Source organism: Cygnus atratus, chromosome 4 (assembly GCF_013377495.2).
Source record: "Cygnus atratus isolate AKBS03 ecotype Queensland, Australia chromosome 4, CAtr_DNAZoo_HiC_assembly, whole genome shotgun sequence".
In the NCBI taxonomy this organism is placed as follows: Eukaryota; Metazoa; Chordata; class Aves; order Anseriformes; family Anatidae; genus Cygnus; species Cygnus atratus.
This window is the reverse complement of record NC_066365.1, coordinates 27,927,543-28,049,438: the sequence shown is the minus strand read 5'-3', so window position 1 is coordinate 28,049,438 and position 121,896 is coordinate 27,927,543. Positions and strand designations below refer to the sequence as shown.

Here is a 121,896-nt window from a genome sequence, read left to right as displayed (position 1 = left end):
CTCCAGGACCTCCGCAACCCCCCCTGAGCCTTAACTGCCCCAAGACATGCCCCATGGTGCAGAAATGCAGCCCCTCTCCGCCCCCGAGCAGCCCGATCAGCAGCAGGTGCCGGCGGGGCTGGGCGGCCCGCCCCCTCCTGCGGCTGCTGCGGCTCCTCCCGCCGCCCCTCCCTCCGTCTGTCCGTCCGTCCGTCCGTCCTTCCCTCCCTGCCGGGCCGGCGGGAGCCTGTGTGTGTGCGTGTGTGTGCGGGGATGGCGGCTCGGGTGCTGCTGGCTCTGTGCGGGCTGCTCGTTGCCTGCCGGGCGGCCGAGCCGGCGGGGGCGGGCGGCGCCAGCCGGCGGCGGCGGCTGAGCTCCGAGGAGGGCATCTCCTTCGAGTACCACCGCTACGCCGAGCTGCGGGAGGCGCTGGTGGCCGTGTGGCTGCAGTGCCCGGCCGTCAGCAGGATCTACACGGTGGGGCGCAGCGCCGAGGGCCGGGAGCTGCTGGTCATCGAGCTGTCCGACCGGCCCGGCGAGCATGAGCCCGGTGAGGCGGCGGCGCGGGGACGGGCAGGGGGACGGGGACATTTTGTGTGAGGGGGGGCGCGGACCTCGGGTGCTGCCACCCCCGGAGGGAAGAGCCGGGATCCTGAGCGGGGCACCTGCGGTTGTCCCCTCACCCTTCTGTGGGTTTCGGAGCAGGCCCCGAGTGCCGGGTTTATAGCTGGAGATGGGCTCTCCCCGGAGCGGGTCCCTGCAGCCCTCTGAGCTGGACCCAACTTTCTGCATCCTTAGGGGGTTACGTTTTTAGTGACCGCTTAGGGCTGCAGGGGGGGAGTTTAGAGGTCGTTTATTGGAAGATAGAAGAGGGAGGCAGGGTAACAAAGCATCATCTTGCAATAAAAACGCGTAGGAATTGCACTGAAAGCCACACAATTTATCTGTGGTACGTTGCCATCTCAATGCAAAGGGTGATCCCGAAGCTAAGGCTTAACCTGTCACAGCTACGTAATTTGCACGCTAAAACGATGCACGGCTCCTGTTGTAACTGAGTTACTGGCAGGGGACAGTCCGCTGCAGCTCTTTTATCTGCTGCTTCTGTCAAGCCAGCTGAAATGGGGTGAAAAGGAGCTCTGTGTGCAGTCAGAGATGGAGGCTCCTTCTCCTCCTCCTGCTGCTGCTGTTGGGGATGTGGGGAAGGGCTCGTCGCTGGGCCCAGGGAGAAGAGAATCCGGCTTTATGTCACTGAGCGATATCAAACTGCAGAAACGAACGTTTCCTTTGGACTGCATCCACACATAAGCTGCGGGGAGCACGAAGGGTGTTCCATGCTTCCTACAGTGTGCTGGGTCCTTCACAAAAGGAGGCCCGTAGATGAAAAAGCCACATGTTTTAATGCCCAAATCACATGTCGGGGAGTGTGATGAGCACTGGCGATCTGTAGTGGTAGATGCTGAAGATACTGTGTTTGTGTGGTTTTCTTTTTTTTTCCCCCAGAGGATTAACCAGGATTTGAACCAGAGCATGCTCGTTGTTTTATTTAAACCTTCTGTATCCTTCTGCGAGGTATGGGGCATTGCTCAGAAAAGCGGAGAGCTGCTGCAGCCTCTGTTATCTGCAGTAGCACATGAGAGACTTGGGATCCCTTCACGAAGGACAGACTCATGCCTAGCTAGGGCTGTGCTCCTTTGAAATAATCATAAAGGCACTGACAGCGTCTGTGCTGCTCTGTTCCAGAGCCCAAACACCTCGCCATGATGCTCATGGTTGTATTAGAGGGGTTTTCTACTTAATAATGTGCCCTTTCTTCTGCTGTGCAGTAAAAGGTAGCACTGTTTGTTTTCCTGTGTGAGCTTTTTTTAAGCTGTGCATTAAAAGAAGTGGAGCCTTGTACCAGCCTTGGCAGGAGCTGTGAGGCTGCTTTTGCAGCTCTTACCTGAGCAGGGGGATCCTTGCTCACTGTGAGGAGCCATGCTGGATTCCCAGGGCAGAATAGGAATATTTTGTGTGATTAAAGCTTCCAGGATCAGGACCCATCTGATTTATCATCATCTGTTATTAAAAAATGATCAGAAGATTCATAGACACAGGCATGCATATAGATTTTTTTTTTCTTTTTTCATGACAGGTTAAGGAGTTGTTATTCCTGAGCATAACCTGTTCCTACAAGATAGGATATATGTCACAAGGTTTATTTTTAAATAAATATCTGTGTAAATGAGATACAACTTACTGGTTTATGATCAGTAGAGACCTTGTGCATCTGTAAGCCAGGTGAGTATGCAGGGATGATACCAGAACTATCGAGTGAGCTGCCATGAAAAAACACAAAAAAAATGTTTCTGCTCACTTAGTGAGCAAGTTCATGACAAAATAAATCCGTGAAGTGTCAGCAGAGCATCAATAAAGATGCTTTATACTGAGTAAAGAGGCTTTGCACTGAGTAAATCAAATCCAGCGCATGCATGCATTACATAAGCACACGTATGTTATGCCCATGCAGTGTTGTGTGAGTTCATTCGGTCACACATGGACATAAGAATCAACTTCTGTTTTAGAATATCAGCTATTTTTCAAAATAAATTAGTAATACATATGCAATATTGAAAACAAATTCAGGAGAGAAATAGAAAAACAAATAGAAACATACAGAGCAACTGGAAGAAATCTTTAATAAGCAACCAGAGTGAATCATTAAGGCCTCATCTTTTGCTGGAATAAATATACACTGGGAGGATTTTTTATTTTTATTTTTTTTTCTGAAGACCTGATACTACATTAGAAACCGGAGCAACTCCATATGAGCAAGTCTGATTTCTTCCATAAGCATTTACAAGTATCTTGGCAAATCTTTGAAATACAGATCAGTTACTTGGAGGGTCAGAGTTGCTGAACTTTTCCCAGAGACATGCTAAATGTCAAAAGTGGGAGAGTGCTGAAAGTTTCTGATCCTATGTTAAATGCTAGGAGAATGTGTCGCCTTCTCTGCAGATGTGAGTATTCATTACCCATGTTTCCGTTTTGGTTCATGCCACAGAGAGTTTGTTCTAGTATTTTGTGATTTTTTTTGTGGCGATAGTTTCTTTAGGCTGATGGAAAAGAAAGTATTGAATAAGGAGAAGTAAAACCTGGAAATGAAGATGTCTGAACTTTACCAAACAGTTCTACGCTGAGGAAGCTGTGCCTTGCAGAAAGTTAAGGCAAAGCAAGATGTGAATGAGCCTATGTCAGTGGTTAGGTGTAAAAGGTGTTATATGACCTGAGACTCAAAGCGATCAAAACATTTTGGAGTGGTTTTGATTAAGGGAGAAAATACAATTTGGTCCCCATGCTTGCTAAAAATTGGCAAAGTTGACAGAAGACAGCAGAGGGCAAGGCGAGATAAAGCGAGGAGAAAGAGATGATGGGAAACTGATGATGAACCAAAGGAAAACCGAGAACAGTTGACAGTAAAGCACAGGTTATTTCTGGGACAAAGTAAATAATGTTTTGCCTTAATTGCTGTGCAGGTACGACTACCTGCAAGTATAGCAAATAGACACTTGCTTTGGATGTCTGATGTTCTGTTGAAAAGACACTAAGTAGATGCTGATCTCTCAAGGCTTTTTTATGACTATAAATAAGCTCATTTTGGGCATAAGTTTGTATTCTTTAATAGCAGTGAAATATATTTAGAATCGATTAATGCTGAAAGCAGTTCCTCCACCATTAATGTTCAGCCACTTGTTTAGGCGTGCTGCCACTTCTGACCCATTTGTATCATTGATTTTGGTGGCACAGGATCAGTCCTCTCCATTACCGCTTCCCTTCTACCTGCTGAAAATGAGACATCTGAGATTCTTAATTTTTTGTTCTTTACCTGAAAAAGTTGCAACTAAAAATTTATCTCAATTTCTAATTTTTTTAAAAAGCAAGCAAAGATTTTTATATATATTTTTTCAGTGTTGTAGTTTTGTTATGAAATTCTGCGAGTAAAGATTATTAATTGGCTGGTTATGTGTGGTATAGATTACATGCCCTAAACATTTCTTTTGCATCAAATGGAGAGAAGAGAGGATGGATGAAAATACAGGCTTTGTGACAACAAAATGATCGGCAAATTTGTGGCATCTTCATCAAATTATTCGCGCTGGAGAAAAGCACACAGGAAATCCTGAGAATGTTGGCACTTCAAACACAATGTTTCGTAGTTTGTCAAGCCAGACTGTAGTTCAGAGGAGTTTTTCAATTTTAATGATATTGCTGTTCATCCTTCACCTCACAAGCGTCTGTGAAAGTGGGATGAGGTGCGAGCACGCCGTGTGTGAGGTGGGTGAAGGACGCCTTTGCCCGGCTGCGGGACCCTGTGGGTGTGATGGAGGCGGGCTGTGGGCAGCCTCGCTGGGCCTAGTCCGGCCACGTCGACCTCTGGCACCACCGCTCTGTACAAGACCCTGCTTAGCACAACAGGGAGGTGGGCTGGGTTGGTCACTGGTGGCACAGAGCCAAAATAAGCTGCTTGGCTTTCGAAATCCTGTGGTGTCCCCCTGCTCCTGTGCTGGCCCCACAGAGGAGCCCAGTGTTGGGCTCTTACGTGCCTCTGCCCCAGCCTTGCCCCGCAAGGTCAGCAAGCACTGGAGCCAGTTCCTCCTGCAAAAGTGTAATTAAAGTCTGCCTGAAAGAGAAGTGAAAACCATGTGTCTGCTGTGTATAAATGAGTGGGGAAATCCAAGATCTGTCTGATAATACAAAAATTGTACCTAGGTCTTATTTCTGTCATTGAAGCACTCCTGCACTCAGCTGTGGTATCAGCCATCTGGGGTAACACTTGCTGGGACAAGAAGTTGTGGTAAGTAAACCTGACAAATACATGGTGGGGAGAGTGTTGTTCACAATGTTTGTATTTCAGTGTTGAACAGAAGCCCGTATAATATTTAATTTTTTTTTTAAATGATTTTGGCAGTTTAAGATTGCTACGAGCAAAGTGTTGCCTTTTTTTTTGGAAAAAAATACAAAACCAGCAGCAGCAAGGAGGCACAGCCGCACAGGAGGGTGCCGTGGTTTCGGCATAGCGTGGGCAGGATCCTGCTGTGCTCCTGGAGCACTGTGGGGACACCACTCAGTGTCACCTTGGGACCTGACGGGCTGCTCCTCTTCAGCTGGGTGCATGCTGCGCTGGGGCGGGCAGCGAGACGTGGTAGCGGTGGTGATGTTAGGAAGCACGCTGTTTGTCTCTGGGTTACGGTGATGTCGTCAGGTGATGCTGCTCTAATTTTGTCACTTACAGTTAATTGCACTTGACTTTGTAAAGCTTCTTTTCCTTACTCTTGGAATTTACACATAAAAATCTTGTGAGCTATTTGATAGCTCGCATTAATGGGGTTGTGTCCAACACAAAGTCTACCTATTGCGTAGGTAGCCTTCTGCATTTGGATTTTATTTCTTTTTTGCATCAGGAAACAGTTTCTTTCCATCACAGGGATAAGCTACTCACCTGGGAGTGGTTGAGGGCAAAGTGGAGGCTGGCTGCACCTCACTCAGGCTGCAGGAGGCTGAGAGGCTGGAATTAACTTTCCCATGAATTTCAAATTTACTTGTCAGCACACAATTTTTCAAAAATAAAAAGATTTTCTTCCTTAAATAATGTGTTCTTGTTATTTCTGGATTCATTGTGTCTTCCTATCTCAATTTTAATGCTCATTTAAATATAGAGAGGTACAGAATGCCCAGAGAAAAATATTGTTGCTCACAAAACGGGTGCAAATAAAGGAGACGTAGGCACATTTATAGATCACATTTGCAGCTAATTGGTAATGCCATTCATGTTGCCATTGAAGTGGATGGAAATTCACAGTAAGCGTGGTTAGGCAGCTGTGCTAGACAGTCTCTGCAGTGTTTCCTAGAGATTTAATACCCTTTCTCCAAATTGCTTCACTGGCTGAGGTATTTCCATTTTTGTCAGATTGTTTAAAAAGGGTGAAGAGAGGCTATGTGTTACCTGCAGAAGCACTATAGATCCCAGCTACTGCATCTAAAAAGTTTCTCTTTTATTTTCTGGATTAACAAAAATGTCAAATGATCTGTAGTGAAAAAGGCTATAATCACAAGGAGCATAGCATGACTCCACAGAAGGCAGCTATTTTATTTTTCAGGTTTAAAATTAGTCTGGGAGTGTAAAGCATTCTGAGTTGGTTGGTCTGACTCAGACTGGTTTTGACAATCCTACTCCTTTTGAAAGTGCTGATTACTTTGACTCAATTTCTTTTAAAGATAACTTATTCTTCCCTCCCACACCTAAAGAATGCCATAGGAGTTCCAAATGAAGATAGGAGGTGAGCCTGTTCTGTTGTTGCTTGAGGTAAATGGATGTTTTGTTCTGGTGAAATGAATGTGAACTCCAGAGAACTAGTGAGGAGTATATGCAGCACAGTGATTTCCAAAGATTTTGTGAGATGTTTTGTTAAATATGTAAATTGTAATCATGGGATGTTTCAAAAAGGGACTTTGCTATTATATTGATTCTTAATTTACTCTATTCAGGGTAAACTATTTATTTTTCTGTAATTTAGAGATCAATATCTCAAACCTTTAAGTTACACTGAGGGCAAAAGGTGCAAAACAGGTCTTCCTATTTCATGAAAGCACATTTTTTGGCTGTAACAGTGGAGCTGCCATTAGGTTCATGCAACAGGTTAGTATTAAATCTAATTTAGAATTAGTTCTGTGTTCATTCTACCTAAGTTTTGTCTTTCAAAGGGGGTACAAGCCTACATGCTGTACATTCATATTCATACAATAATCTTTCTTTGCTGGTTAGTAGGTAGACCTGTTAGTTGGGCTGCAGTGCCCAAACATGCCCTGAACATCTCTCTTCTCTAGTGACTGTGAGAGCTGCTGACATTGGGCAGGCTTCTCACTCAGAAATGTGTGCAAGAGCTTGTTGGAAAGACCTGATGAATACCAGCCTCCATGTTTCATCATCTAAAAATTCTTGTTTTGCTGTATATGCTTGCTTTGAAAAAAAAATAGCTGTTTATTTACCCTACGTGATCTTTTCTCAGCAGATTAATTCATATTGTTAAGTCCCCATAGCTATTTTATTCATATTTGTCCATGTCATATGTCACATTTATATTTTCTTTTTAAACAAAAGTCTCATATGTGTATTACCACAGACTTTTGCTTATTTTTTCATTCAGTTCGGAGGTAAATTGGAAGGGTTTGTAGCTGAGTCCTCTTAAAATTTAGTGGAATTAGGGAAAAGTGAAAATTGGAGTGTGTACTTCAAGACTCCTGGGTAGGTAATTAAAATGATGGGTAGAGGTTTGAGCAGTGGAGTTGCATTTGTTTGGAGGTAAGTTGCAAATCAAAAGCCGGGGTTCACTGAAGTCAGTGGGATCAGGATGGCTGGCAGCTTGCTTTCTGGTATGCTGAGGCTAAATGAAGACACCAAAAGCCTTTGCAGTTAAAAGGCTGAAAACAAAATCTTACCAGGATAATGGTAGCAGGGATAGCTGTTCCTTACGTGGAGCCGTTTCGTACTGTGAACGTGAGCTGCCCGATATACAACCAAAGAAAGATGCTGCCCTGGCTGCAGCCTGCCTGCAGCGAGAATAGCCATCGTGTGCCATTTTAAATGCTTACACTTCCACGTGGATCTGCCTCAAAGCCAAGGGCGTTGTTTGGTTAGACGGGACGTGTGGCTGTGTGGCCAGGATTTAACAAACTGTTTTCTTGGCAAAGTCATCCTCGCCGACATGCCAATTTAATGATCCAGGAGATTTTTATGGTATCTGGAAAGTGTGACCCTGACCTTTGCCATATTGGCTTTCCAAACAAAAGAGAAATCGTGCAGTGCTTTGCTATGAGAAAATCTGCTTAGAAACAGAGAAAGCAAAAAAGGTAGTGAAGTATTTTAAAGATAAAACTTTTTGCATAGTTGTCGTCACTCTACTAGATAAATGAATAACAAATATGTTTTGTTATTGCATATTTTCCCCCTGAGATTTCTAGCTGCAAGACATATCATTTGAATGTCCTCCCACTTCTGCGTCCCAAAAGGGAGCTGTGTCATTGCCTTTCATTAGCACGTTGCTGTCCTTCAGCATTATGAGCTGTATATTCCTTGCACATCTATCATTCAAAATTAACTTCTTTACTTATCGTAAATTGAAGGTTTTGGGATTTTGGCTAGTTCTGCATTTTGCACAAAGGAATAGGTTTTGCTTAAATTTTTGCAAAAATTGGGATGGGATGAGTCTAAGACCTAAATATATACTTCTTACCCATGTAAAAATATGTTACTTAAAAGGGAGCTTTTTGGTAAGCTTACTCTGTGTCAGATCTTCCTCTGATACAAGCTGGATGGTGCTTTAATTTCTCCTACCACCCAGCTGATGAGCATCCATAAGTGAAACTGAAGTCGGTGGGAGTTGTACCTCTGAATCTTCATTATAAGCAGGAGGCTTGTAAATCCTAAAGCTCAAGCCTGCTTGCGTGTGTACCCTTAAAAAAGAAGGCTAAATGCAGCTTCCATTCTGAAATAGCCTGCAGTTAAGCAATGAGCGATCCAAATTTATGCTTTTCAGAATAAAAATTCTTCTTTCTTTTTTTGTGACATCAGTACACAGCAGGGTGGAGAGAAAAGGGAAGCTGTGGAGTCGGGAGCTGGGCTACTCTGTGTATAATCTTTTCAAACCGACATTGTAGGAAGTTGCTTTGCAGAGAAGTGGACTTGTGATAAAGGGTGCCTGACTTCTTTTCTGGCTTTACCACATTTCTCTTGTGTTTTTGGATAAGAACATCCTCTCCTTGTGCCTCAGCTTCTCACCTACGTGACGGGGAACATCATACTCCCTTGCTTTAGGTTAGCGTGTGCCGATGCCATGTGCCCAGTACATGTACCTGATAGATGGTGTGTGGCTCAGCATTTGATCTGCCTCCAAGACGCAGTTCCTACCTGCTTCCTCTCCGTTTTTCCAGTAGCAAGCAGCCCCAGTATTAGTGCTGGCTCAGCTATGCTAACAGGCATGTGGTGAGGAGGAGTCAAGAGCTTCTCCCCATTTACCTGCTGTGGATGTACATTTTTTTTGTTGTTTAGTGACCTACCTTGATAGGGTGGTACCAATTCTCCCTTTTCTTTCAGGGCTGGCAGGGAGAGTCGCAATAGAGACACCTATATTTGCTGCAGATATGTGTTACAGTTAGGGGGGCAAACCTGCAGTGGAAATAGTACAAATCTTTAGTGTATATCAAATAGTACAAATTTCTAGTGGAGAAACCTATAAATAAACAGAAATAGGATACTGCTAACAGCAGTCAATGCAAAAAGAAAAGTCTCTGATAATGTAACGCCTGAACAGAGAAGTTTAAGAGCCAACAAGCTCATCTGACTTGAAAATTGAAGAATTGTCTGAAATAGATGTAGCCATGGTGACAGAGAGGATTAGCAGCCTGAGACTGATTTCATTGGTCTGCTGCTAGCACAAGTCGCTTGTTTGAGCAGCATTAATATGTTGTCTCATGCTGCTTTATATGCTGGGACCATCTGGCATTAGTGGTATTTAAAGGTGCAGTCGTGTTATGGAAAGAGTTGGCCAACAAGGTTTGATTTATGCTTGTAAGACAAGTTACAAGAGTTAAGAGGTCTTTCAAAAACAGCCCCATGCCCTAAAAATATTCTAGAAAGTCACAGCGCACAGAGGAATGAAGTGAGGCTTTGGGAAGCCACGCAGGGAATTCCTGAAGTTTGTTTTATCTTCAGTCAACACAAATTTAAAGTATGCCCTGCACAAACATGCACTTTTGCATGTTTCTTCAGGTGTGTATGTGTGGGCAGCCACCATACACTTTGCAAAACGAAGCCTATACAGCTTGGAGCTGCTTGGGAGCCACAGCTCCAATACCTTGAACAAGCATGAGATCGTATAGGTCATCAGGTTGTGTATTAAGGAGGAAAAGTATCTCTGAGAGTTAAAGGAACAAAACAAAGCTGACCAAACAGATCCCCTCTAAGATACTTTGGAGTCTGCGCTTTCAAGAAACGGTCTATTTCAGTTTTTCAGTTTTGCTATATACTATTAAAAATACATTTCTTATCAAAGTATTTGATACTTATCAAAGTATTTGATAAGAAAAAGAGTTTTGTAGAGACTAAGATAAGATAACCTTATCTTTGATCTATTTATAGCTGTGAGTCTTCATCTCCTTTCCTTAATGCGACTGTAGAGTGGGTGTTATCTTCCAAAGGAGCTTATGCCACAGTGCTGACGTTGCACAGATGCTTGTGAATTTCACTTCTTTCCTTCTTTCCTTCTTTTTCTTTTTCTTCTCTTTTTTCTTTTTCTTTTTTTTTTTCTTTTTTTTTTTCTACTTGTTATCATGTTGCTTATTCTCAAGATTTTTCCCCAGACAGAGATGGATTGTTAAAGAGTGACCGGACAGAAAGTGTTCCCATCAGAGCTTCCGAGTTCCAGCGTGGAGGTCCATGTCTGTGCTAAGCATCATAACAATGCTTAAATGCATAAAAATGGAGGGAAAATTAGCCAGAGACCTTGTTCTCCTGTACAGACTTTTAACTTTGATTTCAACTTAGTTTTATCTTGTTAATAAATGCTCAGAAAGCATACGACTGGAAGCATTTTTACATTCTCAAATACTGACATTTTGTAGTTACAGATGAAAATGGTGCTAACAGCTACGTAACACCTGTCAGCAGATATTGATGTGATATCCGTTGGATCGTGGTGGTAGGTGCACTGTGTAACACAACAATAAAATAAAAACAAAGGACTTGGGATCTATTTCAAAAACCCTTAGGTTTTAAGGCTTTATTCTGGAGCTCTAATGCCAACATAAATTCTTATGATTTCACTTCAAATGCAAGACCCAAGAAACACACATCTGTGGGTGTTCAAGCTCCTTTAAATAGCTTTACAATTATTATATTTCATGCCTAATGTTTTTACAGCTTAGTCCTGTTTTCACTCTGTCAGAAAGAGTATAGGGCACATGACAAATGCTAAGTAACTTATCTCCCAAGCCCCAGTTCCTTGCTTGTAAGTCAGTTCAATCCCTGTTTTTTCATTTCTAAGTCAGTCGTTGAGTTGTGTCCGAGCCAAAGCTTGGGTGCAGTTTTGGGGAGCAGCTCACCCCAAGACCCACCTCGCTGTGACATGGTCAGGACAGCTGCAGGACTGCGTGTTGCTTTGATTCCTGCACAGGCTTCCAGTGCCACCTCGTCGTGGCTGACAACTTCACGTGCCATCTGTGTACATCCGCAGCACAACCAAGGTATGCCACGCATTTTTGCAGTGTTGTGACATTAAAATGAGCCTGAGAGGCTGTGACACAGCCCTCACGTGATTTCAGGCACTTCAAACTAAACAAACTTGCAAATAATTGCTTCATAAAGACACCTGGCGGGGCCATCTGGCTTTGTCCAACCATGGAGGTGATTGAAAGGCCCCTGTTCAGTGAGAGCATAAGGCACCCACACCACTGGGTGTAAGGGCTCGGCTGGGTGCCATTAGCAATATAAGCATGGCCATCATTACTCATTTCCAATTTTAAAATCAGAAGTTACAGTTTCTTGAAAATCATTTGTACTTAAAAGCGTAATTTCTGAGGCTATCTGTTTTGGCCAGGTGCTACATCATTCCTTCTCAGTATTTGGTTTGTTTCAGTTCTCCAGATACTGAAGTTTAACATATTAATATTTGTAATCTGGGAATGAACTCTTTTTTTTTTCTTTTTTCCCCCCATTCCATTCATTTCAAAGAATGGAATGCCATTTCCATGCCTGCTACATTGCCAAAGCACTTAAGGTAGCCTACTGCAGTTGATTAAACCACTCACAGATTATTTCAGTGCAAGGAAAGATGATAGAATTGAGAAACAATAAGATCTAAAATAGTGGTAGTGTCACTAACAGTAAGTATATTGAGTTGCAAAGTGCAATGACTTGGGCTGTCTGAAATTGAAATAGTTGCAAGTAGGCTGTCAGTCTCTGTAGTGTCCAACACAATTCTTTAGATTTACTGTTAATGTGAGGTGGGATCAACATACATGAATTTCTCATATATTTTATGATCTATTTTATTGGTAGCCCTGAAAACTAATGTTTTTTTGAAATAACCAGCCAGAAATGGCTAATGACAAGTTCTTACCACAATACCTTTGCAGTAGATCTATAGATCCATTTTAACAAGGTATTTTCTGTATTCAGTGGATTACTTATTAATTAATATCTTTCCATACTATGGGGGCAATATCAGAAACCTGTATTTAGAAACTGCTGAATTATCAAAAGGTGAAATGTCTCCTGTACAAAGAATCGATCAAAGCCTCCAGCAATATTCTTTTAAAATGTAAACAGAGCTGCTATTAGGTTTGTGCTTCCTATGCGTTGTCCTAGGGAAATTGCACCTTTGGAGAGTATTCCGGTGCTATTCCAGTAAGTCCAGTGAAATCAGTATATAAGGTTACTCTGGAGTGCTTAGGTGTTAGTCTAAGACTTGACAAAGGTTTAGTGCCCATCTACACCCCTGACAACCTCTGTGACTTTGAGAAAGGTATTTGGTCTGCCTGGACAATAGTTCGCCCTCTGGGACGCAGGAGCGGTGTTTGATGTCTGTGAGTTGCCCAAATACCACAGAAACTGGAGGTACTGATGGTCCAGTCTGTTATTCATTTTCTGCTTACCAGGAATTGAAAGGATTAAGATAATCTAAGCCAAAAAAAAAAACAACACAAGAATTTGACAAACCAGAGGAGGTAGAGAGTCCTGTTGCAGGTCCTGCTCGTGTTCTCTAGTGTCCTCTCTAATGACCGGAGTTACAAACACAGCTGTATTTTGCAAAAGGACATGTGAGCATCCTGACATGAACAGCTTACTACTTGCTTATTGCTGGTGCCTGTCACCTGGGAGCACTTCCCAGACTATTTCTATTAAAATTAATTGCATGGACAGTGAGTTATATAGACCTTACCTTATTGTTGGTTTAAAAAAATGTAGGCTGAAGCCTTTGTTAGCTCCTAGTTCTAACTGAGACTCATTGCATCCTGGAAACCTGTGAATGGCATACATTTTTTTGATACAAGGATTCATTTAAAACATTTTTCTCTATTGTTTCTTCCTCTTCATTTCTTTTCATCCTCTTCTCAATTTCTTTTCTTTCTTTTTTTCCCCATTTTTATTTTTAATTTAATTTTTATTTTTAAATCAATGCAGTTGTCCTTCAAAAGCAACCTCTCAAAATTCAGCAGGGGTGAAACAGAGCAGAGGAAACAGAAGAGACTAAAGAAAATGTGCTTTTGCTGCAGATTCTTTAGACTTCTGGTTTTCACCAGCCTTGCGGCTGCATTATAGGGTATGTTGAGATTGTGCTGTGTAGAAGGAAGCTGTAGTTTACAACAACAAAATGGCACGTTAGTAAGCAATCTGTTTTTAACATTGTGGTTTAGAGGAGAACTCGCCCTTTCTGCGGGAGGATCTCCAGCAGAATCTGAGGAAAATGAAAACAGCTGCAGCTGGAAATGTACATTAAAAATGCCAGGGAGCAGCCACAGGCAAGGATCCTTCTACATCCATTGTAGCTGTCATTAAATGTCCCTTTGAAACCTTTCAACAGAGGTAGAAATCCCATTTACATTTACATGCATAAAAGGGGTAGACAAGTAATGACATCAGTGTTTCAGCTGATGATCAGGAGATTGCTGCAGCCTGTAATCATCTGGGATCTGTCATTTCCAGATAGGAGCCTCTCAGCATAAGGGGCAGTAAGTGCACGGGGTTTCACCTCATTTGTACAAGTGGAAGCAAACCAAATGTTGTGCTAATTACACAATTAATATTTTTACGGAAAAATGCTGACTGGATTATTGAGATTTTCATGGGCAGTCTCAACATGAATATGGATCAAACTGCTCCCATTGCTTGTGTTTGAGGAGGGGTAGGATGATTTTACTGCAGTCATCCTTCTCTTACATTACCTTTGGTTGCCATTGTGTTAGTCTCTGTTATCAAAAACAAAACAAAACAACCCAGCAGCATTAGAGTTAATGCAGCATTAAATTCTCTTTGTGTTTACTTGACAAACCAGGTAGTGCATATTTAATTTTTGAAACAGTTTTTCAGAAGTGCAATAAGTGCATTTCAAGAAATACATATCAAGAGTTATTTCTTCCAGCTTTCCCATCAACTGTTTTACAATGATGAATGTATCTTCCAGCAAAGCAGTCAAAATTAAACAGCATGAAAATCTATGGGGATTTCAGTTCTGCACACAGTGAAGTCCATTGAAGCTTTGGCAGTGACGTCAAGGGATCCAGAGATTAACATGCTATCTATGCTGATAAGTACTGGGGGAGTGAGGCAAAAGGGCTAGCTGTATGGGTCTTCATCAGATATTATGAACAGATATCAATAACGTGAAGTAACAGGTTAAAAACAAACATTATTGCTGTTCATGTTCAGATGTACCTGTACATTTAATATCAAAAATCTTCCAAAAAGTCCTTGTAGAAAAGAAAAATTAAATCTCTAAGCCGTTGACTCTATAGAAAATCTGTTTCTTGGGAGCTGTAGCAGAAGCTTACCAATGTGATGAGTGCTGTAGCCGGTGAGCTGATCTTTAAAGCTCCTTGAATACTCAAAAGAGGGAAGTAAAATAAAATAAAGTAATTAAAAAAAAAAAAAAACACAAAACGTGACACTAGTCCTTATCTTAGGTACAATTTCACATTATAAAGTAGATACTTGACAAACTTCCCAGCCTTCCATATTCAAGCTGCAATTACCTTTTCATAGTGATGACATAAAATAGTGCTGCTGGCTGTCGTTGCCTCATCAGTGTGGTGTCAAGGAGCCTTCTGAATTATTGTGGGCAGGGCAAGAACCAGTCAATAGTTTTGAGATTTTGCTAATTCTGTTCTACAAGCAAATGAACCCCAGACCACAGGAGGATTTGTTTTAATACAAAATTTACAAATTAACAGACAATTATGCTTGATCCTGTGTTTGCAAGTTATTTTATACTGTTAATTATGTACAGTTAAAGGTTTAACAACAGATAATATATGAAGTCCATGCTATTCTCTTGTTTCTTATCAATAACGTTGCTAATTAGTGATGTTCTGACTTTCTTGATCTTATTAGCAAAACTTCAGTGTCCTTCAGTATGTGCAAAATTGATATTCTGATCGATTTTGTTTCCTGTTTGCTTGGCTATCCCTAGTAGCAATTATAAGTTCAGACTCCTTCAAAAAGCAGCCTTTCTTACTAAGCTCTTGGGGAAATAATAAACAAACAAACAAACAACAAAAAGCAACAAAGAAACCCTTCCCAATGCTGCTTTTTATTTTTAAATCCCTAAAAAAGTGTTTTTTTTATTCATTTGCATTTTGCTCTAGAAAAAGAAGAATGATCCTATGAAGATAAAAACAATGATGGCCTTGTGTGTGTATGTTTTTTTTTTTTTTTTTTTTAATTATTTGAAATGTCAACAAGTCTTGTGGCTTTAATTTGATATCCTGGTGTGGTCAACACTGTGTTGAGAGTGATTGGAATTTTCCCAGTGTCCAGGTTTCTCCTCAAAGAGATTTTTTTCTTAAAATAGTTTGGTTAATTAAGTTTTAATAAAAATGAATGAACACGTAAATTTTTCCAACTATTAATCAGAGTTGGAAGCATGAAAGCATGCTTAAAATGCAAGTTTGGCATTCTTGGTGCATGTTGCCTAAAAATTTTCTAGTAGTCTACGAAGTCTTTTTGTGGGTGATTTTCTGGCATATCTTGACACATCTTTCAAAGCTTCAAGCGTTATTATATGTTACAGAAAAAGATTTTCCGAACTTTGTGGCAACGCTATAGAAGCTGCAGTGTGCTCACGGGAGGCTTGTCTCTCTGAGCCGCGAAGTTTTGAGAGGAGCAGTGCCTCACAGCAAACAGGCCTGGCCTTCAAGACCAAAAGAAGGCGGCAGAGGATCAAGGTGACAGACAGCCGGGCACTGCTTGACTCTGGTGTCTCATCTCTGAGATGCTGGAGTGGATTATTTGCCCTGATGGGATGGCTGCCACAGCTTTCTGAACTACAGAGTTGCTACTAATCACTCAATTATACCCAAACTGTCACAGTTTCTGTGCTGTCATCCTGTGCTGAAGCAGGGGGTTGTCACACCAGCCTACTTGTTCGCCTTGTGAGGGTGAGGCCATTATCTGTAGCCGTGCAGACAGGGGTCACTAAGGAGAAGGGAAATGTGGAAGAAAACATCTTGAACTCTTGCCTTGCCTCTGATCCTCAAATAGTTTTGCTTTCCCAAATCTTTAGGGTGAGACCAAAGGTCTGACAGTGCTAAATAGAGTAGAGTAAATTTAGAATTTCCCATTTCCTTTGGCTGTGATAACTGTTTTTCTCCCATTATGGCCAGTGCTATTGATTGTGGCATTTCTGCCTGCTGCTGCGAGGCTCCCATGGCACTGCTTTCCTCCCTGCAGCAGCGATGACTTTGCTCTTAGCAGGATTCCCCAGGCAGAGTAGAGCTGCAGGTTGGTAAAGACCAATGTCTTCCATTGAAGTAGCAAGCTGAATTTTGCTTGGAGACTGTTTGGTTTGATATCTGTAGGTCTGTAGAAAAATGTGAAAGAATGGCTATGGTTGGTGCATCTATGGTTAACTTCCTACCTGATCAATATTTTTCTTCAGCATTAAAAACAACATTTCTATTCAGATCATTTCTTCTAGAAGAAAATTAAAAACTTTTAGATCTTCATGATGAAATGCAAGTAGCTGTAAAGTACCAGTACGAACATCATTTGTGAACTGCAAGTTAGAGAGAACGAGGAAGCCATTGCAGGAATATAATGAAAGAGTCACGCAGGGCCTGGAGGCACGCTGAGGACAGGAGCAGTAGCACGCTGAGGGCACTGAGCAGATTTCCCAGATCTCATGTGAGCTGCTTAAGAAGCAAGGAGTCTGATGATCATGGCAAACCAGAGCACCATGGGTAGGTGACAGACCGAAAGGTACCCCTAGGAAATGCAATTTCAAATGTTCTCATGGGCTAAGAAGCCTTTAAGATATACTGAGCCTAAACTGTGCTGCAGTCAAGAGCCTGCTTCATTTGCAATTCAGTAATTTCAAAGGGGGGAGAAAAAAACTTAAATAACTTTAACAGGAAGTAGTTTTAGAGAACGGGAACAAAAATATCAAAGGTAGCTTTCTAAAACTTTCTCATGTATTGAAGGGGTAAAAGCAGATAGGTTAGAGTCATATGACACATCTTGAATAACTGTTTTATTTCTTTCTCTACAACTAGAGAAAAGAAACTACCTAATGCTCAAATCTGTGAATGCTTTTTTTGATTAAAAGAAACAAAAAAAATTCTCCCAAGAGTGTTAGTGTGTTGCTATGTGAACAATTATAGCGCAGTAGCAGAAATTGTTTACTGAGTACCCACTATTCTAAGAAGGATTTTCTGTGGGCGGTATCAAAAGAGGAAGAAGTGTTTTGACTCCAGTTAAAAAGATCTGTCCATGTTGTGAGATTTCCTCAATAATGTTTACTCTGAAGAACCATGGCAAGCCTATTTAGCAAGACCTGACAAGACTCTAGAAATGCTGAGGGTTAAGAAGACATTAAAGTACAATTTCGTTATTATTGAATATTGATCAATAATGTAATGTAATATATGTGTGAGAAGGACAAATTTATTCAGAAAAGAGAAGCACAAACCCGTCTCTTTGTAGGTGTCTACTACTTATGTTTTGTTTAGTCAAGTGGCGGAATCCAATAGTGTTGATGAAAATATGTTAATAGAGGTTTTTCTATATGTTGTTAGAAATTTTTTCTGAGGTTCTTATGAGCTGACTGGGAACATTTGTTGCTTATTTGTGTTGCTAGCCTATGTTTAAACCTGCAACTCCATCACTGTTGTCGCCCACTTAGGTAAACAAAACTAGTTCCTAGAGCTTCCTAGAGCACTTTGGTTGCTGAAGGTGAAATCTGGAGAGAGGACCAGGATAAGCAACCCATTTGTTAAGGATGTGCCATGAAATCTTTAATAGGGACAGATATGACTTTCTTATGTTTTTTTAATAATCTGGAGGTTGGCACCCTCAGAAAGAGAATATCTTTAATGATGTGAGGCATTCATTCCCAAGGGATTGGAGGTATTGTAATATCCAGGTATTCTCTGAAGACAGGAAAGCAAAGAAATCCTTTGTCTAAACATCTTGCTTTGCCAGTCTTGGTAATATTATTTATTAGGTTTTCCTTGATAATTTGGTGTGAAATAATATCCCTAGCTACACCACAAAGATGATGTTGATATGGTCATTGTCTTATTGATGACACTACATTAGTAGACTTCTTAAAATGTATTTTTTTCACATTTCCCTAATAATTAAGTTAAATTTATTGAAGTAGACAAACTTAATATTAATTATTATCATTTAGTTTGTTTTCTTTCTTCAAGGACATTTTTAGTGATTAATATAAATCTTAACTGTAATTTTAAAGTTTTTTTTCTCTATTCCATCCTTTCCTACATTATTATTCTGTTTTGTCAGAACTCTGGAAGGAAATTCCTGAGCTTTTGGTTTTCCCATGTAAGTGCTGAACTACATTTGACACGTCAACTTATAATGTTGTCATATTGTCATGGTCGTAGTTTAAAGCCTGTGCCTCTGTGGGATTTCCTCAGGAACCAGGGATCATAAGCAGTGTTTGTAGATATACTCTGCAGAATTGAGTTTCACTGATAAGTGGAATGTAAACAATGAATTAAGAAGTGTTTATAGTTAATTATTAAGCATTATCATTTTTGGCATGATCAGAAGGAAAAGAACTAGGCAAAACTCTTCATAAAAGTGAAATCACAGTATATGTGATGTTTTGATAAATTTGATTTATTTTACTTTTGAAAGTAACCTGTACTTGAAGTCACTGTTAAGGATAACTTTTCCTTAATCAGGTTTGCTCTACTTAAAACAAGGATGGATGCATTGTTCCTGGATAGTAAAGTCAACACAACAGTGGAAGAATGAGCTGGATTTTGTACAAACATTCATGCGCGGTACAGCTACTTTAATTGGAAGTAGAAAGTAGTTACAGGATTTTTTTTTTCAGGGGAAAGAATACTGTGATTATGAATGTGATACAAAAATGTAAGGTTAAATATGGTTCATGAGGAGCACTGCTTAATTTTAAAGCACTAAGTCTGTAGAGGTAGCAGCTAGAATAAATTCATTTTTTAATATATAAAACTGATACAAAGCAACACACAAATGCATGTGATGTTCCAATGGTTCTTAGCACTTGAAAAAGAATCGATTGTGATCCTCTGGGAGGCTAAGCACTACTTACACTTTACCACTTGCCAAGGCCATAAAGAGAATAAATGCAGAAGGGTTAATTTGGCAGTGACTTAGGGGACTTATCTGCTGCTGTCTTGGGTGTCCACCAGGTCTCCAGTGAATAGATGCTAATTACTGTGTTAAATGATGTATTTTTTGGGGTGGATAGACAGAAACCAAAGGCTAAGGATTAGGATTAAGCAGTGTTTAGTTCAAATGTGGAAACTATGAGAAAAAGGTGAAAACATGAAATCAGACAACAGTCATACATGGAAATGACAGTCAAAACATCACAATACTATCCAATGAGTTTGAGTTCCTTGTCAGAAAACGCTATATAGTAGATGATAGCTAGAATTTGAGAAATTAAATTAGGGAAACAAATATGAAGAAGTGGAACAAGTGTTCCCTCCCCATTTGTTCTTCGGCCAGTGGCTGTCACTCTTGTTAGGACTTTGCCGTGATAAGCCGATTAAGATTTTTTTAAAAATCTGTTACCATCATAACAATTCTTTGCAATTTTAAAAGGCCATGTGCCAAGAGCGGGCTGGTGGGATGTCACAAGGGGAGTGATGATGGAAGGCTGGTGGCACAGTCGCTGGGCTGTAACGAGGCTGTGGAAGCATTAACCTTGTGGTCCAGTGCTGTGCATTGCTGGATCTGAGCGTAGTCCTGTGTCCAGAGCGTGCAGTGCTGGGTCACTGCTCTTGTATGGGCCATGTGAGCTGGCGTCTCTCTTGCTCCAGAAGAGAGCACTGTCTGAGCACAGGCTCCCGGGTGTGAGGGTGGAGCAGAAGGAAGGGATTTGCACCTCTTGCCAGTTGTCCTTGTGCTTTTTGTGTCCCAGGCAGTGCAACTTCCCTCTTCCTCCTCCTTTACTTCAAAGTACGTTGAATTTCTTCAGAGTACTCCTTTGCTGTTCTGGAAAACATCATCTTGAAGCATGGAATAGCCTTCTGGGTACATGACTGCATTTCAAAGTGGTGCTTTCCAGATGCCGTGATTCTCTGAGACGTCTCCCTTTGTGCGCTGACAAGCCTTGCAGCAGAATTGAACTCATGCCTTTCAGAGCCTGACATGGTATCTTATTTCTCATTTCATCCTATTGTCTGCCTGCGGTAGCTTATCGTGGTCTTGTTTTCTTCTCTATAATTGTCTTTATTAATAAGCCCTTTATGGCAACTTAGCTTAACTCTCCCTGAAATCTGCAATAACTTCTGAAATATTTTGACTTAGTGGAAAAAGTCCAGTGTGATTATCTTCTGCACTGTATTGCAACCTCAGGAAATCCCAGCCTCCTGTTCCCCAAACTGAAGGACTTGTAAATGCTAAAGGAGCACACCGATGTATTTCTATACTGATTTCCAGAGAAAAATCTTAGCATTTAATCTTATTAAATGTTATCTTCATTTTAAGTTTTTTTTTAAATTTATTTTTATTTAAGGGTGTTCTTTGCTTGTCCTCAAAGTTAATAGTTTGAACATGTATGTCTGTCTCTTCCATTTCTGACATTCTGTAGAAGATAGGATAAATTCAAAACCCAGAAGTGTTTCTTAAGGAAAATGAGTGCTTGGAAACTTGGAAGAAATATCCTCTATTTTAATGAAACAGCATATATGTATGAAATGGTTAATAAAGATAATAATCCTATAGACTTAATTTTTTTAAAGAAGAAAAAGCATATTTTTCTATATCCGCTTCCTTTATGATCTGAAATGAAGTTTGTGTGCAATGCAATGTAAATTAGGATTTATAGGTACTACGTGAACCTCAGTAGGATGCTTTTGGCATGCTGAACTATCCAGTACTTGCTTCATTGTTTTGTGGATGGTTTCTGTAATGTATTGATCCAATGGAGAGATCTGTGGGCAAATGAGGCAAAATACAGTAGGCACAGTGATAACAAGTCCTAGATTCTCTTGCTACTGTCTAAATCTTTGCTTTCCTGGTAGATAAACAGATGTACTACAGGGCATATAAAGAAATTTTCTTCTCTCTGCTGTACATCAGTGTTTGTTACTGTAAAAATGGAAGGCATAGTGCAGTTCTTCTCGAAGGCAACTGAAGTGCACCATGTAATGGAGAACAGAGTATATTCTCAAATCCGTACCTAGACTCCTCTGCACATCAGCGGGGCAAAATCCTTAAATGTCTCCTTCTAGTATGACAGTATAGCAACTGCATTGAATAGGCCCCCTTAAGAAGACGTGGAATTTAGCCTGGTCCACTCCCAAGTATTCTGCTTCCTGGGTAAATTTGTAGATGACTGATCTTTGTGAAACTGCCTACATCACAGTTTGTATAAGAAAATATAGTATTATGAATTTGTGCCAGAAAAACATAGCACGTTCAGTGGTCAGCATCCCCAGGCATAGATGCCAAAGTAAAATCTAGATGTCCTATATTTGACAGAACAAATACATCTAACAGAAAATGTGCTCTGAGGTGAATCTGTCTTGCCTCTTCAGTGCTCTGAAATTTCCTGTGTCACTGAAGATGCACTGTTTTCAAAGTGAATTATTTATGGAGGACACACCTGTGCTACGTGGTTGCTCATTAGACAAGCAGTGTGCTTGTTCTGTGGTTTGCTGCTGCCCAAACTCAGCTGTGACCATCATCTTTTTGTGTTATTCATTGATAGCTGATACCTACATGCAGTCTAGGTATCTACTCTCAGTCTACTGTGAGTACTTAGAGCAATCCCAATCCCAAAACTGAGAGTGAAAAAAACAACAACATAGCAGTCTGGCAAGGCATATCAAACTTGCAGAGAGCAAAATGCTCATTCTCCATGAAATTATACAGCTAGCACAACATGTAATGGGGAATAAATAAATAAATGTTACTTTACTAGATCTTATACACACAATTTTTAAATATGTGCTTATGCGTTTGAAATGTGGAGAGTTTTTGCACTTTTCTTTCCAATATCTGGTCCTTCCTTTTATTAAAAACTGGGTGCTAAACTTAAAAAAAAAAAAATATTTGGAATGAGTACGATGATTTCTGTGCAAACTTTTCTCTAAGTTTAGTTCAGGCTACTTTTCTGCTGACTTATAGGAGCAGGTTTAAGTGCATATGTTTTGTCAAATCTCAGATGTGCTAAAAAATTTCCATTTTCTGGAAAAATAAAGTTAACATTTTTCCTGAATTAGTCTACGGGAGGGCGTCAGTCTACAAATTAGGTGTCAGGAAGGCTCAAACTTTGTTATTTAAAAATAAATTAGTATTCATTGAGGGATACATTAGAGCAGCATTGTCTGGCAGAAGAAATATATATATGATATCCATGTAGACTTTGCCTGCTTCTCTCTCTTCTTCACTTTCCTAGTTAACAAAACCTATTTGTCTTTCACTCTTGCATGTTGACATTTGGATGGTTCATGGGATTTAAATAAAAGGATGTGAAGAGCATAAGGAAAACAGTGTCTTCTCTAGTTTGGTCTGATTTACCTGGAGTAGTGTTTTATTCACCAGGTGTGATGTTGCTTTCACACAACTTGTGTTTTCCTGTGTAGGTGGATCTGTGTAGGCGTTATCACAATTCAGCAATCCTAAAATAAAACCGTTAAGATAGCCCGTTTCCTTCCTTCCTTTAAAGAGAAGCACATGGCTGTAAAGCCCAGTGACAGCAATTAGCGGCTGAACATCACCTCTTGTCCTGCTTTCTCCGTTGTACACTGATGGGATATCAAAATGACATCTGTTAGGGTCTTTCTGTGGTGAAGATAGAGCTCTGCAGCATAGCTGCCCAGACTTTCAGGACCATTATAACACCTGTTAATTCTGTTAGTAGAAACGTTAACAGGATATGCAGGAGCAATTGCAGTGTAAGAAGTGAGTGCTGCATGTTTCTTCCTCTGCCAGTATTCACCTGCTTTTATACTAATTGTACAGCTAACTGATTTTCATTTTGGATGGTCATACTTTACTTCTACAATCCTCTGCTTCTTCATTTTTTTATTAGATGGTGAAATTAACTGTTCCTTAAGAAAAAATATGTACGAATACATATTAAGTTGTCCATTTGAACAGATGTTGCTTGTTTTGCCTGTGTTTGGAGGTTTCTTTGCGTCCAAAGGCTTGCAGCCCTTGTTGAGATCTCTCTGTAATATTTACATTTGTCATAGTACTGACAAAAGGAAAATTTACTGAAGGCAAGGGAGGAAGAGGGGTTAGTGACATCTGTGACGAGATCACCGAGTGCCCGTACTCGCCATATGCTTCTATTGTCTTTCCTTCCTTTTCTCAAATAGCAAATGCTCTGGGAGCAGGCACAGTCTCTGCTTTGTTTGTTCAGTGATGGCACAGGGCTGTCTGTTCTCTTACAGGGGCTGTTAGGGATGTGTGATAATGATATTAATGCTTGTATGGAAAGTATTGCGCTGCCAGAGTGGCAGCTTTGAGTAGCATATAATTAAGGTTGCTGTGTGGCTTTCTCCGTTGTGACTATCCCTTGTATCCATCAGGCTTGTGTACACATAGAGAAAGAGGGCTGCTGGCTCAGACAGATGTTTTTTTTCTTTTCTAAACCAACAACCGTTATTTAGTGATCAATAAAATAAGCTATATACATTTGTCTTGTAATTGTATAGACCAGTGATCGCCAATCAATCTAAAACAGCAGCCTTTTCATTTCAGGGAAGAGCATAGCAGCCAGACTATTTTTACCATGTTGAAAAGAGCTGTAAACCAAAGCATGAGCTGCTCATAATGGCTGTGTGTAACATCGTTTGGAAAGCCTGGTAAATTCTGGTTTCCTGCATTATACCCTGTTATGTTTTAGCTTACAGTAAGTTATGCAGCCTTGACAGAACGGCATCTTGATGGAGGTCTGGGGGTAGCTCTTAGTCATCCTGACTCACACTTACGAAGCTCATGCTGTTCATGAAGTTCTCTCTCGATTTTTATTTTTTTTGCAATAAAACATGTAAATTTGCCCTTGTATCCTGCTTCCTTTGACACTTGAGTTGACACTGAGTTGATTTTTCATTTCCAACAGGGCCTTCTGAATAGTGTGAGATGTGAGAACAACGTTGTTTCCAGTGTGGAATATTTTATGAGCAAAGCTGGGTTTGAGCTAGTTGCTTCCATGGGGTTACATGAGTAGATTAACATGTCCAGTGGGGGAATGAAGAGGACTCTGAGAGCCTAGTACACGTGTTCCCAGTACAGCTGTATCACTAAGGGCTGCTTTGTCTTTCCCCTGTAAAAATAATAGTACTAATAAAAAAGTGTTGTTCCCTACCACTGGAGAGTTTGAAATAGTTGTCTTACCGTAGCAGTAATATAATATAAATGTAATTTTACTTCCCATCTCCCTTTTTAAGTAAATGATGAGACGGCTGCTGTAAGGTTTCCCTCCAGGCTGAACCCCAACTCCCTCAGCCTCTCTTCACAGGAGAGGTGCTCTAGCCTTCTGATCATCTTCATGTCCCTCCTCTGGACTCATAATAATACATCCATATCCTTCTTGTGCTGGGGGCCCCATTTCTGAACACAGGGCTCCAGGTGGGGTCTCACAAGAGCAGAGTAGAGGGGGAGAATCACCTCCCTCGCCCTGCTGGCTGCACTACTTTTGATGCAGCCCAGGACACAGTTGGCTTTCTGGGCTGCAAGCGCACATTACTGGCTCATGTTGAGCCTCTCATCCACCAGAACCCCCAGGTCCTTCTCCTGAGGGCTGCTCTCAATCCATTCTCCATCCAGCCTGTATTTGTGCTTGGCATTGCTCTGACTCTGGCGCAGGACATTGCACTTGGCCTTGTTGAACCTCATAAGGTTTGCATGGGCCCACCTCCAGCCTGCTCAGGTTTCTTTGGATGACATCCCTTCCCTCCAGCATGTTGTCTGCACCACACAGCTCGGTGTCATCAGCAATCTTGCTGAGCATGCACTCAATCCCACTGTCCATGTCACTGACAGAGATGTTAAATAGCATTGGTCCCAATACCAACCCCTGACGAATGCCATTCGTCTCTGGTCTCCACCTGGACATTGAGCCATTCACCAAAACTCTTTGAGTGCGACCATCCAGCCACTTCCTTACCCACCAAGTGGTCCATCTGTCAAATCCATATTTCTCCAATTTAGAGACGTGGGTGTCATGTGGGACAGTGTCAAATGCTTTGCACAAGTTCAGGTAGATGACATCAGTTGCTTTTCCATAATCCACCAACATTGTAACTCCATTGTAGAAGCCCACCAAATTTGTCAGACACGATACGTCCTTACGTGAAGCCACGTTGGCTGTCACCAGTTGCTTCTTTGTTCTCCATGTGCCTTAGCCTTCTCAGTGTTGTCTGGCAAACTCCTAGACGTGTGCTTGACTTGAAGCTCCTGGCTGACCCCTCTGAAGTCGCTGTGCTGAAGTTAAGCATATGTTTAATGTGCTTCAAGTCCTACATAAAGGGAAAAGACCATAAAACTGAAGTCTCAATGTAGTTTCAATGGTAGTTTTTGCTACTAGAGAAGTTAAAGAGGAGAATGCCTTTATTGTATATGTATATAGTTTCTATATAACCATATGGAAGCCTTTAGGGTTAGAAAAAGAGCCATGTCAGGTCAAATATCACTGGGACATTCTGGGGAGAAGAAGAAAATGAAAAAGTATTCTTAATACCTGCTGGGTTAATAGCATGTCTTAGGAAGCTTTATGTGTTGACTACTCATTTCCAAATTTATTGCTTTTCATTAAGTGCAATCTTTAATGGACAATGTGGTAATTTTCAGTCCATCTGCCTTCGTATTTCTGTGTTCCTATAATTCGAACACTTTGTTTTGTAGAATATTTTACATTTTGTAGCTATTTTTTTCTTTATCACTTAGAAGACAGCTGGAAAAAATATACTGAAACATGCCTTTGGCAGTCGTTACACTGTGATCATGGAAGTTAAACCCAGGATGAAAGAGAAAGTTAAGTAAAAATGCATATAAAAAGAAATAGAAAATATGGCAAAGACTGCATAGCTCATATTTTATAGTACAATCCAAGCAGCTTTAAGCTTGTCTTTTAAAGCAAAAAAAATATATATATTCATATGATAAAAAAGGCTTTTCTTTCACATTGCTTGATTAAATAAGATTAAACCACTCAATCATAAGGGTGTTAATAAAGATAGGGAATTGTGGATTGCTTCCTTAAGGGTTCAGTTTCTTTCTGCTTTAGAGTCATGTGGTTTTGATTTTGTTTGTGAACAGTGCCAAATCTGTCTTTTCATATGATTTTAAATATCTGCAAATGCAATTTCTTTAGTTAAAATTAGAAGTGTACTTTAGATCTAAGATATCAGTGAACAGAAACATGAAAAATGCTGTCCTGACCTGGGAATGACCTCCTCGGAGCTGGAGTTTCTCGGTGGAGGACGTTTGTGTGTGTATCTGTGCATATACATCTCTCTCAGACACACAGACTAGTACAGAGTCAGTATATGGAGTCAGAGAAGGCTTTTCCATACACACTATTCTATACTGTTCCCCCTTTGTTTGACAAATTTCTGTCCTTGTCTAAAGAGGTAGTCAAGCGCATATTGGATCAGGTACCACATCTTCCTCCCATTTCATTGGAATAATTATTTCCTAGACTTCCTTTTCCATTTGTTAGGAAGTATGATTTTCTTGAAAGCCTCCCTCACAGGTGTGGCACAGAATCATAGAGTAGCTGAGGTTGGAAGGGACTCTGGAGATCACCTCCTCCAGTGCCCTGCGCACCTACAGCTGGTTGCTCAGGGCTGTGGCCAGTCAGATGTGCAGGATCTCCAAGGATGGAGACTCCACAACCTCTCTGGGCAACCTGGTTCAGTACTTGACCACCCAAAAATAAAGATTTTTTTTTTGAAGTGGAATTTCCTGTATTCCAGTTTGTGCCCACCATCTCCTGTTCTGTCACTGGGCACTACCAAGAAACGTCTGTCTCTCTGTTAAAAATAAATAAATGGGAGCAAATTGTTACATTCCTGTTTGATTTACAGGGATTATGTACCTACCTGCCAGGCTATTTCATTGGAGCATGTGAGGGAAAGTGCAGTTTAAAATTAGTAAATCATTCTCTTCTGTCTTCTAGCATTTTCTGTCTGCTATTTTTCCAATCGGGTTTCTGAGATGTGCTGTTTTATCCTCTCTGCTCTTTGTATGGAGGGCCAATGTTCTTTCCAGAAGGGTGGAGAAAAGGACTGATATTTGTAAGAGGTGGCTCAAAGTCTTAGGATTCATACCACATTTCTTCCATGTATTCAGAGTATCTGACTGTTGTTTCACATTTTCTGTTTGCTTCCTATTGCTAAATCATAATAATAGAATACAGATCAAATATCCGTTAAAATGGCATTTCAATGAAAGCTTCACTCCTTATTGAAATTACAGTGAAGGTGTCTTCTTTCCATGGGAATTTTTTCATCTCCTGAGAAAAACCCAAATGCCTGAAGCCTCAAAATGACAATATTACAGTAGAGCTTCTCAAGAGATGTCTGTTGGCTGTGTTCTGTTCTCCTTTGTGGGACAACTGGTTATCTCCTTCATGGGGTCTCAAGCCACTAAGAATGGTGAGAGAGAAATAATTTCCACCATATCAGAATATTAAGTAGATATTGATAAGGGCACAAAATGCATGAAGTCAGCCTTTAAAGAAGTGCCAGACCTTGTTTTCTTTTTCATTGTATGCCTCTCTAGCCTGCATAAAATTGAAATAAAATGCTGTACATTTAGAAGATAGGGCTCAATTTTCCTTTCACTGCTTCAATATTGGTCTGAAGTATGACAAAATATATCATCTCCTAGTGTTTTATTACACTTTTTAAAGCTATAAAGTACTGCACAGGAATCATGGTGAATACACTCAAACTGAAGCCAGACACCAGTAACAAAAGTCCTTTGGACTGTTATTAGTGAAGGGATTTGCTGGTAGATAGCACACATTTTTGCTAGCAGGATGTTTGCTCCTCTAGAAAGAGCTTGTGGGTTGTACAGCAAGTAACATAAAACAGAAAGAAAGTTTCAAGTGGGATGAAAGAGACCACAAGAGATGGATTTGCTGTATCTTTTTGTGTTGCTTGGAGGAAAAAAATAATTAGGCAGTGCTAGGAAGAGCTACGAAGAGCTACTCAGTTTCAGGTCCTGCTGGTCATTGCACTTTAATATGCTTGGCATATTGGAGGCATGGCAGGTATAATTGTGGGAAATGGATATTGTTTGCCCTTTTGGAAGGAACATGCCTCGTTATTTTTAACTAACCTTTCTTCTTGCTTGCAGGTAGAATAAACCCTAGGTAGGTTCATTTTTTATCAAACTGCACAAAGCTCTGCTGAGGTATGTAGAGCTCATTATATGTATTGCTCAGCTGCCAGTTCACTTTCTACACTTACAGGTGTTGTTCAAGGACAGGATGGTGATTTCTGTAGTGACTGTGATTCACTGTATGCTACGTAGACAACAGGTACCCATCTCTACTTTCTCTTAACTCAGAACTGTTGTATGACTCCTTGGAGGTCAAACCCAGTGGAAGCTCTGAGAAGAGCTAAAGAAGATGCAAAGCTTTTATGTTTGTTCCCTATAGGAGGAAAAAATCTGCCTGTTTTTAGGACATTAGGACGTATGTCCTTGAGCAGATATAAAAAGTGTTACAGGATTTTTGTTAAGCATTTTTTTTTCTCTCCTAGGCAGGCTGTTCTGTGTCTCACAGCAGTACAGCTGTTTTGTGGCTGGCAGTGCTGAGGTCAGTGTTTATGTGGCATTTTTTGTCTGGAGCTCCTTTGTCTAAATGCAAAACATCTCTTGAAAGCCTTCTGGATCCAATTCCTTTTGCTATTGAGACAAAGGATTTGTCTGGATCAGTCATCTGCATCATTATTCTTGAGTCAACAAGCAGTTATATGATTCACTTCTTCCTCTTACGCACCAAGCTTGATTGTATTAGCCTTTGTACCAATTTAGCTTCCTCTCCTTGTACTATCAGGAATCATCACCTTTTTCTTTTTCTTTTTCTTTTTCTTTTTCTTTTTCTTTTTCTTTTTCTTTTTCTTTTTCTTTTTCTTTTTCTTTTTCTTTTTCTTTTTCTTTTTCTTTTTCTTTTTCTTTTTCTTTTTCTTTTTCTTTTTCTCTTTCTCTTTCTCTTTCTTTTTCTCTTTCTCTTTCTCTTTCTCTTTCTCTTTTTTTCTTTTTCTTTTTCTTTTTCTTTTTTCTTTTTTCTTTTTTCTTTTTCTTTTTCCCTTATTTCTTTTCAGTTTTTAATGTTTAAAATGATACAGGGGACACTTTCTAAAGGGTATCTGCATTTCAGACATATGTGAGTGTGAAGAGAAAGACCTCCTCCAAGCATCCAGGTCTGCATTTCTAATTAAACTGGATATGAACAAATCATTAAGGTGCAATACCAATTTCAAGTAAAATTTTACATACCATTAAACAATTCTGAAGTGTCACAATGCTTGGAGATGTAGTGATGAATTATCAATCTTGATCACTCTCCACCCACTTAACCTTTTTTCTTCTGCTTCATACTTACCTGATTTAACAGCTGCTCTCTCAAGAACAAATACAATCAAGATTTACTGCTGGTTATGACACAACATTCATACCTTAAATGCAGAAACTTGAGAGAATATCAGTTGCTAAAATCAGGCTGGAGATGAAGTGCAGCAATAAAACAGATGCAGGAAGCCACTTTTTAATCCCAGATTCACACACTTTGTAAGCCTATAGTGCAGCTGCAGTTTTTCTGGAATTAAAACAAACAAACAAACAAAAAAAAACACCACCAACAAAAACAAACAAACAAAAAACAAAATAACCCCAAGCAGTCCTACCTTCTAAAATGCTGGAGTTCTTTTTTTAAAATTCTTTACATTCATCACACCAAAAGTGTGATTCTAAATTAATATTAGGACTAAAAGAAGCTGACTGGGTATTTTTTGGTCTCTGAGGTTACTGGCATAAATCGGGTTGCTTATGTGCTGACGTAAATGGTGTCCTCTGTTAGTCATCACAAGTCAATCTTTCATATTTTTTCCACAAAGAAGCAAGGTAACAGCAAAATTAGTTTTTTCTTTCTCACCGTTGTTTATTCTAAATGGGCACTTTATGACTCGTTCTGTACACTCCATGGCCAATAATCATGGAAGAAAACATCACTAAATATTAGGGCTCATCTAAGCCTGGGAAGCTAAATAAGCCAGTAAATAAGCCAATGCAAAAGCCTGTATGTATTCTGTAACATGTTGCCTACAGGAGGGACTTGTAACAGATGTCTATTTATGGGGAGATTCTGTCCCTCTCCATCTGTTAGCGATGGCCAGTGCACTTCAGCATCGTTTATGTGAGTCACAAATCTGCAGCCCACAGGCTTTTCCACACTTTGCTGCTTTGTGACAGAATAGTGGTGGAACAAAATGATGTTTAATTACCAATAAGAAAGGGTTGTCCAGTGTGTGTAGCCTCAGTGAAGGAACAAGTGCCATTGTGAAAGCCTCCTGGAAATCAAGGGAGGAAGACCGAGGCAAAACGGGTGTTTGCTGCTAGCTGTGCACAGATCCAAAGCTCAGACACTGCATTTCCCAAGGCTCCAGAACATCCTCTGGTGGGAACTGTAATCCTTTTCAGTCATAAGTAGCTCTGCTCTAAGGAGAGGAAGCAGTAGATGAAGGTGAAGAAGGTGAGAGTTTTGGTACGTGGATTCTGTGAATGCGCTTGCCTTGCTCACGCTGACGGGGCTCTGGGTGCAAGGCAGCGCAGCTCTGCAAGCTGCCCCAACTTGTTTTCCTCCTGAAACACAGCCGTGCAGTGAGTGCTGGGGTGTGACAGCCTTTTCCTATGGAGGAGGAATCGTGGGGCTTGACACCTTCCTCCCTTTTCAGCCTTTCTTTGGGCACTGCTGCAGAAGCGGTAGCCATGATTTCCAGCCTGGAAAGAGCCTAGGAGTGAAGTCCTGCCTGGGCTTTTGGACTTTTTGCCACCAATTTGGCACAACAAATGTTCATGGCGATGCTGAAGTGGGCTGGTGTAATGTAGTGGGGAAGAATCATTCATGTCTTTCCAGTGACTTTCTGTTTATTTGTTTCCAGTGAAAAGGGAGAGCTACTTTTGTTTCTTTTTCTTTCTTTCTTTCTTTTTTTTTTTTTTCCTTTTTTTCTTTTGTCCAGCATTTCTGCATGCCTCTTTGACTTTAGAGCCTGAGGTCTGGATGTAAACGGGTTATTTCCAACCTTTTTTTTTCAGCTCTTCACAAAATCAGGATGAGGAAAAGTAGAGCTCCGAGTTCCAAATGTGTCTCCGCTGGAACCAGCCATTTGAACTAGATTAGCTTTGAAATTTCCCACGTACTTATTGCCTGTGAAAGCAGTGGGAAGGATGGGTGAGCTCAGTCCTTTTGAAGTGCTGTGATGGTTGGCAGGGACTTTTGTAGCTGCAGTGAAAAAGCCGATTCTGTAGTTTCCTGAAGAGGGAAAGCTTGTTAAGTGAGCTTGATGAGGAACCCTTATAAGTACACACCTAAATTATGTATCAACTTTCTCTTCATCAAAAGATCTATGTCAGTGATGAGTGACGGATTAAGAAAGTGTTGTTGCTGTATGTGCCAACCAAAACTGGAGGGTTGCTGGAGTGAAAGTCTTTGATATGAAAATTTGCTCGGTCACACGTAGTTATAAATGGAGAAGTTCGCCCTTCTATGGAGCACAGCAGAAAGCTGGATTGGATCTGTTGTATCCCACAGCCAGCATCACAGGGGACACGTAGAGGCTTACTTGTGTCATCTCTGTACTGCCAGCATCCCTCACAAATAGTCCCAGGGTATGTTTTATTCATTTTTTTTTTCCCCTAACAGTGAGAACAAAAGCTGGGAGATGAAGGAACTGCACATGTCCCATACTCTGCCACTAACTGGTAGGGCTGGTTCAGGACAGTTCGTTTCACGTTTGGTCTTCTCAGGAACCTCATCTTCAGTGCTGAGCTTACCATACCGGCCACTGTAACTAAGTAATGAATTCTATAAGTGCAGAATGCTGCTCATTTTTCCTAGAGCATGAAAAATGCAATGGAATGGCAAAACCAGTCTGGTTAATCCGGGTGTGTGTAGAGATGGGTATTTGTTATTCCTAAAATTCTGATGTTTTTTCTAATCTGCTTTGAACTTCACAGAGTGCTTTTTAACACATTTCCACAAAATCAGGGCTTTGTGCATATTATATTTCAGTGTTTCTTATTAAGTTAAAGGTTTTGATTAAATAAGTAAATTTAGTTTGTTACGATTGAACGAGTCATCGTCGATTCCCTTACACAGCACCATCCTTTTATGCGCAGCAACAGGAGCGTAGCAGGCAGAAAGCCACCTTCTTCTCCATGACACAGCACGGGGGCTTTGCTGTAGGAGTTCCTCCCTCAGTGCTATGCTGTGTGACCCTGCAGAGTAAGTGCAGGGTGCTGTGGAAAGCCTGGCACTGGGATGTGCCAGCGATGTGGGCTGCAGGAGCAGAGCAGATGCTTGGCCTGCTGCTGGTGGGAGGCTGTGCCACGTCCTGTAGCTGCAGGGGCGGGAGTGGGCTGTTAGAGACACGAAGGAAGCATCGGGTCACTCAGAACCTTTGTGGTGGAAAGAACCATCTTCAGCATGAGGTAATCTGCCTGGAGATTTTCATTGCCATACTGAAGATACAGAAGATCCCCATTTTGAAGCCCAAGTGACAGACTTTATACCCAATAGAATGGAGATTGCATCTTAATTTATACAGGTCAAAGCTAGCAGAACCAGAGCTGTTCTTTGCGAGGTTTCACTCCTGTTTTAATGTGCTGTACAGGCTCTGCTGTTAACTTTGACTTTAAGCAATAGTGCTCCAATAGTTATGAAATTTTGCAGAAACAGCTTGAGGCCAGTCTTGAAACATGGCCGTGAAAAAATGCTTGATTTTTTTAAAACAGGAGCTTGCCAAAAGTTCCTTGAATTTCTTTTCTTCTTGTTTTCTTCCCAGTACATTTTGTAGTAGTTAATGGCAAGAACATGAAAGATTTGAAGGCTGTCAGTATTGTCCCATTTCTGCTTTCATGTAAACCAACTGTGAAACTTTCAGTAGTTTCCCTTTTAGCGATGCTATACCAATATTACTCCTTATTAAATGTCACCCTAAAATTGTATTAGGCCTCTAGAAAGTTTTAGGAACTAATACTGCCCTGTTCTTCTATCTTCTAGTGCTGTCTGTTTTCACACAAGTCATGGAGATCACCTTTTCTATTGAAATGCTGTTAGAGCAGGTTGCAGACATCTAGTTTATAGAGTGACAGAAATCTAAAATTTCTAATTCTTTCACTCTTTTTTTTTCACCTCCTCGTTTATTTTCTTCTTTTCCTCCCTTAATGTTTTCCTTTTCAAAGGAGAAACCCATTTTATAATCCTTGGTTTTCCATGTAGTTGATCTCCAGAGAATTTCCTTCTCTTTGAACTACTAACAAAAATGTGGAGCATAAGAAAGTCCTCAATCACATTTAGATAAATGAATTTCTTGCCAGCAGGAGTTCTGAGATGTTCTGAGTACTGTTTATCTACAAGAAATGTTTACTGGTTGCCATATTAAAAATGACAAGCAACTGTAAGTAATCAAAAACACTAAGTCTATTATTTCAGGAACACCGCTTGCTTTTCCAGAAGGAATATAGGAAGACAGAAGAAGGATTCTAGTTTTAAGGGTAATAGATGCTCATTTGCAAAATGGGTCATTAAGCACTTCAGCTTTCTAGTTGTTAATTTTTTCTTCCATATGGCTTGCACTTCCATGAGCAGACTACTATACATTTTAACATTTTAACATTACACTACTGTACATTTTAACTGCTTGGCATGACAGCGTGACTTGTGGAGTGACATTATCTTGACTCGAAGTAAATATAATTAGTAGGTGCAAAACTTTTTGTACCTACATTTCAGAAAGTTACTGTCTTTACAAATACAGGCTGACCTAAAAAAAGGCAGGGGTTAGTCATCTTTAATTGGGTGATCTGTCTAATGTTAATGATGTACCTTCTGTTCCTAGGAAACTGCAGAAGACCTTAGCTAACTGTAACTGCAGAATTGAAGTGACATTTCACAATGTTTGTCAGGCACCAGAAAGGCATGACATTTTAAAATACTTTTTCCTCAATCGTTTATCAGGTTGTAATGTACCACACAGTCAATCTGGGAGGGATGTAAAAGCCTTCTAAAAGCCGTAACGATGTGCTGGCTTAGGCCTCTCTGAGATACTAAGACATTTATAAACTTGATTGCTGCATTTAATTTCTCGTGACTTGCTCCAAAGGATGTTAGTAGCCACCCATTCATCTGTTACCAGAAACCTCTGTATCTGGGCTGAAGTTGTATGTAAGCATTTATAAATGCCATCTTCACATCGTTACACAAGGCATGCTGTGGCTACTATGGATGAGATTATCTTTTATAAAGAAATTATCGGAAAGTTAATAATGTTAAACAAGAATTGTAAATATTCAAGCAGCAGATATGTTCCTTTGTGTTTACCATATATTGGGCCATGGAGATCCATTAAAATTTTTTACTTTTTTTTTACATATGTGTGGGTGTCAAATCAGGAAAAAAGCTTTAATTTCTTTATGCCTCTTCTCCCTCAAAGCTACCTCCAGTTTTCCGCAGTGGAAGAGGAGCATTTCTGCTGGTTTGGAGAAACTTAAAAAGTTCATCATCAAATTGAGATTTGCAGTCTTTTCATTTAAAAAAAAAGTAATCTGTGAGGCAATTACAGTTACGGAATCCCATGAAGGGTGATTAAGGTCTGTATTAAATGGCTCATGAGGGATTAGCAGGAAGAACAACTATTCCTCAGCTAAGCAGCATGCTAGCAACAGGTGACAGTGGGGTGGGCTGTTTTCGAGGGAAGCCTGAAAGAAGCAGTGTGGTAGGAGCTGTCAAATTACCAGGGAAGCCAGGTGAGCAGGTCCTTTAGTCATCATGCTGCTGGCAAAAGCTGTACTGTGCAGCTTATATGACTGATGTCCTTGGCATCTGAGGGATCTGTGTTAGCCCATGCAGTAGTGGAGAAGGAACGGGTTCCTTCAGAAGTGGACCTGGGATGCTGGCTGCCTTGTAGGGTCATTCCCTAAAGCTCTGGTCTTGCTCAGCTCAGCCAGAGGAGCGATGAGCATAATTCTGTTGGTCTCAGTTAGCAGCCTGGCCTCCAGCGTAGATTTCATTGCCCTAGAAGAACAGATGATTAGGAAAGGAGTTAGGTAAAAACAACTCAAAAAGGTTTCCAGAATGCACACCCTGAGTTGCAGTTTTTGCTTGACCGTGAAGGACGGTCAGAGATGCAAATGTGAATTTAGGGCTTCCCTAACTACAAAATCATGTCAGCAGATAGGCTCTGGAAGCATCCTTGCCTCTTTGGGCTGTGTGGTGCTAATGAATGACTTTAGCAGCATTGTTCCTTTTTCCAGAATGGACTCCTCGACTTTGCCTGAAATGGGCATGGACAACTAAGGAACAAACTGCTAATTTGCCCACAGCCAGCCTGTAGCATGAATTTGTTTCCGTTGAAATGAACAGTAAAAAAATCAAGTTTGTTTCCCTTGGAACAGCTGCAAGGTTTAGATATGAGAAGGACCCATATTTTCTATTGTTCTTGTAGAAGCAAATTACACTGTTGAAATGAAGAAGAGTTTTCCTAAAACTGTCAGATACGGTCTGCTACATTTTGGGCAGAAACCCAGTATTTCTTTGGTTGCTGTGCCTAGAGATATGGAAACAGGCGGCCGTGGGAGCTGGCAGGGAGCGGGTTCCCACGTGTGTGTGCCTCCTAGACTTGTTCTTGGCTGCCAGAGGATGGACCGGAGATGGATTTCTCTGCTGCAGACAAAGGTGCAAGAAAAAGCCCACAGGAGCTAGCATATAGACACAATAATAACTTTTGGAGCAGGGTTGTTATTCAGCTGTTATCTTTCCCTTTTCATTCTTTTGCCTCCATTTTTAGTTTTTTTTTTTTTTAACTTTGGTTTTGTTAGCAAAACTTGGAGTTCTGCTGACACCTTGCTGCCAACACAGTTCTTTTGGCAGCTAGTTTCACAGTTTGTGTTATAAGTAATTGTGTTTTTCTATGTCAGTCTAAAAAATGACATTTTTCTTCCTTTCACTGAAGATCACCACCTCTTGTTTTGTGGTGTAGGGAAATGCTGCTTTCCAGACTGATTACTCCACGCCACGATGACTGGGATATATGGATATTCCCTTTCCTTGCAGTTCTACCTAAGGAAAACAGGGCTGATCTCTTCAATCACTTTTCACAGGGAAGGCTTTCCGTAATTCCAATGACTCTCTCTACCTCTTTCTGAACTCCTCTTATCTTTTCATGCCCATGTTGGATGGTTCATTACCACTGAAGGAAGCTATGTGGTCAATGAGGCTGTGCTCTGGGTTCACTGTAGGCTGTGCCTGTTTTCACAAACCTTTCTAAACACTATTAACAACTCTTTGGTGGTAGTGGTCGTGGTGGGGGCAAGCAATACCATATGGGAAACATCTGTTTCTATTCCTTTATTTGAACCAGATCTGTAAAATTCAAGTGGGAAGCAAAGGCAGGTGAACAGTGCACAGTCTGGGAATCAGGAGAAGTGATTTATCTTTCATGCATCCATAGTGGTGTCCTAGGGAAAACCACAAATGCAAAATGTGACCGTGTTCATATTTACCATGGTAGACAGATCTGGAACAGATCTGGAACAGATCTGTCTTTTAGCTTGTGAAACACTTTTCCCATAAGTAGCATGCCAGTATGCATATGCATGAGTATTCTAATTATGAGAATATGTGATGTGCAGCACTGCACATTTTATCAAATAGTATTCATATATCCATGCTCTGAGTGCATGGTCTGATTACTCTTGATGATTAGGCCTCTTGCATTCCCTGGTATTAACAGATAGGAGGAAACAGTAAGATGTGCAATGCCAAAACAGGAAATGGAGGGTTTTAGTCCCAGTAATGGAATTGTGTGTATCAGATTTGAAAAAAAAAAAAAAAAGCTATTCATTGAAACTAGAGCACTTTTTAACCTATCTGACAAAAGATGTGAGGGAATAATCTATATGCACAAAACCACCTTTGCAGGAAGGAAAGAAGGCATGATATTAATAGCACGCTGCCTGCTAGCACCTTATCACTGGATTAAGGTTAACAAGCACAGACTGAAGGGTCGTAAGCAGATGTGTGCTTGATTAGCAATTATTTAGGCCTTGTTTGTGTAACCCTTCCTGGCTTGAATTTGCCACTGTGATAGTGCCAAAGGCTATCAAAAAGCATATTCAAAGATGATTCAAAGCATATCACCAGCAGAAGGTTCGATTCAAGCTGCTCTAACAGGTGAACTGTATTTAAAAAGGAAAAGGATAAGAAAAAAGGGCTTTAACCCAGAAAACAACACGTGATTCTGGCTAGTTACAGGACAATCCTATGAATCTCCTGCAGATACCTACATTTCTTGTAAAACCTCTCTGTAATTAGGGCAAAAAATGTGTTCTTTTAAAGGTAAATCCTTAACAGCTCTAAGACCTCTCTGATACGTTCATTATGTCTAGGGTCATGAGAGTGCAATTCCTGAGCAATTGGGAGTGTTGGAATGCTTATTTAAATATCAAATTTATATATACACATATGTAAGAAGGTATATGAATGTATGAATACTTATAAATGTACATTATATATTCAAACCTATATTAAATATATTATTAAACATCCTTATATATATTCAACATAAAAAATCAATTCATATGATTCATATGGATGTACAATTCGTATGACTATATAATTAAACGTACACATATGTTGTTTACTTACATATTTAACCTTTGAATGTTTATTACAATTTTCAGTGGGAATGATCCACGTTACGAGTTAGGTTACTGCACCTGCTTCATAAAGTCTGAGCTGAATATCCAAAGCGATGGTTGAGTAAGATTTTTCAGGCCGCTAGGATCAACAGCTGTTCACTGGCAGTGCTTTGGTAAAAGAATTGCAGTTTAATGCATGTGTAGTATGATAAGCTTAACCTAATCTTGGAGAGAACATTAAAGATAAGAAGCACTGTTAGTGTCAGTTTATATGTTTAAAAATCGGGACACCCTTTTGTGGTACTGAGGCATCAATTGCATTAGATCTCGACAGTAATAATGTTAATGGCCATGCTTAACATTTATTTTGATGTAGTTTATTGTCCTCTGGTATTCTTTCTCTGCCTTCGGCAAACACATGAATGTAAATTACTGTTTGTTCAGCCAGAGTTTAGAAAAAAATCTCAGTCCACTTTTCTGAAAGAGACTTGTAGCTTCCTGGGGATACTGTGACCAGATGGAGTCACAGGGATAGCCGTGGCTCTGGCATGCTGTGTGGTGCCCATGCCTGTTTTTTGTGTGCTGTTCTAAGACATGTTCTTCCTTTTTCTTGCAGGAGAGCCAGAATTTAAATATGTTGGGAATATGCATGGGAATGAAGCTGTTGGGAGGGAGCTGCTCATCTTCTTGGCTCAGTACCTGTGTAATGAATACCAGAAAGGGAATGAAACTATTATCAATTTGATCCATAACACACGTATCCATATCATGCCATCTTTGAATCCCGACGGCTTTGAGAAGGCAGCATCCCAGGTTTGTAAGGCTGTGAATATATGATTAACTATCGATGTATGTTAACCCGAAGATCAAAATTACAGTTTAATTTAGCAGTTTTACAAATACATGAACTCTGTGGTGATTGTTGAATGGAACACCATTATTGATATATTTTCTAATAGTACGGTAGGCTTGTTCTGTTTAACAAGAAAGATTTTGTACTTGAGCTGGTATCACAGACAGTTTTCCACAAATGGCCATCTTTGTTATAAATGAATCTACTTCATTTAAAAATATAAAGATATTTATGCTTCATGCATGTTCTTTCATCTGAGTTCACTGACTAAACTGCTTCCCGAACAAGTAACTTCTAGGAATATATCACATTTCTGGAGTGGTAGAAAGGGAAAAAGTTGGTGTTTCCTTTAAAAATATTGTCAAGTAAACACATTTATATGAATTATTCACATCCATTAGTTCTTGATTTCAAAAGAAGGAAACTCTGTGAGCCATCTTTTTATTAAAAACAGCTTTGATTCTAAATTTCCGGCATAAGGTGATTTAGTTTAGCTATTAGTCAAGAATATTTAGCATGTAACTTCTGATGAAGACTCAGTCAAGAAACATATTAATGCACAGTTAGCATTTGGAGGCCAATCAGGACCCTGATACGTTGGGTTTCTAGTGCATATTATGTTCTAAAGGAAAATGAGATTTTTCTTGATCAGCAAGGCGTATTGATTTTTTTTTTTAAATATGGAAATGTTGATTCTTTTTACGTGACTATTTATGGTTAAATAAGTCAAACCTGATTAAGCTCTTCATTAAACTGATTCTTGCGAAGGCTTTAAAAATCCCACCGTCAGACCTCTTTTAAACCATGTCCAAGATGATGTCTCCCTCTAGTGGCAATAAAGCAGAAGCTGTCCTCAAATTGGTGCCGTATTTCACTTGTTCGAAATCTCACTGTAGAGATTCAGTAATACGATTTGAAACTTTCTCTCTTTAGTCCAAGTACATTTGCTTTTACAATATTTCTTTAAAAATTACTTATTATCTATAGTATAATTTTCTTCAGTGCTGCTGTTATTCTAATTTAGCAGCATCTTGACTCTATAAACAGTGTGTGACAGTAGATTTAATATACCCCAAGACTAAAACCAAAAATCAAACTAAACCTATTTTACAGAAATACTGAAAGCTCAGAGAGACAAGCTAGGGAAAACTATGCACCCTCAAGGCATTTCCTTAAAGCAAAACAAAACCTATTGTAAAGAAGTAGCTTAAAGAAAAGATTCTGTAAAACTTCGCGCTGCATCTTTATTCAGTGCCACCCTTGCAGTGAATGAAGCTGACAGTCACTGCAAAAATAAAAATATAGATTAAGGGAAAGAAAGATTAAGGTCCTTCTTTATCCTGAAGCCATTTAGAGGAACTTTGAAGCAAATGCAAATGTTCCTTGCAGCTGGCAGATACATCTGCAGCTGCCTTGAGGCTCACTGAAATGAGGTCTGTAAGTCAAAAGTATGTGTGTGAGGCAATGGGGAAAAGCCAGGTCTCAGGGGAAGACTCAGCAGGCACAAACTGGGCAGGCTCTGGAAAATCTGATGTTGCTGGTAATTTTGCCCATCCTTAGTCTAGATCTGCCATGATGGGAATGATCATCTCCTCTGAGACAGTGAAATAGAGTTTGGTTTTGTTCCTGCAGAGCTCTAGGAAGACATACAAGTCACTCGGCTGTTGGTGCTCCAGTTTTTACTCCCACACGATCCATTCTTGTTCTTGAGAACAGAAGTAAAACCATGATGTGAATTTACACGGGTAGATATACCCACATAAGGGTTGGTGCCTCAGCTCATTAATCTTCCATTTTCCTTTCTCTTTCTGCTTCTTTTCCTCATTTAGCCCGGTGAACTTAAAGACTGGTTTGTTGGTCGAAGTAACGCCCAGGGAATAGATCTAAACCGAAATTTCCCTGATCTGGATAGAATAGTTTATGTTAATGAGAAAGAAGGTGGCCCAAACAACCACCTGCTGAAAAACATGAAAAAGGCTGTGGACCAGAATCCCAAGGTAAGTAAGGGCTGTAGAGCCAGTCGCTTGTGTGCCCATATCCTCCATTTTATGCAACAGACATGCAGCAAACCCTAGGAGCTGTGTATGCAGTCTTTATGTGATTCATGTTCTTGAAACTATTTTGTTCATTTTTTTTTTTGTCGCATTCATCTGATGGCTTCTTGTAGTAAAACCTTTTGATCTGTATTGGTTAATCAATTCCTCATTCAAAACATACTTTGTTTTTAAGGATAGGGATTGTGTAGCCTTCTCCCTTGGTCTGAATAGATTCTTGCAGATATTCAGCATTTTACCATTGCCAGAAATTCACTGTTATATTGTGTGTGATTACACTGTTGGCTAGATAACTGTTCTCACATATAATGTGCATTTTTGTTAAGCCTAAGACTTAAATGTATTTTCACATCCGGAGTTTTTTTTTTTTTTTTTAATCTTCTTGCATTTACCCCCCCCAGGTTCAAATTATTAAACAAAGTAATTTTACTTTCAGTGCATAGAATTAGACTACATCCTACCAACATATATTTTAAATTCTTTTCTTTGGTTTTAAATTTGATATGCTTATTTTTAGCCATAATAAAAGGAGAAAAATAGTGAGATAGCTCTGTGTGGGGGGTCTCACTCTGAACTAATTTACACCAGTTTCAAGACTGATGTGAATCTACTTAGATTCTGATGTAAAATACTGATCCAGTTCTCTATGAAGCCAAAATAAAAATGCTGTTCATTTAAATGCTTGCACAATATGTATGATTATAGCTAAGCCAAGTATATGTAAGTAAATAAGTCTCTACACTGAATAATCAAATTGTAACTGTTGATAATGCTATTTTGTTGTAGCTTGCTCCTGAAACAAAAGGTGTCATTCACTGGATTATGGATATTCCCTTTGTGCTCTCTGCCAATCTTCATGGAGGAGACCTTGTTGCCAACTACCCTTACGATGAGACTCGGAGTGGTGTGTAGTTACGAGTTAACATGAAAGAGCAAGAGATATAAATACTTTATACTTTAAAAATTATTCCATGTTAATTATTATAAATATTATTATATATTTATTTTATATTATATTATTCTATACATACATAAATATATGGATCTATACTTACTACACTGCTACCTGAGATTCACTTGTAAACATCATATCACGGCATTGTAATGACTTAGTTTAGTATTAATAGTCATTAATTAAAATGACGTATTTAAAGCTAGTCACCGTATGACCATGTTGTCTATTTTTTAAGACAGATAGCTTGTTTCAGTAGAGTTACATTACAAAAATGATGTAATACCTGAGGGAATCATGGTCCTTCATGTATTTAATGAAGTAGCTTAGGTCTTAAATTAGCTGGGCTGTTTATACCCTGCTAAATGAAGCCAGAGAGATGTATCTAGGCTGTCTGTATGATCTAAGGTTTATCTTCTTGAACCTTTAAAAGGTGAATTTCTGAAAGTGATTGTATGCTGATAAAAACAACTATCATTGTTTCTGCTTTTTCAGTAGTGATCACATAAAAAGAAGTGTCTCTGTGGCACAGATGTTATCATTTAGCCCATAGTAGTATGGGCACATGACTGAAGTGATTTGATGGTATTGTTAGTGATTGACTTTCTTCAATATACTCTTGTACAGTTTAATTGCAAATCCTCTTAAGACCAGATTTTAAAAATCTCTAGGGAGACACACTTTTCTATGTACCATGTTCTTAAAAGAATCCAAAGCCTAGAATGTAGATTTCTGGTGCACTTTGAAATTAATATTTTCATATAAATCACCTTAATAATGGGACAACTTGATACAGGCAATTGATTAAGGATTGGGGACATGTTAATGTTATTTAAATAATGCAATATTTGTTGATGGTGCTGTAGGAAACTTACCATTGTACAGGGAATTTCCAAGCATCATCTTGCTGTGCAGTACTGTTAATCTAGGTTGTGACCCCAGCCTGTGACTGCATTTTTAATAATCCTTGTTCCTGGACCATTTTTCCTCCCTAGGCAGTGCTCATGAGTACAGCTCCTGCCCTGATGATGCTATTTTTCAAAGCCTGGCTCGCAGTTATTCTTCTTTTAATCCCGCCATGTCCGATCCAAACAGACCACCGTGTCGTAAAAATGATGACGACAGCAGCTTTGTGGATGGAACGACTAATGGCGGTGCATGGTACAGCGTCCCGGGAGGTGAGACCCGTGGCTGGGGGTTCAATGTCATGGGTGGTTATTTCAAGCTTGAGTTTTCACTCTGGGAACTTATTCCCACAGACAGGAATACCACAAGGTTATCCACAATTTTTGGTCTGGTTAAGGGTAGATCAAAGGCTGATCACTCACCACAGTGCATCAACAAAATCTCACAAAGCTCATCATGATTCCTATTCAAATATTCCTCTTTTATTGCTTTGTCTACAGTATTTCTTCATTCAAACTTCAGGTCATTGCAAATGTAATAGTTCTGCAGTGGGCGAGCAATTGCTGTGTTATCATGATGAGGGTTTAAGTTAAAAAAATAACCCCCCCCTAACAAACCCTGATGAGAGATAACAGGCTAATAACCATTCATTTTAACCTCAGTAACGGAAGTATCCATCCTTGGAAGATGTGGGAAGGCTTTGTGGCCAGTGTTGAAGATAATGGAAGAATGGAAGTTTGTCCTTTGATTTCCATGGGAACAAAATCCAGCCATGAAGATAACTTGCATCTTTACACTTCTTGGCTTAATTAGTGCTTGATTCATGTCTAGGTGGTGTTTCCCTAGACTTTGGCAGAGCCTTTTGTGCTAAGAGGACCAGCAGAGCTACTGCAGTTCCTTGAAAACTGATTTTCAAGGAGAAGTCTGTCTGGGAGTGTAGCTTGAAGTCAGAGCTTTCGTTCCTTTTCAGTAAAGTTTTTGATATTTCATTTTCTTTGTAAATGGAATCAAAGCAGATTTGGGAATAAGTAGATTCTCAATCAAGCAGAGTCTTCTGTGTTGCTAAACTCAGTTGAAACTTCAGGTGAAAATTTGGCTGGAGATTTCTGAGCTGGAAACTCAGCGTGGAATGGTTTGTCTGCACGTTGGCTTTGTTGATCTGTAGCAGATAACTTTGAACACACATACCAGTATTACTGTTTGCTTTTATCTTAATACTCAAGGTAACGGTCTCTAAATGAATTATAAATTTTTATGTGGAACGAGTAGGAATCTCTCAAAGTGTTGGGTAGTTTCAGTGATAGTCTAACCAGGCTTCTCAGGGGCAGCATGTTTCCTCTGCTGTGGTACCAGTGTCAGGGACTAGCTGTGACATAAAATGTTGGCATTTCTGAATACTGTTGAAAAGCAAGCGCCTTTGTGTGAAGCTTTCCACAGCCTTTGATTTGGAACCATTAAAAGCACCCTTTACAAAATGGTGTTTGCATAATTGAAAAAGAAAGCTGAATGTGAACAAAATATTAAAAGGTTTAACTATTAAAATTTGTTTCAATTCAGTCCAAAAATATTAAATATTAACTATAAAAATGTGGACATGTTTAACTTTTAGCTTTTTTCCTTAGGAAAATATTATCCATTGTTTTGATGAAATGCTTTTATTCTGACTAAACTACACATGCCAAAGGCACATTTTTCCATTGGAAAAAAATTGTTGGAAAGCTTGAATTATGTCTTCTTTTTGGATCTTATTTTAAGTAGACTGGAAATTCCCCAAGGGAGTCCTTTCTTTTTCTCATGTATTTGTACAGAAATTAGTAGAAAGGAATCCTAGTGCTAACCAGGATCTATGATCTTAAGATGGTGTAGCTAATAAAAAATGGAAAGGTGACAATAGACTGTGGACCATACAGTATGAATCTATTTTGTTGTTGTTTTTTCCTTCAAGTGTAAAAACCAGCTGGCAAGCTGTAACTGTTGACCGAAACCTTCATGCTAATAATTGCCACGGGCCAACTTAAGAAATAAAAAAACAACAACAAAAAATAATGAAAACTGTTCTCTTGTTTCTATGTCTAGGGCTAAGGAAAATAACTAAACATTGCCTAGTTCAAGATTTTCTTGGAAGCTTTATTCTGGAAAGCTAGCTGACATTTTGCTATCCATATGATAATGCACTCAAAGTTAGTGGTGAAAGCTATTGAAAAGCTATTTGTATTGCTGTAGGAAAAGTATTTAATTATATATCCTTACTAGAGGTTAGAATTTATCAGGAGGAAACTCTCTGGAGACCTTGTCTATTCAGTGTCTGCTCTGGTCCTGAGCTAAGGTGGCTCTTCCCTGCCTTTGCACCTTTGGGGTTGCTGTGGGTTTCTTCTGGGGCCTGTGAGCACCTACAGGTTTGGTGCTATCCCTGTGAGATCTCTGTGGACTGAACAGAGGCAAAATAAAATGGGAATTGACACAGCTGTGTAGAGAAAGAAGAACTGGAGCAACATGACAGGGAACAGAGGTAGAAATTAGATGAGATTGGTACTGGAGCTGTGTTTGGTGTCGAAAGGAAAGCATGGCTTTAGCAGAGCATTAGCAAGGAAAGGGAAAAGGAGAAAGTGGGGGATGGCAGAGCTAAGTGAGAAGCTGTGGTCTCCGAGATGCTTTCTTTGATAGTACCTCATCAGACTAAGAGCTCTAACCCAGGAGGGGCTGATTTTTCTTTCTAACAAGTTACTAAAGTCAATGTTGGCCTATAAAGCTTGTTATGGTGGTCCCAGTTGTGCTGCATCCATTTCTTTGCCCCTGCCCTTCTCCCACAGGTGGAGCACTTCTACCTTCTGTGAAACACAGCACTGCTTGGTGGGCCTGTGGCAGTCTTCATATGTATGCAGAGCTAATACGTTGGTGGCTCTCTTGTATGAGTATAGGTTGTTTTTGCATGTATTTTTCTGAGTATCTGGGTTCTTTCAGTAGGAAGACTGGATGTATGGTGGCAGAAGCATCTGGTAGCAGCCCTTCCCTCCAACTGGAAGTAAGGATGTCCCCTCCATTGCATTTGTGTTTTTTCCTTACCCTCTTGGAAATCTCAGGACTTCCGTGTCAGCCGCAGGCAAGGTGGCAATTTTCCTCTCAGGCTTTGAGGTTTTTGGGTGGAGAGAGCAGATGAAGTATAGGAATATATGACACTTGCGTTGTCTCTTGATACAGTTTTCTGTGAGATTTCTCTAACCATTTGCTGTGTAGTAATTACTTTCTTCTGTGCAGCAGGAGCACAGAGGCAGTCAGCCCCCACAATGGCATCTTTGTGCTAAATCTGAGACCATGATACCTGGTACACTTGTTTTGCATTAGTTGTCATCTGTAATTAGTTGATCCTTGTAGGTTTTTCAGAGAGCAGCAAGCAAAAGCAAAGAGGTGGTTTTTCTGTTTTTAGGAAAGGCCCTTTTAAGCCATCAGACCCCAGGCAAAAACAAGCCTATACATAAAATCTGTGCTAATTTTAACACTGGTCTCCTCGTCAGCATGTAATTAATGATTTCACTTATGCACAAGAAAGCCAAATTAAGTTTGCACAGACAGCTTTAATTTTGGCATTTTCTTAGTTGTTGAGTGCATAACTTTTCAACACCAATAATGTTTTTTTTTTAATGTACATTTTGTATGGAATATCTATTTGGAAATATAAATGAGAAGAGCAGATAGCGATGAAGTACTAGCTGGCCATATGCGTGTTCTGGTAGCCATATGTGTGTTCTGCTTGTTCTGTCATAGAGCATCACCTGAGTCTAATCAGATCTTTATGTCATTACAAAAATAGCATTTCAAAGCAGCTTCCACTGCAGTGTTTGTAGGCTATTGTTTAAATGTCTTTTTAACTTCAGATGATCTTAAATCACTCTTGGCACTCCATTCATTCTTAACTTCAATTACCCTTCATGTTACCAGATTTGGAAGCAATACTAAAGAACATTTCTTTAGGATTTTATAGAAGCATGTAGGAGGCACATGTTCTCCACATTCTGCACAAGGCTCTGTCCTGTCCTGCTAGAAGTTACTGTCTTCTGATGTGTGGAAGTGGTCCTAGCTTAGTGTTGTAGTTTGTAATTCATAGTCTAGGCAATTCTGATGCCTGGATGCCAGGAGCACCCCCGTGCACTCCACTTCCTTTTCAAAGGTTGGAGTTCCTTTTGTAAAAGCTGAATAAATGTTTTTTGTCCTGTATTCTGTGCTTATTTACATAAGTACTAATGCAGGGAAACTGTAGTCCTTTAGAACAGTGCAACAGAGGAGTGTTTGTGTTGCTCAGTTGCAAAGAAAAATAATACTTGTGGGCAGCAATGAAGGGTGTGAATCTCAGTTATATCTGAGGTCTGCTAAGCCTTTCTGATCTTCAGAATGGTTCCTGCTAAAGTGCAGGAAAATAAGTTTTGCTGTCCTTTGTTAAAATGAGAGGCTTTGGGAGTGTGGTGATGTGCATGCATGTGACACATGCCATGTGCATGACAAGGAGGAATAGGGCAGTAATAATGGATTCAGCCACTTTTCACAAAACTTGAAACTATATTTCTGCTGTCCTTGAGGAAGTAGGGTGTCCCTGGTATCACCTTGCTTTGGGAGGGAAGAGGGAGAAACTTCCTGAGAACTGGAGCAGCAATGGTCAAGAGCTGTTGGCATCACAGTAAATTACATCATGCCCTTTGGCTTCCAGTTCTTCTCTTCATGGTTTCTTGTAGAAGAAAGGCAAGAATCAAGAAAAACAACATTATCTGGTGTCTGGAACATACGCCTGGCAGTCAGCACTGCTGTCAGGATTTTACTCATGACTCTCTTGCTCTCTTGCTGTGTGCTGGTGAATGGTCCATCTTGCATTGTGTGTGGTGGGACATCAGAGCCGGCCCTTCCTGCAGCACCATTTGTCCTAATTTTTCAGCCATATAAAAAGGCTTAGAAATAAAAAGCTTTAGGGAGTCTGAACAGTCCCTGCTCCTATCAGTAGTTAGGAGTCGACGTGCCTGGTTGGCAGAAAATAGACTCTTCACCCATATGTGTTGGCAAATTCCCACCTGACTCAATCTGTTTGCTGCCTTCAGTGTTCTCTTTTGGGTATGACATCAGGTCTCTGGGCATTGCTGTGCACAGCGCCAGTGCTTTGGTAAGGAGACTACATTAGGTCTCATACTTAACTTGAATGAGGCAACACAAAGCTAAACAAAGTAGCTGCTTTTAAATCCTTTGGTAACCTCCATGGGAATGCTCAAAATGCTTGGTAGCCTTTTTCTTTTCAGCCCACCATTCGTGAGTCCACTGATTTTGCTAGATACCTAGACTGGGAAGGCAAGTATCATCTGTATCAGCTTCTGCAAGGAATGTATTTGTAACCCCCTTGGGGACAGCCACATTCCCACTCCAGCTGCTTGATCCACTTAAAAAATTGTCTTGGTTTTCTGTTGACAGATTTGCAATAGGCAATATTCCCATGTAGCCAGATGAGTGCCTCAGAAGTGCAAAAGAGTATGTCGTTCCTACCAAGTTTTTATGCCTAGAGATGATACTACTGTATATATATTTTTAAATTCATATGATTAAAGTTGCATTAATAATGAGGTTTCTCTTATTGCATTGAAGGCTATCTGGTATTTCTTTCACAGAGCCTTTGAGTGGGTGGGAAATACTCCTATCTACGGAAAAAAAATTAATAGGATGTTTGCCTTTTTTTTTTCTTTGTGGAAAATCATAAATATTTGGTATTTATTTACTTTGGAACGATGCAAAATCCACCACTAACTCTCTTCTCTGGCATTGCAGGAATGCAGGATTTCAATTACCTCAGCAGCAACTGCTTTGAAATCACAGTGGAGCTTAGCTGTGAAAAATTCCCACCTGAAGAAACTCTGAAGGGCTACTGGGAGGACAACAAGAACTCTCTCATTAATTACATTGAGCAGGTAACAAAAAAGAGGATGGGAAAACTCTAGTTATTGTATGTGAAACTTCTGAACTTTGTGCTGTGTGAATATCTAATTCTAAATCTTATATTAATCTGATTGGTACTCCATAGTTCTTACATGTCTCTGTAAATAAATCCTGTGTGATCTTTCTAAACGTGTGGAAGAAGAGAGGAAAAAAAAAGATGTATAGTATGGAGTCATCCCACCTTACTTCATCTGTTACAGATATATAACTTAAATGATGTATGTTGGCCTTCTTAATGAAGAGAAATACACATCTCCAGCGTATAATTCATCCCACCAGCGCTGATGTGTACACTAAGAGGAGACGAATTGCCCTCTACAGATAGCAAAGTGTTTGTATAGAACATAGGATATGAATCAGTCTGGATGTACAGGGAGCCTAGATGATGAGGTTGGGCTATAACTGCCTGGCAGTTCAGTATAATGTCAGGGGACATCTGTAATCCCTGTTTTGTAGATACTCCTCTGCTCTCTGATTACATGAGCTGCTGACACTGAATGTAGAGCTTTTCCTGTGATTAAAGTGAGTGATTCAATTAAAAATGATACAGAGTCTGGTTAGAATTTTAAAGCACTGTTATGAGTTTAGATAACCTTGTGCTAATGGGTTGTTACAAGTTAAGACTCCTGAAATAGATCTCTGTGTGAGTTTTTTTTTTTTTTTTTTAAAGGATTACATGCCAATGCAAACAGGCTGAACTGAAAAGATGATTCCAAACACTGTGGCAATTTCAAATGGCTGTAATCCAGATTTAGATTAGTTAGAGACTGCAAATATATCTGGCTTCATTAATGGCTACACACCTAGGATTGTGAAATCAGAAACATACTTTGTTAGCAGAGCTGGTCAAGTAACACAGTAATTTCTTTAAGAATTTATTTGTGCAGAAATGCTTTAGTTAGCCAGAAATTTGAAATATTTGACTATTTGAAATGTTTGAGTTGAACAGTTTTGGAAGTTGTATTTAGGGTGAAGAACAAGCTTTATCTGCACTGGAATTTATTATGGGACCCATGTCTCAGCTATCTAGACATTGTTGAGCTCCTTAGTGTATGGGTTAATTTTTTCTGAGTCATGGAAAACTATGGTGTCACTGCATTTTCAAAATTACTAACATGTAAGAGATTAATTTGCCAACTTCCTTTGCTCCTGTGGAGCTGCTGGCGTTATCCCCAAAGCTCAGATGGTCTATCTGGCATTGTTTTTATCCTCTTATAGGGTAAGAGGTTCAGCCCCATGCTCCAGCTCCCCAGTGACTGCCGAGGACAGTGCAAATATGTACTTTCTGCTTTTCTCAGCTGATCTGTGTCAGGCTTCTGCCACAGTGTAAACTGGAGGAATCTGGTGAACTAAATTTTAGCGGCTGAATACGTCATAGAGCTTCTTAAAGGAGAACATCAAAATCTCAAACAACAAAAAAATAAAAATACGTGTGAGCCAGAAATCTTTTCAAATGCCACAGAATCAAAGTAAATCCCTAACTCCCTAGCATTTCCCTGCTTAATTTCCAGGCTCCCAATAAGATGCCTGTCTGCACAAATTCAAAACTTCCCATTCTGCCTTGTGTTGAGAGCTTCTCTGTGGAAAGGTGCTTGTCTCTGAGGAGCTCAGTCTGCTTTCAGACCAAGCTACAGGAATACCGGCAGGATTGTCTCCCCACACACTGCAGTCAAATCAGTGCTTTAGTTGTATATATGCTGGGAACAGATGGGTTAGATAACTCTGATGTTTACTGGGCAGAGTAAGAAGTGATTGTAAACTTTGGTCCCTGCTCTCAGGTTGTCTTACCCTAAACATTAGGGCCACTGCTATTACGCCTTTGATTTCAAAGAAAGCAGGGAATCTGGTTCAGTTTTTAGAAACTGAACAGATAATGTTTTAAGATGGAGATCCCAAAAGCTCAGTGCATGCCCTGCTGCAGCTGGGAGAACGTTGCCCACGAGGCAAGAAGGAAGTAGGACATGACCCACCATGGCCTCTCTCTTGGAGGCCACATGGGGAGTGCTGTGGCTCCAAGTGACCCCAGCTCAAAGACCTGGGAGCTTTGGGTGCTCAATGCAGAGAGCTCAGGCATCTCACACAAGGTCCTGGATTGCTCGTGCAAGTCCAAGTATCCGCATAACCTTGTTAATGTGTAATTTTTAAGCCGTTGTGTCCATTATTAGCCCTAAATTCTTGCAGCTGATGAAGCCTTAAAAACAAAAAGAATCAGACTGTCTTTCATAACTTTTCAGCACATTTATTAATTCCCCATGAAAAATACTTTCAAATTAGTGTTTATGTGATTTGTGATTTGCTCCCTGTTTCTGAGAAATGTTTGCATAATGCAGAGAAATTAGTATAACTATCAGCTGATTTTTTACCTCATCACTGTTTGTGCCATTATGATGTTTAATAATGATTATACATAGAAAATTCTATAGTATATATTATCAATATTAATATTATATATATATATATACTTGTTAATAATTATCCTTGATAGTTGTTGAAATGTAGACTGGGATCCGTAGCATGCATCCTTAGATATATCAGTATATTTTACTAATGAAAATGCCCTTTCTTGAGAACTGTTAGATAATTTCTCATGTGCTTCTGCTTTTATTTAATTATTTTAGATCCATCGAGGAGTGAAGGGGTTTGTTAAAGATCTTCAGGGCAATCCAATAGCAAATGCTACAATTTCTGTGGAGGGGATAAGCCATGACATTACATCAGGTGAGTGCTGGAATATACTGCTATATCTTCTGCTTCACAAACTAGAGCCATTTAAGATCTTATTTAGCTGATGCCTTAAGGTATTAAAATTTTGAAGCTAGAAAAACATATTGTGCCTCAAGAAGCTTGTTATCGGCAGGATTTCATGAATATTCCTCCAGTAGCTTGCTCTCAAACGAGCTGAAGACCGGTTGTTGGGAGTTAATGGATCTCCAGAATGGATTGGTTCTGACGGCTCTTGGTTATTCATGCTTGGTTTTTCTACTGATTTGTGGTGCAAGTAGTGTTTCACAACTCTGCCAGAATTTAAAGTTCTGTTGGCAGTGCTGTTTTGAGTTGAAAGCCAAAATTGCAGTATAAAACTTGTATTACGATGTGATCATACCTTTTCATATGTAAATTCTTGAAAGATTTTCAGTTTACATAGATTTGTCCTGAAAAGGTCAATTCTCTCTGCTGTTTACAGTTATGTGATTTTTTCTTTCTAGAAGGGCAGTTCTAAGAGAGACAAATGTCATGTTGGTGTTTATAGAAAATTGTGTCACCTCTTGGGTGGTATTGTGCTTTATTCTATGAATGAGTTCAAGGTAGTTTGCACAGTGCCAACTTGCAGACTTCCCTGTGGACCATGTATTCTTATACTAAATGTTATTTTGCTGTTGTTACTGTTTTTACAAGATACTAATTAGAAAAACAATAATAAGATGATGCATAAAGCACTGGCATTTTACAATATGATCATTTAGCCAATGATCTGTCTCACTGTACTGTTACAGAGGTGCAGAACACAATGATACAGGACAGGTAGACCCTCAGTTGGCTTTGATTTGTGTTTTTTCTCACATCACCTACAAATAGGGTGGCATTTCTGCAAAACAGAAACATTAGCCACCTTCTTTCACTATATATTAGACAGCAAAAGGTATAAAGGCTGGAAATAAATTTTAAGGGAATAAGCTTTGCAGAGATACTTTGAAGTATGAGTGAGTGATACATAGAATACTATACCTCACACTTCTGTGGTACAGAAAGGTATTGTAGTGAATCCCCTTATATTATTGTGTCTGTATATGCCTGGAAGTTGCATATTGTCAAAACACTGAGGAAAATAACTATTTAAATTTTTGCACATTTGAAATGAAGGATAGATCTTCTTCTTTTCTTCCTTTTTTTTTTTCTTTTCTCTTTCTCCTGCTCCTTTGTTCATGACTTAAAATTCATCTTTGTTTCATTGCCAGGAAGTAGAACAGATCATTATCGTTGCTTTGTAGCAGTGTTTGCTTTTCCTTTTGTTGCATAAAGAAAAAAGTCTGAGGACAGCTGGCCTGACTACTAACATTTTTTGACCGTGCAAATTGCAGATATTTAAATAATATTTCCCCGAGCATGGACAAGTGTTTTGAATAGCACTGCTAACTGGACTTTACAATAATTTGTCATGCTTTCTGAAGTTCTGTGTGGAGACAGACATTCGCAATATTAGCCTGTGACAAATCAGATGATTGGCCACTCCTTGTGCACAGAGGATCAGATTCTTTGTGGAAACGGTAGGGACTCATTTCAGAGAACAGGGTTACGCATTTTTATTCTGTGGCAGAGAAAGATTGTCTGCAGTAACAGTCAGTGCAGCAGGAGCCCTTCTTTGACCTCAGTGGATCAAGCTTTCATTTCTTTTTTCAGTTAAATGGAGGAAAAAAAGTCCCAGACATTGCCTGGATACCGAAACCTGTAGGTACTGATGCTTTCAGGGGTGACACATGGAATATTCCAGGAAATGAGCATTTATAGATGTCTCTGCAATATAACTTGAGAAAAGTAATCTTGTTTGTTTGAATTTGGGGAGAATAAAATTTATTTACATTTGGATTTCCAGAATATTGAAGGACATAAAAAACCATTCTGCATTGCAGACAAACTCAGATGCTTGAAATTGGCCGTGCATTGGTGGAGTGCTTCTAAGCAAGGCTCTTGTCCCACATTGTTCTTTTCTTCAGTGTGCTGGAGAGCCTTCAACCTCAGAAGGCAAAATCTTTCATGGGGGCTACAGCACAACTTCAGAGTTAAAATGCTTGTTTTGATTACCTGAAAAGAAGGAAGTCTGTAGTGATACTGATACATTTATACAGCCCTTACAGAAAAATTCTTTCAGACAGCCAAAAGAAGAGGGCTGAGAGGAACATAAAAGATGCTGACAAGCTAGACAGTCCCTTTTCCTTGGCTGCATAACTAGTTTTATACATATTTATGTGGTTTTATTTTTTCTTATTGTCTACAGCCAAGGATGGTGATTATTGGAGACTGCTTGTGCCTGGAAATTACAAACTTACAGCCTCGGCACCAGGTTATCTCGCAATAACTAAAAAAGTAGCTGTGCCCTTTAGCCCTGCTGTCATGGTAAGTGTTCACATGTATGTCAGTTAAGCATCTATTATGGCAAAAAAGAAAAACTCTCTCTCTTTTTCCCCTTCATGGTATGTGTGTAATCAGGAGGTTATTTTTCAGAGTATTACCAATATATGCTATTTTAGAAGACAGTCTGGAAATCTGCTTTTCTAGTATGTGCTGTGTAAGCCATTGAGAGTAGTCTCATTTTAAACTCATTTCATTTCCTTACAGTCTTATTTAAAGCAAGCTGACACAGAGAAGGATAATACTGAAATATTTGTACTTTTTTTATTAGTGGATGTATGGCTAGCAGATCAAATAGAAGACTACAGCATAGCTCTAAATTGTGTGACGTAAAGAGTTAAGAGATGTTGAGGTTTTCATTGAGAGTTAGTATTTGTAGTCTATATTGTCAGGTGACTACCTGCATAGGTTAAAAACGATGTTCAGCTCAGGACTTGTTAGTGTTAGGTCAGAGGCTGGACTCGGTGATCTTGGAGGTCTCTTCCAACCTAGATGATTCTGTGATTCTGTGATTCTGTGAACTCAGAAAGCAACTCAGAAAGATAGTGATGGAGCATGTATGGTGAATAAGACTTAGCTCTGTTTGAGAGTTCAGAAGCATTTTTAATTCATCCTCTGTACAAGTGTGGATTCCTTGCATAAAAATCAAAATAGGTGCTTATTTCTGTAGAGTGTATCATACAGGAAGATGTACATCATATCTACACTAGTGAGCCATATGTCAGAAGAGCTCCCTGGATTTTCCTGATGGCATAAAATAGAATACATGTTTTGATATTCTGGGAGTCTGCACTGCTAGGTGTTAGACAGCAGAATGCTGACGAGACACATTATTATATGCTAGAAGATTTATGTGCCTGACTACTATTCGATTTTTAATTTCCTTGGCCCATATTTTTTTAGACAAGTTTTTAGACGAGTCAAGGACTGGTCAGATGTCTACTTTCTTTTGGAAATTTTGTTATACATCTGTGTGCAGTTTTAGATAAGTTTATTGTACTGATATGCAAATGTTGCACATATTAAAATCAGCCCCATATTTATATCATATTTAAATAGCCTGAAATAGGAAGTACCTCCCGAAGGCTCATGGCTATGTGAAACAACAGCTTTCAATAAATGACTCTTCAAAACATCCACTTCTTTCTCTCTGTCTCTTACTGAAGTTTTTGTTTGTTTCTCTTACTCAGGTTGATTTTGAACTGGAGTCATTGTCTGAAAGAAAAGAAGAAGAGAAAGAAGAGTTGATGGAATGGTGGAAGATGATGTCAGAAACACTAAATTTTTAAACAAGGATTTTGGCTTTACAGCCTTGAATCTATTATATGTTGATTTAGTATATCGTACTGTGGAAAGTCCCTATATTTTAGATTTTGTGCACTTCACAATAATTAACTTTGTTTTTTCAGTCATCTTTTGATTAATATGAATAAAAATAACTACTAAACTCCTAGGTAGATACAGAAGTTATTAATTTTCTTTCATATTGTTATAGAAAATCTACTCTTATATACAAATCAGAACAAAATGAGTGAGTGTGTCTGCAGCCTATATGGAAGTACAATCTGTTGTGTATTATGTACAAGTTCAGAATATGTAGGTTAAATCTTGGTTTAAAAATAAATAAATAAATAAAAATGCTGTAGTCAATTCCCAATACTGCCAGAAATATTTGACAGTGCATAGTAGTAGATGGTGCTCTTTACTGAGTTCCATAATGAATGTTATTGAAAAGATTTATAATAGCAGTGCGGTGGTGTAATGATGTTTTACAAGGATTAAAATACAGTATAATATTTTGTATGTTTCTGGTGTTGGGGCTATTTAAATACATAAGAAACATAAGCTTCTGGCTTCATTTTAATAAGCAGAAAGAATCTGCATAAGTTCTTTTATTGAAGATGGCATGAAATGATTTCAGGAAATAAAAGAGCTTTATTCCTTAAGCTGTTAATGACATTTCAAGATCAGGTTTTAATTAGTTCTCATTACTTAATAACCAAATTAAAAATTTTGAATGGACAAAGGAGAAAAGTTTGTGTATCATGTTAATATGCTGCTTATATTTGTTTTACGGCAACAAAAATAGAATTTCAGGTGATGTCTATTTTAAATTAGATAACTACTTTTTCAACAATCTCTAAACGTATCAGTGGTGTCTAGATAATCAGCCAGAAGTTCATATGCTCACTGAAAGCTACCAAAGCTTTACACAAAGTTTAGACAACAAACCGAGAATTACAGAGGACATGCATTTAGTCTCAAAAGCCAAGAACAGTTTTGTTTCCAACTTTGTTTCTTCTGTTGGTTAGTCTTATCTAAATCCAAAAGCAATGGAGAGAATTGAAAATTTTATCACTGGTGAAATTTTACCAAATAAAGCAACTTTGATTTAAAAAGATACCTCCCCACCCATTTTAATTTCTTAGTACACTTGGATTAGCTTGCTTTAGTATTTTGTCTGAGTGAAGCTTGTGGAGTCAGAGAATACACATGAACTGTAGTGGGTGCACGTCTAGTATAATTCTGAAGCTGCTGCAGGTATGCTACTTGATATCAGCTAAGCATCTCATCTGTTTGAAAGCTTAGACACTATTGCTGGCCTGTTTTAATTCAAGATCAGATGTTTGATACAGATTTCCTTCCTCTGTTTCTTTAGTATCACTGTCTGTGTTTTGATGAGCACGTTATTTTTGTTGATGTTGTAGGAGTTCAGTACTGTTCAGAACCAACCAACAATGCACTATCATGCTCCCCGCCTTAAGTGAAAAATCACATGTCCAGGAGTGGGATCCAAATTTACCTCCCTTGGGTATTTAAAAATCTACTGAAAATACTTTCAGAAAATTTGATATTCTTTAATAAAAAATGTACTTTATCCTTTACAATAAGAAGCATACCACACATTGATAAATTGAACAGCAATAAAAACGAATACACTTTCTGATCAAGAATGTACTGTGTAACCTGTAGATCATTTAGGTGTTAGGTGTCAAATTCCAGACTTCAGGGGAACTTCACATGCTGTACGTCATCATCCAGTGATGACCTTTGAATCCCCAGTGTGAGGAGGAGCCTGTGTGGCAAACCAAGAGTTTACCTTACCTTTGCATGTCTTGGTAAGAGTCTGTAGCGAGCTGGGCACAAGCACGTGCATGGATAAAGGATGCCCAGTTACACCAGTTCAGCTGTGTGGTCCCCGATGATCTGAAAGGTTAAGACACATAACACATAGCACGACCCGTGTCTTGAAGTGATGATACCATTTTCAGCTGAACCAGGTAAAACTCAAGCAAGCAGTACGAAAATTAACTAAAGAGACTGCTGGCATGTGGGCAACTGGCTACAGGAGTGTTTCTGACCTGTAAACTAATGTAACATGGCAAGCGTATATTTGTACAGAACACCCTGCTCTGCCCCTTCCAAACCTTACAATTTCAATCCAAACAATATTACGATGCGGTACAATGCCTGTCTTGCATCCAGTCTTCCTGTGTGGTGGGTTGTGTGGCATAGCTAATGCAGACATTACATCAAACTGAGGTCATGGTGCATCTCTAACCCTTATCTGTGGGATCCTCTAGTCTACTGTTTTGTGCATTGGCAATTAAATGTAGTGTCCCGTAAATGATATCTATGTTTTGCTTTAGATAGCTGCTTGCCATTACTGTGCTGAGAACAGGTTAAAGTAATTAACTGTTACAACACCAGAACCACTGCCACTGTCCTTGCTGTAGGTATACATCCTTCAGAACAGTGTAGCCAGGACTTCAATGAGTTATGTAGCTTTCCTAGCTGAACTGAGCTGTGTTGTAGGACCGTGTATGTTTAAATGGCAGACTAAAGTGTTGTGTGGTGCTGAGCTTTTGGTTAAAAAGACACATGCTGTACTATTGTACAATAAATCTACAGGTTTATTTAAAATGTAAAATGTGTGAATAATTTACAGGTTTGAAGCATGACCTTTTTGGCTGGGCATGTCTGTAAGGTATGTCAGCAACATCCTCAGTGAGGTGCGTTTGCCAATTAACTTGTTGTCTGAACAGAGAAACAAGACTGGGATTAGTGCTGGTATCCCAGTGGGAGCCAGACATGGCCCCTTCGGTCTGTGCCAGAACAGCCTGATTTTGGATGATACATCTTTCCTAGGCAGTTCTTCCCATGCAGGTTTTCAAGTAATGTCCTGGAGAAGAATGAGATGCTCTGCATCTATGTGGGGTCAGTGGGGACAGGGCATCCACTTTCGTAAGTCCCTTTCCCTTTCATGGTACTTACAATCCCATCGTTTTTCCATATTATTTCTTAGGATGAGTAAGCACGGTGTGCAAGGTATTTGCAAAACTGTGGTACTATGGTGGTCAGGATTATAATGAAGCCAGTCAAATAAAAACATTGCATCTGAATTACATCTCCCTTTTCACCAGTTGTGCACTTTATATCAATATATATCATATATCAATGTGCACATTGATATATCTGAGTTCACACAGTTCTGTCATATCCCTGAGCTGATAACGACAAAATCTGAAGTGTGAATTAAAACTAAGAGGGTATGTAAGAAAGCAGAATTGCTACCAAGTTTCTTTGAGGTACTCTAACAGGTGTGTTAGGAACACTTGGTAAATAGCTCATTACAGGAAGGAGGGTTCAGAGCAGGATGACAGATAAGTTCAGAGGAGGCAGAACTTAAAGCAGGTGTAGTTCCTATCAACCTGGTTGTCTCCGTATGTGACCTTAGTTTGATTCAGGCCACTGAAGGCCGTAGACCAGCAGCAGTTTGATGTCAGTCTCTGAGGGCTTGAGCTGCCTCCAGGCCTTCCCAGCAGACCTGCCCCAGAGCGCCTTGCTTCCTGCTGCTTTTAATCAGCTGCGCTGAAAGCAGGAGACCCAGAGACATCACTCCTGCCCTTGCCTTCTGGCTTCCTGAATCTTGCAGTGATCCATCCCATTCTGATCATCTCCTTGTAGGTATTTTCTTTTATTGCTCCCTACGTTTCTGTTTATGCAGAGCAACATCTGTTGTGAATAATTCACTGCTTGTTAATTTGACTCAGAAGTTTGGTCACTGACACAGCCGCTGTTCCAGTATTTCTGACTTCTATAATTAAACCCAGAAAACAAAAACACCCAGGGGATTTTCTGAAAGTCATGGTATTAAGAAAAAAAACAGTGGGTTTGTTTTTCTCCTGGCTTGTGAGGGCTTTGAGTGAGCTTGTTTAAAGTTTCCATTTTTAAAGCCTGCTTTAAGGAGAGAAGAAAATGACAACTGAGAAGTTGATGTAATCCTATGCCTTCAGGAGCTAGGGTTCTGAGCAGTATAGCAAGTATTGGAGTAGGTAGTGTACAAAATGAGAGATTTAGAAACAAACGTTTACTTTTACTAACAGTGATAATGGGAACTATGTTAAACGAGTTAAATGGCCTTGCTTTGCTGATCCCTCTGCCCTTCATATTTTGCCTCTGTGCCGGAGGCATTATATTTCATCAGTGACTTAAACACATCCATGATTAGGCACCATTTATCACAGTGCTAGATTTTCCCTGAATTGATGGTTAATACTTGCCTGTTATTTTATCTTTGTCCTACTTTCATATTAAGTTAAGCCACCACAGATTTTTGTAATCATGCATCCCTCTGCACACAGTGGAAATTGTCAAAGATAGAAGCTGAAGAGTTTGGCTCCTGCATTGGGAATGTTGAGGGAATTTGACATCTGGGAATGCACTGGAAGCAGCTTAGTATTGTGAAATAAGTAGATTTTGTAGACCTTTCTGCTAATCATTCTTCAGGAAAGGGCTGAAAAGGATTATGGACCTATGGGATTCTAGGAGTGCAACATGTCCATGCCTTTAGACTTCAGCTAAAGCTACTCTGGAAAGATTCCCATTAGCTTCACTGGGGTTTTTATCAGACCCTCAAGCCTGGAATCTGAGTAATCGCGACTATCTGTTGCCAAGGCTGCTCATTTTGCATTAACAGTAATTGTTCTTCATCTTTTCCAGAAGAAAGATGCAAAATAATAAACAAGAAACGAAGTCCAATTTTCTCAAAGTGCAGATATGGTTGTGGAATTTGTTAAGGGTCATCGCATGACCTAAAGTAGAAATAAGGGCGATTAGCTGGACTAGTGGCAACCTATAGCTCACTAAGCCTCAGGAGAAGACAGGAGGGTAAATCAGGGGGATGCTTTTGGAACAGTCACCCACTAAGGATGTGGTCTGGGCCATAAAGAGACAAAATATCAAGCTAGGTGAACTTCTCACCTGCCTGCAGCATGGCTTCAATAGGATATAACAGTGTCTCAATTCCGCCCAGTAATGTGAGACTTCAGTTCAGAAACCCAGAGGAGCATCTGTGCTGTGGTCTGTGGCGGTGCGCGCGCTGGTGTCCGAACATGCAGAACCAACATCCCTCTTCCACGTTCCAGCACCTCCAGCACAAAAGGTAAATTAAACACATTTTCAGAGACTATGGACAAGATTCAAGAGAGGACTTGGCTGCCAAGAGCAGTACAGAATTACAGTCTGACTTGCCTCCCTTCCGCTCACTAAATATCCGCTCATGTGGCTTTCCTTGGCTGCTTCCAGTTTTCTCTCTGGGTGTGTCAAAAACTAGCCCGGCCTGAGCAGTTCAAGGCTCGCTTGTGCCAAGACCCATCAGGACAGGATTACAGGGCTTTCTTGTGTCTAAAAATCCTAAATCTGCACTTGCACTTCCACTTGAGACAGATCTCCTATGGCATGGCCTGGCACCCTGAATTCTTAGTTCTTTAGAATGGGGACCCCACAGCAGTTTGATTTTGGCCTGCATGTTTAGGTTTCTTCCCATGGAGGTAGAAGACATCTGCTAGACTTCCCTGGTGGTGTAGGAGGAAGGATCTGGCCTACTCCCTGGACTCCATAGCATGGCAGGCATATGAATACTCAGAGGATGGGAAGTGTTCCTGCGTCCCATAGGTTGGACATGGTCTGAGACATGGTTTTTGAGACAGTATCAGAAACTCAGTCACAAAAGGTATAGCAGTAAATGTAATACTATCTTCTTTCCCCTTCAGAATCAGGTAATTTATTTAAAGGATTATCATGGTAGTGATATTTGTCCTCATATATGCATGTAACAGCAGATCTGCTTTGTGTTCCTTATTCAAGGGGCTGAAGTGCTTCTAAAGAGGCTTTGTCTAAAATACAGAAGCAGCCTTGGGAGCAGGAGCACATGGAAATGCAACTCGCTGCCTTGTGCTGCACAGCATTTGTTATTGCTGTGTGGCAAGTGAGGGGCACTCACTGCAGTCCTGGTATTTAACTGCTGTGATGAAGACTGCTGGGAGGCAGTCTGAAGGACAGCTTTTGCACATGCATAAAAGCTTAGGGCCCAGAAAGGTCTTACTGGCAAAGAAAAGACTCAGATGCTGCAAAGTTTACCTTTTGGGTGCACTGTGTGCGTGCATACAGCAGTGTGGGGGGGAGCAGAGGAGCAGCACTGGAATGTACAACATCTCCAGGCTATGGCAGGCGCTGCTCAGAAATCCCTGAAGGTACCTATTTTGTTTGGCATAAAAGGAACACCACCTCCTGGTTTCATGATTCACATCTAAATGAAATGCCTGTGTTGGTCATGTGAATCCCAGGCAGACCCTGGAGCTTTGAGGGGCCAGGCAGACACCTTGCCAGAGAGGCTGGAAAGCTTGGGGCCCAATCACCACTCAAGGGAATGGTTTGAAGGATGTAACATATGCCTCTAATGTAGCTGGTGACTACATCAAAATGACATGGTGGCTGCTGGCTCTGCATGCTGGCTGCCCTGCATCATGTCTGATGGCACCAGACTGCCTTAATGCCATCTGCTGAAGTCTGCAGCACTGAACCCTTTACAGTGTTTTGACCTACAAAGCCTGTTCATTAGGTATTTTAATAGGGATTTTGTAAAAGAAACTTCTGGAGGCAATGCTTCCTTGTGCCTTCTTCAGGAAACTGGAAGGCTAAATGAAGAGAAACTCGTTCTGAGCTTCATTATACCAGGGCATGAAAGATTCCTCTCTAAATAAAAACAGGTTCTGCCTTCAGCTCTCTATTTCCACCTATGTCTGACAGATGTCAGTATCAGATGCCTGTTAAAATATGAGGTAATAGGCAAGATGTTAAACATTTGCAAAATCTTCTGATCATTTTTGTAATGTCTCAAAAGTTAGACATAGTTTGCAGGGGATTTCCACTGAAAAGAAAATTTGGAGGAGATTCTAAGTTAAGTCAGTGGATATTTGTTTGCCAGCATACTGGATGGTATTACAAGATGCCAAGAAAAACTCAAAATAACATGAAAAATATTCAGTACTATTAGTTGTGGGTTTACATAAGTTGCTGGCACATTATATCAAAAATCCTTAGATAAATAGATGCTAGAAATACAAAGCCCAAACAATAAAACAATAATAATTACATATAATGCATTTGAACAAGTGTTACAGATGAATGAAATTTTTACCTAGTGGAATTTTTCTTCAGCAAGGCAGTTAAATATGGATATATGTTCATATACTGTTTGAAAATAAATTTACCTCAAGAATTAATTTTAAATTTGAGAAAATTGAAACCAAGATAAAAATAGAAAACACTGTGAATTCCCAAATAAAAATACAATAAATACAAATTTAAAAGATGGTACTAAGTATTTGTGTACCAAAACAATTCACTTATAATAAAACTTTCTATATGCCTTTGAAAACTATAGGCTGAAAAATAATAATAAAATGGCTATTGAAAGATAAATTTGAGATTTTAGGGTATAATGCTTATACTTAAAAAACATTTTTACCAATTTCATAGTTTTTATTAATGTAACCACATAAATGAACCCACAGTCTAGCAAAGAAAGACTGAAAAAGATCAAATAGTTGGCAGCTGAAACTAGACAAATTCAGAAGCAGAAATAATGTTCAATATTTTCTTAATGGGACTAATTCACCTTAGCAATAGTTCATGTAGCGGTACAGATTTTTTTCATCAAACAAATTTTTTTAACTAAGACCATTGTCCTTTTAAAAGAAAAGTTTGTGTTCCTTGGCTGAACCAATCCTTTATTCTTCATGGATACTCCCTTTCTGATTGTCCCATCTGGTTTAATTGTTTCCCGAGGTATCAGACAATCATACCTCGCTTCAAGGGTCTGCTTCATCAATCTAAGGGCATTTTTGGATGCGTTAATTACCGGATTCTGAGAATTCAGCCTTGGCTTCTGAGGGCAGGATCTGTATGCCATTAAATGTATCTGGATATTGATTTTCCATGTTTGATTGTGGGTTCCCTTACTATCTGCTCTATGAATGAAGCCAAGGGAGATTTTAGCTTTGATTCTGAACTGAATTTTAAGCTATAACAGAACCTGCTGAAATGCTTACAGGAATGTGTTTGATTTTTAGATCAAAGAAAATGCTTAGGAGGGCTTTCTATCCTTCTTGAGACTTACAACATTGTCATTTTCCTTGAATTACTGTATTCCTAGAATTTACTAATTAAAGCCTGGCTTGTTGGTGTCATATTTATGTCAGCAGATTCAGGTCCCATAATATCCAAGAAAAGTGTTTGTATAGTAAGCCCCCATACCTGTCAAATCCAGTTACTTTCAGGGGTAGAGGTGGGACATCAAAGCCATGCACTGTTTCACCCCCTTGTCAGGATTTTGTAGTTGTTCTTTCTCCACAATTTCATTTTGGCATTCCAGTGTCCCTGAGATGCATGTTGAAATCCTGATATGGCCTGTGCACTGCAGAATGCGCTGGGTTACAAGTCAGTAAATGTGAAATAGATCGTGGTATGCTGGAATTTATTATCTAAAGGGTGAAACTAAGCTGTGGATGCTGATAGAAGGCCACACAGTCGCAGATGCACAGCTGCATCATTTCCTATGAATAATCTCGTTATTCTGTGCCTTTGGACATAAACTGTTGAAGGCAATGAGTAGTTTTCATAGTTAATGTCCTGTCAGATCTTCACTTGGCCATTCCCCTTAAACATAGGGCTAGAAAGGTGTGATCATAACCTGCAGTTTAGTTCCTTTACTGCTTCCTTTTAGTCTCAGTTCCTCACACCATTAAGCCTCTTTTATGAGAGCAAACTACTTCATGGCAACTTACACTTTTTTTTAGTTAAATGGATATTTAGGTGTATATTATGCATATTATAAAAAAAGCCACAAAAGAGAAACAAAGATTAAGGTCATAAATGTTTTATTTATGTACATACATACATAGACATATTTCTAGACACATAACATATATATGTATGTTTACTCCTTCGTGAATGTCAATATTTCACCTTGTTTCCTTCTCCTAGTCTTTTACAGACAGATATTTACAGGGTTATCTGAGGCCTTTGTTGTTGGCAACAATACATTAACAGCCTTTTCTCTCACTAAACCTGTGGGGAGCACAAGCCTTGGCACTTTTCTTAGCATATTACAGTCAGCTGTAGGTGACAGACTTCAGGATTGGGGATGTCATGGGTGTATTCTTCTTGTATCTCATTTTGCCTTGCAAGGTATATTTCCTCTCCTAGAGAGGACGGACCATGAAAAGGCTTCGTTTGACCAACACTAATCTATACCACATCAACTTCAGTACTTGAAAAACATGTTCATCCAGACAGTTTGAGCTGCTGTTTTCTTGTTTTAGTATCTTGGATTAAGACCTGGGTGGTCTTAGAATCAGAGCCATGCTTAATGCTGAGAAAAAACATTAGGGTAAGCTTCATGTTTTGTAGGCAAGCAGCTAAGAGTGTTACTGTCCAGGAGCATCCCCAGAGAAACCATATCTTCACTACAGCAGAGGTCAAGTGCAATCGTGCAACTCTCATCTACATGGCAGTTCAATGAGTGTATCTCAATCACCTCCCACTTGTAGAGTTAGAATGGGATGTAAACAGAGAGGACCCAGCTTGACTGAGGTTTCTGTATGACTCTGTACAGTAAAATCTGTACTTTAGGTATTCAAATATTTTTTCTTTCTACCTAGGGGATAGGAACAAAACAAAACAAATTTGGGACAACAAACCACAAGAAAACTACATTGTGATTATTTATCTGAAGAATCAATAGATACTTAAACATAAGCTCTGTCTCTCTCTCTTTTTTATTTTTTATTTTTTTTAAATGTTTTCTGGAATGCACTCAGAAGCCTAAAATGGAAACAAAAAAATCAATCATACTTTTCCAAAGAATGCTTTCCCTTTAGAAACTTGCAGATCAAAATAACCAAAAGATAAAAATCTACTTGTGAAAACCCTTCCTGTTACAGCTTTTCTTTCCCCCAGTTGAAGACTTTAATATTTGGAAAACTTGCTTTTTGAAAGGCTAAAAAAATGCTACAAAAAACTTGGATTCCTAGTATTTGGAAAACCCAAGCATAGAAACTTAAAACAGGACCTAGACATCTGTGCTACACCTTGCTGCAAAGACCACATTATTCCCATGTCTTCAGCTTTAATTTCTGTGCATTGTGAGTCAAAACAGCCCTGCTGCTGGGTAGCACCCTCTGGCAGACAGATGGGACAAACAGATTTTGGCTGATGAGGTGACCGTCTTCTGTAACATGCCTTAATCCAGCACTGTTTGTGAGTGAGCAAATCCAGGTATTTAGGTACCTGTTTGGCCCTGATCCCAGTTGTCCCTAGAGAGAATGAGAGTCTTAAAGTAAAGATGTGCTGAACTGATTCTGCACCTCCCGTTGTGATTAGAAAGGGATAACAGCCAGAGTCTATTTTCCACTCTATGTTTAAAACCATTGACTTCAGTGGAATTACTCTGGATTTAAATGCCATCCTTGGGAGCAGAAAATGACCTTGTGTCCCATTTCTTTCCACCACAAAGATCCCCTTTCCCAGCTTTCACACACTGAGCAATGGCAGTTTGGCATGTGCTGCTACTGCGCATTTCCCTCCCAATTACCTGTTTCCTCTCCTGTGTGCATTTTTGGCATAATGTGTCATGTTCTCAAACCTCACATACCTGAAATATTTGGAAGCACCAAGTTCTGGACACATCTGGTTATTAGATTTGCTCTGAACAGATAGCTGCCCCTTTTGTGAATAAAAGCCTCGCGCTGCCATAGGAAATTCCACTAAGATTTTCCTCTCTATATTATCATTTTACCTTCAATATTTTACTGCTTCCTTTATTAAAAAAGAAATGTTATAGTAACCATGCAAAACACTGCAGAAGCTTAAATGGAAGATGTTGTTTTTAGGACAAGAATGTGAAATCCTCTTCTTCCAGCTGAGGAACCAGACATCTCCCTCACAGCTAAATTCAGTGGAAGCTTTGCCATCCACTATGCTCAACAGCACACAATGGCTTTTGGGAAACAGTTCCATAGAGGAATGGCTAGAGTTCATGTCTTTCCGCATAATTTTAATAAGAAAAATAGCTTATGACCATATTATCTGCAAATAGTTTCTGGTAAAGCTGTAATCTGATCAGCTTTAGAGTCCTCTTGAATGATTTCAGCAGTCTACTGATACTTGACTGCAAATGTTTGAGAGTAGCACACAACGAGCTCTTGGTACAAGCTTCGTCTTCTGCTCTAGCTTAGGAATTAGCAGGACTGTGTATTTAGAAGTTTCTTGACCCTCCTCTACCTTCTTAGAATAAAATCTTTCTTGTGCTAGATGAGTTCAAATGAAAGACTGGTGCTAATTTGCTAGGTCTAACAAAAAAATTGAGGCTGATTATTAGGATGCTGTTGAAATTTGTATGCCATTAGGCATCTCAACAAAGTTCTTACTTGAAATTTTAATGTGAGCATTTTGCTATTTCCATTTTGGATTAAAACAAAACTCCTTTAAATCATTAGAAAAGGATGCAGTTGATGTAATCTCTTTTGTTTGGAGCAGCTTTTTTTTTTTTTAATTATTATTATTATTTAACAAAACCTCATTTTTCTATTAGCAAAAACAAGGCAGATAACCCCAGTTGATATAAAAACAATCACCTCCTTTTCTTGTCTTGATCTCTGAAGAAAACATCCATTTATTCTATTAGCTGATCAGGTGGTAAGCTGATGATCAGGTAATCATTTGTAAGTGCTTTTATTTCAGTAAATGGGGGATGTACCTTGCTCTAGCTACAGCAATGGCAGCTTTTTCTGACCACATGCCAAGAGGCTAAAAATATGCCTGACTAATATAGATAGACAATGCTGTGTCTGTCTATGAAAATTTGTCATTTTAAGGGGGGCAGAAGTTTAAGCATAGTGACAGAATGAGGGAGGCAGTCTACAAGACGGGGTGGAAGAGGTATACTAAAGTCTCTCACTAGTTCTGTGCCTGTAGATTATTACATTAAAGGTTTAATTCAGCAAGCTACTTGCTTGCTTCACCTGAGATGTTGTCCTATTAAAGAGAATGGGAGTATTTACATGGTTAGTGTTAAGTGAGGGTACCTGTATCTTGCTGAATTAATGTTAAACACTTTTAGAGCAAATGAATTATAATCACCCTGGAGCTCTATTTACTCTTGCTCCTTTTTCCCTTGGCATAATGCCCAACAGCTGTACCACTGGGAGGAGTTATCAGCTCTAACTGTCCTTCACCTCCCTCCCTGCTGGAAGGGACTGGTCCCTTTGATCTGCTGACAGAGCCATTGCAGCGATTCATTTAAAGTGACATCGGTTAGCTTAAACAGTTGTTTTTTTGCTAACTTGGCTCTTTTAGACTGAAAGGAATTAGGGAGCTTGCTAGCCTCCTTCCTTAGCTCAGCTGTTTATGGGCTGCACACATGTTGGCACAGTGTAAGTAATATCTGTGGGTCAATAACAAACCAAGACTGAATTCGATAAAGGATGTATTTGAATGTTGACTGTATTGCTAACAAAGACACATATGTAATGGCTGAAAAAAAGGCTACAGACCATTTATTATATTTGCTACTTCATCCTATCCAATAGATCATATGATGAGTAAAGCAAGTAAATTTATTATCAAGGAGAACCAGTAATTCAATTGCCCAACATCTAGCAAAAACAAGATAAAATCTGCTGATAATGCGTAATATCAGGCTCTTGATATCTTGTTAAAATGGTGAGGCTCCCAAAAGAACAGCTATAGCAAGTTCTCATAAAATGTGGTATTTGTAACTGATGTTGGGGTATAAAGGATCTTCTTTGGCTCTACAACTGAGAAACCTGGTTTTGAAAGCAGGAGTGTGGTTTATGGATACCACTTCCTGTTCTGATCATAATAAAGATTGTTTGCTATTCTCTCTTTCCAGTGGGGAGCCTGTTTCTCTCTCAGGTGAACTGGCAGATGAGGTGAGCATAAAGCCATTTTCTCTTTTTCACTCCAGCATTCACTGAAACACCTAGAGGCTAAGGGAGGGCTGGACAGGTAGATGGGGGGCTTAATACCAGGGTGGTCTCTCTGTAAGCCTGGTGGCTGGGGCACACAGTTGTTTTTCTGCCATATGGAGTACGTTATGAGATAACCTCTGTGTTCTAAATTTGGGCCTGTTTGTGTTTCGAAAGGGCTAATTAATTTTAATTTTACTGTTAAAAAAAAATACTTTTTTTTTTTTTTATACTTACAGTAAAATTAAATTTTACTGTACAGGTTGGAGGAAAAACTTGTTTCAGAAGTCTGGGTTTAACAGCCCAAAGCCTTAAACTGGAGTGAGGCCTGCGCACTTAAAAACATGGCGCGGCATTGCTTGGCACTCAGTGGTGCCAGCTAGGCCGAAATGTCTCCTGTGTTTAACTCCTGCATGCCATGCCATGCCTCTCACAGTACTCACAGCCAGTGCATCCAGCTACAGCTCGGAGCTTGGGGGGCACCGTGGGAGCACCCCGTGGCTCCTGCATGAGGCAGTCAGACATCTACCAGCATAACGTGGGCTGTCCCTCCTTGCTGTACAGGGGCTTACTGGTGCAGCTTAGCCACTGTCTCAGTAACAGTTCAATTAGTTATAGGAAGTGGGACAAGAAAGATCAGCGTTGTTCTTCATTCTTCATCCCAGTGTTACTTGGCTGCTGGCTGGTAGGGGTTAGGGCTCATGCTCTCAGCAGGAGGCCTGCTGAAGCTAAAGCACACTTTGATGCATGAGAACAGTGGAACTAGCTAAAACTGTCAGTGGATGTACCCACTAAATACAACAGCATGGGATTCAGTAGAAAAACTGCTTCTGGAGTAGTGCTTTTTTATGGTGCTTTTTTTTTTTTTTTTTTTTAAAATAATACAAGTCATATGTTTCTTGGGACTGAGTAGCATGGAGGAAATCTGTCTTTCTGTAAGATGAAATGTTTTGAGGAAAACCAGCTAGGGGAAAACTCAGCTGCTCTGCAACGCATGTCTGTGTCGGTTTCCTGTGTTTTACAATATATGCCACATACACTAGATGGCAATGTAATACCTGCATAAAGGGCTTATTAGTGAATTCAACAAAAACTGCTCTCAGGTAGGTACCACAAGCTCTTTTCAAGTAACAGCTTTACCTGAACTGCTCTACTGTTATTGTGAGCAAACATTCAAACACAAGGGAAAAATACGGGACAAGTTTAGGTCAGGAGAGGTCCACAGAGTTTGTTTCTTGCTTGTTCCCCCTTCAGTATTTTTCATAACTGCTTATATTTTTGTCATATCATATTTCAAATGGTAAACTCTGTGAATATGTGGTTTAATCAGGTTTTGCATCTCCTATCCCTGTTTGACACTAGCTCAAATAGCTTTGAAACATCCTTCCCGTGTATTCCCTTTAGAATACTTTAGACATTGCAGATGTTCCCCTTTCATTTCCTCTTTTTCCGATGAGCAAAAGCCTGTGTAATAGCTCAGTAATGTTTCTGGGACACAAGGAAGCTTTGTTGCATGTGTATTCCAGGTCCACCTCTTTCTCAGGCTTTGCTGTGACTTTCTGGATTTAGCCCAGGCACAGATAAGCCTGTGATAATAGTTGATTTAACATACAATGTATTCTACTTATTCATATATTTATGTGATTGCCTCATTCAAGTATGGCCAGAATGAAAAAGGTTTAATATATCTGAATGTTTGGTAAAACTGTAACATACCGAGAAGCTTTTCCTCTACAGTTTGTTTGTTTGTTTTTAATTTATTCCACATACTATTTAAATAAAATTTAAGGGATATCTGCTGTCCTGAATTCATAGCAGAAGTTCTGTTTATTTCTTTTCTTGGTAACGCTGTCATCAAGAATAAAACAGAGGTATTACTATGTTCTGTTTTTTGCATTATAACCCAGAAAATTAGTATTTCACCATGCTGAACTTTTAATCTAAATTTTAATTCAATTCATACCGTTTGCAGCTTTCTTAACTGTGCAATCAGTGAAATTCCATTTTTCATTCAGTCACTGAAGGATTAGTAGGATGCTCCAGATGTTATTCTCTAGTATTTCTAGTGTCAAGGTATGAAGAGCTGCTGTAACCTGAGGAAACAACCAGTAATCCCACAAGTCCCTCAAGAATTCGTCCTGTCAAGTATCTTTCTACATCCTGTATAGCTGCTTAAGTTTTTTCTTTCCTCCTTTTTATTTTTTTCTTCTCATGTCTTCATTTACTCTCTCCCAATTAATTCTTCCAACATTTTTCCCCACTAGAGCAGTCTCTCACAGGCTATTTATTATTTCCGTCCTGTCCACCCACCTGCTTTTTTTAGCTGCCTTTTCCTTCCTTCCTGCTCACTTCTGTGTAGAAGATACTCACAAGGATTGAGAACTTGTATTTTGGCTTGCAGGGAGTTAACAGCAGTAGTTAGATTAATTTTCTCCTGTGAGGGTTTGGTATTACCATTTCCTCATGCTTGTGCTTTGACTCTATCATAAGATCAATTGATTATTTGTTTTCTCAACAGAGTATCTGAATGTAAGCAATACAAAAACTATAGAAAAGCTTAACACTGCTTTCCCAGTGACTAATTGCGATTGTGTATTTCTCCTGACTGCACCTCCTCTTTCTTGTCTTCTAAAGCTCCTGAGCTGTACATCCTTCCTTGGCCCTTTTCTAGCAAGGACCTGCTCTTGCATTTGAGGCCAGCAGTGGAGCTTTCCTTGAACGCAGCCCTGTTACAAACCAGCACAGGTTTGCATTGTACTGCAGTATTGCTAGCCTCAGGGTTTTCTTTTAAAGTGAAACAGAAAGCAAAAGTGAAAACTGAATCAGGTCATTAATTTATGGAAAATGCCTTCCCTAACAGGGTAGTATGGCTTTAGATAAAAGTCAGTTGAAAATTCCCCATGAAATCCTTTTGGTGCTTTTGATAGCTGGAGGGGTCCTAGGATAAATTTCTCCATTCCTAGTACCACACTTACCATGTGGCATCTTGCATTTGAGACATTTTATTAGGTAATATTGTTAAAAATAAGTTCACAATATGTATTTTTAAAAGCTTATTAAATATATGTATATATGTACTTTAACTGCAGCTGTTTAGAAAATGTTTTTGAACATCTGTTGTTTGATTTACATTTTGATTTGACACTTTGACACAGAGATGTTTGTCCTTTTGGTTTCTGAGAGATTCCTTTGAGATATGAAGTTAGCAGCCTTGGGTGAAAGATGTCTGTCTCAGACTAATGTATTCACACCTGCATATAAAGCAAGGGATTAATATATTAGAGAGACTGATTTTTATGCAATTAACTTTTATTTGCAAGTGAGGAGTAGTTTTCATTTGAGTGAAGAAAAGCAAGTCAACCTGTGCAGACTTATTGCTTCACTCTATTGTTTTGGGGTTATAGTTTTATGTTGTCAGGGTATTATATACTAGATAATTTCTGTGCTTTATAACATACCACACAGTTCCAGGTGCTGAAAAAATGCAGCAGACATTCCATATGTTATTTTATTATAAAAAGAATGCACTTTGAGTGGAAGGTCAGTGTATTTGGTTTAGCCTCAAGATGCAAATCATTCATATAAGTAATTTTCACAGTTCTCTACTAGCAAATGCTGCAAAGTGGATTTCTAAGGCAAGGAGAAAATAAAAAATGATTTTTTCTTCACTGATGAACTGATTCGATTCTAGAATGATTCTCTGTGAGATTGAAGCGAAGAAAAAAAAAAACTTGCACGTGTCCATCTTTGATCACACATTACCCAACACAAATCAAAATTAAAAGGCATATAATAAGTCACAGTGACTTAAATGCTAAAATACTTTTTTTTTTTTTTTTTTTTTTTTTTGCAGTGGAGTATCAACTCAGGCTCTGGCAGCTACAGCATCTCAGCCCATCACAGCTTTGCAATTTCCAGCTGAAATTTTGTTCTCATTTTGTTGCTATTTACAGTTTGCGATGTGAAATATAACACAGCTGATGTGAATTTTCTTTGCTTTGTTGTAAATTAGACATATAGTCAGGTTGTGGTGATGATTGCAGTAGCATGTATTTTTTTTTCTGTTTAGGTTGGATTTACGCTGGCCTATCAAGTCTTTGGCTTGGTTGGTGACGTCGTTTCTTTCCTGTACGTTCAAAGCCTTCGCCTTAAGGACTTTTCTTTAATTATGGGATTCTATTTCAGAAAAGGAAAACAGTTTTAAGAATAATTCCCAGTGCAAATCTCTTGCATCTGGCTAGTTACAATGTTCAGACTGGACTTTATCCCTTTCTGATTATCTGTTTTCCAGGGTAAAATGGATCAACTGTGTAGCTGAGGGAAATCTTGATCAATTTGGTAAGAAATGCCCATAGTGCCTATGGTGATTTGCAATGGTCTTAAGTATAGAAGACAGAGCAGCTGACTGAAATTCACAGGGAGAAAAGTGACATAGCTGTTATCCTGCAAGTGAGACCAACCCATAAGAGAGAAGTAGTAACAATTTTTGCCCACGCATTTCCCATAATTTGACCTACATGTTTAGAAGAAAATCCTGAAATCCTTTGTTGATCAATTGTTTCTTCAAGCTTTTATATTTTCCTTGACATCTTGGCTTACTCAGTAGGCCTGCCTTGTGAATGAGTTCGTTAAGGACTGTGGTATCTCGACATCAGAGTGCTGTTAAATGTACCTGAGGATATCATATGGGAAATGAAATGTTTTCTTGAAAGTTTGTTCCAAAATGTTTTTTTATTTTTTATTACTGACCTGACAGTAATGGTTGTGTTCTTGAACTGAGCTAGGTATTTGGGTTTGTCTTAAAACCAACCAACCAATCAATAAAAAATTACTGAGAATCTTTAATATTCGTGCCCTAAACACTGGAGGGGAAAAGGGGATCCAAACCAAAACCCATGAATGTATTTCTTTTTATTTGGTGTACAGATATGTGGCTCTCTTTCTTCAGTGTAAAGTTCCTTTAACATATTGGAATACTTAATATATTCATTATTTAAAATTATTGAAAAGTTCGCCGCGCCTCTGTTGAATGTTCAATTCCTTTACCATTCCCCTAGGCAATGGCTGCATTTATGTTGCACTTAAAGCTAAGATGACCTCTTTCTGGAGGCACAGTCAGCACACTTCTTCTTTTAGTGAAAAGAGAATGCAAAAGTAAAGGAGATGATGAACATAAACAAAATCTTAAATGCTGGTAAAATTGTGAAGTAGCATGTATGAATTAGATGGAAAGAGGTTACTCCCTAATTTCTCTCTAAAAAGCTGCATTTTGTGACTTCTGGTGGCTGAAACATCTTTAGGGTTAAGAAAAGTTTTAGAACTAGAGGAGATCACTTGATAACTCCAGTATTTGCAGAGCTCTGGATAATTAAACTCCTCGTTTCTATTTGGTAGAGGAAGAACAGTGAGTACTTTGAACTTCACTCTCATTGCATTTCAGCACTCTTTGGCATCTCTTACAGATTCGTTACAAAGACTGAGCGGACAAGGAAGAGGCAGTTGCTGTAGCAGCCAGCGGCTGTAGAGGAATAAAAAAAAATGTTGGGGAGGATGAAATAGTGGAGGGGACCTGGGAGGGAAGCTCAGGTTTAGGGGGAAGTTTCTGGTCTTAATAAGGCAAACTTGAGGAGATGCAGAGAAGAAAGCATGGGCCTGAGTTGGCAATGGGGTATTAGGATGATAAGGGGAGACAAGTGTTATCCTGTGCTTTTTCACGTGCTGAACTCTTCTGGTAAATCTACTGTGGTGGCTTGTGGAAAAAAAAAGCACAGTACAGCATTGAAAGGTAGGGGATGGAGGGATGTCCTCTTGTGTCACCCTCGTACCCCAAAGGTGCACTCACAATTTTAGCTAATACTCCTTCCTGTGAAAGCCAAGACAGCATGCAGCAGCAGGCTTGGGGAAAGCCAAGGTGGCTGAGCCCTCGCTTTGCAGCATGCAGAGCTGCTGGACTTGAGCAGATGCATCTTGTGGGTGGTCTTGTTTGCACTTTACCTGGTTTCTGGTGCTGCTGGAGGCTGTATCCTACTGAACTTGAATGGTCCAAGGCAGAAATATGCAGAAAATATCCAGTCTGGGGGTGCTGCGAGAGCATTTACAGGACGTCGTTAATGGCAGTGCAAGGTCTGGTGATTAAAACGCTTGTTGTAATCTTATGCCTTTGAACTTACCGTGGTGCTTGTCCCATCGATCATTCCAATTTATTGCCCTAGCTATGCACATTTGCTCTTTGTGGAACTATTTACACAATCTATTCTCAGTAGATTATCCAGGTGATTTACTCCCTGCCTACACAAAACCAGTTCGTGGAGGGTAATACCACTGATGTACAAGTGGGTTTTGTACAGTTCAGTTGATGCTCAAGTAAATTCTGCTGCTGTAAAATCTCAGGTTTATAGTGTGTGTGCACACAAATGTGGTTTGGGGGGAGTATCAATTACACTGGTGCAGATTGCAGATCACCGTACAGATCAAGCCCTCAAAATAGAAACCTACATGAGAAATAGTTCAAGAAGTACTGTTTTACAATATGGTGAAGCAAAATAAAACTTACCCTGAAGTTGGTCTTTCATTCCGTTCCGTTGTTTAAAAAATACCAAGAAAGTCAATGTTTGGAGTACAACTTTATGGGGGGGAGGAGGGGAAACAAAGTCCTAATAATATAACGTTTAACTGTAAAGGATTTATTTGGATAAAATATTGCAGTCAAAAACGTTTCCCACTCCTTGTGCCTGTAAAATAACTGCAATACTACCCAGCCTACTTTTAAGTTTCCACAAGTGCTTAAACCAGTACTTAATTTTAAGTGTATTGACTACTGAAAAGAATCAGGTGCCTAGCAGAGGGCTGAAAAGCAGAATTGCTAATAGAAGCTAAGATAAGGAAATAAAAACAACAGTCAGAAGAACATATGTAGCCAAATCTGCTGTGAATGATTCTGGGATCTGAACAATGAGGAAAGAACAGCAGTTCTGAAAGCCTGTGAATGGTAATGGGGTTGCTGTGAAAGCCCTAACATCCTGATTACATCCCTGGTCTGCTTGTGCTGCTCAGTAGAAAATTCTGTTTTCTGCATTTGAAGGTAGCCTTTTGGTGCTTTGCTCTTCTTTCTATGTGGTGGAAATTCAAAAATCTACCTAAATGGCTTTCTGTTGGCTTGATTTTTGCTTTTAAAGCTTTACCAGTAGCTAAAATGCTTCAGAACTACTTTGCTTCTCTTAGTCTTGAGTCTAATTTTCTTTGGAAGAAGAAATGATAATGCTAAGGTGTCTTTCATTAGCTGATTAAATATTAAGTATAGTTCAGTGGACAAGACAGCAATGCAATTTCTTTCATCAGGTTACTTTACCAAGAGACCCTAGCAATCTCGTGAGATGTCAGATTGGATTAAGTTGCTTGAGTCTTTTATTTTTATTTTTTTTTGTATTTAGGGATTAGTAATAAGGAAACAAAACTCAGCTCCAGTGGTACTATGATGAAATACTTGATGTCAGTGGCTCCCTAAGGCAGTGTCCTAACTTCTTATAAAAGCAGTGAGTGAGCAATGAGCATTTGGCTGTTATACTCTGAACTGTGTGTTTAGCTTTGTGTTTGAATGGACAAGCAATATTTTGCTATTTACTTAGTACTATAGCTGCTCAGGCTTTATTTTTTTCTGAAGAAAGTGGGGGTAAAAAAAAAAAATTCATCTTATAAACTAGCAGTAGCAGAAGTCTGGGTTTCACAGAATGATCTCCAGTAGCTGAAGATAAATTTTCTGGTAATGGCAGTATACTTTGTGTGTATAGACAGCAAATTCAAAGAATGCTTTAGAGTAAATATCGAGCCATACAATATGTCTCTTGGGATAGATGTTAATTTGAATCCTGAATGATGTATCACTCTAATAAAGTCAAAGTCAGAAGGAGCTAAATAAAGGATGTCCTTCACCTGCTGCTGGGCCTGTCACGCATTTTGGAGATGAAGTAGTGGATTACATTCACACAACTAATGAAATGTCTTAACAAATGAGAGGATATGCTAAAGAGACGGAGCAGTAGGTCTTGATTCAATAAGGAACCAACTGTTCCCAAAGTGCTCTTTTTTTTCCCTTCCCTCCCGTGATTAATCTGTATTTGAGACTGTTGACCCGAGTGATCGCTCCCAAATGATCGTCTTTTGCTTTCAGTCTGCCTAGTCACTATCAATCTAAAGCTGAAGCTCTATACTTTCCTAAGATAGTTTCACTTGTTCTGCCTGTCTCAATAGGTGTTTTTAGAAGACATGTCTTTAATTAAACTTGGGAGGACTGAAACTAAAAATCCCAGGGAGGGTTTTAGCACAAGGAATGAAGAACTGCTGGTGCTTGAATATTGAAATATTTTGGCAGAAATAATAAAGTATGCTCATCACATTTGCTAGGAAGGAGAAGGCTGGAATTCAACAAACTGAACAATGGCAGAGATTTAACACTTGGGTATAAGAACATTTTAGAAAAATATGTATAGGGTGGTGATTTTCCAAGGGGGACTGGAAGTAAAATTAAAATCAGATCAAGATGCATGGAAAGATATTGCGTACCATTTTGGACTCGTGTTCTGTGATGCTCTGACATTATTTTGGCAGTATGAAAAGTAGCACTTTTATAAGTGAGTTCACACTCTCCCACTAATTCCAGCCATAGAGCCACAGCAACATAACTGGTGAAGAAAGGTGAATATGATGGATTGGATAAGGTGCATGGATTAATAGGTGTCAGAGCAGAGAAAAAATGTGCAATGAAGAGAAATGGGGCATGGGAGGAGAAGGAAAACAGGTGTTGTGGCTTACTAGAAGGTTTATGGAATTTGGCACAGAGCATGATCGCATGTTCACTGAAGTTGATGGCAAAACTCCCATTAACTTTAATCATGCAGAATCCAGACATTTCCCAGGGTATCCAGAAGAAAGTAAGAAAGATTGCCGGGGAGCAAAATAATCATGAAAAGATGGGAACTTGGAGAACAGCAACACTGAAAAATACAAGCTTGTCAGGAGCTAACCAACAGAATATGGTGATTTATTAATAATAACTTTATCCTGTATTATTGACCAAGTGAATACAACTTCAATGAAAGGCAGAACTGGTTTAAAGAATTCCTGTTGTCATCTGAATTTATATAAATAAATGTCCAAATGTCAACTCCTGTGAATTAGCATGGCTCAGAGCAGTATGTCTATTTGTTGATTGACTGTGATGGTCCAGAAAGACTGTATTATTCTGTGTAGATGCTTCTAGCAATGATGAACATCAGACAGTAGTCATTCTTTCTTGCTTAAGGAAGAATTGCTGACAGAGATAGTCTTAACCTTATGTGTTCATCCTGTTTGTGTGTCTTTAAATATGGTTAGTTCTCTTCCCTACCTAAATGTTCTCAGAGATTACTGAAGGACATCTGGAAAGGGCTGGTGGATTCACTACGATGCAGCTGGTTTGAATTCAGTACTACCACTGCAGTAGGAAAATGGCTCCAGTCCTCCTGCTGAAACCACAATCCTCTCAGCCTGTTCAAATTCTGTCATTGGGCAGTGGGACTTAAAAACACATAGTAAAACTAACAGTTTGAGTGTCTTCAAGATATTTTTATCTTCTGAGCCATGTTTGAGAGTACTTGGAAGTTGTAGATTGCAAGTAATCTATACACGTTATGGAGCAGTGAGGAAATCTTAAAACCAGATGATAGAGAGGAGGGGGGAAAAAAAAGCTTAATCTGTACATAAATTACCTCTTTTTTTTCCTGAAGAAAACAATGGATCACAGAAAGGTGGAAATTATAATAATAAAAAACTTGTTAATAAGACATTTTTGGTATAAGCAGAGCTAGGACTCTTGAAAGGAAGGCTTTATGAATAATAGAGAAAGTGGTATCATCTTTGTTGTTGTTGTTATTAGTTATTAGTCTTATCAAGCTTTCAATTGTATAACCACATTGAGTTGTAAATATCCTTTATCATTAGGCTGCATAATTCTGGAAGTAATGATCTATGGTCAGATGAAATCTTGGATTCTCTTCTGGAGCATTTTACTTTTAAAATTCAGTTGTCTATAATCATGGCATTATTAACTGTTTATATGTGTGTGTATATATATATTTTTTTTTTTTCTGAGAAGTACTTGGGAGTAGGAAACAAGACTTCTGTCTTCTACTGGCAGAATTTCTATTTCTGAGCACAACAGTTCCCAGAGTTATTTTCATGGATTGTACTTAATAGTTTGGACCTAGGGTAAGGGTCCTATTTAAAAAAAAAACAACCAAGCCCACTGTTCCTTGATACCTTTACACTCAATATCAGTTGCAGGATGCACTTGGCATGTGCAAACTTGCAAGCAGGGAGAGTTCAGCACCATTACTGAATGAATTATTGAGAGGGGCTAATGCAGATGACTTTTCTAACAATTATTTCATGCAACATAACTTTCTGTCTCTGGCACCTAGCTTTGGCCTTCACAAGAGCAGCCTGTGGATGCCAGGCCTGCTCAAGGAATACCTGTTTTTGGTGTACATGTGGGAAGGTCTTTCCAGTCCCAGCGCAGCTCTGGTGGATCCACAGACGAATTCTGCATTTTTTGACTGCCTATCCTTGGTTCTCTGGTAGTGATGATTGTCACCTGTTATAAATTGGCATTGCCTCTGCCTGGTAAAAAGTGTTCTCTTCATGCTCCTACTGACAACCATGTCATGCTCCTATTGACCCTGGTGTGCCTCCTCATTCTTGACACATCTGTGAGGGACTTGATGGCCGTGATAGTGGCTGCAAGCAGCTGGTCCTGCTGAGGACTGCCACAACTAAAAAGGCCCTGTATCAACAACATAACTGCAATCTCCAAATCCTTTTTTAGTTTTGTCAACCCTGGCTTTTGAGTGGTATCAGATTATTTAGCGTTAACTGCAATTTAATCTTTACCAATCTTAGAACTTGCAGTGTTATACAATAGCTTGAGGAACAAGGACACTGCAGAATTAACCATAGCAAAAATATACATATTTTGCATTAATATGTGCTCCAGATCAGTTATTATAATTACTTGTTTAATTATCATAATGGCAATCCAGTTCTTTCTCACCACCTGCAAAACTGGTAGATCTTGGCTGATGTATTATGTGAATAGCAGTATTCAGTCATCATCACCCTGACGACGTATTAATTACGCATACCTCTGTCTCATTCTGTGACTGGTTCTTACTTGCCCATCCACACATTCTATATTTTGTCAAAAGTGCATAATATTAGATACAGATTTTTGAAGACTGTTTTCTTGGAGGGAGATGACAGTATTTTTCTAACCTAAGAACAATAAAAAGCAAAGGATGGAGTCTGTGCACACAACAGCCTGAGCGTGGAGCTTGCCAAAGCTTTATTTGCTAAGGAGATGGAGAGTCCAGGGGACAGGAGGAGCTGCTGGTAGCCATGCACAGCACTGAGTTTGGGAGCGAGCACCGAATCAGAGCAATATCTTGCAAGGCAAACCTCTTAACCCAGATAATTATTTTTACACTAACAAAAATGGTAACTTTATTTGGTGTTTATGTACTTTGTTCCTTCCTCAGAATTTTCTTCTGTTTACTATTAAACATAAACTACATGGGGTGATAAATCTATTTTAAGTTACTTTTCTGTGAGTTAAGTTTGTTAAGCACTTGACCTGACATAGAGATCTCAGATAGCTGAGTCCATATCAGTGCTGATAAGGCACGGATTCAAAGTTTTGAGCTTTGCTGGGATTTGAATGAGTCCTAAATCACAGATCGTCAAAGGCATGTACATATTATCACTGCCTGGAGTTGTGTCTCTGGATATTTGATTGTAATGCTGACTGTCCCCAGTGCTTTCAATGGTCTAGTACTGGAATGTTCAGCGTGATGAATAAGACAACTGCAAAATTTTGCAATCAAATATGGCTTATGGGGTTAATTCCATGTTTCATTATGACTGTCTTCAGTTTAATTCTGCAAGGCTGTAGAACTTAGCTTATGAAAGTTGAAATATCAATAATCTGCAGCACCTGGAATATTTATTTGAGTACAAAATTTGATTTAGTGATAGGATGGGAAGTCTTTTGATTGTAGTAGAGCAGTGAGTTTCATATAATTTTGAGTGGAGTTTACAGAAGTATTTCATAGCTTTCTGAATAACTTATTGACAAAACTGACAAAAAACCTGCAGGAAGTTTTTCTTGTTTGAAACTTCCAAAATGTCTTGGATATAGATCTCTACTTGGATGGAACAAAAGTAGTTAGCTCTCGTGGCAGCGAAGTTAAACACTGGTATGCCACTCATTTAAAAATTACTTAATTAGGTACTTCTGAAGTATCACATATACATAACTTGTGACTACATAATATCCTCCTCTGTTCAAGAACACTTTTGAAAATGTGCTGATGGCAGGTGTAACAGACCACTACTTAGAAAGTGCTGTTCAAACATTTTATATCATCTTTACTTCTTTGTTTCGAAGTAAATACACTGTTTCTCCTTTACCTGCCTCAGACCTTATTTCGCTGATCATAGTTGAAAAATGGAGTCCAATAACATAAAATGACATTAAAGGGCAATGCCTGTTGCTCTAAAGTGCCAGTAACTGTACCTTGTGTTGGAGATTTATGGCTGGGCAAACTTGCTCATCAACTTTCATTTCAGGGGACCATTTAAATCTTCAGAAACTGTATAATTCAGGAACATTCTTGCTTTGTGTCTCCTGCAGTGCCTCGTGCCTGCTGAGCACTTCCACCCTGCTGTGAGGTTAAATATGTTACATCTGCATTCAGTGCTGTATTTAAAGATACCACAGATACTTGGGTATGGAAATAAGTGTTTGTGTCAGTGTCCCCATATATTATTCTTTTGCTCACCTCTTTCTATCTGAGTTATTTTTCTTCTGCTGCAAATTTCATCTACTAGCAAACAATAAGCTTACAGACATGCCTCCTGTCTGAACTGTGATTCCTGAAGTCCCCAGCTCAGATGTGTGAGTTGCTATGTTAGGAGTTGGGGAGACATGTATTGCTGGAAATACTGGCTTCAAGGGAGTGAAAGGCATGATTTTGCAAGAGCAAAAGAGAGGAAATATTACTACTTTAATCTCAGTATTAAGTAGATAAAGTACCAATCTGGAGAAACTTGTCCCAATGTCATCTAAATTTTTTGTCGTAAAGCCAATGAGACAATTTTGATTTCCCTAGTGCTTAACTCCACCCTTCCTTCACAATATCCTTTATTTTAAAACAATCCCTAAATCCTGTTCATATCAAGAGAGAAAAAAAAATTGTATTTTGACACAGAAATACTATTAATTTGGAAGTAGTACCCAGAGTGTCTATGGTATAAATCCAGCAGCACCAAATAAATTATTGATGCCTTCCTAGTCACCAGGGTCTTCTGATATAGAGACTAAATTTTTTTCTTTCTTTTAACTACATGTAGAAAGATATCTATATGTCTGAATATTCAATCTGCTTGCTCATTATTGGCAAGAGAAGGAAATTTTGAACCTTCTTCTGGCACATCTCCACCCCTAAATCTGCTGCACGTAGCTGTTCTAATGTTTCTTTTTTTTCCTCTGGAGTAGGCACAATTGCTCTTTGTCCTCTGTCGAGCAGATCAGCGCACAGGGAAATCTCATTCCAGCCCCAGCACAACTTGACTCCTGTGGAGTTTCAGTACTGAATCCTGGCCATCTGTGTCTCACTGCTTCAGCAAGTTTCCTCATAGTGTTGTCATTAAGCATTTTATGCACGCAATCTTTGCACTTGGAAATGAGCAATGTTGTGCTAATCTAATTCTAGGGCATCAGCTACACTGTGTGAATTTGCTGGGACATGTTATTTGGACCAGAATACATATTGCCATTTGATTCCCCCTCCCTACCCCCCTAGTCCTCTAACCACATAATAATCAGATATCTGTCCTATTTTAGGCTACCAGTTACTCATGCAAGAAACCTTGGCTTCCTCAGAAATATACTTCTCTATTGCTATTGAAAAGTATTCATCAGACCCTGCTCCTCATAAGACCCATTACAGAGACATTAATGCAAGAGGAAAGGGTCACATAACACTTTAACTTCTGGTGTTCTGCAGCTTGGAACCTTGTCACCTGCTATGTATTATCTATGTAATTTCCAGTGATGTGGTACTATAAAGATGCCATTTGAAGGAGGTAAACATGCTTATTTCCAAATAACTTTTTATGTTGCCATTTTGAAAGAAGTAGTACACTTCTGCATTAAAGTTTTTTTTGAAAAAAAAAAAAAACAAACAAAACACAACAGATCCAAAACAAACCAACCCCAACAAAACTAATAACGTTTTTATCTAAAGTTAAAAGTAAGATTTCTTCTTTGTTATTAATAGTGAAGTAGCAACCAGCTGTCTATGTCAGCAATAGAATACCTATTTCATTAGCCGTTCTTCACAGTAAACAGATGGTTCCTGCCACAAAACACTAAACAACTAAATACATGATGAAAAATGAGCGGATATGACAATCAGGAAATGCAAAGAAACTCTAGAGGCTAGAAACTACTAGAGGCACTGAGCACACAACCTAGGTGGCTTGTATGCACACACCAACCAGTACATGCCTTCATTACTCCTTTCAGCTGCAGTAAAAGTGGAGGAAGTTGGAAGCAGACAGACCAGCAAAGCAAACTGGTAGATTTTATAAAGATCCGAGTATCACCTGGCTCAACTTGACATGTGCAACTGACAGCAGAGGGTTTTTGGGCAAAGGCTCTTTGCCTTCCCATTGCTAAGGAGTCCTGGAAACTGCTGCGAGTGCAGAATACTTCCTGCTTCTGGGATACCAGTAGTCTGCCTTCTCTATATTATCCAAGAGTTTTTCCTTCGGTTTATTGAATTTGAGTTCATCAGAGCATTCTTAAATATTCCAGAACCATAAGCCCGTCTCTCCATGAGTTTGTGAAGCATAGTCCAGTGAAAGACATGCAAGTGAATGTGTTCAGCAATTTTTGTTTGTTTTTCTTAGCTCTGGAGCACACTTTGAATTTGTAAGACGTCCCTTTCTCAGAAAGGATTGAGAGGGGCTGCATTGCAGGCTCTACCTGCGGTAAGGACAAGTGGTGTCATCCCAATGACCATGAGGAGACCTGTTGTCATACAGCCCTGCTCTCACGTGGATGTTCCCAGCAGCTAGCTGGGCTGGCAGCTATAGATATACAGCTTTCTGTCAAAAGTCCAGGTCCAGAACCTTATTTTGTAAGTTAAGAAAGTTTTTATCAAATTGATTGCGTTTGCTTGTGTGTCAGTTTTCCACTGCTTGGTTGCATGGTTGGGTTGGTAGGATGCATATTTTCTAGTAATTTGTGGATGTGAGTGAAGTTAAACATTCAAGAGAATTTTCTCACTGAATAAGATGAATAGATGCTGTTTATTTTACGTTGCTCTTTTCATGCTTGGTAGTGACAAAGACCCCTGTAGCAGGGAGCAAGCAAATTTTAGCCTTATTTAATAGTTGTCTCATGTCTCTCCATCATGTATTAAGCTACACAACCCTGCTGAGCAGAAATAACTTTCTTACCAAAAATAAAAGGAAACAAATTGCCTCAAGAGTAGGCAGTTCATAATGATGTGAGTGAGATTTGCACAAAAGTGATTTAATCTGATCTAGACTGTCCCTATTTCAAAAGTAAAAGGATAAAAAGTCCTCTGAGATGAGGGGAAGGATTCCCACTGACCCTGTAGAGTGCTGGCTGAGGGCACTTGTGGCTGGATCATCAAAACCTGATTAGAAAGTCTTAACTTGAGTCTCCTGAAAATATCCCATCACAGGAATTGAATCTTTTTCGTTATATTTCACATCATATGGATTTGTGTATTTTTCTCTGAGGATGAATGAAAGTGTCAGAAATTGGGCATAATGGGTGCTCCACAGCAGCTGAAAGTCCTTGGGTGAAGGACTCCCAACTGCTGGCTTGTGCTATGGTCTGGCACCTGTGAGCCGAGTGTGCTAAGAGCCTGGGATAATGAGAGAGGTTGATGAATGTAGAATAGTTTGAGAGTTTTTTTTTTTTTATAACAGCACAGCAATTCTGGAAGTATGCAAATGCATTTTTAAATACTCAGCACAGGTTGTCAGGTTTATTACTCTTTTTAGGTTACTGCAGATGGTAAATTCTTGTTAATCTTTCTTTTAATGTTCCATACATTTGTTTATAGATTCCTTAACTGTAGGAACATCTGCATTTTGTTTCCCCCAGTAGTATTAAAGTTGTCACATGTATCAGATTTGTTTTCAGATTATCATTATGTGCAGCAGTGCCACCAGATTAAGGAGATGACTATGAACTACCCATACGTTTACTTCTCAGTTTTATGCTGGTCTGTAAACTGGCTGAGTGGATCTGATTTGCAGCAAGGCTTTTTTTTTCTGCAATATGCAGATGATTAAGACCTATAATTAGCTAATGATCTATACAGTAATTCTACAAATTCTGTTGCTCTGATAGCCTGCTCCCCACAGAAGTCTTTCTGTAGCTTAACAGAAATTTCCGTTCCTGGCCCCTCTAAACCTCAGCTATGAAACATCTCTTAACGCATAAAGGAACTTAACTTTCCTCTTTATAGCAGTGGAGGTGGCTATGCAAACCTCTCAGTCTGGCATGGAGAAACAGTCACCAGGCTAAAGAAGAGCTTTTTACGGTTACCCTTAAACTGCAGACAACAGTGGTGTCAGCCAGTCATCCTCCGCAAAATGTTGCAGTGAAGTTATAAACGCCACTTCTGAGGGCAGAGCGACCTGGCTCCTCTGAAGTAACTGTAAACCTAACATCTCCTTTAAGTGACAGCCTAAAACAAAAATAGTGTTTAGGGAAACAATGGCCCATCAAGAGCAAGTGATGTTGGAACATGGGGAGTGTTGGCTGTCCTTGACTCTCCGACAGCCCAGGAGCCGGTGAGGAAGCGCAGATGGAGCCAGTCTGCATAGGCCTCTTCACGCTCACTTTTTTTTTTTTAAACAGCAGGAAAATAATGAACAGTGCCAAAGTCCAAATGAGTCACTTCACATACAATAGGAAAAATCATAGAGTACTGAAGACCACCTTAGACGTAAGTTCAAAAGAAAAATGTGTACACATTTTGAATGTATCGCTAGTGTTCTTCCGTTAAATCCCCACTATGAATTTTCCAGGAAAACATGTGACAAACAACAAAGAGAAACTTCTCTGATTTATATCGTATGCTAGAATGGTAGAAGAAAATGTTGGAAAATAATCAGGTCAATGTTTAAAGGAAAAAAAAAAAAGCTTAGGGGCGGGATAGGGGGGCATCCCAGAAAAGTTAATTTAAAGCCCTATCAATCTCTTGTTTAAATCAGTGGCAAACCTCCAAATGGCTTCAGATAGAGAAGGATTCTGCATGGAGAAAACAGGCTATGAACATATTTTTTAACTTAGTCTTTAACTTATTCTTTTCCCTTTTTAAATGACTGAAAATTTAAACCACATTTAAAGCAACTAGTTCTCACAAGTAATATGGAAAGCTTGCAATAGTGTTGCGACTAAATATTTCTGCATTGACAATACCAGAAGCTATGATAGACCCCAAAAGAAAAGTATCTTTGTAGGAAGGATGGATTTCAGCCACTAGAAATAAACAAGAAAGCTCATGTCCCCAGTTAGAGGAAAGGCTTGGAAGAAAACGTGACTATGGCAGAACAGTATGAAAAGCAAGTAAGAAAACTGAGAATGGCAAACAAAGATCTGAAGATCAGATTTGAATGAAACCTTTGATGTCAAAGGCAATGTGTTGATTGATTTCTGTAGCTTTGAATTAGGGCTTTTAATTGGATTGAAATTATTATGCCAGAACATATATATCAGCAAAGTTCTCAAACCAGGCTTTTGCAAGCTGGTGGCCTATTATGTGTGAGGAAGTCATGGTGGAAGCAACAAATCAGATGACGGTTGCATTTATTCTTTGTGTTGAATCATATTTTATATTTTGGTCTCCAGAATGTTTTGTTATATCTTTGTACTCCCTCAGCATTGACTGAAATGATATTCACGGTTAATAACAGTTGGGCAAAAAATTGAATTCCATCTGTTTCTTCCATAATAAGTAACTGGAATGAAGGACTTAACAGAGAACTTGTTAAGCACCACATCAATGCTATTTGTGGCTTATGTCTGAAACTTTTGTTCAATGTATTTGTGCAAAGAAAAACTGCTTTCCTATGCAGAAGTCCATATGATCAGACAGTAGTGCCAGCTGATCATCCAATCTGGCAAAAAAACACAGCCACTTCTGATGTGTAACAGCTCATGGATTTTTGATTGGTACATCAAGATAATTTCAGTAGGATAAAATTTTTTCTATGGAAAAATCAAATGAATGAGAATTCCAGGTCTCTCTTACAAACACTTTAATTGATCCAAAAATATGTATAGGCTTATTAAAATGTTTCTTATTCTTTCATAGGTTAGACTCTTTAAGATTTTCTATCCATCTTTTTATTTTCCTGTTTTATTTTAAATTGTGCTTATGGCTGATCTGGAAGTGTAGGAAAACTTGTTTTCCTCAAGGACCTAAATGTTAGCATTTGGATGTTGAAATCCATCTGTCATTAGAAACTTGACCTAGTAAAATAGTCAATTCTATTATTTGGACATGATATAAACAGAATGGTAATAAAGAAAAATACAGAGAAAATGTAGTCATAAGCATTGAATACCTGCTGCTTTAATGACCCTTCAGGCCAGGGTGGAAGTAAATCTGGGGAGCTCCAGAGCAAAGACAAAAGAAATTGGTAGTGAATATTAAAATAGTTTTGTATGTCTGATATAACTGAGAAGAATGTGAACTGAATCTTAAATATTTCTGTATTTTAGCAGCCTCACCTCAGCTTACTCTTTTTAGCAGAATAAGTTATAATGAAATTGGTACAAATTTACTAATAGTTTATTCTGAATGAGACTAGAAGTGGATAAACAATCCATAGGTATCTTAAAGTAAGCATTGGCAGCCCCTCTTGACACTGAACGCAGTGGTGCTGTTATGTCCCAGTCCTTCCATAATCATTGCCAGAGAGACTTAGCTATCTCTAGAGCAAATATTAACTCTGCTGCTAGATGAGATGTTTGTCATTACAACAGATAAAACAGAAATTTGAGCTGAATATAGTTGTTCCTGAGTAAGGGAACTAAAAGGTGGAGTCCAAGAGCTGCAATAGGCTGTTTTATTCTTTTCCTGATGAAATAATGGATTGGAAACTATCACGTATTAATCGTTTTTATTAGATTTCCTTTCTATGTCCCTCTTATGTCCTTTCTGTCTAGTTTATGATTTCACATACAATTATAATCTAAAGGTGCAGGTCACCATGTTCAAAATGTTACACCCGTTTCTGGCAACATCCTCATAAATAGCCTGGAGCATATGCTTCCTGTATGGTCCCTCTCTCTTAGGGAGAAAGGCTGTTATTGCTGATAACAAATCAACTCCTCTGTGATTCATGGGAATAAAGAGCCAATATAATCTTAAGCGTTTCTGTCTCACTGACAGCCATACCACTTGATACTGTGTCCTTACTCAGGACTTCCTAGAACGGCGTGGTCATCACCTCCTGATACTCTTTGGCACCAGTGAAGTCTACAATGCCCTTGGGTGAAATGACTTTACTTTTTTGGAACAGAATTGTATTTCCTATGTCAGTAGTTTTCACTGATTCCATGGAAACTACTTTCAGGACCTCATCTATTTTCTACGTGAACTTAACAGTTGATTTGCCTTTCAGTGTTTGAATTATTTTTCCAATCTACTGTTGTTTCTCTGTGAATGTGTATTTTTTTTTTTAATAAACTCTTTTAACAAACTATGTCCTAATCCTCAGAGAAGTGGGAGAAAACAGGCTATTTGCAAAGCTGGCTTCTCTGCTACAGCTTTCTCCTCATATCAAGTGCTCTAGAGATCAAAAATAGTGAAGCAAAGTCCTGTACTTAAATCATTTGAAGTTTGTGGAACATGGGCTCACCAGCTGAATTAGTAACTGTTTTCTCGGAGACATTTCTTCTATGCCAGTTCTTTATGGTATGTTTTGGATATCTTTCGCAGAAGGAACTGGGTACTGCAATGAAGACATTATTATTACTATTATTTTCTCTCAACAGAGTCTCACAGATTTAGGGGAACCCTTTAAAACTGTGTTTTGTTACAGTTATAACTGAATGACTCAAAACCAATCATGTTTTAGCCTAGTATGCTCTGCAGGTCTGGGGTTTCACCTGCAAGTCATTGTTTAAATCTCTACACAGACACACACACACACGCACACAAAACCTCAAATGACTGTGAGTGTGATCTTGAAAAGACACAAAAGCATTAAAAAAAAAAGCAATCATAGAAGTAGCATCAGAAAGTTGTTTTAACACTGTGCTTGGAAATATCCTATGAGCCCCTTCCCCTCTAGATTCAACCTAAATATCCAATTTGAGAACCTATGCTATATCATTAGTTGCTACCTTCAAATATAACACCTATTTCTCAATCTGATTAAATGGATTAAAGGAAAGGTCAGTGCTTCTGAAATAAATTCAACAATCTTTTCATAGCATGTTGTTGCAATGGTTTCCATTTACAAGTCAGTTATATGTATGCACTGTAGTGCAAGAACAGGCTGAGCGACACAACATCAGCGATGACAGTGTTTCAGGGGTCTGTGACTGACTTCTGGAATCAGCTGTAGCCCATATAAGATCCTGAGTTTTGTCTGGGTAGCTGATTTGTCTGGCTTATTCTCCTATTTTGGACTCTTCTGCAGATAGAAGCATTTATCCATACAGGGTGGGAAGTGGTAATTACAAGCTCCATTCTAGATTCCATTTATTGCATTTTTAATATTTGCTTAATTAAAAGGCCTCACTACATCCAATGGCACAACTTAGCTCATTTAGGAATGACTTTCTGAGCAGGATATGTTAATGTCAGTGTTATTTTCTACTGTTCTCTGATAGTGATCCTACTTGCTGCATTATTTTTAGAAAGCTGTCAGTTGATAACAAGCTTTGTAAGGATGACCTCTGAAGGAAGGAGCACAACAGCCTCTGCCTCCCCCTGCCGCATCCCACCTCAAAGCAGACTCCCCCATTCCTTGATAATAAAGGGTGCTGCTTCACAATTACAAGTCACTATCTGGCTTGATTCTGTCATTTTTTGGTTTTCTAGGGATTACAGGGAACATCACATGTTATTATGTTATGCATAGTATATTTTTCTGTTGTCTGCTTTGTGCCACAGATTTTTGATTCTTTTCTAATGGGAAAGATGATTTCCACACACTTGTGCTGCTGGGACAGGGAATAATAAAGCCTGGAGCCCCCTCCCTCCGCTTAATTTAAAAGTAAGTTTTAAGGAAACCAAACTAACCAGCAGGCTTTCTGCAGTGCATTCGTGAGTCAATTCTTTCACGTGGAAGAATTATGTATATATATACATTTGAATATAGTCTCTCCTTACCTCCAGCAGGAGGAATCTGGAGCCCAACCCCAGCAGTGGTTGAGGTATCTGGCGGAGCAATGCAACCTTTTTCTTTCCACTGTATAGAGTGGTAGGAGAGGACTCTAGATGCATGGATGTTAAGGTGGGTTGCCAGTTCTCCAGGCTCTCAGATTAGCAGAGAGCATGGGCTGTAGGCATATGCCTGTAAGTCATGGTAGGGGGAACCTGGTGAGCTGCTGCTAAGAGAAAATAAGCTCTGTGGAGCAGCGTTGCAGCTTCACAGTAGCTTAGGAGAGTGGATAGGAGGATTACTTGGCAGTTACCATTCAGTCTGATCCTGGAAGGATCAAATTGTGAAGTTTGTCCAAGCTTTTCACAAGATGCCAGAGCATTCAGCACCTCAAAGTGTCCAGGCCAGAAACTGGAAGAAAAGAGAGATGATTGCTCCTGATGACTGCCAAATCTCTTTATTTGTACAGATCTGGCACTTTATAAATAGCATTCTATGTCCTCATAACAATTTTATTAAATATAAACATTCATTAGAATGTTTTTATAATCTAAATGTGATGATTTGTTACTTTTTTAAATTTTAAACGGGACAGACATTTATTTGTTAAAGCTTGGTGGAAGTAGAGAACTCTTTCCCTGCTTATCTCCCTTAGGAAATTGGCCAATCAATTTTTAGCTCCTATAAAACGGGATGGAAGACAGTTCCCAAGGACTAGAATTGGAGAGCAGATTGTGGAGGTCCATCTCGTTCTGCTTAATGCAGTTCAGATGTAGGAGGCCCCACCTACTCTAAAAGATGGTTAGCTTCCAGTGATTTTCCATGACTATCTTAATTAGATCATTTTTAGTGCTGTGCAGTGTCTGTAGTGAAATAGCTCTGGTGAAGGAACCAACACAGAGAAGGAACCAACACAGATTGTATATCACAGCATGTGTGTGCAGGAGAAATTGGTCCCTATCTTCCTGTCCCGTCCTCCCTCTCCCAGAATTAAATTTTCAGACACACCCAAACTTAAACATAATTGCTTGTTTTTTAGGGATCAGTGTAAAGGAACAGAAAATTAATTGAATTTTCATTCAGCTCTGACACAGACCGTGGGGGTAATAAGCTTTGAGGAACTGTGGTGTGAGTAATTCCAGTAAGAAGTCTTGTAAACATGGGCTGTGTATCCTGTTGGTTAATTCTGAGTACAGGAACAAAGTTTGCAGCAGCAAAATGAGTTGTCTCCCCTAGGCACCCAACTGAATGCTCAAGAGAGTCTGAAATTGGAGAATTAGAGTAGAAAGTGCATCTGACAGCCCTTGAGTGTTTGTTTGCCTCAGTACACTTACTACACAAGTTCGCCACAGTTTATTACCTTAAATTGATTGTGAAATGTAGCCATTGTTTTGAGATTGCCTCATAGTTTTTCCAATCTACTAGTAAAGGGGCTTTCACATGGTTTTAGTGCAACTTCATTTCCAGCTCAACTGAAGTTAGTGACGTACTATTATCCTTTTTGTTTGAATCAAACACATCCTTTCAAAGTGCATCTTCTGGTGATCCTCTCACTGCATTTTGGTTCATATTCTGGGATGAGTTGGGCCACTTTGCTAGTCCAGTGTAAGCACCCTGAAAACAGTAGCATCAGTGGTAGGTCCTCTGTGCTACTTGCCAATGACTAGATATCCTGGACACACACTGAATCACGTATTCATATAACTGAACATGTATCCTGGAGGAGTTTCCTATTCCTTGCGAGGAGTTGGGGTTAGATCAGGCAGGCTGGGGCACATCTCCTGATTGACTGAAAGCATCTTTGTTTGGGAAGAATCAGACAGCAAACGTGGAGCGATCCAGTACTGCATGGAACTTGAACCTCTTGGTGCTCTGCATTCATGTGGCATGGCAAATGTCACTACAGAGGCTGCTGCTGTGACGGCCAGTGCCCCATAACTCCCCTGCTTTATCAGGAAGCAATTGCATCCCCAGAATACCAAACACATTGGTTTTAATGAGCGGGAAGATACAAGAAAGTTGCTAATTTGGCTTCTGTTGGTAAATAAAATTCATTCTTTCTCAGAGTATACATCAAAATAATATCATAGTTTCCTACTTAGCTTATCTCCATTCCATTCAGTTTTGCAAGTAGTTTCCCAGGTATCAAGTATGTTAACATCTGCCCAAAATGCTGCTGGAGATAGGCCTGAAACCTTTCCCACCCTGCCACCATTTGAGTCCTCAGTATTGAATCTGAACAGTGAAGCTGGTGCGGATGGAAATAGAGAAGGGGAAATGTGAATATGTAAGAACCTGGAAAATAAGCATTACCGTAGCCCTCTGCACAATGCTAAATGGAGAATCTTGGTAGTAATTAGTGGCCATCCCACCTCATGGAACTGAGTGTCTGTTTAATTTTTTTCTCCTCAGTGATACTCCTGTTCACATCCCTGTGAAGTATTTTCAGAAATAATTGTGTAATTCAGGAGCAGAGGAACTAGCTGACTGACCAGTCACTTCACTGGTTTGCTGGGTCACCTTGTATTGGTTCATTTCTGGGTGATATTATTCCTCCATTGCTAAAATTTATTTGAGAATAAATTCTTCTTCAAGGATTTCTGAAGTGTAAATAATATTTGCAAAGGATTTTGTTTCACACAAAAAAGCAGTGTAACAGCATCGCGATATGACACATTGGCTTTTTACATTTATTATTTGTCTTCAAATAGCCTTTTGGCTCAGCCAAATGAAGTGCTGGATGCAAAATTTCAATGTCAGCAACTTCATATCGTCCCTACTGTCTTATTTAATTCTTGCTTGAAAATCTCACTTGTGTTCTTAATTTTACTGGGTGCTTGCTGATCAGGCTGCTCATCATAGTAGATGAATTATGCTCTGCAAACAATACTTCGACATTTGTTGGTGGCAGGGATGGAACCGTCTTATTACTCTGGCAAATGTGATCTAGGAGACCTTCAGTTTGTCTTATACATAATCTCTGTTTTCCAATTATTGTTTACTCGTTCTTTAACTGATCTTTTAAAGAGCTCCCTTTCCATACCCTTTGCATTGTCCTTTATATATTTTATTTATTTATATATTTTTTTATTCATCAAGAAAAGTAAAGCTGACATAAAATGAATCTGGTGTAAGGTGCTGCTCTGAGTGGTGCTGCTGTATCAGGGAAGGAGGATGGTACAGTGCCATCCTCAGAGAAGTTATTCCCACTGCTCCAAGGGTTCCTGTATCCCATCATTCAGACGCTGCAGAAATCACTGGATGATCTTCAAAATACCAGCAGCAATGTCATTAAAGATCTGCAAAGTACAATGGTTAGGGGACAATACAAAACACTATTCAGGACTGATGGAAATTTCCATGAAATGGGGAGATGTGGAAAAAATACTGAGAAACATCACAGGTTGTAAGCTAAATGTTAATCATTTGTGGATCTATATGGATCACAGAAATTTGAGGAAGCTTTTGATAGAAAGACAATAAGATTATGCTACATCATCTGGTGCCTGGAATACATAAAACAAACAAACAAACAAACAAAAAAAAACAACAGTCAGGGATTTTCCATGCATAATTATCTATACTTGCATTTATGTAACCTTCTACAGCATATAATGTGCCAAGTGTAAACTGGGCATCTTCCTTTATTCCAGATAAGAATTTTCTCTATTTTAAATATGGTTGCAGCAAACTAAAAATTAAGAACACACACAGGGCTTGCTTCTCCAATAGGAAAGGGCTTTGTAAACCAATAGCAGTACTTTAGCTTAATGAGAAGCTAAGCAGAATATTTCTGCCGGCTATGCTGGTGTAAGGGGTTCAGCAGCAGTTGTGTGGCCAAGGAACAAAAGGAAGAGTGACCTTGGTATCCTTAAATCTCATTCTTCTTCTTGGTTTTGATGAAGCTATGCTAATTGGGGGAATTTATATTATTGTGACCCAAATGAGAAATAATATACTAGCCTAAGCTACATAACAAAACTAAGTCCTTTTTGAAGTGGTTCAAATTATTATAAATTCAGTTTTGAACACGTCTCAGTACTTGTACCCCTAAAGAAAAAATACTGCATATGGTTATATTTTAAAAGCCCCTTTAAACCCAGATTTGATACTTTCTTTGCTTTACTTGGACTCAACTTTCTTTTCTTTTTCCTTTTTTCTTTTCTGTTATGCTGATTTTTGTTTGTTTGTTTGTTTCTGCTGTAATAATGTGAATGAAGCTGTTTCTGTTGGTTGTTACTTAGATGGCTTTTTATAGAACTTGCTTCTTGGTCAAGCATTCTGTATAGTTTTTTGATTCTTTCTCCCTTCAGTTTTAGCTCTTCTCCTCACCTTCCTCTCCTAAGCCCCACTCCCTTCTTCTTTTTCTTCTATCTCACATATTTATATCTCTTTTTCAACACTTGTGTTACTTTTTTTTTCCCTCTTACCTGCAGATGTTGAGAACTCCCAAAATATAACTATTATTGTTCTACATTTTTAGCTATGTTTTAAAATAAAGTATTAATGATATGTGTAAATATGTAGAATATATAGAATCATACCCATGTATCTAATTCTAATTTAAAATACATAATATTTTTCTCTTAACTTGCATAGCAGAGAGTTTGTCAGTTCTTAGAGTTTGACTAAAACAGAAATAGAATAGATTTTTTTTTTTTTAAATTTTGACATGAGGGACATTGTATATTATTCCAGAAGGACATAAAAAGATAAAGTTAGTGCCTATCTCTAAAGGGACTGAAAAGGAATTATTATCGATGAGTCAGCTTTGCTTCAATGCATGGAAAAATACTGGAACTGAAAATCAAGCCAACTATTTGTAAGAAGTTGAAAAAAGCAGAGCTTAAAAAAAAAAAAAAAAGAAGAAAAGTTGGAGTCAACACAGGCCTGTCAAAAATATATTAAATCTATTTATCTTCCACCCAGGACTGGCTAAATACCCTTCAGTGGTAGAGAAAAGGTATTGCATATTGTTACATTATTAGAGCTGTGGATATTTCCACAAGCAAAGTAAAAACAGTCTAGATGCAAGATGCATCATTAAGAAATGAAGTCAAACTCTAAGACTATACTCAGCAATTTTCAGTGGTCTGCTGTCAACTATTTAAATTAGCTAGTTGGACAATGGTTTAGAGAGTGTACTCGCTAAATTATCTTTGTAGATGCTATCCTCCTGAGAAAATCAGCAAGAACTTTCAAGCACGGGTTGGACTTTAAGATAAACATCGAAGGTGGACACTGTGGTATTGCTTCTCTTTCATCTCCACTGAAGTGGGAGAAATCTTCAGCATAGGAACACCATTGCTTGCAAGGGTTCAGTTAGGCTGATACTGATCACAAATGAGTCTCATTCACAGATAAGGTCACATTAAAATAGGTCACTGGGGAATGCCGTAGGTGTGATAGGGTAAACAACAGTTTCTGCTGAAAGGTGCAATAGCCTTGGAGCTGGTTTATGGTGTCAGCCTTGGGGCTCCATGTTCAGTAAGGATGGGCTTTTTAAGATGGCCATTGGGTGAGCAGCCAAAATGGTCAGAACTTGTAAAACTGAAAGGACTGGGCTGGTCAAGTCTTTGTTTAGTCTAGAGGAGACAAGAAGAAAGCACATTGTCTTCAAACATGTAAAATGTTATGTTTCTCCTAAAATGCTATGTCCTAGGCAAAGCAAGAAGCAATAGAGGAACTGCAGCATGATAGGTTTCTGTTAGATTTTAGCAAAATATGATGGCTAATTATGAGGTTAAATAAGCATTGGGATAGATTATTGCAAAAAGATCTCAACACTAAGGGCTTTAACAGTGAAGTTAGAGAAATCTGTCAGAAATAGCTGGCATGCAGTTTGATCCTGCTTGGTGGAGGTAGATAGCTTAATGAATGACCTTTTTATTTCCATTTCAGCTTTATTCTTTAAGATTTTTTGATCAGAAGAAAAGATTCCAGAGCAAAAAATGATAGGCTTATATTTCAGTCCTGCTGCTGACTCAGATTTGGATATGGAGAGTGTTCTGAAGAGCTGACAATTGTATTTTGAAAATAGGCACATGTGGAGTTTGTTCGACAAGATATAAGAAAATTTTAAAGATGGGCCTTTAGAGGACCTCTATCTCCTTTTCTGTAGTATGATAGCAATTAGGGTGACTCTTCTTCTCTGTAATGCCACAATGTTGTTTGATTTATAGATTGGCTGATGTTTCTCTCTTTCAAAGACTTTTTTTTCTTCATCTATAAAAACTGCTCTCTTGGAGACTTTTGATTAACATGGAACAAAGAAACATTTCACTTGTGAGAATATTTTTGTGGTACTAGAAATATTCTCAAGGGTGTGAATTTTATGGGGATTGTTTAGCAGCACAGATTCCACCTAGTTTCCCACATTTCCTTTGTAATTTGAAGTCTGAGATTAAAATTCAAGTATTACCAGTCAGTTTTCCCTAGTAAAACCCTATTAAAACCATATTTCTGAAACAAAAATTACAGTATGACCAAAACAGTTGGAATGTTCTCACTAAGGCGTATCTGCAATACTCGATAGCTATTGGCATTTTAGATTTATGAAGAGCCAGCTGTGAGACTTTCACAAAACAGAGCTTTTGATTTATTATTAATAACAAGCAGAAGCATGCATTGAAAAACAAATTGCACAATGTGATAAGCTCATGAAAAAAGTATTTTTTGCTAATTTTCTGTATCAAAAGTGATTGTGAATGTGCATAATAAATTAATTTGCCCACAAGTAGTCAGAAAAATGACCCCTCTAAGGGTATAAAATTATTTTTTTTTCTTGTATTTCATTTTTTTTTTTTTAATGTTTACAGGATGGATAAAGATGAAACTGCCTTTGAGTATGTACCAGGAATTGGTTTTGTTGGATGCTAGTAATCCACATTGAGAAGGACACTGATTTATCCATGTGATCTTTAACCTGAAAAAATAGATTTTTTTTCCCCCCTCACAGATATGGGTAGCTAATTACTGCTTAATTGCTTACAGAACTACCAGGAGAACTATTGAAATTAATTCAGTCATTCAAGACAGTTTACCAGCTCATGCATGAATATTGACATTCATCCAATTTCCTTCTCACAGGGATTTTCCTTTCTATTCTTCACTGGTATTTAGTTTTACTAAATATCAACCTGATTTCTCATTGAGATTTATCAAAAAAAAATTAACAATACTATTTTAATAAATCATTCTTTCACTTATTTTTTTAAATGTATCTTTGGTTAGAATGAAAAGGTGGAGCATGTAGTAATGTGTTTGTAATAGTGTATTTCTGTACATGGCAATACATCATTATGGGACAGTAGGTGGGGGAGGAACAGTGTGATGCAGAAAATAGTTTATTAAAAACGTCAGTCCACTTGTTTTAGGAAGAACAATTTGGAAGACCAAAGTACTCCCAGGTTTCTAGCTTTGCAATGATACTAGCTGATGTTGACCTAGTTTCTATAACCAGGTTTATGTAAGTGTTCATCTTTTATTCTTCTTTTTTCTTTCTTTTGTTTTATTCTTCTAAGGGAGAAAATACATGTGATCCAGTGCAATTCTGTCAAAGTACCAGGAGCCCCAGTAAAATTTTATTGAATGTATAAAACAGATTTAATTGATGAAAGGATGTAGTTGAAACTCTGAGTCTATATATATGCACACACACACACACATATAATCTTCAACAGGTTTAAGTACTGTAAGTTATATGAATAATAGAACTGGATTATATTTTCAAAATATCTTATTTATTACAGCATGGTATTTAAGATTATGATACTAAAGTATAATATTATCAATATATATTTTGTCACATAAATATGAACCATCAGTAAAACTGTTCATTTTGTAATTAATAAAAATTGCTGCAGATTTGAAGTTAGTTTCACATCAGTATTGTTTTCTGCAGCAAGTGTTACTTGCTGTCTTTCTGGGAAATTGTCCACCCTTTATCCCAAGGAATAGTCCTTCTTTTTCCTTACCACTGGTCTGCAGTGGCACATTCTCTTATTCTTTTGTTATGTTTCTGGTTTAACTTTCGATTAATAGTGGGAACTATAGTGATTTTTTTTCTTTTTTTACAATGATGACGCAGCTCCCTTTGATGTCAGCAAATACATATTCTGTTATCCTTATATCTGTGTTTCAGGCATTATATGGGTAGTCTCAAGTAGGTTTGTGCTTGCTAACTCCAGAACTGTAAGCTTAAAGTGTTGAAGAGGTGCTTATCAAAGACAAACTTGAAGAAAGTAGGACTAGATGGAAAAAATACATGAAAAAATTAGGACTAAACATAAAATTATGACTATAGTCCTACAGGACTATCTTTTTTTAGACTGTCAGTCTAATTTGGCTTTCTATGTTTGCACCTACAAAATCAGTAAAAGACTGCATAAGTGTTCATTCTGAGTCTAGTCCCAAACCATTTCAATCATGTCATACAATGTCATGTATCTTTTGAGGTCATTGGGCTCACACCCTTTTTCAACCCTTTTTCAAGGGTTAAGATACGTAAAACAGGTGAATATGTAGGTTTAATGGGCAATTGGATTAGACAAAATTTGCCCTCTGTCGTTATCATCTAGCTATGAATTTCTCAGCCAGTGTCCATACACTAGCAGTCTTTATATCTCTAAAATCCTCGTGGAAGTTGCATGAAAGATTCAGAGCTATCCTTTCTGAGTGTTCCAGCAAAACGCTTAAATCAGGTAAAGCTGCACAATATTGTTGAACGGTTTTGAAGTCCATCTAAATATCTGTGTGTGAATTTATTGATTTGCATGACAGCAGTCAAGGCTGTTTACCATTAAGTGGACAGGAATGTTGCATTTGATTTTAAAAAGAAAGCTGACTCTTCAAGGAAGCAGGTAGAGAAGTAAATTCAACTGCATAGGATATGTTTAGTAAGTACTCCTGAAAGTTAAATAAACAGAGCAATCAAACATAGTTTTCAAAATCTGATATCCCTGATGCTTGAGAAAAATGTACCAAGAATATTTTTGTCAAAGTCTTGTGTCTGTATCAGGTTTAAGTTTTAATGTCTCATTTTTGCATGTTAGGCCCTTAACATAAAGTACTAAACTTGCTGCCCTTCATCTCTGAATCTTCGTGATCAAATAAACGCTTTTGATGACACTGATGTAAATTTTCAAAGATAAAACTGCAGTAGAACTACTGATAGATATTTATTACAGCAGTTTGTCTTTCCAGACTTGGTATCTGTAGACACATGAATCAGTTATTTCTTTACATGAGGGTCTGTTCTGTTCCAGTCTCCACTGAGATTTCGGGAAGCTTTAGGCATGTCTCTCTCTTTTATTTCTCCATTTTCTATCTTGGAAAAAAATAGTATCAAGCAGGTCTATACTATTGCTGTGCTGGTAGAAAAGGAATATTTTGGAGAGTAGGGAACATCTCAAGGATATTTAGAACCTACCTTTTAGACTCACTCCATCCTAGCTGAGAAATGTCTTGGTGTTAACTACTTGTGTGGAAACTACAGTAATCCAGTATAAGATAAAATGCAAAGAAACATACATTATTCTTTCATACATAGGAAACAATATATCTTTCAAATTTTATTCAGACAGATAAAGAAGTGAAAGAAAACCCCACCACTGCAATCTACATAGTGACAGATCAAACCTAAAGGTTGCCTCATGTGCTCTTTCTGTCACCTGTGGCCGTGGGCTTGGTGCTAGTTGCTTTTGACTTTGGGGTAGGTATTTTCTCACTCTGTGGCTGCCTTCCATGGAACCATCCCACTCCCTGTGAAATGCTATTGCTTTTATAGCCATATTCTTTCCTGGAGTCCTTTCAGATCCAGATCTTCCCTCCTATTTATTTCTGAATGTTCAGTGGAAGGTTTTGATGTGCCTCACATTAAATTACATAGAGTCTCCTCTCCCTTGGGACGTACAAGTTTTGTCTGCAGACCAGTCTTCATCCTAGGTACCTGACTAGCTTGCAGGCAGCTTCCATGACTGGAAGAAAGGCCTCATCTTCCTGTTAGTGGCTGAGGGTATCCTCTCCTTCAAGGAAAAACTGATGTGAGAGGCTTTGTTTGGTTACCAGAACCATTCAGATTTGATTTGTTGTCATCTCACTTGGGGTTACAGTTGATTGTGTAGATATGTTATAAAATGGATCACCAAAATATATCAGGTTAAGAGTAAACCTTCTGAAGTGTTATTATTCAACAGTATTATTTCTTTTTAATGTGTGTTTCAGTGCAAAGTGTCTCAGTCTTCTGAGACTTGTAATTGATTGTCCATAGACTATAAAAAACGTTTTGTATATGCATCCAGATGAGATAAATGTATGTGCACCACAACAGGCTCTCGACTGCTGTTGACTGAGCCTGGATACATTAGGAACTGAACACTTCTGGAGGATAATGTGTGTGAAGTGACCACAGCCAAACGTTACATTGGCGAAAGATGAGATCAAGAGCAAGGCTTCAAGAACTTTGCAAGTAATTGCAACACTGATTACATCTGTGACGTAAACCATAGTCCTTAATATATGGCACCACATACCAAAAAAATATGAATAAAATGTAACTGATATAGGTTCTCCTTTTATTTTTTTTTCTTTATTTTTTGAGCATCAGTGGAATTTTCACTCAGATATATTAAAAAAAACCACAACACATAAGGCCTGAAATGAAAGTGCTGATAAGAAATCCCAGATCAAATTGTTTTCAGAGCCTGTATAAATTTTCTCTCTCTATATATAAATATATATATTTTTTTTCTGGTACACCCACACATATAATTCTCTCCAGCTTCCAAATCTTGTACAGTCTCAGAATAACATCAAATCAATACACATCCAATACTTGCTTTTGCCTCAACAGAAAAAAGCTAATGGTGCTGACAGTCTTTGAAAAGCTTTCCAGTTGGCCCAATATGGAATAAATTATCCTGAAAAAGAAGTAGAACTCTTTTCCAGCTATGCTATTATTGTAGTACATTCCATCAGCAATACCTTTAAGTGTTTAATAATACATTATAGCACAGAAAAAATGCTAATGGAGAAATCTACCTTTATTATGGAAAGACTGCTGCATACTTTGTTTCTTCAGCATTTTATTTTTTTTAAAAGAAAAGTACTTCTCAAAGCAAAAATTGTGGTTTTTACATTGCAGCGTCAAGCGTTGATTCTTTAAGAAGTAAAATTCTTATGTAACTTATTTAGGAAATAATTTAGGAAGAAAAAGGGCTGTACCCATTATGTACAATTTCTAAACATGGGTGCTAACTATGACTTTATTTCAAGAGGGATCTTAAGCATGTGTCTCACTTTAATTCTGTAAATCTATTCATGCTATTATGACTTCTTATGTATTAGGATACCGTACACGTGTGCTTAGGGACGTGCTCTTGCCACAAAGGGGAAAGGATTTAGTCTGTCTCATTTCTTTCTCCTTTCCTCTCCTATCTTTTCTTTGCAAATGTCCTTGCCTTTATATCTTCAAAGATTTATTTTTATGCCCATCCAGTACTTTTAATTCACTTATTTCTCCAGAAAGGTCACCCCACACATTTTGTGGATCAGAAGTATTTGATGCAATACCAGCTTAGGAAGTATCTCTTACCTCATCACTATTCCCAGCCATCAGTGTGTTTTTACCGCTTAGCTGTGCCAACACAATTGTTTGTGGAGTTGTGCAGTGAAACTCCTCAGGGTGAAAAAATATAAACAGAATTTCATAGATATTGATAAAAAAAACCTGTTTCAGGTTATTTGTCTGGTACATAGTGCGGTCCCAGACCTGGCTAGCTGGCACTACTGCATTGCAGTTAACTACAGCATAGCAGTGGAAATAAATGGAAGGGCCAGTGCAAATAAATTCATGGAAGGGCCAGGGCTGGCATGGGGCAGTGCTTAGGATGATATTTCTGTCAGGGCTTCATACCTCAGACCAAGGCCTGAGGATAATACTGTTTTAAGTCTACTGGAAATTAAGGTAGCCTATTTCCAGAAGAGAAATCTGTGGGGTAACTGTAGGTGTTGTTGAGGACTGCCTGACCTCTCCCGTTAAGGAGGAAATTACTTGTATAGCAGTCAAAAATCAAGAGATAGTCTCTACACATGATCACAAACGGTTTAAAAAAAGATTAAATTCATAAGACTGTAGGCTATGAAAAATTGGAGTTTGCTTGCTTATAACTTCTTTAAACTTGTACCTATATACAGTTGAGATTCACAATGTTCTTATAAGCTCTTTTTGAGATCCCATGTGAAGTCAAACCTTGATATTGTGATGCAAAGGCACAGAATTGCCTTGAAAATCTGGGGGGCTGTTAGAGATACTGTAGATCTCACATGAGGGTGACATTATCACCTTATTCCCAGAATGAGTGTTTCCTCCAAACTCAGTATCCAGAAGTTAGAATCCTGTTGCAAAGAGATAGAGTAGGTAGATAAGTCCGTGAAAACAGCTGAAAAATGATTGTATTGATGAGTGGTTCTGAGTGTGTACATGAATCTTTCAATATGTAATTTTTCCTATTCTTTTTGTATTTTTTTCTAATTGTACAGTGGTCTATCTAAATGTGCATAACAGTATTCACCTATAACTTTTACTAATAATACTGTTTGCACCTAAGGATGGTGGAAATTCTGTATGTGTAACTTCTCAGAGCATCTTTCAAAGTGAAACTCGACAGATAGTTATATAAAAAAGTACTGTCCTTTGTTATGAATCAGAAACCTTTCCCATCAAATATTATGGTATTTTTTTTTTAAATTGGAATTGAATTTTATTATTTGTATGTTATCAACCAAGGGATTATTTTCAAATTTTTGTTTAGTTTGCATGTTATGAAGAGAAAGCATAATCAGTCACAGGATCAAGTATTTATTCTGGCAAAGTTTTAGCTAAGACCCTTCCATATATTTTTTAAATAAGAAAAAAGATTTTTTAGATGTGTTTTGTAGTTTTTGGTTGCTCTTGCCAGGAAGGACAGCCATAGAGAAGATATTCTACATGAAGCTGTTTGCTCTCAGATTTTACCATTTTTTCTTAATCAATAGGTATTCAGACTGGGAGAGCAAAAGAATACAAAAAAAAAACAACGCAACAAACAAACAAAACAAACGAAAAAATACACCAAAAACAATCAAACAACAAAACAAACAAGAGAACAATTCAACTATGCATAACCTAACAAGATTGTTTGTAGGAGCTGTAATTTAGATGATGGACTACTGTAAAAAAAAGACGTATTATTCTTTATCAGTTAGAGGGTGGCAAACATTTCATTTCCAGTTATCTAGCACTGCTTTTGGATTGCAACGAGACAATAGCTATGTTTTACATTAGAATTCACATGTGTAACTACACCCTATTAGCAAGGTAAAAAGGGAAATGACAAAGAAAGAATGGGCAAAATAAAAAGCACTGATCTTGGTTTAATACCAAGAATGGTGAGAAACTGCCTGACCTTTACAGTGAAACTGGAATACAGCCAAGGAGATGAACATGTTGAAGGTGTTATTCCTTCCCTTTTCCATGGTTTAGGATGAGTATCTTTTTTTCACTTTTTTTTTTGTTTGTTTTGTTTTTCCTTTTTCTTACAGTCTGAACTGAAATAGCAAATTCAACCATTCCAACCACCATTGTGGGTACGTTATTCATGTCTGTGATACCACATGCCTATCATGGTGGTATTCACCAATTCCTGGATATATTGCCACATTTACCAATTCCTGAACATACTGCCACACTGAACAAGTTTCTTGAATGCTAATCATAAAAAAGCCCCATCAGATTTTCTAGTTGTAGCAAATCCTAGATGCAAGTTCTCCTCATGTTAGTAAATTCTGGTTTGTTGCACAAAACTCCACGGAAATGCTGAATACTTTACATTAGTTGATTTTATTTCAAAGATATTATGTTATGTTATATACTGATATATGACATCTTCCTACATTTCAAGTAACTGGAACACCTAAAAACCTCAGACCAAGAGACATAATAATAACTTTCCGACTACAGTCTTGAGAGCTTTTGATTGATTTGGCACACATCTAGCTAAAAAACAATATAAAAATCCCTTCTTGCTTAGGAAACCCAACTCTGGAATTAATACTGAATGAAGAATGGGATATGACTGGGATAGATGATATTAAGGACAGAAGAAGAGAGACATGGGAAACGTTGAGGTATTTTTCTTTTTTCCATCACTATATCATATATTATTATCACATAAATAGAATCAACATGTTGGTCCAGAGCTCTGGTTCTGAGTCTGTGTTGCAGTCGATGTTTACTGTCTGTGACCCTAAAAACAGTGAGCACAGAGCAGACTTCCCAAGGTGCCTGATCCTTTTCCCTTACAGAAGCGGGGTGACTACTCTAATGAGCAAGTTGTAATTATCCAAGTGTTAGGGGGAGGAGACTGCTAGTCATAGATATACAGAGGTCCAAAGAACAAAAAGTCTAAGTTTGTAAAGTATCGAGTTTAAAAAGATCCTAATGAGGTGTTGCAAGTTGGGATCTAATTTTCTTTTTCTACCAAGTGTATCTGTATGCAGTCTCCTGATGAATATAAATTTACTTCAGTGACCTAGCTCCTTCTCAATAGCAAACTATATCATGCCTCCTGCAGCACCTTCCACTCCTTCCATTATTTTAAGATTTACAAATCTTAGCATCTTGTTATAGCTGATAAAATTAAGGTCATAGAATATTTACATAGTATTTTCTTTTTGCTTATCTATTCTGCAGTTTCCACAGTTCAAGATAATGCTTTTTATTCTTCCTGGTGGTAATTACATGCATTTATTATTTACTTGAGTTGGTAGTTTCTTGCAAAGATGGATGAAAATAAAAGGACAAATATCTGAGGGGAAGACCAGCTATGTCTGTATGGCTATCAGCCAGTATATGACGAGAGCTTTGTGTATTTTGTTGGAATATAATATAATATAATAATATATATAATAATATATTATATATATTTAATATATATATATTTAATATATATAATATATATTTAATATATTAAATAGTTGGAATAGATGTTCAACCTTTTTTCTTATTAATTTGCTTTTTTAAAAATGAAGCATATATCAAATTAAGCATTTGACTAGCACCAAAAAAAGAAAAAAAGAAAAAAAAAGACAATGAATTAAATGTAAGGAGAAGGAAAGAAAATATAATGAGACCTAGAGGAAAAGAGCTGAAATGCAAGCAAATTCATATCTCTGAATTTTTTTACTCATGTAAAATTTTGTTTCAGCTTTCCACCCAGGTACTTTGTAGGACTGAGACAGTATTGTGTTTGCTAAAGCATATACTTGCTATCTTTTCTACTTTTTTTTTTTCTTTTTAAATGTCGATAGGATGTATGACTGTCAACCCATCTCCCCTGTACTAGGTCAGCTCCTGAAAGTGAAATTGCAGATGCAGCTGATAGTTTATTATTTATCTTGGTGCTGATGGCTACCTTCTATTTCAGCCAAGGGGAGTTCTTTTCACTGCTTTGATTGAGAATATTTGCCAATGGATCTTTTCCTTATGTTTCTTCATCACTAATATCCAGCTGTTTGCTGAGTATGGGGAGAACATCTGACTGCCCAAGTTTAAAGCAAGAAGGCCATTTTGCTCTTGTTGCAAAGCTATCTCCGCTTATCCAAAATACTCTTATTAAAAGATATTTTCATTCCACTTGACATTCATGCATCTACTGGTGGTAGTTGCATGTTAGAGTATGATTCTAAATCCAAGGCAACCATGAAAGCAGATTTATTTTAACAAATCAACTCTAGTGGAAACTCAAAAAATTTCTGAAATTTTTGACATCACTTTAAGGTATGCGCTGCCCTTTAGTAGCAGCTATTAGATACCATTTTATTTCAGAAAAGTTTTCTGTTTAAGATGACATTAGTGTGTCATCTTAAGAAGAAAGACAAATTTGAGATTAATGTTCTTGAAACAAATCTGATGTTTGATTCTTGTCAGTGAGACTGTATTCAGCCTGAGGATCCTCTCATTAGAGGTCAAACTTGGACAAACCACAGTGTGGGTGTAAGCAGTGAACAGCATGCTGTTAGTTATAGAAATCTGAAACTACACTACTTTAAGATACTGATATATATATAATATATATTTCAGCTGTTAGAAATTCTCTAAAAATACTAGGTAAAAACAATTATCTGTATAGGAAAGAAAATTACAGGGTGACAAATACTTTATGGATATTACTTAAGCTCGTTAATTTCTGGATAAGTACTAGCTAAAGGTTTAATGTAGAAACCTTGTAAACTTGAAGAGTTTTGTCAAGAAAGTGGTAAGTAGCTTTTAACTGTCAGAGCAGTCAAGGGTCTGAGGAAAGATCCAGATGAATCCTCATAGAGCTACAAATATGAATAGCCTCTCTTTGCCCCACTGATGGCCAGCTTGATGTAAGTTTGACATTTGGTGATCTGTATCCAGACCCTTCTGCTCAGCAGAAAGAGGGCCAATAAAGGTTAACTTTCTAATATTGCCATAAAGTTTCCCTGCAACAGACCTATGGAAGCAAGTCACTTTAAATTCATTAGCTCCTTTAATGGCTTCGCTATAAGGGTTCTTTGGTCTAAGATCCTAAAATATCTGCCAGAGTCCAACCACAAATGTTCAGAATCCCATGTGACACTTTCCCCCTCTCTTAATAAAAATACTAAAATGAAAACAAACAAACCAACCTTTTTGCCTTAACTCTACTATTATGATATGCTGAAAGCAGATGAAAAGTTAATGCAAAAAGAGAAAAGTATAAATGTGAAGAAAATATTTTGGCATGTGATTCAAGATCATGCTGGTTAGTGAAACAAGGTCTTAATATGGAAACAATGCCAGCATGGTACTGATTTCTTGCAGTTAACTAATAGACCTTTTCCTGCTCTCTCTGTGGCTTTGTATGAGGTTGATTTTAAGATTAACATCTGCATCAAATTGAAATTTGACTCTAGACTTATGTTTGAATTGATGCATGTGATATTTGCGTGCCAGTGCTACACCTGAATTCAATGCCATATGACATACTGGCTGTAAAGGCACCCCTGAAAACATTGTCTTTGGGAGATACCTAACAAATTTAGGAAGTAAATCCTGATGGCAGACCAGTATACACCTTGCAAAAGTTGAAGGATGACAATGGTGATGACAAAAGACTGGCTACTACCTTTATACATAACTATAGATGTTGCTTTTACAGATTGAATTCTAGTTTTATGAGACTGAATTCTTGCTAGAGTGTAAAACACTAACCCGTTTATATCACACATAATTCTAATTTAAACAGTTTTAAATCAAAGCTGATTGTTTAAAAATCTCTTAACAAGGTTCTGTGGGTAATGATTGTACGTGCCATGAGCAAGCTTCCTGCCAGTAAAGTATTCTTTTTTCTAATGCTCTTGATGTTATTTGGGGCTGTCTTTGCATGGGGGATATATTTCCCTAAATCTCAGTTCAATTTTCATTAAGAATTAAATAATAAGTAACTTTTTCCTCCAGTTTCAGTGAAATATGGACTAAGCACTGAAATTCTTGCTTTTGCATTGATGCCCGTAGATCATACTCATGTTTTCACTGTACAACTCTGACAAATAAAAAGGAGTTCCTTTTATATCTCATTATCATATTGCTTGGCTGAGGTTTTTTTTTTTTTTTATTAAGACTGATTAAGCTGGAGAGGATTAAAGACTAAACTCTTATGCTGGAAAAGCTGCATGCTACCCTTTGCAGTAGGATGCTCCACTTTGCCCTGTAGCTATGTGTCTCCACTTAAACTACCTGCTAGCGAATACATGCAGTTCAGATTTGTTACCATGAAAATTTGAATAAATCATAGGCATTGCTTCATTTCCATCATTTGCTTGAGGCCCAACAAGCATTGCCACAGGATGATATTCCTAACCTGGCGTCCTGGAGATCTTTGAGCATCTCAATATTTAAGCATGAATAATGCGTAGTGAGAACAAGTTGGCCAATGAAGGACCAAACATTTTTGAAAATAAAATTGTTGTGGAGAGTGAATCATCTTCATTTAGTAACACTGGTATCGATTTTCTGTAAACTAACTGTTGTCAGTTGTATATGATCCAAGGTTTCTGAGCAGTGATCAACTAATGGGGTTAAGCACACAGCAGAATGTCTAGATGTACTGCATCTTAGAAATGCAGTTTTTAAAAAGTGAGAATGATTTCTTAGATCATGACAGACGCATAAAATACTAGTGAGTTTGACTGCTGGTGGTGAATTGTGACCCATGAATATATCTGGCCTGAGATGTGGGTAACTAACTTAAAACTTGAATTGCAATTTAAGAATTTAAGAATTCAGTAGAGAATTTCCATCTACCAGAGAAATAATAAGAAAGCCTCCAGCATTTTAAATGCAAGATCAATTACTGAGGACAAAGCTTACACAGTAAAGCTGCCATTTTCTACCTTTACTCAGCAAAGAACTGCTTCCTCAAATGGTACCAATGCCAATGACCACCCTCTGGCTTAGTAAAGCCAGACAGTTTTGCCAGCATTTTACTTCCATGTTGGTATCTAGAGAGCTGTAGTAGCTAAAAGCAGAAAGAAAGCTTTATGCAGTGAAAAAAGAGCCCAGCAAGGACTTGGACTCAGTTCATCTGATGCACCCAAGACTTCTGCGTTTGACACAAGTTCCCCTCAGCTGCACCATGCTGGAACATTCTGTCCTTCAGTGTGGTGACATGGGCTTTTCCCTTGTCATTTCCCAAATGTGTGGTTGTGCTGCTGTCAGGCTTTACTTGTGCACGTATCACCAGCCTCTCACCATACTGATCAGGGCTGAGTTTGTGTGGAGCCAGCTCAGCCACCCCTGTACTTGTAGGATTGACATGTCAAGGGTAGTGAAGTGCTCCAAGCAGCAAACCTCTAAGGGAGAATCTTCATAGAAAGAATAACCTAAAGTGATTTTAGATTTTAGTTATTCCTCCTTGCAGCCTTCTTAAAAATTTAAGCACTTGGTATGAAATAGTATTGCTATATATTCCTCTAAACAGGATTAATTATTGATGGGAAGTGTACATTTTTTAAATAGAAGTCTTAAAGATAATAAGTGCATGTAATTACAGTGCACAAACAGTGAGTATATTTGAAAAAGAATGAAACATTTTTTTTCTCTGTACATTGAATGCAAGTTTATATGCACTAAAATGTTACCCTAAGTCAGTGTGATATGTTCTTTCTATTCAGTTTAGTATCATATTAGAAAGCATCACTTTTGGTACCTTCATGTAGATTTAGAAATTCATAGGAATTTAAAAACAGTTTCTTAAGTAACAAAATTCATAAAAGAACCAATTATTTAGTGATACTTTCTGTGTTTCTGATCTTTGTCCAGTACAGTACAAAATTAGCATTTGGCAAATTTGTTCCATATTTTTAAGTCTTGGAGATCATATAAAAAGTCAAACAATTAAACCCATTGCTATTTAGTAAGAATTTTATCTTAAAATCAACTAATTTTTATTTGGAAAAAAATGTATTTAGACTTGATCATGTATGATATTTTACCTAAACTACATAGATTTTTTTAGCTCAGTCAAGTAAAGAGATACAGTAAAAGAAGTATTTTTCAGAGATGTTTGTATTGACAAAACTAGAAATGTTATTTATAAGACTGTTCAAAGAAAGCAGAAGTCATAAATGCTAAGCGACTTCATGCTTCTGATTAAAATAACTTTTCACAAAGCTTTTTGTGGTGTTCATGCAGCTTTACACTGGACCTTTAGATTGCTGCTCATGCCTTAGCTTTATTTAACCTCTTGAAAAGAAGTGGGGGAGAGAAAGATTAGACTTTTCCTGTGAACAGAGAGGGTCTTGTGGGTGAAGTGGCAATTAGTGGTCATCTTGGCCATAGTAACCATGAAGTAGCCAAGTTTAAAATCTTTGGTAATAGGAGGAAAGCTGCCATCAAAACGTCAACCCTGGAAATGGGGAGGGCAACCTGAAGTCTGAAGTCAAGCAGGTGGGGCAGAAGGTTCACATAGCTGGTCAGGGATGTTCTTCTAGAGCTTAGGTGGAAAAATAAAGTGTATGGCCACTGGAAGCAAGGTTGGGTAGCATGGGAGGACTAGAAAGATGCTATTTGCCTTTGCAGGGTGAAAAGTAGTGTGGCCAAAGCTCAATTAGTTGAAACTGGCCAGTACTGTGGGGGACAACAAAGTTTTTTTTAGAAATATGTTAACAGACAAGGGAAGATGAGAGAAAATTAGTCCTTTACATTAGTGGTTGACTCCGTCGAGGGTAGAGAGGCCTTGCAGAGAGATCTTCACAAATTAGAGGCCTGGGAAATCACCAACTATATAAAGTTTAACAAGACAAGTGCCGGATTCTGCACCTGGGAAGGGGCAACCCTGTACAGATCCAGTGATGAAAGGCTGGAGAGCAGCTCCACAGAAGGGGATCTGGGGTTTTTGGTCAGTGGCAGGCTGAATATAAATCAGCAGTGTGCCCCGGCAGCCAAAAGGGCCATCTGTTTTCTGGAGTGTATCAGGCACGGCATTGATAGCTGGTTGAGGGAAGGGATTGTCCTGCTCAGTTCTGCGCTGCTGTAGCCGCACCTTGAGTACTGCGTGCAGTTTTGGGCACCACAGCATAAAAAGGACACAAAACTATGAGACAGTGTCCAAAGGAGGGCCACAAAGATAGTGAAGGGTATAGAGGAGAAGACATATGAGGAGTGACTCAAGTAACTCAGTTTGTTCAGCCCAGAGCAGAGCAGGCTGAGGGGAGGCCTCATGGCGGCCTGCAGCTCCCTCACGAGGGGAGTGAGGGGCAGGCGCTGAGCTCTGCTCTCTGGGGACAGCGACAGGACCTGAGGGAATGGCATGGAGCTGGGACAGGGGAGGGTCAGGCTGGGTGTTAGGGAAAAGTTCTTCAGCAAGGGGGTGGCTGGGCACTGGAACAGGCTCCCCAGGGATGTGGTCAGGGCCCCAAGCCTGCTGTAGTTCAAGAAGTGTTTGGACAATGCTGTCAGACTCATGATCTGATTTTTGGGTGGTCCTGTGGGGAGCCAGGAGTTGGATTATTGATCCTTATGCGTCCCTTCCAGCTTGGGATATTCTGTGATTCTCTGATTTTCTTGTGAAGTTCATAGGCTTGAATCTTCTATTTTCATCCGACTGCCTTTTGCAGATATGGCAGAAAAGATCCAAGCTGGTGAGGGAAAACAGGTTTTTATATTTCTAGGTAACATCTCCAGTGTTATTTATGTTGTTCCTTCATCTTTCATTTCCAAAATGAGTAATAGCTGCAATAAGTAATCTTCTAAAGTTTCAGAGAGCATTATTTGCTCTGTTGAACCTCCTCACTGAACTTGATTTCAAATATCAACTTTTCATGGAGGTGGGAAAACCTTTTAGTTCCCAAACTGGTGAAACAATTTTGGTGTTATAGCAATACAGCCAGCTTTGCTTACAAAAAGGAATGCAATTATCCAGTCACTATGATGGAAAAAAAATTACAAGTCATCTCTGCTGCTGTTCTTGTGGCTGTGGTTTCATTTTCATGGTTCTGTTTCAATTGCTGTGACCTTGCAGCTGCTGCAGCCATGTTGCTTGGTCTCAGAAATGTGGCTTTAGCATTTTTTCCTTTATGCTGTGAAGACCGTGACCCAATGACTTGTTATGATTTTTTAAAAGCTCTCCATAGAATTTAATCCAGTTGTTCACATCTGGAAAGTAGAAACAGAACCGTCTGACTTCTATTTATTTATTTATTTTAGTGTGGGGGATGAGGAGAGGAGGAGATGTAAAGAAAAAATCTGGATTTGGATTTTAGTCACTTGCTGAACTAGTATTAGTGGTTTGTAGAAATTTAACCTACATAGAAAGAGAAGCCCCATTTTATTCTTCAGGCAACTAAAGTCTAAACTAAAGGATGAGAAAATAGTTTTTAGATGGTATTGCCTGCTCAGATATGGGTGTACCAATGTAGAAAACAGGAGAAAAGGTAGCAGAAGATTCAGGGGCCAGACAAGAGCCCTCAAGAACAATCAGTCCCACTGGGTCCCCCTGCATCCCAGACCCCAGGGCCACACAGTAGTGCCTCCTCAGTGAAGGAGGATCCCTCTCCATGATAGAGGTCTCACAGCCTTTAGAAGCTGCCAGGCTTGTTGCAATTTTCTGGGGGGGGCAAGGTAATAGTTCCTGCAGAATTTATTCAACTGGACTCAGGGGAGCACTTTTTGTCTTCCATCAGTGTGCCTCAGCAGTGCAGTGCAGCTGATGAAGCAGGGGATGGTGCTCTGCTATCATTAGCTGCTATATAATCCAAGAGGCAAGCTGCATGCCCACCAAAAACTACAACAGGAAAGTTGACATCTAGTTATCATACTGAAGCAGAGCAAAATTCAACAAATGTGAAAGATAGAGTAGATACCTTTAAAAAATAAATCTTGAAGTTTCTTAAGTGATTGAAATATCTTTACTGCACAAAAATCTCCATAGACAGAATTATATGTCTGCCAGCTAAAAAGAAAACACACCAACATTAAAATATGCCTTCATACAGGTGAACCGCATCTCTTTGAGGTTACTAGGGGTTTCTGCTTAAATAAAGTGTCTGTCAAATTGGAACAAACATCTCCTTAGAAACCTTTGTTGGTGGGAATAGACTTTACAGGGCCTCAGCCCCTCAATGGCCATGCTCCAGCCAGTCAGCTCCTTCAAGCTTACTCAAAATAAATTTGGACAGGTAGCAGCAAAACATATATTTGTTTTTGTTTAAAATTACTTGTCCACTTAGCACTGACTCTTCTAACCCCTCCCTCCTGCTCCATCCCCACACACTTCCCCCCATTTCTGGAGGGGAAAATCAGTTACAGTGTGAGCCAGTGAACAGGACAGTGAGACCACATATTTCTCAATCCAGATGTTTTCATTGTGCTCATTTGTATGTAAGACTTGTAATTGCATCGCTGATTGTCAGTGTGTTAACAGCACAGGACAACATCATATACTTCTCCAAGTATTACAAAAAGCAGAAACAAGAGAGAGAATGATTTACAAACAAGAAATCTCATGTGGTTGACGTTCATTGGCACTATCTAAAAGCTGACGCAACCTATAAATCTACAATGTTGATGAAAGTTTATTTATTACTGTGCAGTCGGTGAAATTAGTAATGTTCTGGGCAGTAGTTTCCTTACTGAGGCAGTAAGAAAATTAGATGCTTTTACTGGCAAACAACCTGAAACATGAGGGAGTTATACAATGAGATCTAGGAAATTTAACAATTTGTTAGCAGTATAGAAGTGATGGAGTTAATCTGGGAAATTGTAAGTCAACATAATTATTTTTAGTGAAATAAAAATATATGTTACAGCATTGAGCTTAGCATCCATATAAGACCTGAACTTTCACTGTGATAAGAAAAAAATAAGATTTATTTGGCTGCAACAGTGGGGTGGTAGCTATTACAGTAAAATTAGATGTGTTAATATCTATGTGAATGTATTTGATTCTGAACAGCAGAAAAGCAGAACTCTTCTTTTACCTTTAGAAGTGAAAGGAATAGTCAAACATATGCGTATTTGAAGGCATGGATGGGTGGCAGATATGGGAAGTGAGATCAGTACAGCACCATGAAGAATGCTCAGCAGAAGAGATACTCTTATATTCTATAATACCGTAGAACAGTTAATCATCAAATTGCCCTCATTCTCTGAAAATGAGTGAGTTGTGATATTCCTTAGCAATAAAGTGGCAAAACATAATGAAGTTAATTTTTTTCCCCTAAATTGACAGGAGATGTAATATTTTCAAAAGTCATAGTAAATGACTAAATGAAACAAAATATGCAGTGACATCCCCAATGAAGCAGAGGAAACAACATGGTACTCAGTTTGAGGCTTTTGATAAGGAAAAAGAAAGCAGAAGGTTAGTAATTATAGTTGCTAGTGATGCTGTATTTTGTTCTGAAGTATTGTTCATCCCTGATCACTTTGAGTCTAGTACTAGAATCTTGAAGGAGAGCTTTTGCACACATCTTCGGAACAACTATGTACATTAACTAATCTGATCTGTTTTTATTGTGCATATTTTAGGAATTTATTCATTGTGATCACTTCACAAGTCAATCTCCTCTGCTTTACATTTGTGGTAAGACTACTTAACATACTTTTGACTTGACAATCTAATCTGTATGGGAGAGCGGTTGTGGAGTTTAGCTGCCCAGCAGGGTAAAACTACCACACAAGTTCTAACCCCAAAATCTTCTACTGGTTTTATGTTGTATGTATAATAAAGTGAGGCATTATGAATTATAATAGTCAGAAATTGTTAGATTTGTAGTAATGCTAGTTTCTAGCCCTTTCTATGAAGCTGGTTCTATATGTAAGTCATTAATTCCTGATATTTTATCATGATTCTTTCCAAGCCTTCTCACATGTTCATTCATTCTGAAGATAAGAAAACTTATGGTTGACTTGGATTTATAGTAAATGTACTATATACAAACCATTTGACAGGGCCTTAAACCTAGATCATATGCTGGTTGCACCTGAGCTATTAATAAGGAAAAATTCAGGCCCACTATTATTCCAGAACAATAAATATGAGATTCAGATCTTATATGTATAAAGGGTGAATTCAAACAACTTTAGAAAGAAGCACTTATAGTATATGGGAAAAAAAATAAAAGCCAAAGATATAAATATTTTTGTTAGTGTATTTTTATTCTCTTGATGGTGAAAAAACTAAGAAAATCTTATATCAAGAAGTGTTTTCTACATGTTAAAGTTGATAGATATTAATATTCGATCTATTTGGGCAAGAAAAGCTCAGAAGTGATATTTCTACTTTGGTTTTTCAAAACTATATACATATATTTTTTGATATATTTTTCTGACAGTGTTCACTTTTTCTAGTAAGTTGGACATCAAAAGTTCTGTAGGTGCATAAACATGAGAAATATAAAGAAAATATTTGATTTTACTTTTAAATATATGAATAAAAAGTGGGTTACATGATGTGCTAGAATATATCTTAGTGCGTATTACTGGGAGTATGGATTAATTTGGGAGCACACAATGTTTCAAGTGTGCCATCTGTTATTTTTAGGTTATACCTTTGTTAATGAGAAATTTGCTGGGAGAAGATTTTGAACAGAGCCTATATAGCACAGTCAGATGCAACCCCAGTTCATTTAATGGTGGTATAAATAGCAAGTTTATTTTTTTCACTGACTGGATCAGATTTGTTTGAAGTATGTGTGGTGACTCTATAAAAATACTTGTGTTGTCAGACATGTTTCTGAAACATCAGAAGATCTTCTTCAGATCCGAATAAATGTTTAATATTAAAAATAGAAGTATTTCCTCTAAAGCCAAGTTTGTGAATAGCCACTGTATCCTTAGCGGTCTGAATACTGTAACCTTTGAAGGCAATTAAAAACACTATCAGAGCTTGAGGTTTTGGCTTACCACTACTTAGTCATAATAGCAAATTAAGATTTGGTAAAATTATTCTGTTTAATAGTAGCAAAGTAAATTCTTTGTCACTTCTGAGAGAGTAGGACAGGAGTGAGCTGTTCTGGTGGCTGCAAAAGCTGTACATTTGCTTTGTGTGCATTTGGGGCACAAGCAACAAAGCATTAACATCATGTCTGTGATGTGATAAGAATAATAAGCAATTCTCCTTATTTCAGGTAGCTCCAGGTTATTACTATGTATCAAATAGCAAAGGTCCTTATGATTTTATTGGTATGGAATCAGTCAGTGAGGTTTGGGAAAGCATTTTGCTCTGTGTTTCGTTTTGCTCAAAAATAATTGGGAACTTTTAATTCTAAATGGAAAGACCCCGTGTTCTTTTTTCCAGGATTCTCTACAATTTTATTTTAGTAAAAGAGCAAGTTAATGAGTGTTTTATGCAATTGCAGATGTGAAGTTTAAAATGAAACTTTAATCTGAAGTCTGTAAAAGTAAACACACACAGGAGATTCAGCCCTTCAGATGAAAATTTTTACCACTGGAATGAGCAAAACTGAAATTATTGTTGCTAGCATTATGACAGATTTTTCTCCTTTGCAGGCTTTCTAAAATGAATATGATAAGGAAAAATCTTATACAACATTTTTGTATAAAACTCTAAGAATACTTTAAAACATATGCATGACTTTAATGACCTATTCATGTTGCACAGGTTTTATAAATATTACTTAGGGGAAGAAACTCAGATATAGAGAGACTGAGTATCGTGTAATTGAACAGAAAGACAGGGTTTTGAACAGTCAGTGCTAATTGTGTCTTTCCATCACTTCAGGAGGAAGATGGATTTTGATTTTTCAGATTTTCTTGTAGAAGTGTTAGTAACAATGTTCTGCCTAATATTGTTAACATAAGCAATTAAGCCAGTGTGGCAGGCAGAGTCCTTCCAGAATGCTTAAACATCAGAAGAGCTTTGCTACAAATATATTTGTCTTTTTTTTTTTTTTTTTTGGTTAGGTTTCATGGCTTCTAGAATTTTCTTTTTAACTATGAGGTCTAGGATTGGTGAGGATTGGGGGAGGGGTCATTTTTGCTTTGTTTTATTTTAAATAAAATCCCAGATTCTGCCATGATTGCGTGCTCTTTGAAGCTGTCTATTTGCAAAACACCAGCCACTGTTTTGAGATGGCAACTTTGGCAGAAGGAGGAACCCCCAGTGTGAAGACCTCATGGCAGGGACGGTGCTGAGCACTCCCTAGAGCTCTTCAGCAGCTGGGAATGAACACGCTCCTCCAGCACAGAAACAGGAGGGAATATCCTCCTGATTAAAGGAAGGAGTCTCAGGAAACAAAATGACGTCCGAATTATTTTGGCAATGCTGTTGCACACACAACCGCTGATAGGCCTCCAAAAAGTGAAGCAAAAGTTTCACAAGTCTCTGTGTATGTTATCTGCTCCAGCATGGATGGAAGATGGATTAACTGAAGCAAGTTCTTCCAGTCTGCTATTCTCCCATGACTAGATAAATAACAATAATAAAATTGAAAGCAGTGCTGCCCTGGGGACAGCGAGTCTCTTAAGATTACTAGTTTGTATTTTCACTGCGTCAGCAAGGATGTAGATTTGTAAATATCCCAGACTACCCAAAAGGGCAATAAGTTATTCATCTTTTGTTGTTTTCTTACGTAATATACTTCCTTATTTTCAGTAGAGAAGGAAATATAATGCTGAGAACCAGTGCTAGAAGTTGCCTACTCAGAGTCCTTCTCATAAATACAAATGAGTCAGAAGTTGCCAATTTGTTCAGGAAAAGCTATGTAACACCACTACACAGAGAGGAAAGAAGTGCATTTTCTTAAGGACGCCTTGTACTACTAGTGTTCTAGAGAAAGATTAATTATGAAGGTCACAAGTTAATGTTTGTTTTAAGGATAAAAACTCCGTGTTGGGAAAAACTTGAGTCATTTACTGTACAGTGAAGGCTTGGATTACAAATAATTTATAGTTTGTTTTCTGCCATACGTTGTTGTGAAATATGTTTCCAAATCGGTATTATGTTGAAATGATGGTGTCATAGGAAAGCATGTTTAATTGGATCTGTGCTGAAGGATGTAGGAATCATTCTAGCCTCATTAAAGTCAAAGGAGATTTACTGTTGACCTCAGTGAAGTTACAATTTCCACTCCACACCATCTCTAGTAGACAGCTGCCTGTCTTAAGCTGACAAATCAGGCAAGGGTTTCCAGTAAAATCTTCCTCAATTTCTAGCTAAATTCCTCCTTTACATGTCTTATTTCAACCATCGTGTTAGCTATAGTATCCAGGAAGCTTTTCAGCTGACTGGCTGCTTAAATGCTTATTTTATGTCTACGAGACTCCTTGAGCTCAGTTTAGTTGCCTAAATTTCACTGTATAGTGATGTTTGGACTGTTCTGATGTATCTCAAACATTTGGACAAAAGAGAGGAATTGGAAGATTCAAGAATGTGTGTGAATTTAAGCCAGTGAGTCCTAAATGAAAGAGCATGGTTAATGTATAAGGACATTAAAACAATAACCTGCAAAAATGTACAGTTTCAGTAAAACTTCTGTGTTTTGTTCTGCCTTTTTCTTTGGTTTAGAGTCTTTCATGTATTTGCTTTGAAATGAGTTTTTTTTCATAAAATGAACACAAATTCCATCAAATAGTGTGATTTAAACTCTGTACATAATACTGAATTCATGGAAGATGAATTCTGCTTTTTTTTTTTTTTTAAATGAACTTTCAAAATATTGACTTGGTTTCAGTCTGACCACATTTACCACATGATATTTGATAGTTCAGGGCTTGAATTAATATAAATCCATCATTTGCTTAGCCCTTGACTTACAGCAATTTCTACTTTTCCACACAAATACTATTGCAAGGAGATTTGGAGCCATTCTTGTCCATTTTTTTTCTAATCTGGAGGACTGGTAGGATTTAAAGCACTGGTAGGATTTAAAACACACCTTTCCATTTTGCCCAGTTTGAAGACAGTGTTTTGAGCCACCATGTTGTCCGGTGGCGTTGTCAGATGCCTGTCTCCTCCCCAGCATTGTGTTAGCAACCTGGGCTGCTGGTAAAGGGCTGTGTATTCCAGGGGCTTTCTATTACCTGATCATTAAAAAAAATATATATAAAAAAATCCTCAAGTGATATTGAAGCTCTCATCTTGAATTTCTTTAGCTTCTACTCAGCCCTGGATGCTTGGGCTTTAACTGGGTGGAATGAGTCCTGTTGGAAAGTGAATGACATAGGTCTGCTTGTGATAATATTTCTTTTATGGCCTTGGTGTGAAGTTCTGATACTGTTTAATAATAATTTTGCCTTTAACTGAAGGGATTCAAGATCTGCTCTTACCTTTTCTTTTGAAACTGGAGCTATGTTGACTTATCTATATTGCTATTACAGAGAGTTTTGTCAAGCTTTTGCCAAGATAAACAGTATTCTTCGTAACATAATTAAAATAAATAATAATTTCATGCCAAGTCTAAATGATCTACTGATCTGTTTACCTAATCAGCCCACTTTCTTTCTAATCTGTCACACTGACATCTGATTGTGAGTCTATTATATGATAGTTTAAACTTTAACAAACTGCCCTCTAACACTTTGCTATTCTCCTCAAACTTCCCTCTCTGCTTCTTACCTACAAAAGATGTTTCAAAATCTTTTTAAATATTTGAGTTTTAAATTACAGGCTGGCATATATGTATGTATTTGATTCGAGCCACATGTTTTCAGACTGTGTCCCTCTTTAAGTAAATTTTCTCTTCAGTTAATATCTTTGCAAAAAATCAAGTTTTGATTAGTGTTTTCAGCTAGTGATACTGTTCCGTAGAAATGCTGGCATTATTAAATATTATATTCAGCTGTTTACATTTTAAATCATTCTTCTCATCTAATTGATTTTATTTACAAAAATCAGAAATAGAGCACTCAATTCAATTTTTGAGGGAGAGGCAAAGCTATAAAAGCACAACAAAAAGAAATGGAAAGAAATGCAGTTCACAGTGAAAAAAGTTTAATTTTCTCAGTGTAGTTGTACAATGCATTTACATTTTGTCAAACTTTTAGCTAAGGTATGCTACCTGAAGACCTAGAGTTATTTTAAAATAGATACAATCCTTCTTATTGCCTGTTTCTCATTGTGTGTTTTATTTTGATGTCTGACATGTTAGGTTCCATCTTTCTGCCTGCCTTGCTGTTCACCACATTAGGGTAACTTTTCCTCACTACAAGTTATTCACATATATATCCAGTTTAATTCTTCTAAATTTCTCAAATCTCCCTATATTCAGGAGGTTTTGAGTCTATGAGTTTTATTCTGATTGTATTTTTTTCTGAGGAAATAAAATATCTTTATGAATAAAGAGGAGTTCTCATATTAAGATAAGGTGTAAAAATCACCGTAGTTGATTTAGTCTGCAGTACGTTCTTGCATCATCCTTAGCCAAATCTGCTTCTCTTTTGGAAAAACTAGAAGATTTTTGTTCTGCCTTGAAAAAGAAAAGTTTATGACTTTACATTTACTTTCCAAGTTTCCCGTGTTACCTCTGTAGGAGTCTGTATATCCTGGCTTCTAGTCCCCCAGAAATGGAGGGAACTATCCACTGAGGTAGCAGTCATAACTTCAAACAATGACTCCCTACCACATTTTAACTGAGAAAACAATACTTTTTTTATTCCTGCTTAAAAGAGTTCAGTCACAGAGCCTGGATACTTGTGGTTGTATTTACTGTTCTAGTGTGCCTGCATTTACTCTTGCCATATAAAAGAGACTGATAGTGTTCACATGTAGGATTAATGTCAGTAAAAAATAATGAAGTGAAAGATGCCATGGAACTGGAAAATATTCTGGATATATTTCCAAAGTCTTGATTTTTGTGTTTTTCCCTTTGGTTGTGAGTGAATTTCCTGACTAGATTGTAAGTAGGTCAATGAGTAGATAATTTGTTCACATGACTGCAAATATATATATATATATATTTATATATATATATATTTAAGTTGTTAGTTTCATTGTTTTTCTTCTTGTTTATCATGACATGTTTTTTAATGATACTGTGATATGCTTAGGTAGTTTCCATTGCCTACTGAGTATGGCATCATTAACTACTATTTGTAGCAAAGAGTAGGTCTTGCAGGGCGCTGTCCGGTGTAAATTTTTCTTGCGCCTGGTGAAGTTCAGCACATTCATTGCCTCCCATAACTGCAACGGAAGATATGAAAATGTTTGATTCCTTCGTTATATTATTTATAGCCTTGCCTTTCATGTGATGATATTTGATACCACATTACAAAGAGAATGAAATGCAAAACTTGCAAGAGTTTGACTTTTGTATTGAAGGCAGCATAGTGTTCATGTTCTGAAAAGTGGTACTGTGCTGCAGTTAGTAACTGAGTTGCAGAGAAAAAGCAGTTATTCTTCTGAATACAGAATGGTCATAAAAAATATGCAGCCCAAGGAGTTTTTATTGGTTGGTGGCCACAGAACTTTGTTTTAACCGGATCAGGTCTCTGTTGGCCTCCTAGTATTTTTTCTTAATGCTCTTCAACTGCTCAGTTTAATTTAATTTTGATGTTTAATATTCTTTTGTTTAAATAGTATCTAGTTTTAAGAAAAATATTTTAAAGGATATAATTGAACCCTCAGGTTTACATGAACATCCTGTGAAATAAGATACATGTTAAATTAATAGTGATCAGAAATTAACTACTACCACGAGGCCACTGTGTTTCATCTTGCAGAGTTAACCTGCAAAAAGGATGAAATTCAGGAAAATGTCCAAATTCCAGCTCCTTTTACCAGCACAGAATGCTTAATACTTGCAGCAAATCTGATGCCATTTGCAGCCAATACAAATGCCATTTCAATACAAAAAATGAAAAGGAATACTGTGTTTACTTCAATTAGCTGGAGAATGAAATTTGTTTAAAAGCCACCTATGAAAGCAGAAATCCTGCATCTTGAAAAGCTAGTACCCTCCTGTAGGACGTTTTCGTACAGTCTCACTACACCCTATGACAAGAACCTGAAGACTAAGACATCATATGAAGAATCAGGCTCTAGTCTGGCACATGCTCATGTCATTCCAAGACCACATAAATCAAAAATTAGCTTATTTGCTACTGGCTATATATTTGTAGTTACAACACATCCCATTCAGCAACAGAGCAAACCTCACTTGCCAAACCTTGCTTCTTCCCCTCCCTTTCCTTCCACCCCCTAACTTTAAATAATGGCCTTCCAGGATGTTAGAAAATATTTGGATTTTTGGAGGAGAGTTTTGGAGTACCATCAAAGAAAAATGGGAAATATAAATGGGAAATATTGAAACTATTTTGTTTTTGTCAAAAAGATTTTTTTTTCTTCTGGGATTGCCCCATCCAAGTGTAGCACCTTGCACTTTGACTTGTTGAAATTCATTAGGTTCATGTGGGCCCACTTCTCAAGCTTGTCCAGGTCCCTTTGGAAGGCTTCCCTTCCTTTTATTGTATCAACTGCACCTCTCAGTTTGGTGTCATATGAAGATTGGATGGGGGTGCACTCAATCCCACTGTCCATATCATTGATAAATATATCAAACAGTACCGGTCCCTGAGGTACACCAATTGTCACTGGCCT

At 38.5% G+C, this 121,896-nt stretch overlaps 1 protein-coding gene across 1 annotated transcript; it reads left to right on the top strand.

Moving 5' to 3' along the window:
- Positions 1-201: 201 nt before the first annotated feature.
- On the top strand, positions 202-55,434 carry CPE (carboxypeptidase E). The gene is made up of 9 exons (XM_035552828.2): positions 202-529; positions 38,742-38,938; positions 40,808-40,975; positions 41,819-41,936; positions 42,980-43,162; positions 48,687-48,826; positions 51,473-51,572; positions 53,848-53,966; positions 55,172-55,434. Exons 1-9 carry the CDS (start codon positions 253-255, stop codon positions 55,268-55,270), a joined length of 1,401 nt encoding a protein of 466 aa, XP_035408721.1. The 5' UTR covers positions 202-252; the 3' UTR covers positions 55,271-55,434.
- The last annotated feature ends 66,462 nt before the right edge of the window (positions 55,435-121,896 follow it).

Excerpts from the sequence above, each read along its gene's own strand:
- CPE (XM_035552828.2), top strand. The coding sequence starts at position 253 with ATGGCGGCTCGGGTGCTGCTGGCTCTGTGCGGGCTGCTCGTTGCCTGC. Across the intron at positions 38,939-40,807 it reads TTGAGAAGGCAGCATCCCAG|CCCGGTGAACTTAAAGACTG; the intron begins GTTTGTAAGGCT and ends TTCCTCATTTAG. Across the intron at positions 51,573-53,847 it reads AAGCCATGACATTACATCAG|CCAAGGATGGTGATTATTGG; the intron begins GTGAGTGCTGGA and ends TATTGTCTACAG.